The 144,179-nt window shown below is 36.9% G+C and overlaps 2 protein-coding genes and 1 pseudogene across 3 annotated transcripts in view; 2 read left to right on the top strand and 1 right to left on the bottom strand.

Moving 5' to 3' along the window:
* Positions 1-45,420: 45,420 nt before the first annotated feature.
* Positions 45,421-64,321, bottom strand: LOC141489239 (uncharacterized; annotated as a pseudogene).
* A 93-nt stretch (positions 64,322-64,414) lies between these two features.
* MCM3 (minichromosome maintenance complex component 3) lies at positions 64,415-107,583 on the top strand. Of its 2 annotated transcripts, XM_074237182.1 has the most exons (17): positions 64,415-64,576; positions 71,080-71,192; positions 72,953-73,161; positions 75,228-75,358; positions 77,659-77,897; positions 78,714-78,822; positions 83,524-83,677; positions 85,569-85,700; positions 86,916-87,124; positions 90,343-90,517; positions 91,273-91,399; positions 93,954-94,104; positions 95,285-95,425; positions 102,652-102,758; positions 103,175-103,260; positions 103,674-103,743; positions 105,685-107,580. In XM_074237182.1, the coding sequence occupies exons 1-17, from the start codon at positions 64,499-64,501 to the stop codon at positions 105,881-105,883; spliced, it is 2,430 nt and encodes an 809-aa protein (XP_074093283.1). In that variant the 5' UTR covers positions 64,415-64,498; the 3' UTR covers positions 105,884-107,580. The 2 variants fall into 2 exon arrangements, with proteins under 2 accessions (XP_074093283.1, XP_074093284.1); XM_074237183.1 differs by lacking the exon at positions 71,080-71,192 and having other exon boundaries at positions 64,416-64,576; positions 105,685-107,583.
* Positions 107,584-143,481: 35,898 nt separating this feature from the next.
* The window catches only part of LOC141489665 (interleukin-17F-like), a 9,040-nt gene continuing 8,342 nt past the window's right edge, over positions 143,482-144,179 (top strand). The window contains exon 1 of the mRNA XM_074190178.1: positions 143,482-143,508. Coding sequence (XP_074046279.1) covers positions 143,482-143,508 — 27 coding nt within the window. The remainder of the gene's footprint in view (positions 143,509-144,179) is intronic.

Below are 144,179 nucleotides of genomic sequence, written 5' to 3'. Positions count from 1 at the left end.
CAGTTGAACAAGGAACTAAGTCTCCCAGAAGCTTGCTAGCAACAACAACTAATTAACAATAAATAATTTTTATAATTAATAATTATAATGAATAATAGCATCTATATAAAACACTTTAAGGTTTGCCAAGGACTTTATAGATATTATCTCGTTCAACTTCAAAATAATCCTGTGAGGTAGGTATGCCATTATTCTCATTTTACAAATAAGGAAACTGAAATGTCAGAGTTGCAGAAAAGGGGTAGAGAGTTACCATAAAAAAAAAAGTAGGAGAGAATTTGGGTGGAGGTTAAAATAGCCACCCTGATCATAATCACAGTAGGGATGTGAGCTGGGAGGGTATTAATTAGTTTTACTTTGTAGTTGGGCTCCATTTTATCTACAAACTCACTGTGGTTAATTCTGTGTTCCTCAACTTATTTTTTTCATACTATTAGACAATATAATGGAAAGACCATTTGATCTAGAATCAGAATTAATCAATCAGCATTTATTATGCCCCTATTATGTCCCAGGTAGTGTGCTAAAAGGAGGAGGGTCAAAGACAAAATTGAAATAGTCTATTCTCTCAAAGAACTTCCATTCTGTTGGGGTAGATGAGTTGTACATGTAAAGTTATGCACAAAACTAATGCAAAGTGATTGGGAAGGGAACTTGGGGGAATTAAAAAAAAGGTTTCCTGTGGAACAGGTGGCTGTTGAACTAAATCCTGAAGGAAACCAAGAATTCTAAGGGATGAGGTCTAGAGATCCTGGCTTGTAACCTGGTTCTATTATTTGTTTTCTGTATGACTAAAAGAAGAGAACTTCATACCTTTAACCTACACCTTCCTCATGTGAAAAATAAGGAAACTGGTCTATAAGTCTAGTTCAATTAATGTCCCTGAAAACCTTAAATCTTATGAACCTAAGCCCTATGAATTTACCAGGACAGGATAAGTAGGTATTCCCTCTTTATTCATCTCTTTAGCTATCCATCTGAACTTACTAAACCCATCTGAATTTTTTTATTTATAAGAACTCAAAGACCAACTATCATTTTATCTCTCTTTACTGTGAATCATACCAGCACATCTAACTTCCTGAACAATGATTGGCTTAGAAGAGAAAGAAACACAAAAGTTAGGACACACCAAAGATACCAAGATACCTCAGCTCTTAGGTTTGCTAGGAGTGGTTTAATAACCAGAGGACAAATAGAAGAGGAGGTGGAGTAAGTGTTCAATGGCCTGCTCATGGTCAGATTACTCAACTAGACCCTACGGGTGTGTCAAAAGTTGAACAAACTGCTGAGGTGTGGTAAAAAAAACTGGACTTCAAGTCAGAAAACTTGCATTCTAGTCTTTAGTTATCACTTGATTATTACCTGGGAATGATCTTGGGGGGGGAAAAACTTCCTTTTTCCTCTGTAAAATCAGGGAGTTGGATTAAGTAGATTCTGAAGTCCTTTCCAATTTTTTATTCTTAGAATTTTATGTGGAATAGAACTAGGGTGAAAACAGAACAAAAGCTGTAGGCACTTTGCTGGAGATCTCCCTCCAAGATGCCCACTCCTTTAACACTTTTGTTAGTCTGGTTAGTCATCCAACTTCAAATCCAACTAACTGGATTTTCATCCAGTTCACATTTCTTCATCTTGTCCATAAGATCAAGATTAGATTGGACAAGAAGGATCAGGAGATAATTTTCAATGTCTCACTAAAATATACATTATACTTGGCATATCCTTGATTCACTTAGTTCTCTTAGGAACTCATTAACTTCACTTAGTAACTTTATTTTTTTTTAAAAGGAAAGAAAATGAAGTTAGTTTTGTATAATATTCTTAATGCATAATTAATTACCTCTTGGTAATTACTTTTCCTCTTTCTAAATGTTTGCAAATAAATCTTTTAATAATTAGTTCTAAAATTTTGCCAGATAAGCATAAAGGTTTGAAGTGTTTCTTCTCTTTAAGAGTCTCAGTGATCTCATCAACTCCCTTAAAGCTCAACCATCATGCCTTTGTGGATAATTCTCAGATGTATATCTCCAGCCTAACCCCTATTCCAAACTCCAGTCCAGCATTGCCAACTGCCTTTTAGACATTTCCAATCAGATAGCCAACAAAAATCTTCAAACTCAACATGTCCAGAACAGAACTCATTATCTTCCCACCACCCCACCCCAAACTCTTTCTTCTTTCCAAGGACTTTATTCCATCAAAGACATCACAATAAATGCAGTCATTCAATTTCTCAACTTCAAAGCCATCTTCTACTCACTTTTCTCCCTTATTCAATCAGTCACCAAGTCTTACCAATTTTTAGCTCTATATATTTCTTGTATCTCTGTATTGCCTCTAGGATAAGATATGAACTCCTCTATATGACTCCAGACTGAATGACAACTTCATAGGGTTACTGTGATAATATATAATGAGATAATATATATATTATATAATATATATATTTTTAAAACCCAGTACTACCTGGTACATATTCCTTTCTTTCCTTGCCTTTTCTAGTCTGTTTTTCCTCTTTTTTTGAAATTGGGACATTGTTTCTTTTCAGTTCCATGTTCCTTTCCCTGTGAGACATTAACCCTTGAAAGAAAATGGTTCAAGGGGTGGCTAGGTGGTGTAGTGGATAAAGCACCGGCCTTGGAGTCAGGAGTACCTGGGTTCAAATCTGGTCTCAGACACAATAATTACCTAGCTGTGTGGCCTTGGGCAAGCCACTTAACTCCATTTGCCTTGCAAAAAAACCCTAAAAAAAATGGTTTAGCACATCTGCCAGTTCTTCAGGAAATTGTGATATAATTTGTTAGGGCCTGAGGTGTGGCAAATTCTTTGAAGGCAGCTAGAAATTGTCTAACCATCTCATTATTTATTTGGAGTTTCTAATAGTTTGCATTTCAGGTCATTCCATGTTGACTACTTAGTCTGTTGCCAGAGACTGATACAATCAGACGGTATTCATCTGTCTGCATTATAATCATGTGTTTTGGATTCCAAAGAACCAATATTCCTGAAAGAGGGCAGTGACAGTGTCAAATTCAATTGTTCTAAAGTGAGGACTATGCATTCCAACTCCACTCGGGTCATAGATTATAGTGAATGGGTCACTGAGTCTTTCTGAGTCTCATATTTGTTATGTGTAAAGGAAGTATAAAATTGGCCTACTTTCAGGACCTTGGGAATATGGAATATCTTGAACACTATGTTCTTACTCTATGCCTACCCAGCTGTCTGTAGAATCTTGATGTCTTAGCACATTAGTGCTATCTGTTTTCTGTGAAAAACTCCAAGGAGGTAGGGAACTCAGGCAAATAATTTCCTTTTAAAAAATTAATATCTTCAAGGCAACTGCTTCATACAACAAGCACTTTTAAAATCTATGAGAAACATTGTGCTGGGGGCAAAACCAAAATGAAATGCTCTCAATCCTTTTCAATATTCTAACACAGCATTTATGACCTATGATATGACCCCTTCTAGTCACCATCATCCAAGAGTTACCAACCCCATCCTGGTTTCTGAATTCTAAGACCTACTGACCATAACCCAGGGGACCCCAGGCTCCCAAGGGCTCCCCTGGTGAAAATCCCAAAGAACAGGATAGTAATTTGCAATTGTTATGTCTTTGATGGACATAAAAAAGTTAAAAAGGACTCCGTGATTTTCCTCCCAGTCCTTTCTTGCTCTCCCCCTCCATGCTGCCTCTCCTCTCCCCATTACCTAGAACTAAACTCCTTTTGGTGATATTTGAAGCTTTTGACAATAAAGATCTAAGTACCATTTAAGGTAATCCATTATATCATCCTTTTCCCCATCCTGGACTAAACAACTGAGAATCCCTCCAGATATATCTAAGATTCACACCCAACTTCCTAGTATCTACTGACCATGATGTGGGTCCCATCTTCCTATATCAACATCACAAGATTCTGGTATTTGATAATATTCAGTTTTTTGCCTTATTGTATTCACTTTCTTCTGGTTGTTTTTTTCTTTGATGGGTTTGTATAGTAGCTATCTATCTATCTATCTATCTATCTATCTATCTATGCTTTGGGGACCTGATAAAAATTTTTTTGTGACACTGAAACATTCAATTTCAGAATAACCCAAAATCTCACCTGTCCACTGAAAATGACCATGGTTCATATTTTCTGATAGATATCCTTTTCACTTTCTTATTAATTCTTTTTAATAGCTAAATTAGTTTTTTATATAAATAAAAATTATTGAGTGATTAAAAAATAACCATGATATTTTTGTTTTGTTTTCCCTTGCAAGTAGAAATAGTATCATTTGCTTCTTTTGTTATAACTCAGAGTAATAGATGAGTAAGTAGATTTTGAATAAATCCAGGATTTTGATGAGTTGAACTAAATTTTTAAAAGATATTGAACCTACCCTTGAAAGTGGCTGCCACAACATACTCATCATCTGGTGGATTAGAGGGCAGTCAGTCACTTGCACATTTAAGGGTTTACCAAAGTATATACAGGCAGCATATCTGTTTGTTCTACTCTACAAGATGTGGTCTCCAGCAAAGCACTTGTCACCATCCCTTTTCATCCTTCTCAACCCCTTTATTAACATATGCTCTACCTTCTTTCTTTGCCAGACTCCTGGGGCTTGCAAAGTGATTGCTCAGGGCTGTATGTGAGTGGGTAATGACAGGTCTGTCTGGGAAGATTACAGGTTACCTCAAATCTCTGAGGCAAGCAATCAAGAGGGATTTCCAATTCTAAGTTACTCCCCAGGATACAGAACCAAACCAAACCCTCTCTGGGGACTGACTCAATTTGGCCTGATATCTACTAGAGGCAAAAGATCTAGTTCAAGACTTTACCTTCACAGTGGACCTGGTGTAGTGGAAAGAATACTGGCTTTGTTGTCAGAGAACCTGATATTGAATCCTGACCACCACATTTATGTTTGATGTTAGCCAAGGTGAAATCTCTCTGAGTCTCAGCTTCCTTCATTTGCAAAACAAGAGAGTTAAATCAGATGTTCCCTTCTAGCTCTAAATATATGATCTTATGATCTCATTCTACACACCATTATTAATTGTATCCAGAGCTGGGATTTCGTCAGATCAGTGTGAACCTTAGCCTGTCTGCTAACTAGAAAGGAGTATGGGTAGACCTATATTTCCAATAGTAAAAGGCCTCTTCTCTTTAATTCTTAATAAATAATAGCATAGTAACCTTCCACTTGGTAGAATTAGGTGGTAAAGATGAATGGTTTTTCATTAGTAACAATATAGATTAAAAGCAACAATAGCAACCTCACATAAACTAATTACTTACAGGTCTGCTTCTGTTTCCATCTCCAGGAGGATTAAGATGGCAAAGTTGGATTGAGTAGGGGAAGGGAGAAGTAGACCAGGTTGGGAAGCAAAAGAAATCCTTTTTTAAAAAATGTTATTTATTTAAGACAATGGCGTTGAGTGACTTGCCCAAGGTCACACAGCTAGACAAATATTAAATGTCTGAAGCTGCATTTGAATTCAGGTCCTCCTGACTCCAGGATCAGTGTTCAATCTACTGTACCACCTAGCTGCCCCCTAAAAGAAATCCTTTGTTGAAAATTGGAAGTTCAAAGTTTCCTAGAGTATGTAGAGGAAGGTGACTCTATCTCAGATAGAATCCTAAATTTTTAGAAATGGAAGAGATCTTAGACAGTTGTCTAGTTCATTGTTTCACAAACATTGGTCCATATTGACCCATCAATTTTTTTTAGTCAAAATCTTAAATCTTAAAATCTATAATCTTAAAAGATTCACTCTTCTTCTTTGTTTCCTACTTCTTCTGTCTGAGAATCCCTCAGTCTGAGTTCCTGGTCCTGGCTCCTGAAATCTCTTTCATGAAGGGAAGATTCGTCAAAGGTAAAGCATTTTACTAATGCAGTTTGAACATAACAATCTATTAAAGTCTCTCATTTTGAAAGGAGGAAGCTGAAGTCCAAAGATAATAAATGACTTACCTAAATATTTACTTTTGTAAACAGTTCCATTGTAAGGTAGGCTTTGTGATCACTTGAAAGACAGTCTGGGCTAACTCATATTTGACTGAGAAATTTAACAGAAAAATGGAGGAACTGAGCAAGAAAAGGAAAATGTAGGCTTAGAATGGTGACTGGAGACCCCCCCCCCAATATGCCATGGAGCCAGTATCATATATATATATATATATATATATATGCATATATATATATATATGCAATTCCAATATTGCAGTATATTATTCCTGTATTCTAGCATATAATTCCAGCATTCCAACATGTCTCTTTGTTTACCAGCAACTCCATCCCCAGAGACTGCTAAGAATGGATTCTTCAAGTGAAATTGTTCTCTCCCTAGTAGGGCTACAATTTCATCTTGGTCTGGGTTGAATAACCCCATAACTTTTGTATATTTTATGACCTAAACTAAGCTGTATAGCTTTTGCATTACTATTTTATTTGCTTGCTTTGATTAATGTTTATTCTCTACCTGTGATTGTCTTTTGTGTAATAATATATGATAGAAGGAGGAGCTAAGTGGACAGAAATTAATTGTTATAATCTAGATCTGAGTCAGAAATTTCTTCCAGGAACCACCAGGGACAGTGGCTTTTACCTGAACCCAACAAGATTCACTCCCCTAGATTTCAAACTTATATTTAATGGATAGTTATAGATTCAAATCCAATACTCTTTTTGAAGTTAGAAGAGAGATTACTGGGGGGGGTAAGGGGGACCCAGCTAGATGGTACAGTGGATAGAGCACCAGCCCTGGAGTTAGGATGCCCTGAGTTCAAATACAGCCTCAGACACTAGCCACTTACTGCTATGCAACCTTGGCCCCTATCTGACTTCTGCTCTAATAAAAGTGGCATTCTATTGTTTCTAAGATTTGGAGGGGGATGCAGAGTTTCATCTCTATAAATCTCTATGGCATATCAATAGACCTCCTGGTCCTATTATGTATATGGTTCATTTGTTATAGGTACATAATATCTCTTCAATAGAATATTAGAGAGCTCTTTGAAGGCATTTCATTTTCACCTTCTTTTCCTCTGCACCAAGCATAATTTTAGACACAATGCAGGTGCTTAATAAATTCTTACTGACAGAATGGTTTAGTGGTATAGGGGATAGAGCTCCAGGCCTGAATTCAGAAAGACTCATCTCTCTGAGTTCAAATGTGATCTCAGACACGTACTAGCCATGTGACTCTGCGCTAGTCACTTAACTCTGTCTCAGTTCTTCATTTCTAAAATGAAATGTAGAAGGAAATGGCAAACCACTCCAGGTCAGTTGCCAAGAAAATCCCAAATGGGGTCATGAAGAGTCAGACCCAACTGAGCAACAGCAATAAATACATTTTAAAACATTAAAACCATTAATCTAAGAAGACATCCATAATTTAATCAGATTGCCAAAAGGGATTCAAGATCTCTTAACAAATAAGCTAAGAGTTGTTTTTAAAAAAAGCTTACTGATTAATGGGTAGTGGAAGAACTTAGACTAAAATTCATACTTGTTTTGCTATTTATTATGTGTGGAATTTGTATCCACTGCAAATATATAGAGACTGGTAGGGGGAAAGGGTAATATGGCAAGGAAACAAGCGTATTGAAGAAGGGATTGGCATTGAAATGAAATATTATTCCCACTTTATCAGACTCAAAAGGATTTATATTGAATGGTAGAATTTCAGGCATAATGATAAGCCTCTCTGAAATGGTACAGAGATTTTAATAGTACCAATATAGTCCTAAATGGGAAAACAGGCATTTTAGAACAAAAACATAATGGGAGAATCTTCTCTATTTTAAGATTAGCTTAAAGTGTTTAATTTGACCATGCATAACATTTAAAGGCTGTCATGAACATCTAGATATTTGAATTTAGCAAAAAACTAATAATAAATACATATATTCATAAATACACACATGTAGAGTAGATATACATTTCTATATGTGATCTATACAAGAAATATTTAATGTACATACATGAGAAATCTGTGCTTCATAACATGATGATGATGATGTTTATCTTTCTTTTCAAAGAAGATCGTGTCATTAGGCAGGTGATGCTGAGGGGGTGCTGTGCTAAGTCATTAGGGTCCAGTGGCTAGCTATGAGTACCACTGGAAATGTTCATGCATGTGAGACAATTAGAGTTAAGTGACCTGCCCAAGGTTACATAGTAGTTAGTGGCTAGTATCTGAGGCTGGATTTGAACTCAGGGCATCCTAACTCCAGGACTGGTGCTCTATCCACTGTACCATCTAGCTGGGTCCCCCTTACCCCCCAATAATATTTAACTCTGGAGACAGACAGTTGGACAAATGTTATAATCCTCATTTTACAGATGAGGAATCTGAAGTCCTATTTTTATATTAGGCTTTTAATTGTATTAGGTTCCCTCACTCCTTTCATAGAATGTAAAGTCTTTGAGGTCAAGGATTATGTCATTCTTGCTCTTATATACTCAGGCCCTAGCATAGTACCTAGCGTAATAGACATTTAATACACACTTATTGATTGATTAATAACATATATTAGCTGGAACTTTGTGGTTACAAAGAACTTTAATGTATATGACAACAATTTATAGACATATATAATATATATAATATTTTAAAAATATTATAACCCTGTGATTGATAGGATATCAAAGGTTAGAATTTGCAATGAAAAACTAAATTCAAATTTTTTGGCAAGTATTCAGAAAGAGCCCAGGAAGAAGGGGAATGGAAAAACAGAATCCCTTCTCATGAAATTCTCCTATCTTTGCTAGTAAATATAAAGGGAGCAATGGAATAGGATATCTTTTATGATGTTCTAGTAACACTGAAAACTGTGAAATTTGTAATTTGACCTCTTGCAGAAGAATATATATTTGTTGAGATTATTCAAGAAGCATTTTTAAAGTTCTTACTCTGCTCTGGACAGCATGCTAAGCCCAGAGGATACAAAAGCAAAATGAAATATCCCTGCCTGAAGGATCTAACATTTCATCAGAAGATTCAGCAGTTTTTGATTGATGCTAGAGAACGGGGGTTACATCAAAGATGATTGGTCATAAGGTGTCAAGGAGTTACTTATTCAGTGAGGTATTGGAGGAACTGAGGAAAAAAATACCCCCTCTTTTGGAGGCCTCTTCTAATGTCTTTTCCTTGAGCTTTTCCTAACCAGCCCTATTATACATAGAAGGCAAAATATACCAAAAGCTATCACCGGAAACTTGAATAGGTTGCTTCTCATCTCTGGGTCTCAAATGAAATGAAAACTGGACTAGAGTTTCAGGGAAAGTATAAAAGGCAAAAATGATATCACATTTCTTCCTAGATTTCTTGGAAAGTATATTTAAAATATGAAGTCAGATAACGCAATATTTAGTGACACTGATGGATCATGTAAATAGGTTAGAACAGAGACAGAAATCTAAAAAAAACATTCTTACTAGCTTACTCTTGTTTTTAAGTTCTCATTAGTTTGGATGTTTCAACCTCCAAACATGATTTATAGGCCTACATACAACATACTTTAAAACATAACAGATTTGCTCTGATAAGATTTCTTGGTTGCTCTTTTATGGGGCAGCTAAAATTTCATTCTAGATACATCCTTTTGGGGGAGGAGAGGTTTCCTTCCCTCTGAACCTGTCCTCACACTATCCCCCAAACCCTATTCTAAGATTGTTACTCTTATATGGAGTTTTGTCGTCCAGACTACTCCCTGGTTCTGTTTATATGGGGTAAGGGCTAAATTTGTTCTAGGTGAGGAAATCTTTCATAGGACAAACCACAAACCTTCTGGACACCATAATACAAAGGCACAATTAAGCTTAGTAGCTAAGGAACCCTTACTGTTTACTTCCTGGACAGCAAAATCCATGTAAGAGTTTGTTAGAGTTCAAAAGGGCCTCTTCTATTGAGCTGTTTCATTGACGCCAATGGAAAATCTTACACAGGGAACTCGAAATTAAGGAATTTTAAAGCATTATTAAATTTTTTGACAAATTTAAATTTAAGACATTAATTTTAATTTTTTCCAAATTTACTCTGTACAGAGTACAAAGAGGATTTTAGGATGTGGCAACTTGGGAGTTACTCAAATAGTGGAGAAAGGACCAAGATATTGCTTCATGTTTTACATAGCACTTCCAGGTGTTCATGAGGTCTTCCACTGATGTGGGGGATGGGCCAATCATTACTATTTTCATTTTACTAATGGAGCAACTGGAGGGTTTTCTTGAAGCTACACAGTACAGGGACAAGTAGCAATGGTAGGAGATAATACTCCAAGTCGTCATACTACCAACACCTCTATTGACATCTGACTGAATATTTTTACCTCTTCTTTTGTCATACCCCTAAGACTATCCTTTCCTTAAACAGATGTCATATAAAGAACAGTCAGTGATCCTTTATATTCTCAACAAATACTCAGAAAAGGGAAAAAACCAATTGATATCATCTCCTACCTTCTTCTAAGATTCTATTCTGAAGGGTATACCAAGACTGTCAAGTCTTACCAAAATGCAAAGTTTTAAAGTATGGGTTGAGTAACACTCTGCCTGTCTTTCCATTGGTATGTTTCTATTGGTTCTTCTTTTCCTCTCCATATTCTGTATCTACAAATTCCTCCTGTCATATTAGAATCAAACCCCTTTAGGGCAGGAATGATTTTCATTTTTGTCTTTGGATCTTAACACTCCAACTCCAATACATAAACTTCTACTCTTATGCCTCAGGATTTGGTTTGAGTTGCATCAAGCCCTGGGCCTCATTTTCCCTCAAATATAAACTGAAGGGGTTAGACTAAATAACCTCTAAGATCTCTACCAGCCCTAAATCTTTGGTCCTTTGTTCCTAGACAGCCTCTATAGAGGACACTATGCAATATTGTGGTAATGTAATTACTTGAGAAGAGTTATACCCCTCCCTTGGGATGCCTCTGGGGTATGCCAATGAAGAAAAATAATTTGAGGAAGTGGGCAGATTGAGTCAAGGAAATCCTGATCCTTCATGGAGCTCTGGATGTGTCACCTCTGTTCTGGAATGAACAGAAAGACACCCTGAGACAAGAAATAGGAACTTGGTGAATAGTCCCAAAGAGAGATGGGTAGGGATCTTTGAATCAGGAAGAGATAGCTCCTGGGAAAATTTAAAATTCAAATATCAAATGACCATTCCAGAGACTCAGTTGTGAAGCTAACTTAGAACAATAGAGAAAATTGAACTTCTCCATAGGGAAAAACCACCCTCTCTAATAACTAGTTCACAAATATAATTCATACAAATGGAATAAAAAAAAGAGAGAAGTGAAACGATATGGACAGGACCTCTAGGGTCCAGAGACATAATGGTCTCCAAGACAGCCTAAAGAGGTGACTATATCTTTAATGTGGGAAAGGCCTATCACAGATCAATAAAAGGGCAGCCACTTGGCTCATGGGAGAGAGAGTGCCAAGCATGGAGTCAGGAGGACCTTAGTTCAAATTTGGCCTCAGACACTTAATAATTACTTGGCTGTGTGACTTTGGACAAACCCCATTGCCTTGCAAAAAAAAAATCTGACCTTAGGCACTAACTTGCTGTGTTACCCTGGGTAAGTCACATCCTTTTTGCCTCAGTTTCCTCATCTGTAGAGTGGGAGAAGGAAATGACAAGTTACTCCAGTGTCTTTGCCAAGAAAACTCCAGATGGGATTATCACAACTGAAGCAACTCTACAATAAGATCAATAAAGGACTTAGATTAGGAAAATACCTCCCTCCTCTAGATGGTCTGGAAACAAGCACTCTTCCTCCCCTCTAAGATATGGCAACTGCAAAGAGGAAGTGCAACTTTATTTGAGGTTAGGGGAAACTCTCAGTGGGGCCCACAACTAGAGATAAAATGAGGAAATAGGTAGCTGAAAGGACTGAGGTTTCACCAAGTCTGGAAACTTCACCAACTCAAATCTGTCTCAGAGGTTAAGTATTTTCCTGTAGTCGCCACAACAGTTCATAAAACTACACTCAGAAAAAAGCCAATCTTGTACTTCTACCTGTCTCATGTAACCCTATTGATTGGCAGTATAATTTAATAGAGAAAACTGGAAGTGGAGTCAGGACACTGCCTTTGAATCTGCCTCCATGGCTTATCAACTATGTGATTTTGAGCAAATCATTTTACATCTAGGCCTCAGTTTCTTATCTGTAAAATGAATATAATACTTGTCTGCCCCACCTTACAGGGTTGCGATAGGAAAAGCACTTTGTAAACCTTAAAGTGCTGCATAAATAAGTTTTTTCCCCTAGTAAATTATCCTTTTCAACCTCCAAGCTATTTGTTGATCTATCAAAATGAAGAAATGGTATTTCCATACTTGGGTCTATGTAGTGGGAAAAGGAAACCATGTATGATAGAAGCAAAGTCAGAATAATTCTAATTCAAAGACTATGGGGAAACTGGAACAGAAAGTGAAAGGGAACCTAGAAGAATAGAAAAAAAGGTCCCCACCTATTATTTCTATGAGTGCTAGATTTAGATTTAAATGTAATTGGGACATGTTTAATAAAGTAAACAAAAATACATAGAGCATAGCTAATGTTAATGCAGTTTTCTAAGTCATTAATCAGGGGCAGGGATTCTTATTTACAGTTTAGTAGTCCTTTTGGGGGGGGCTAGGTGGCACAATGGATAGATGGGACTGGGGTTAGCATGGTGAAGGCCTAGTATGCTGAAGGTGAATCACAAGGTGATCCTACACTATGGGTATTGCCCTATTTCCTCATCTCCCAAAGCAGCTTTATAGTCTCCCAAACTCCTAGTTACACCTTTCAAAGAAGGTTTAAAGAAGGATTATGGTTAGGTAGACTTGGACCATTTGGGCCACCAGTTCATAGTCTCAGCATTACTAAATGGGAATACTGAGCTACTTATTAAATATCCTTAGAAAGTATATGTATAAACAATAATGATAACAATTAGCTGTAGATAATCAATTATACTTTCTTCATCTCAGTAGAGAGGTGAGGGAATCCTGATATATAATATTACCAGATTGATTCTTTTTTGAAGGCAAAGTAGGACATCTTTTGCCTTCATTCTTTTTTGTTTTTTGGCAAGGTAATGGGGTTAAGTGATTTTCCCAAGGTCACACAGCTAGGTAATTATTCAGTGTCTGAGGTTGGATTTGAACTCAGGTCCTCCTGACTCCACTGCCCCCTGCCTTCTTTCTTACCTAGCCTCTAATGACTGAATGGGTGTTGCCTCAGACAGACTGAGAAAAGACCTTGCTTTAAAAAGACCAAGGTTTCCAGTGGCATCCAGGGTCATCTCCAGTCATAATGAACAACAATTGCACACTTGTCAGATTTAATACTTCTGTCTGTGGGCTAATCTTAAATTTCCTTTATTTGAAATGTTTGGTTAGAAGGGTGAAGATCAAGGGTGTGTTCATCTTAAGGGGATATGACCTTTTTTAAAAAAAGGTTAGGTTGCTTGAGTTTAAGGCCCTGTTTTACATTTGTATCCTCTGTATCCAACAGGAAGTTTGTCAAAATACTAAAAAATTATTTAATTGAGCTAGAAAAAATAACAAAATTCATATGGAAGAAAAAAGATCAAGAATATCAAGGGAATCAAGGGGAAAAAATGTGAAGGCAGGTGGCCTACAAGTACCAGATCTTAAAATGTTTTACAAAGCAATAATCATGAAAGCAATCTGGTATTGGCTAAGAAGTAGAATGGTACATCAGTGGAGTAGATAGGGACACAATACACAGTACTAAAAGACCATGGTAGTTTAGTGTTTGATAAGCCCAAAGATCCAAGTTTTGGGGATAAGAACTCTGTATTTGTTAAAAACTGCTGGGAAAACTGGAAAACAGTTTGACAAAAACATTGTATACCAACCAAGAAGGTCAAAATAAATACACAATTTAGATATAAAGGGTAACATCAAAAGCAAATTGAGGGAGCTTGGAATATTTTACCTGCCAAATCTCTGGATAAGGGAAAAATTTTATGATAAAATGAGATAGAAAAGGACATGTTAGTTAAAATGGATTATTATAATTACATTAAATTTAAAAGGGCTGTGAAAATGACTGAATTCAGTCAAGATTAGAGGGAAAGCAGGAAGCTGAGAAATAATTTTTCAAGGACGTTTCTCTCATAAATGCCTCATTTCTCAAATATATTGAAAACTGAGGCAAATTTATAAAATTAGGAACCATTTCCCAATTGACGAATGGTCAAATAATATGAACAAACAGTTTTCAGAAGAAGAAATCAAAGCTAACTATAGTCATATAAAAATGCTATAAATCACTATTGATTAGAGAAATGAAAATGAAAACAATTCTGAAGTATCACCCTACACCTATCATATTAGCTAACATGTCAGAAAAGGAAAATGGCATGTGCTGGAGGGGATGTAGAAAAACAGGGACACTAATGTACTGTTGATGAGGTTGTGAATGTGTCTAAACATTCTGGAGAACAATTTAGAACTTTTCCAAAGGGCTATAAAATTGTGCATGCCTGTTGATTTAATAATACCTCTACTAAATCTGTATTCCCAGAGAGATAAAGGAAAAATGGAAAGAACTTATATTAAAAAATATTTATAATAGTTATTTTTTTGGCAAAAATTTGGGAAGTGAAGGATACCCATCAAATTAGGGAATAGCTTTAAAGGTTGTGGTATATGATTGTGATGGAATAATATTTTCTATAAGAAATGATATGAAGGGTGGTTTCAGAAAAAACATGGAAAATCTATATGAACTGGTACAAAATGAAGTGAGAGGAACCAAGAGAACCAAGAGCAATATTTTATGATGATCAACTGTGAATGTCAGCTATTCTTAGCAATAGAAGTTTTGAGACCATTTCAAAGGACTTGGTGTCTGAATACATATTGGAGCACATTTTTTCAAAACCTTTATTTTTTAATTTGTTTTCTTTCATAAAATGTCTAATATAGAAATATGTTTTGCATGATTGCACATGCATAATTTATATCAAATTACTTGCCTTCTCAAGGAGAGAGGAAGGAAGGGTAGGAGGGAGAGAATTTAGAACTCAAAATTTAAAAAAATATTAAAATTGTTATTATATGTAATTGGAAAAATAACATATTTTTAAAAAATCATACACACACAAAAACCCTTTAAAACTTATATGAACTAATGTAAAATGAACTAATGTAAAGTGAAGTAAGCAGAACCAGGAGAATATTGTGCATAGTAGCAGTAATATTGTAAGATGATTGACTGTGAATGATTTAACTTTCTGATCAATACAATGATCTAAGACAATTCAAAAGGACTTATGATGAAAAATGCTATACGCCTCCAAAGAAAGAACTGATAAAATATGAATGCAGATATTTTTCACTTTATTTTTTTTGCTTTTTTATTTTCCAGTATGGTTAATATGAAAGAATATATATAGCACCCACCATATAATTTCTTATTTATTTATCTACCCATTTATTTATTTATCTGCCTATTTATTCATTCACTCATCTATTTATTTATTTATTTGTTTGTTTGTTCATTTCTTTATTTGTTCATTCATTCATTCATTCATTTATTTGTTTATTTAATTAATTAATTTGGGTTTTTGCATTGGGTTTTTGCAAGGCAAATGGGGTTAAGTGGCCAGCACAAGGCCACACAGCTAGGTAATTATTAAGTGTCTGAGACCGAATTTGAACCCAGGTACTCCTGACTCCAGGGTCAACCTAGCTGCTCCAATATAATTTCTTATAGCAAATAGTATTCCAGCACAATCATATACTATAATTGATATCTCATTTCTTGCCTTCTAAATAGGTGGGGGAGGGGTAGAAGGGAGGGAGGGAGTGATTCTGAAATTCAAAAAATGTTTTAAAATAAGAATGTTAAAAATAAATAATAAAATTTAAAAATTAATAAATGTTTGTTCAGTGAAACAGAATTAACTGAAATCTATTCATCCGATACCCATCTCCCCCCACTCCTCCCACATAAAGAAGCATCAAAAGCATTAAAAATAACTTATTGTACACCAACAATGAGAAGTTCCATAGAGAACACAGAGTCCTTACCAATGAACATTATGTTTAATTATCATATCAATCAGGACATAGTCACAGGACTAACTAACTTAAAGGGAAAATATTTCTGTTAATATGTCGATGTTGTTCATGGCAGCACTAATCTCTGTTTGCTCCTAAAATGGCGACATTATGCAAGCTGGAGGACATCTGCTTGGTGGTTCCCCTTTCACAAGCACAATTAACTGACAAACCACATGCCACCATTCTGTTGACATTCCTCAAAAATGTCATGAAGACACCAAGTTAGGCATAAGGAGCCTCATCATAGCAGCAGAATGTCAAGTGGGCTTTGTTCAGATATTTTGTTCTTGTGACCCTGAAACCAGAAAAAATAAAAAAATGTCAGTGACTCCTGATTTACATCTGCTCAGTGGGAGCAAAGCCATTTTCTGCTTCAGCCAGGGCCAAAAAAGGATACATTCTAAGCTCATTTTGTTTGTAGAAGCTAATAGCAAACTTTTAACCTATTTTTAATATTCTTATGATACTCTTCCTTTCAGATGAAATGAGATATACTGCAGCTTTTAATCCAGAGAGACCTTTGGATCAGAAAGATGCCTCAAATCTTGTCCAACATTGCTTATGTTTAACTATATTTATAAACCTCCAGATATCTATGTTATTAAGAGTCAGTGAATATAGTACATAGAGATCTGGCTCCAGAATCAGGGGACACTTGAGTTAAATACCACTTCTGAAATATACTGTGTGACTTTGGTAAAAGTAATTTTATTTCAGTGCTGATAGACAACTCTTTAAGTCTATTAATTACAGAATAAATTCTCTCTCTCTCTCTTTTAAATATTTTATTTACTTATTTTCCTAACTACAATGGCAATTTTCAACAATTATTTTTGGCTAAGTTTTGAATTTTACATTTTTCTCCCTTCCTCCTTTCCCTCCCGCTCCCCTCCCAGACAGAAAACAATCTAATATAGACTCTATATGTATATCTGTGTTAAACGTAGATCCATATTAATCATCTTGTGAAAGAAGGATCAAATTCAAATGAAAGAAAAAAAAGCATTAAAGAGAAAAAAATGACATAATATATATAGGACAACTTTTAAAAATTGAAGATAGTAAGCTTTGGTCTGCATTTAAACTCCACATTCCTTCTCTGGATATGAATGGTATTTTCTATCACTGTCATTTAGAATTGCCTTTGATTATTATACTGCTGAAATGAACAATAGTTTATCATAACCCAATGTTGTTTTTAGTAAGTATAATGTTCTTCTGGTTCTGCTCATTTCATTCAATAACAGTTCATGCAAGTCTATTCCAGGCTTTTCTGAAATCCCATCTCTCAAGATTTCTTATTGAACAATATTCAACTTAAATGTTCCATCACTTTCATGTACCACAAGTTATTCACCCCAAATGATGGGGCATCCCCTCAATTTCTAATTATTTGCCATTACAAAAAAGAGCTGCAATGAATATTTTTGTATATGTGGGGTTTTTTTTAATCCTTTTTTTGTGATTTCTTTGGGATACAGACCCAGTAGTGGTATTGCTGAATCGAAGGGTATGCACAATTTTATTAACCTTTGGCATAGTCGGTTCTGGTGTGAGTTGGCAAAGAGAGTTTCCTAAATGAACACTGACACAGCCTAACTAGATTAAAATTTAATTGAGAAATGTTTAAAAAAATAAAAATAAAATACAACAGAGATAATGTTATTTTAGGGCAGCTAGATAGCACACTGGATAGAGTGTCAGGCCTAAAGTCAGAAAGTCCTGAGTTAAAATCCAGCCTCAGTTACTTACTATGTGACCCAGGTCAGTTACTTAACCCTGATGTGTCTCAGTTTCTTCATCTATAAAATGAATGGGAAAAGGAAATGGCAAACCAGTATCTTTGCCAATTAAACACCAACTGGGGTCACAAAGAATTGGATACAACTGAAAAGCTACTGAACAATGATAAATGTTAATTTTGGCTTTCCTAAGTCAACATTTACCTGCAGGTATCTATTCCTTTTTGAGTTGAATCCTGCTATCTTACACAGTGAAATCTCAAAAATCTTTGCAAAAAAAATTAAATAATAATTAGATAAAATATTATATAATAATATATTAATTATACAATAATATTAAAAATAATAAAAATCTTTGTTAATTAAAAAATTTGTTATTTTAAAAAAGTCTTGGGGGGGCTATCATCTTCTACGATTTCAGAGAAGAAACATTTATGTACTGAAACCATGCTATGAATATTAGACTTCAATGTATTCATTTGACTATGGAGAGATGACATGATATAATGAGAAGGATATAGTTTTTGAAATCAAGAACCAAATCAGAGTCAATTCTAATTCTAATACTTACTAGCTATGGAAATAATAATTGTGTTCAGTCTATTTTATGAAATTATTGTGAGGAAAACTTTCCATAAACTTATATGTATTATTTTTGGTTTACATTTTGACAAAATACTAAAAAAATTTTTTTATGTAAATATACTTAAACTGAACCAAGATAGTGGAATATAGACAGCAACCCAGCTGAAGTCTTTTAATATTCCCCTCCAAACAACATTAAAATAACTCCTCAAGTCAAATCTTGGAATGGCAAAGCCAACAAAAGACCTAAGTGAGATTTTTTTTTTTAAATAAAAGAACTTGGGAGGTCAGTAGGAGAGATCTGGGATACCAGGATAGAAACACCAGCAAGCATGCCTTGGAGATAACTGCATCAGATGCAGCACAATCAACAGCAGTTTAGAGTTCTCAACTTAGAGACAAAGGTAAGGAAGTTGGACAACTGGTCAGAAAGAGATTGTGGTGGACCATTTGCTGGCATTAGATGCAACAGATAATTCCATTGTCCATATGCAGTTTCAAGTCATAGTTTTAGGGTAGAGAGGAGCATGTGTGGTCAGTCACAAGGGAACAGGGACCCTGTCACAGCTTTAAGTTCAAGAGGAGCTCTAGTACCTGCAGCTTCAGAGGAACAGAGGCTCTTCTTGGGAAAAGAATAGAGTACAGACCAGGAGAACAGTGACTACATTTCTGACTAGATCACATCAGTTTGGAAGCATTGAAAATGCTAGTTCTGAAAACAGCAGCACAAAAAAACCCCCTGAAATTTGAGACAATGCTTCCCTGACTCTAGATGAGCAGATCCCAATTTTAACCTGAAGATCAAACTCAAGAAAAATGCTAGGAAAAAAAAAAAGAACAAGCAACAAAAAGAAAAGAGCTTGACTTAGAAAGGTTACTATGGTGGCTAGTAAGAATAAGTCATGAATTCAGAAGACAACAATATTAAAGCTACAAAACTTCAAAGAAATATGCTGACTGGACCCAAACCCAAGAGGAATTTCTGGAAGAGTTGAAGTAAGACATAGGAGTCATGGAGGAAAAATTAGGGAAAGAAATGAGACTCATGTAAGGATATTATGAAAAGAGAATTAGCAACCTGGTAAAAGAGTTACAAAAAAAATAATGAAGAAAAGAACTCCTTAAAAAGTAGAATTGGAGACGGCTAGGTGGCGCAGTGGATAGAGCACCAGCCCTGAAGTCAGGAGGACCTGAGTTCATATTTGGCCTCTTAATAATTACCTATGTGGCCTTGGGCAAGCCACTTAACCCCATTGCCTTGTAAAAAAAAAAGAAACAAAAAAAGCAGAATTGGCTAAATGGAAAAAGAATTACAAAAGTTCCCTAAAGAAAATAATGGTTTAAGAATGAAACTTGAGCAAGTGGAAGCCAATGACTTCATGAAACAACCAAAAAAACTATAAAACAAAGTTAAAAATATTTAAAAATTTTAAAAAATGTGAGCTAGGGGCAGCTAGGTGGCGCAGTGGATAAAGCACCGGCCCTGGAGTCAGGAGTACCTGGGTTCAAATCCGGTCTCAGACACTTAATAATTACCTAGCTGTGTGGCCTTGGGCAAGCCACTTAACCCCATTTGCCTTGCAAAAAACAAAACAAAACAAAAAAAAATGTGAGCTATCTCAGCTGAAAAACAATTGACCTGGATAATAAATCAAGAAGAGATAATTTAAGAAATATTGAAATACCTGAAAACAATGATTAAAAAAAAAAGACATGCATCATACTTCTAGAAATTATAAGGGAAAATTGCCCAGATATTTTATTTCCAGAGTATAAAATAAAAATTAAAAGACTATTGATCACATCCTAAAAGAGATTCCAAAGTGAGAATGTCTAGGAAAATTATAGCCAAATTACAGAGCCCTCAGGTCAAAGAGAAAATACTTCAAGCAGCTAGATAGAAACCATTCAAATACCACGGAACCATAGTCAGGATTACAAAAGATTTAGACTTTCACATAAAAGGAGTAGAGATCCTAGAATATAATATTCCAGAAGCTGAATATGATTCTTTTTTTTTTTTTTAGGTTTTTGCAAGGCAAATGGGGTTAAGCGGCTTGCCCAAGGCCACACAGCTAGGTAATTATTAAGTGTCTGAGACCGGATTTGAACCCAGGTACTCCTGACTCCAGGGCCGGTGCTTTATCCACTGCGCCACCTAGCCACCCCTCTGAGTATGATTCTTTAGGAGGAAAATGGATATTGAATGAAAGAGGACTTTTAAGCATTCCTAATGAAAAGACCAGAGCTGATTAGAAAATTTGACGTTCAAACAGAAGTCTCACAAAAAGTCTACAAAAGGCAAACCTGGAAGAGTAATCATAATGGACTAAATAAAGTCAACTATTCACATTCCTATATGGGAAGATAATACATGTTATTTCTAACAACATTATCATTATTAGTGTGGATAGAAGAAGTCTACATAGACAGAAGGCATGGATAGGAATAGATTATGTTGGAATGATCTCAAAAAAATGAAGGGAGGAGAAAGAGGGATACATTGGGAGAAGGGAAAAAGGAGAAGTAGCATGGGGGAAGTTTTCTTAAAAATAATAAATAAAAGAGGTATATAGGAAGAGCTTTTATAGTGGAGGGGAAAATAGGTGGGGATAGATAATGCTTGAACCTCATTCTTATCAGTTGGATATAAAAATCTATTTTACTCAATAAGGAATTAGGAGGGGGGAAAGGATCAAAGATTGAAGAAAGAATAAAAGGGAGGGCAGATTAAGGGAGATAGTATTCAGAAACAAAACAGACTTTTGGGGAAAGAGAATAAAATGAGAAGGGTAAACCAATGAAAATAGGATATGTGGAAGTACAATAATAACTATAAATAGGAATGGGATAAGCTTGCCCATAAAATGGAAACAGATGACTGAATTAGAAACCAGAATCTAGGGGTCGCTAGGTGGCACAGTGGATAAAGCACCAGCCCTGGAGTCAGGAGTACCTGGGTTCAAATCCGGTCTCAGACACTTAATAATTACCTAGCTGTGTGGCCTTGGGCAAGCCGCTTAACCCCATTTGCCTTGCAAAAAACTAAAAAAAAAAAAAACCAGAATCTAACAAGATGTTGTTACACATATTGTTCGAGTTATATACTTCAAATGGAAAGAAAAACACAGAACAAAATCTATTTATTATGTTTCAACTGACATAAAGAGGCAGAGCTAGCAATCGTGTTTTCAGACAAAGCAAAAGAGAAAATAGACCTAATTACAAGAATTAAGCAAAGAAACTACAAAATTTACCAATCAGTTCCAAAGGAAATGAAACAATATAAAAAATTTTAGAGTAAGTTCTTCAGATCATAGGACTCATTTTTCAAATATATAAAGAACTGAATGAGATTTATAAAAATAAGAGCCATTTCCCAATTGAAATATAGTCAAAGGACATGAACAGGCAGTTTTCAGAATAACTATTGATTAGAGAAATATAAATGAAAACAACTCTAAATTCTACCATCTCATATCTATTACAAATGGCAAGTACTGAAGGAGAAATTAAGTAAACTAATAAACTTTTGGTGAGTTATGAACTGGTCCAAATATTCTGGTGATTAGCTTAGAACTATACCCAAAGAATTATAAAATTTTGCATACCCTTTGACCCAGAAATAGCATGCTAGGTTCTACCCCAAAGAGATGAAAGAAAAAAAAGAAAATACCTTATATCTACAAAACTAGCTCTTTTTGTTCTGGCAAAGAATAGGAAATTAGAAGAATGCTTGTCAATTGGGTCCATTGGGTCAATTGTCAATTAAGTAAGCTGTGACATGTGATTGGAATGGAATACTATTGTACTATAAAGAATGTTGAAGGGGGTCATTACAGAAAAACAACAATAACATGGCAACACCTGTATGCATTGATGCAAAGGGAAGTAAGAAGAACCAAGAGATCATTGTATACAGTAGCACAACCTTATTTATGATGATTAACTGTGAATCATTTGGTTATTCTAATAAGGCAATGATAGAAGTCAATTCCAAAGGAGTCATGATGAAAATTGCTATCTACCTTCAGAGAGAAAACTGATGACTCTGAGTGCAAAATGAAGGATAACCTTCGCACAATATTTATTCTTTTGCTTTTATTTTGCAATATGACTAATATGGAAATATGCTTTGCCTGATTTTACCTGCTATCATTTGCTTATCTTTTCAGTTAGTAGAGTAGGAGTATAAAGAAGAGAAAGAATTTGGGACTCAAAATTTAAAAGGAAAAGAATATTTAAATGATTAATAAATTTATTTTAAAAAATATAGTTCAAACTAATAATAATAGCTAGCATTTATATAGTGTTGTAAAGTTTGCAAAGAGATTTGCAAATATTATCTCATTTTATCCTCAAAACTGAAAAAAATATAACAATATAAGACTTCTTTAATGCCCTGTAATTGGAATAAGTACACTTTAAATCCTTTCCAAGATCCATTGGAGGGCAAGTCTGCTACCCACAGCTCTGGTAATTCCAGCTCCAATAGCCCGTATTTAAAGTTAATGCAGTTAAAAATCTCATAGTTTGATCTTGGGATCAAGCTGGTCATCAGCTGCAAGGTTCCAGCCCTTGCCACCTGGTACCCTGAGTGGTAGCCTGCTATTATTATCCCCATTTTACAGGTGAAGAAACAGAGTTAGGAAACCATGGGTGGTCTGCCTTGGTAACAAGATCATTCCTCTAGCAAGAGTATATAAGAAGTTTTCCTCCAGTGATTTTCAGAATACAATGGGAACCTTGCCATGAATGGCATGGGCTTTATAAAGTAAGATTCTGAAGCCTATTTCACAAGAACAAACATGAATGAATGAGGGACAGCAGAAATCCAAGGTCAGATTAAAAAGTCAAAAAGTCTTAGGAACTGAAGGTTACTGCATGTGGTGCCAAAAGAACAGTTCCACCCTATTTGAAGGCATGTTTTTCTTCCACAGTCAAGCTCTAGGATCTTACTGGCTAAAATCACCTATTAGTTTTTCTCACTGCCAGTCTGGTTTTCTTCAATTCTACTGTAGGAAGGGAAGACTATAGGAAGGGAAAGACTTTTCATTTCTCCATAAAAATAATTCACAATCCATCTTTTCCTGTAAGACTTTACTGCTATAGACTCCAGGAAACAATAGTGAGTGATAGGTGTGGCACTAAACAAAGGGCAAATTTACAAGGCTACCCTATCCCACTAAGGGTGAACTTTAGTTCCACATAACAGTTCTAAGGACATGGACCTTGGTCTTGGCTTCCTTTATGTTCTTGACTGACTTAATTTTGCTATTTCTTGTCCTCAGATAATGCTTCACTTGGTGCTTATTCTATCTGGTGGGTTTACTTTGGTTCAGTTTTCTGGAATTTGCTGCCTGCATTTCTGATTTGGGTGTGGGAAAGCTAGGGCTTTTCCTAAATAAAGAGTTGGAAGAAAGCTCAATGACTAATGAGTCAATCTATACTAGAAAAAGGAACTTCAATACAATATAACTGAGAAGTGATCATCTAGCCTCAACTTGAACTTTCATTGAAGAGAAGTTTCCTTCAGAAACAGTCCATTCGATTTTTTTTGGACATTTTTTCTTAAATCCAGCCTAAACTTTCCCCTCTTTTAAATTGTACTCATTTTCTCATTTTTACCTTCTGGTGCCTCACATAAATCTAATGCCTCTTCCAGTTTTTTCAAGTATACCCTCTTCTCCTCCAGGTTAACCCTTAATGGGCATTCTTCATTCCACTAACATCTGATATGGGTTCAAGGCTCATCATCATTCTGATTTCCCTATTTGGGATACTCTCCCATCTTATCAATGTCCTTTCTATAACATGATGCTCTGTGGACAAAATATTCCAAATATGACTCTGACTAGGGACTTTAAACAGGTCTATTCTAACCTCCTAATTCTTGGAATCCATAAAATAAGATAAAATTTGAAAAACTGCTTAACACAGTATTTGATACATAGCATAACTTGTATAAAAACTTATTCTCAAAAAAAAAAATAAAAAAAGCTTATTCTCACTCCTCCCAAGTCCAATTATTAGCTTTTATTGTTCTCACATTATATTGCATTCTCACATTCAGCTTGTAGTCTACTAAACCCATGGATCTTTTCCAAGTAAATTGCCACCTAATTATATGTCTTTCATTCTATATCCATGAAATGATTCCTTGAAATTGAATGTGATTGTACATTATCCCAGTTTAAAATTCATCTTATTAGCTTCAGTTCAATTTTCTAGACTGTCCAGAATTTTTTTGTGCCTCCATATACAAATGTTTGGTCTAGTCTCCTTTTATTCTATGGTCAATAAAATAAAATCACAATAGCCACTACATGCTTAATCACTAATTCTGAGAACATGACAAATGGTGAATTGAGGAGAGGGGCGTCTGAACAAAGTACAGTCAACAGATTTCATATTCTGAGGAACATAGCTTTGTATCTCCATATTCTGAGGAACATAGCTAGATTAATTTCCAGCAAAATAGCTAGCACAAGGTAAAAGTTCTTTTCTAGTCACTGTATAGACTTGAGGGTAGGAGAGAATGAGAACTTCTAAACTTTTATAAAAGTAATGCAGTCTGGGGGCCAGAAAGATACCATATCCTTTCCCCAAACTGACCCAAAAGAAAGTGATAAATCTGAGCTCATAGCTCAAGTACCTAGTGGATAAAGTAGATATTGTGCATCCTTCCTGCACAATTAAATACAGTACCCTGCTATCTTTCTGTATGTTAAAGGTGGGAGCTCTGAAGTCCCAAACTAATGGATTTGATCTGTTTTCCTTTTCCAAAATTTCCCGAAGTTCTGCTACCTTTGACTTTGCTTTCTTTTCTTAAAAAATACTGATTTGTTATATTTTCCCCATCAATGGAAATGTTTTTGGTTATTTTGTTATTTTATTTTTTCCAATCACATGCAAAGATAGTTTTCAACAATCATCTTTTTGTAAGTTTTTGAGCTTGAAATTTTTAACTTCCCTCCTTTCCCTCCCTCCTCCCCATAGCAGTGAGTAATCTGATATAGGTTGTACATTTATAAAAGTGTGTTCAACATATTTCCATCCAGAGATATTTTTAAAAATATAATTGTAGTCAACATATATATATATGTATATATATATATATATATATATATACACACACATATATATACATATATGGTTCTGATGCTCCAGAGTTCTCCTGAAGGAGAAGACAGAAACACACCGAGAAAAACTGGGTTGTACAAGTTCCTAGAGAGTCATTAGCATATCCACGATACCTGTTTAGGTAAGCCTGAGCACCTGTATAGGAACCATGAAGGCAGATGGAGATGCAGAAAACTTTGATAAGAAAGGAAAGAAAGGAATTCAGAGCTTAATGAAGGAAGATGGTAAAAGAGATGAAGATATTCAGTCTTACTTAGACATATATTAAACTTAAAAAAAAGAAAAAAATGTTTTGTGTAGCAGGGAATTTTACATATATATGTATATATGTACTGAAGAACAAAATAGTTTTGTCCCTTTTCTTTTAAATTAAGTCATTTGAACTATATTAATCGAAAAGGAAAGTGAAAACCACCAGAAAAGAAGTTTCTTGATGATTTCAAGAAAAGGGATTAGAATATTCCTAACTGTACTGTGGGTGAGTTTTTTGATTAAGTTAATCTGTCCAATATCAGATGTCTTGTCAGTCTAAATACTTTTAGGGAAATGTAGAGAAATTTGGAAATTCTATAATCATATATTCATATATGAAGCAGAAAGATTACTATTGAAAAAGGATGGACTTGGTCTGCTTTTTTAAGGTCTATGACCCAAATGACACATGGATGATATAAATTTTCTACATGTTATTGGAGAGGTATATGTAGTTTCTCCTCAAACACAGTACTGCATTGTGTTATATTATATCATAAAAGATCTCACTAAAGTCAAATGTGTACAGAAGACCCTGGCACTCCCAAGTCTCATGCTTACTGGTTTCATTAAGATTGTAAAAGTCAGTCTTTCCCTACACTGTGAGCTCTCTTAACAAGGGGTGAATACATTTAAAGTCATGAAAACTCTATGTCTAAGCCCTTTCTTTCCTTTTCTTTTCCCTTCCGAACAGCACCATCTGTGGTTAGTACCCTCCCACACCTTGAAAATATCTATGAATCCTTGGGTGAGTCAATAAACTTCTTTGAAACTCCATCTAATAATTTAGGAATTAGAGTCAATAATCTCTAATGTCTTGTCCAGTTCCACTCTTGATTGTAGGTATATGTTAATGAATAAATATGAGTATGAAAGAGAAAAAAAATTGATGAGAAATTTCAATACATCAAATTCTAGTGAATCTACTCATTTATGGATACCATAAATATTTATTGAGTAATTATTTTATTATACCAATTCAGAGGTGTTCAAAGGCAGACTAGAAGAAAATTAAAGGTAAAGGCATTTAGATTTCATGACTGGGCTGAAAATTTAAAAAAAAGAAAAAGCTAGTTTTTACAATTTAGATAATACTCTCATTTACATAGTCACATATAACAACAGGCATGCTTATACCATAGCATTTCCTCTCAAATCAGGTAGATCTAATTTATATTAATTTTTTTTAATGTATGGTGGGTTGCTATTCTCTCTGAGTTATACATCCCTCTTAGAGTTCTATCTTTTAATTTCCCTTTTGTAGTCTCCAAAAGTACCTTAAAGTAATTTGCATAAACATGACCTAGAATGCATAACATTCTCCCAGGAGAAATCAAGGGAAGGCAAGACGAACTGAAAGGGGGTGAAAGTACTTTTTTGAACCCCCTCCAAAACTCAGTGGAAGGTGCCTATATGAGTAGAAGGCACCACAACCATGATCTAAAACTAAACCCAAAGTTAACCTAAAGCAGAAAACAGACACTCATTTATGGTAGTCAAAGAGACGCTTCTCTGAAGTGATTTTTATAATGATTTATATAAACTTGCACATTATGAAGATATGGAATTGGGAAGGAGAGATCAGACATGGAAATAAGGTTCCAATGAAGCTCCAAGGCACAGCTCTTAGAGAATTGCTAACTGTAGAAGTAACTAGTACCATCTGCTGGCAGAGAGTTGAATAGTCGGAGCAAAGAAAGTTAAGATGTACGATGGTGGAGAAAATAGCCAAGTAAAGAGGATAGCAACTTTGGAGAACAGAGTAACAGCTATTCTCCTACAAGGAAAACTTCAAATTCAACAATAGAGCACAGAAAACTATGACCTTCCCTATATCTTGAGTTTACCTTGGGTAATGCTTTAAAGGAAGTTGGGGGGCAGCTAGGTTGCACAGTGGATAGAGTACTGGCCCTGGAGTCAGGAGTACCTGAGTCCAAATCTGGTCTCAGACACTTAATAATTACCTAGCTATGTGGCCTTGGGCAAGCCACTTAACCCCATTGCCTTGCGAAAACTAAAAAAAAAAAGCCAAGGGAAGTTGGCACCAAAGAGGATAGAGTGCTGAGCCTGGAGTTGAGAAAACCTGAATTCAAATCTTTCCTTAGACACTTACTAGATTTGTGACCCTGGGAAAGTCACTTAACCTCTGCCTGTCTCAGGTTCTTCAACTGTAAAATATGTCTACCTTGCAGGGTTGTTGCAGTCAAATAAGATAATATTTAGTAAATTTTTAAAAATGTACATGGTTGGCACTTAGTAGGTATTATATAAACATGCATTCCTCCCTCTTCTCCTCCAGTGACTGCAAGGTTATTGAGGGTGTCCCATGAGTGAAGAAGGATGTGGCTGTAGATTATCTATGGGCTCAGATTCAAGTCCTTTCTGTATCATTTATTATGTAAATAAAACTCTTCTATTTTGAAGCCTTGTAAGCCTGAAAGCTTGTAAGGGAAGCTGGTGGCTCTTCTTGGAGATAGTACCAGATACTAATGTTCTTAGTTTTGCCTTTGGTTAATAACAATAAGCCAATAAATTGACAGATCTCAAAATAATTAAGAGGGGATGTCTGACAGAAGGGTTATATTTAAAATGATCACCACCATTCTTAAAATTCATGTGGAATAGGGCAAGGATGCTCTCTCCATTGTGCCACCTAGTTGCCCCAAAGAGTATAGAAGAAATAAAAACCTATATCCTTTACTGGAAGCAGGCATACAATTAAAGAGTAGAAGAAACTTTAGAAATCATCCAGTACTTATTTTACAGAAGAAACAAAAGTCTAAAGAGGCTCAATACTTGCCCTAGGTCACATAGCTAGTTAGGGATAGAACCAAAATTTGAAATCAAATATCCTAACTTCCAGTCCAGGATTTTCATAGAGATTATAAAGATTTCTTTAGCATTTCCTTCCTTTCTTCCCTACTTCCTTCCTTCCCCTCTTTCTTTTTTCCTTCCTTTCTTTCTTTCCTTCCTTCCTTCCTTTCTTTCTTTTCCTTTCCTTTCCTTTCCTTTCCTTTCCTTTCCTTTCCTTTCCTTTCCTTTCCTTTCCTTTTCCTTTCCTTTCCTTTCCTTTCCTTTCCTTTCCTTTCCTTTCCTTTCCTTTCCTTTCCTTTCCTTTCCTTTCCTTTCTTTCCTTCCTTCCTTCCTTCCTTCCTTCCTTCCTTCCTTCCTTCCTTTCTTCCTTCCTTCCTTCCTTCCTTCCTTTCTTCCCTCCCTGTTTTTCTTCCTTTCCTCCTTCCCTCCCTCCCTCCCTCCTTCCTTCCTTCCTTCCTTCCTTCCTTGACAGTTAGGTTAAGTGACTTATCCAGGATCACATAGCTAGTCTATCTGAGGTTGGATTTGAATATCTCATTTATTTCTAAAATCAAATAAATTATTTCAGCTGGTTTTTAGGTTCTAATTCTATTTCCAAAACATAATTACAGGAATAGTAATAGTATCCATTTCATTGTTGTGAATAGAGTCCTTACTAGCCTTAAAACATAGAAACAATGACATATTACATACACACATGCACAATGTCATATATATATATACATAAAATATGTGATATAATAGAGAGATATTGTTTATATGGTTTATAAAGTACTTTCCTGATAACCACCCTGTGAGATGGGCAGTATGAATTTTATTATCCTTGTTTTATAGATGGGAAAACTTATGATCAGAGTTCAGTGACTTGTCCAAGGTCACAAAGCTAGAATGTAGTAGAAAACACCTAGGCCTTGATGTAGAGGTTTAAAAAATTCCAAATCAAGACCTCTTTCTATTTTTATCCTTGAGAAATTTTATATAGTTTCCTATAGAACCATATAATTTAGGATTGAAGAGGCATTTTACAATTTAGAAACCAGAGGTTCAGAAGAGGAAAGTCACTTGCTCTTTTCATAGAATGACAGAGGATCCTGTGACTTAAAATCTAATGAATGTTCTATATTTTTTTCTGTTTGCAAATGTAGATAGTACCAAATATATGATAACCCCAAAAGACTGAGTTTAAATTAGAAGTTAAAAATATATTCTTTTTTAAAATAGTATTTTATTTTTTCTAATTATATGTAAAAACAAATTCATTTAAAAATTATAAATTCCAAATTTTTCCCTCCCTTCCTCATCTTCCACCTCCCTAAGATGGTAAGCAATTTGTTATAGATTATTATATGTAATCATATAAAATATATTGGAAAAATATTTTTGCAACTCCTCAAATTTGTTAGTCTGTCTATCTTATTAAAAAGTCAACAAACAACTTGGAAGCCATTCAAGTACTCCTCTCCAAGGATATTGTTGTGTTTTGTCATTTTTTTTTATTTGAGTACAATTCTTTGTGACCCCATTTAGGGTTTTCTTGGCAAAGATACTAGAATGGCTTGCCATTTTCTTCTCCAGTTCATTTTACAAATGAAGGAACTGGAGATTTACCATTTCCTTCTCTAATTTATTTTACAGATGAGGAAGCTGAAGGAAACAGGGTCACAAAGCTACAAAGTATCTAAGGCTGAATTTGATCTCTGGTCTTCTTGACTCTAGGGCAAGAATGCTCTCTCCATTGTGCCACACAGTTGCCCTCAAAGAGTATAGAAGAAATAAAAACCTATATCCTTTACTGGAAGCAAGTAATTGTTTTTCAAGGCTGCTTCAAAGCATTTTGTGGAGATATACGTACGGATTTGCTTATTGTCAGAATTCAAAATATGCTTCATAAAAGGAGGGATTGTTATTATTATTATATGCTTATTAAAAGCTTTGAGCTTCCTGGAAGAAAGACATTTTTCAATGACTAAATGTTCCTGTTTAAACAACTTAGATAAGCTAAGTAAATGATACAATCTTCAGCTATTAAAAATTATATCTATTATAAAAATATATCTATTCGAATTATATCCATTAGGCTGCAGTACTTGTATAAGGTACATGTCTGGTATATGATGTTGGGAGCTCTCCCATGTTCTTTTATAGTTTCAGGAATTGTTTTTTTTCCTGTTTTTGCTTCATGAATAACTTCTGAGCTACTGAATCTTTGGGTGAAACATCTTTTTCATACATGCATTTATTTTTTCAATTATATGTAAAGATAAATTTTCAACATTCACTTTTGTAAAGTTTTCTCCCTCTTACTTTTACTTCCCCCCACCCACTAAGAGATCAAGTAATCTGATAAAGGTTATATATACACAATTATGTTACACATATTTCCATATTAGTCATTCTGTGAAAGAAGAATCAGAACAAAAAGGAAAAACTACAAGAAGGAAAAAAAACAAAAAACAAATTGAAAAAAAAAGTGAAAATAGTATGCTTTGATCTGCATTCAGATTCTATAGTTCTTTTTCTGGATATGGGTGCTATTTTCCATTGCAGCTCTCTTACAATTGTCTTTGATCACTATATTGCTGAGATGAGATAAGTCTATCACAGCTAATCATAGCACACCATTGTTGAGGTGTACCATGTTCTGTTCACTTCACTTAGCATTAGTTCATGTAAGTCTTTCCAGATTTTTCTGAAATTTGCCTGCTCTTCATTTCTTTCTTTTTTTTTTAGGTTTTTTCAAGGCAAATGGGGTTAAGTGGCTTGCCCAAGGCCACACAGCTAGGTAATTATTAAGTGTCTGAGACCAGATTTGAACCCAGGTACTCCTGACTCCAAGGCTGGTGCTTTATCCACTACACCACCTAGCCACCCTCTTCATTTCTTATAGAGCAATAATATTCCCTTGCATTCATTTGCCACAACTTGTTCAGTCATACCTAAGTTGATAAGTATCCTCTCAATTTCCAATTCTTTACCACCACAAAAAGAACTACTATGAATATACTTGTGCATGTGGATCTTTTCCTTTTTTGTGTTTTCTTTGGGATTCAGATCCATTAGTGATCTGGATCAAGGATATGTACAGTTTTATTGCCCTTTGAGCATAGTTCCAGATTGTTCTCCATAATGGTTGTATTAGTTCACAACTCTACCAACAATATATTAGTGTCCCAGTTTTCCCACATGTCCTCCAACATTTATCATTTGTGAGAAACAATTTCAGATTGGCTCACATTTAACTTTTAATTCAAAGTCAATTTGGTTGTCAGAAATTGATCACCACCATTTTTAAAATTCACATGGAATGAACCTTTTTTCATGTCATTAGAGCTCAGTTTCTAAGAGAAACTCATGAGAGACTAAATGATTTGAGAGACAGGAGAATGTAATATAGAGTATAGGAGTCACACTTGTAGACAACTGACCCCAGCTGCCTGCCAAACTCTAAGAGCTGTTGCTGTTGTTCAGTCATGTCCCACTCTTTGTGAATCCATTTTGGAGTTTTCTTGATTAAGATCCTGGAATAGTTTGTCATTTCCTTCTACAGAAAACTGAGGCAGATAGGGTTAAGTGTTTTGCCCAGGGTCAAACACCTAGTGTGTGGCTGAGTCTGGATTTGAACTCTTGAAGATGAGTCTTCCTAATATCCACTGCTCCGCCTATCTGTACTTCCTAATAGGCCCAAACCAAATTAAAATTTAATGGAAAATGTCTATTGAAATTAATAAAAATGCATAACAACATAGATAATGTTAATTTAAGTCAACATGCAGCTTGTAGGGTTCTGTTTCTATTGAGTTTGACATCACATTACAAGTTAGGAATCAATGCAAATAAAGACTAAAGCCTCATGAATCAAAAATTAGAGTCCATAAGATTGATAATACTGATCAAACCAAAATAAGCAATTTATAGTCATACCAAGGCAGCAAGCTATAGTGGGAAGGACATTGATTCTAGAGTCAACGTCCTGGATGGTCCCCATACATTAAACCATGTTGCCTCTTTCCTATATGAAAGGAATAGAAAATATGAATTCTAAGCACCTGCTCTTATTTGTAAGAACAGGGAGAGGAATACTTCAATTATGTTTTATTTCAGAGAAATCTAATGTAAATGAATGCTTTGCTTCAGATTAAAACACCCTTGATAACAAACATAGAATAGTTCAAGGGTAACAAAGGAAATGTAAATGAAGGTTGTCATTTTTTTTGAGAGAGAGAAAGAGAAAGGAATTTAAGATTTAAATTTGTTGTCTGTTCAAGTCTTTTTCTCTATGTTCTTAATATATAGAATATATGGTCTAAAACTCAAGGCAAAGATGAACTCAGCACTTTGCTAATCATTGTGAGGGGTACAGAAGAAATAGAAGGAAGACACAATTCTTCCCTTTGAGAGTACACAAGAGTCCCCATGCCTGAATTACAGAAATGACTCCCTAATTAACCTCCCTGTTTCTGGTCTTTCCCCTCTCCAGTTAATCTTGGATTAAACAAATTAATCTTGCTGAAACACTGCTTTCATCTCTTGATTCTCATTTTTAATAGCTTTCCACTGCTTCAGGATAAAATTCTAAATCCTCTAAGTGGCTTTCAAGGTCTTCTATAATCTATCCTCACTCTATCCAAGTTTAACTGACTTCCTATAGGAACACTTCTTTGAGAACTCTCCATTCCAACCAGATAAGTCTCCTCTTCCTTTTTCTATTATCACACTCAAATAGTCCACAACATTGTACCTTTTGGCTCATACTCAAACCTTCAGTCTAGAATATCATCCCTCTTGCTTCCCATGCCAAGTTCTACCTATCCCTCAAAATTCAACTTCATCCCTTCTTTGAAGTTGTCCTCAACTATATTTCATGCTCCTTTTTTTTAAAAAAAAAAAGGTCTTTTTTTGCTTTCTCTATTTGAGCCAATTCAGATGTAATTAGCCTCCTTCAGCTTTTGTTTGAAAGACTCTTGTGAAGGGGAAGCCACCTCAGACTACTGACCTCTCTGGTTTTCTTTAAGTTCTAACTTAAATCACACCTTCAATAGGAAGCTTTCTCCAATTCCTCTTTCTTTACTGCTTTCTTTCTGTTAATTATTTCTTTTTTTTTTTTTTTGGTATGTAGCTAATTTCTCCATAATTTTTTTGTTTGTGGTCTCCCCTATTAGATTAGTAAGCTCCTTGAGTGCAGGGACCTGTCTTTGCCTCTTTTTTGATGCCCTCCCAAAAATCACCTAGGACAGAATATAGCACATAGCAGTTGGTTAATAAATGTGTATTGATTGATTGAGGTTGATGAGGACTGGAGTCAAGTCCTTCTTAGGCACTCACTAATTGGACAAATCACTTGCCTTCTTACAACCTCAGTTTCTGTATAAATGAATCAGTTGAACTGGGTGGCTTTTATGTTTGCTTTATATCTATGATCCCATGATACCAATCCATGTTCAAAGAACTCTTAATTGTTCAGAAGTTTTTTTCCACACAGCAATCTTAAATCTGACTTTTTGCAGTTTCTGCCCATTCTTCCTACTTATATCTTCTGATCACATGGCTGCCATTCATATACTTATGAACATTGATCATGGTCCTTACTCAACCCCAAGTCTTCTATTCTTCATTGATCATGTACCCTAGTTTCATCAACTAATATCACATAATTTAAAAATTCTTTATCAGCTTCATTACTCTCCTCTGGTTGGTCTTTCATTTAGGTGAGTAAACAATGGCAGAGAACTGTTATTATTGTTCTTCTGGTCCTGGTCTTTTAAGTCTCTCTTAACAAAACCCAAAATGGCATTGACCCTTTGGGCTGCCATATCGCACTGTTGATTTATGTTGTGCAGATTATACTGATAACTGTAAGGGCTAGCTAATACAGAGTAAGAGAAGGGAAGGGAAGGGAACAAGCATCAATCAGGTGCCTACTCTGTTCCAGATACTTAATAACTATCAACTCATTTTCTCTTTACAACAATTGTGAGGAAACTGAGGCAGACAGAAATTAAGTGATTTACCAGTAAGTGTCTGAGGCTAGATTTAAACTCAAATTTTTCTGTCATTTAGAATTGAAGCTAATAATAACATAATTTTATCAGACTAAACATAAAGCCTTACATTTGGGGGAAACAATCACCTTGCCATATTCAATATTGGGGAAATGAAGCTAGATTTGAAAAAAATCTGAGGATTTTAGTGGATTACAAGTTTAATATGTGTCAATAGGCATTCAATATTTATCAGTGATAGTAATAAAATAAAAGAATTGGCTGTCTGCTTATTTTATGCTCTATTAGTTTGTAAGGCTTTTCATACTTCTATGTATTCTTTCTCTTCATCCTTACCTAGGATACAGTGATTTTCCATTGTATTCATGTGCCCCAAATTGTTTAGGCATTCAGAGGGTGTGCTGGTAAATGTTTAACAGTCTCTGAGGGGGAAAAATGTACTGATACACATTTTTAAATTAATTTGCATTGCTAACATTTTTCCATCTTTTTTTAAGTCTAGACAATGAACAAAACAACAAATCAAGCTCTGATTTGTAGCATCTGTTAGTCTCCAAGATATAAATATTCATACTGAATATTTAACAATCAGCTCTTGAGAGCTAGTATGAACCAGCTCTAGAGCACCACTACCCATTCTCCAGTCTATAAAAATCTATTTTGTTTCTACTTCTTTGCTTCCTGTCATTATTTTTAAGTTTAAAAATACTTATTAGGCACATACTAAGGGGGAATACAACTAAGGATGACTCAATCTCTACCCTCAAAAGAGATTGTAGACTTTTAAGAACTCATACACAGAAACTATGTAATATTATAAAATACATATGATATGTATTATATGATAAATTAAATAGGGTTATTTGTCACATTATTTGACAGTAGTATTTATAAGAAGTACAAGTGGGCAGAAAGTTGTTTCTACCCTCTTCAATTCTAGAAACTGAAAACTTTGAGGGAACTATGAGATTAGATAACTATTTAGGCCCTTAGGAAAGGGGTCTAGAAGTCAAACTGAGGATGGCTGAGCAAGAATTTTGGACCTTGTCTCAGACCAAAGCAAACTTTACAGTAAGGAATAGGAGAGAAGTCTGGATAAATCTTTCAGGCTCTGGCTTTTCTTTTTGTGAGTGTTGGGATCATTTTTTGACAGGTAGGGAAGGTAGATGGTAGAGGAAAATAATATCATGTTGTAATGGAAAGAGTACAGGTCTTGAAATTGAAAGAACTGAGTTCTAATCCTGATCAATTTCCTGCCTTGATTTCCTCAACTATAAAAATAGGAATAACAGTTTTTGGTACAAGCTATCTTACAATATTGTGTGGAGAAAAAGATCTTTATAAATGATTGTCCTGATCCTAGCTCCTATCTCTAAGTGTCAAAAGAGTTAATATATAGGAAGTGATTTGCAGCTTGGAAGCTTTAATATAAATACCTATTATTATTATTACTAAATTGGGAAATGAGACTAAGGAGACTTCTTATTTCTCCCATTTTCCCCTCTCATCTTCTCAGGTGAGATCCCCCTCCTAAACTGTAGCCCCTATTGCAATTAATTGAGTCGCACATCTGCAATTTTACATTTAGTCAGGAAGGAGGATCTGGGGGAAATGTGGTGAGAGGGGCCAGAAGAGAGGGGCAGCTTGCTTGGAGCCTTTAGCCAAAACAATTGCAGTGTGCAATGAGGAGAGAGCTCTGAGTGGGGTCTCTCATAGAGGAGCATTGTGGGGGTGAAGGATTCGAAGGGGGTTTGGAGGGAGGTAGGGAGAGGGAAACAAGGAAGGAGAAAGGAGAGAAAAGGAAGGGAGGACCCACTAGACCCTACATCCAATATGACAGTGGCAGCCCGATTGCCCGCAAATGCCGGTGCTGGCTATGGCAGACAGACAGACCCTCAGCAGCAGGGGTCTTGGGGCAGTGACCCGTCCCCCGGCCCGCCCTTGCTAGGTAAGCAGCCAGTCGCCTGCCCTTCTGGTTAGATTGCAACATCTTTCCTTTCCCCCCAAACCCCCACTCCAAATCCTTCATCTTCCCCCCCACAAGGCTCCTCTATGAGAGACCCTACTTAGAGCTCTCTCCTCACTCCTCACTGTAATTGTTTTGGCTAAATGCTCCTTGCAGCTGCGCCCCTCCCCCCGACTTGATGCCAAGGATCCCCCCCCCCAATTTTTGATCCAGCCTCTGATCGATTTAGTTCACTCTTATTTGAACATCCAGGTGCAACAACTTCCTGCTTCCCCACAGTTCTCAAAATAACAGGCACAGCAGCAGCTTGCCACCTCTGAGGCAAGAAACCCTCCTGATCTGCGAATTTGTCCCTTGAATAAGCCCTCGAGTGTAGTGTGCGACAAGACTGTGTGTACGTCCACCAATAGTTATGTAGGGAAGGTGATGTGAAGATCGCTGCAAGTAATTTTGTTCAAGTTCCTATTTTAAAGATTATTATAAACAACAAGCAAATCAAACTCAAACAACAACAGCAAAAACCCAACAAACACTCAGAGCCCCCTGTGCCTTTGGTGAGGAATCAACTTTTTTGTCAAGTGTTGTGACCTGATGAGATCCTGGAAGTGTGTTCCTTCCTCCCAGTCCCTTGGAGAGCCCAGAATTCTTGAGAAAATGGGGTAGGATGACAGGAGCCAAAGTGAGAGCAAGTCCTGAAGTGTGCCAGTATGAATGGGCGTCTGCCTAATATAGATAATGTGAAATTCTGGGTTGGTGGAGGAAGTGAGTGGCAAGTTGTGGTCCTTACCAACCTTGCTTGTGAATCTTCAATTAATTTAAAAGGCCAGGCCACAAGGGGACAGTAAAGTGAATCATATTAGGAAACTTCCTGAACCAAACCCCTTTGGTTCTCTGTATTTCCTGGGCTTTGCTTAAGCAGTTCCAGGTATGCAACCTAAGTAAGAAGATGGGAAGAGTACAATGAGGGATTTTTTTTTTGATCCTTTTAAAAATCCACAATTTAAAAAATCATTATTTATATTTACTAATTATTAGCCATTTATTCATTATTTATTCCATTTATTTATGATTTTTTAAAAATCCACAAATTTCTAATGCCAGAAAGCATCTCCAGAGAGCCAGGTCCTCATGGGAAAGACTGAGACCAAAGAGACAGACTTTATGAGATCTGAAGTGTGAAAAGACTTCTTTTACCTGCCAACAATTTACTGGAAAATGATCAAAGAGGGAAGGATGATGACAACTAATCTCACCTATTTATAGGGTGTGAACTTTCAGGAAGAGGAAGGGTTTCCTAATCCAAGGTATAAAAATGTAGTATGGGATTAAAAGGATGAATATGGCAAGGGAAAATTTAGAAATGAGACCCAGTACAGAAAATATTTCCTTTTGGTCAGTGGGTGTAGAACAAGCAATCCTCAAAAGATAATAATCATAAAAATGAGGATGATTGTGATGATTGTGGTGGTGATAACTAAGGTTTATGTAGCACTTTAAGGTAGGAAAGAATTTTACATATATTTACTTCTCATAAAAGTCCTGTGAGGTAGTGACTGCTTTATCTCATTTAACCTCCCTAGGTCTGAGCTTTATAGGTCGTCATTTTATAGATGAAGAATCTGAGGTCTGGAGAAAAAAATAAATTTAGAACCAGTAAGTATCTGAGAAGAGATGCAACTCTGTGGATTTCTGACTCGAAGATGATTGTCTAGCTATATTGAAAACATATCAGTTGATGATGATGATGGCTTTTAAGGTTCACAAAAGACTATGAATGTTGTCTCATTTTTATCCTCTTATCAACCCTAGAAGGAAGGTGTATTATTATTTCTGTTTTAGAGATGAGAAAGCTGAGACCAAGGCAGTTAATTGTGTTGCCCAGCATCATACGGTAAGTGTCTGAGGCTGTATTTGAATTCAGATCTTCCTAAATCCAGGTCCAGCACTCTATACACCATGCTACTGAGCTACCAGAGCCCTAAGACTATGAAAATGAAGTTATGTTAAGTCCTTTGTGTAGAAATGTGACCTATTCATTAAATCCTGAGAGTAAGGAGCAGCTAGGTGTCACAGTGGCTAGAGCCCTGGCCATGGAGTCAGGAGGACCTGAGGTCAAATTTGGCCTCACACACTTAATAATTGCCTAGCTGTGTGACCTTGGGCAGGTCACTTAAATTGCCTTTAAGGCAAAATAATTGCCTTAAAAATATCTTGAGTGTAAGAACGGGACAGGTATTTCTAACATCTGATGATGGGTGGTAGAGTAGAGAAAGTTCCTTTTTTTGGGAGGAGGGGGGTTTACTCTATCCACTTCGACACCTGGCTGCCCCTAGAGAAAGGTTCCTAATTGAGAGTCAGGTTACAGTGTCAGTGGGATACAGAGGTTAGAGTACTGGACTCTAGAGTCAGGAAAATTCACCTTCCTGAGTTCAAATCTGGCCTCAGACCTAGGCATGATCCTGAGCAGTGTTATAACCCAATTTACCTCAGTTTCCTCATCCATAAAATGAGCTTGAGAAGGAAATGACAAACCACTTCGTTGTCTTTGCCAAGAAAACCCCAAAAGAGATCACAAAAAAGTCAGATGCAACTGAAATGATTGAACAACAACAGTTAACAGTCACCAAGAAGGTATCAGATCCACTTCATGTCTCCATTTCTTTTACTGGTATAAAACATGTTACTTAATATACCATGAAACATTCTAGTTTATAAAGAGCTAATATTTCCTCAGATAATCTTGACCCTATCCAGGAGCCAAATAGGATTATGTCCATTTTAGAAACAAACACTGAGATCAATAGAGGGAGTGCTTCAATTCACACACTGTTAATAAATCACAGATTTAGAGCTAAGCAAATCCAGCTTCCTTATTTTTCAGATGAAGGAAACAAGCAAAGAAAGGTCAAATAATTTATCTAGAATCATACACCTGATCAGTGTCTGAGGTGGGATCTGAACTCAGGTCTAAATTTGGAGCAAGAAATAGTAACAGGAAAAGAAATTGATAGGAAAGGATGCAAATGTGGTATAGTGGGGAAAGCCCTGGTTCTAGAGTCAGACATGTAAAGCAGGATATGGTCCTTTGAGGTACTTGAAGCCAATCCATTTTTTTTTTTAAATAATTTGCTGGGGCACTTAGGTGGCCCAGTGGATAGAATACCAACCCTGGAGTCAGAAGGACCTGAGTTTAAATCTGGCCTCAGACACTTGACTCTAATAGCTGTACGACTCTGGGCAAGTTATTTAACCCCAGTTACCTTACTGACAACATCATCATCAACAACAACAACAACAACTTTTTATTGATGTTTTGTTTCTTATGTCACCATTATAGCCCAAGTATCCCTCCCTTTTTACCAACCCCCAAACCATCCTATATGAACAAATGGTGGATTTTTTTGAAGAGGACAAAAGAATCTTCATATTTAATTGTTACATTGGAAAAGTCTGAAAAAATGTGCAATATATAACACCTTTTTGATAGGAAGGAGTAGGTTGGGGTTGTATTCTTGTATCTATTTAAGTCCTGTTTGATCTTTATAATTTTATTACACTTTTTTTTGGGGGGGTTAAGTAGTTTTTTTTAACTATTTACATTGTTGTAGTTACTGTATATATATTTTTTGTTTCTGTTTACTTCATTCTATATCAGTTCATACAGACCTTGCCATATTTCTCTGTATTTATCGTACACATCATTTCTAATGGCACAGTAATATTCTATTATATTGATGTGCCAAAACTTACTTAGCCATTCCCTAATCAATGGGTATCTACTTTATTTTCAATTCTAAGCTATCACAAAAAGTGCTGCTATAAATATTATATCATGTATATATAATAGAGTATATTGGAATCTTTTTTCTTTACTATTCTTTATTATAAGCTCTAGAATAAAGTCTCTGGTTCAAGTGGCATGGATATTGTAATCAACTTATTTGCCTAATTCCAAATTGATTTCCAAAATGGTTGTACCATTTCACAGTTCTGCCAACAACATATTGGTGTGCCAGCAACCCCTCTAACATCGACTGTTGCCATTTTTTTACTTTTGCCAATTTGCAGGGTATGAGGTGACCAACCTATTTATTTTTATAGATGAGAAAACCAGTTCTCATAGAAGTTAATCACTATATTAATAATAATAATGATGATGATGATGATGATAATAATGTTTGTCCTTCATTCTCAAAGCAGACCATGACATCAAGGAGGTGATACCATGACAAGCATGTGAATTGGATTTGAATGAGGCACCTCCTGTACACCCTCGAGTTCTCCTCCAGAGCCATCTGGGTCCAGTGGCCAGATATGAATCAGGATGACTGAAGATGGCCCTGGATAAAAGACAGGCAGGGTTAAGTGACTTGCTCAGTCACACAGCTAGGAAGAATCAAAGTATCTGATGCCAGATTCAAACTCCAGTCCTTCTGACTCCAAGGCCAGTTCTTTAGCCTCTGTGCCATCTAATTGCCCCAGAAAGCTAATATATAAATGGGATTTAAACTTATGTCTCTCTGATTCTAAATCTAGTTCTTTAACTATTACACTATTATCTAGAATCAAAGAATCAGCATTCAAATTCTACCTCTGCCTATGTAACCTTGAGAAAGTCATTTAACCTCCAAGGACCTCCATTTCTTCATCTGAAAAATAAAGGATTTGGAGCCAATGACTTGTGAGGTCCTATCCAGTTCTAAATCTATAAGCTTATCGAGGATCTATGTTCAAATTGCATTCCTGATACATATTATTATGAAATCCTGGATAGATTATTTAACTTTTCTAGATCTGAATTTCTACATCTTTATAACTAAGCCGTTGGATTAGATGACTTGTGAGGATACTTTCAGCTTTATCTAGATCAGTGATCTTTTTAAGAATATGTCCTTTGACAATTCTTGGGTCTACCCATATGTATATCATACAATAGCTTTAAAAGGATTTAGTGATCACAGACAATACTTTGACAACCTGAGATTTATAGGCCTAAACTTCATGGTCTGTGATTTCCTGGGATAGCTTTTGTTCTGAAAAACTCCAAATGGTCCTTAATTTTTTGTTCAATCCTTGTGAAGCAGGAGAGTTAAAAATTCAGCCAAGAGCCTGAAAACAGATGTAAGGAAGTAACCCTTGATAGAAAGGAATTGTGAACATAAATGAGAAAAGCAAGTAAAACTGGTTGATCAAGTAACTTGCTTTTTTTTTTCTTTTTCCATTGACACTCCCTGATTTGGAGAATGGGAGGAAACTTCCTATATTTCTTCACCAGTATGTCTGCTTTTTAAAAAGGATTCCTAGAAGCACAGGAAAAATGGGAAGTACCTCCTTATTAAAGTGAGGAAATATCATTGTGGGAAAGGAGAGTGAACCTGTCTATCTGTTAGCCTAATAATTGTGTTATTTACTCCAAAGTGTCACTGTGGCTCTGTATTTTTCAAGACCAGTAAAATAGATGGAAAGAAATGTGTTCGTGTGTGTGTGTGTGTGTGTGTGTGTGTGTGTGTGTGTGTGTGTGTGTGTAAGGGTAGAATTATCCTAATACTCTAACTAGTTCAGTGGAAGACCTGCTGGACCAAGGCCAAGGCTTCTGCTTGACTCCCTTTTTATTGGGAGGACAAGAATTATGTTGCTCATCATATGAAAGTGACCTCCAAATTCTATTTCATGGATCATGTTCATCAAGGCCTATAGCCTTGCACATGTAGCTCTGCAAATGGGGGCCATCACAGCAACTTTTGTAGCAGAGAGCAAGAAAACAAAATGATTGCAGTTCTGACCAGGACCAGGCCAACTGAATCAATCCATCCTCCACATTCAATGAACCCTAGAGCTCATTCAACTCACCAGTTGTGGAACTCCAGCTGCCTGCAGTGTTCTAGTCCCTTGGAAGAGGAACCCATAGGGGCCTGGCCTTCTTCACCCCCTCTGGCTCTGGTGGGGCTTCAGGGCTGGCAGACCAGGGGGTCTTCCCACTCCCCCCCAAGCTGGTAGCAGACCTTCAGAATGTCTCAGGAGACCTTCTATTACATCAGTGACCAACTGACCCCCAGAACGTGAAGTCATGTATCATTTGGTCTACCCTGTGCCTCTATGGTGTGTTGCTGAGAACTTTGGGGTGGGAGAGTTTCTGCTAGTTATACCTTCCATGAGACTGTAGATGCTATTTGTATGGGTTTTTTACACCTCCTGAAAAACCAGCCTGACCTGGAGAAGGTCATGAAGATGTTTGGAACCAGGCATAGTGTACTGGGGCCATTGGTTGCACCCATATTGACATGCACTGGCCTCAGGGACAGAGCAAAGACTGCTGGGATCAGCACCATCATTTTTCAGTTATTCAGTTATTCTTCAAGCTGTGGGCTAATTCAGACTCCATTTGTTGGTTGTCCAGCTTCTAGTCACAGCTCCCACATACTAGAAGCAACCTGACTCTGTCGAAAGGGAGACCTGGGCATCCCTTTCCAATCCATCTATAAAGAAATTGGAGGCCAAACCATTGGACTAGTTCTGGTTGGTGATGAGGCCTACCTCTTTGAAAGTGGCTCATGGTTCCATTCTACCACCCTGCCACCCCTCCATCCACTGCCCAAGGAATAATTAACTAAACCTTCAAAAAAAAGCTGAGAGCTCCATTGACTGAAGAGAGGTCTTCCACCATGAGGTAGAAAGTAACCTCCATCATCAGTACCTTGTTGAGTGGTCCCAGACTGCAGAGTGGCCTGTCAATGGTGAGGTACAAAGGAAAATGGGGCAGCAGTTGTATCAACTGCTCTGTCCTTTTGTTCTTCTCTCTCCAGCATCTCATTAATAAATCTGTGCTAGCAATATTTACAGCACTGTTGTTGAAATACTCTCCTCTTTTTTTTATGAGCATCTAGGAGAATAGTCCACAGAGAGCATTAAAAGAAGGATGTATATATTATTCAATGTAGTATTGACAAGGACTGTAAAAAATGGAACTTGTCCAAATGGTAGAAGAGGAAACAGGGTATTTAAATGATGTCCAGAAATTATACCAAGTGAAATCTACCTGGAAAAAGTAAAGAGGTAGCATATTCATAGATCATACATAGATCATAGATGTAGAGCTAGATGGGAAGTTAGGGGTCATTTAATCTAACTACATGGCTTTACAAATGATGAAACTGAGGCAAACAACATTAAGTAATTTATCCAGAATTATCATCAGAGGTGGGATATAACTCAAGTCCTTCAGTTCTAGAGTCAATGCTCTTTCCACTATTTATTGTTATTGTCTGACTTTTTGTGACCCCTATTAGAATTTCCTTTGTCATTTCTTTCTTCAGCTCATTTTACAGATGGGGAAAATGAGGCAAACAAGATGAAGTGACTAGCCCAGAGAGATACACAGCTAGTAAGAAGATGAGTTTTTCTGACTTCAGGCCCAATACTCTATCTACTATGTCACCCACCTGCCCCTTTCCACTGTATCATGTTCTTAATTTCTTAAGGCTTAAGGAGCCAGAGGTAGAGTCAGAGTAATTTCATGGTATCTTGGAAAGGAGAAAAACCTTTGCCCAAGATTGGTAGAAGTCAGGAACTTCTTTTTTTTTAAATTTATTTTTTATTAAAGATATTATTTGAGTTTTACAATTTCCCCCCCAATCTTGCTTCCCTCCCCCACCCCACAGAAAGCACTCTGTCAGTCTTTACTTTGTTTCCATGTTGTACCTTGATCCAGTTTGGGTGCGATGAGAGAGAAATCATATCCTTAAAGAAGAGAATAGAAGTCTCAGAGGTAACAAGATCAGACAATAAGATATCTGGTTTTTTTCCTAAATTAAAGGGAATAGTCCTTGCACTTTGTTCAAATTCCACAGCTCCTTATCTGGATACAGATGGCACTCTCCTTTGCAGACAGCCCAATATTGTTCCTGATTGTTGCACTGATGGAATGAGCAAGTCCTTCAAGGTTGAACATCACTCCCATGTTGCTGTTTGGATGTACAGTGTTTTTCTGGTTCTGCTCATCTCACTCAGCATCAGTTCATGCAGATACCTCCAGGCTTCCCTGAAATCCCATCCCTAGTCAGGAACTTCTTGATGAAAGATAAGTGGTCTTCATAGCCAGTGAAATAAAATTGGTCTTAACCCACTGATAAGGTTTGATATAAGAGGAAAACAGTATATAGAGGATTCAATGTCCAACTTTATGAGAAATCTCTTTGTATTTTCCAGTTGAGCAATTTCCTTTCTGTCTTCATCTCCCACTGATACCTACAGTTCCAAGATAGCTTCCCTTTCTATAATGGACATAGGGATTGTTGGGGTAAGGGATGATGATAATGATGATGATGATGATGATGATGATGTGTTCATGAAAGATGAAGAGACAGAGAGACAGAGAAAAAGGAGAGGGAGAGAAAGAGAACAGAGAGAAGTGTGAGTAAAGAGAGAACAGAGAAAGGGTAGGGAGGAAGGAGGATGGGGAAAAAGGAAACAGAGACAGATAAACAGAGAGAGACAGATTTATGACTTTAGATCTCAAAAGGAATTGAAAAAAGAGGTGGATGAAATTTTTAAGTGGATAAAATTAATATTGGCCACAATGTAAAAACTAGTACTTTTAACTTTCTCCTTTGATTTCTAGGTAGCTACTTCTCTTCTCTCAGTTTCCATTTCTTGGGAATCAAGGATGGAAGCAAAGCTGGGGAATGAGAATGAGCTGGTGAATTTTAGTTGTGAAACTAGTGGCATCTTTAGGGATACTCATACTACAGTGAAGGACCCCAATAGGCTCATGTAGAGTTAAACTACTGAACCACCACAAAAAAGAACAAGGTATCACTTTTAGGACCCTTAGGTAAAAGTTTAGTAGTCAAGATTTACCATAATCTAGAGCCTCACATCTGATAGACCTTAGAGATTCTCTGGTATAACTCTCATTTTACAGATTGGGCATGTGACTCCCAGAGAGGGATAGGGCAAGTAAATTCTATAACTATTGCTTGTTGTTAAGTGTAGGTTGTTTTAAGAATGTTATCCAGCTTTGTGGGATGGAGTGGGGTGGGGGTGGGGAGATCAGAAAGACATACCCAATGTGGTACCTTTTTGTGATAGTACCACCTGACTCAAGGGGAAGCTGGATGGCATAGTGGATAGTGCACTGGCCTTGGAGTCAGATGGATGGAAGTTCAAATCCAGACTCAGACTCTTGGTACTCACTAGCTATGTGACCTTGGGCAAGTCACTTAACTCTGACTACTTCTCATCCATCTCCAGTCATCCTGATTTATAGCTGACCACTGAAACCAGATGGCTCTGAAGGAGAAAATGAGACTGGTGACTTAGCACAGCAGAGAGAGAGAGGGGGGGGAGAGAGAGAGAGAGAGAGAGAGAGAGAGAGAGAGAGAGAGAGAGAGAGAGAGAGAGAGAGAGAGAGAGAAAGAGGAAGGAAGAAAGAAAAAAAGAAAAGGAAGGAAGAAAAAAGAAAAGAAAGAAAGAAAAAAGTTCCAACCTCTCTGCTTCCTATTCATTCCCCTCTCATCTCTGATGCCATCTTTTTAGAAAATATTCAATTATGATTGGAGGCAATTAGATGACACAATGTCTAAAGAAGACATTAAGTCAGGAAGACCTGAATTCAAATTCAGCCTTGGATGGAGAAGTCACTAAACCTCTTTCTCAGTTCTCGACTGTAAAAATGGAGATAATAACAGTAGCTACCTCCCAGAGTTGTTGTGTGCATCAAATGAGATAATATTTGTAAGGTGCTTAGGACAGGGACTAATAAATACTTGCTGACTTTCTTCCTTTTTTTCCCCTTATAGCTAGCTATCATGATCACAGTAAAGAGACATCATGACACGAAGGAAAGAGGATGAGTACATGAGTATTTATAAAGAGCCTACTATGTGTCAGCTGCTATACTAAATACAGTTATGATCTCATTTTTATTATCTCCATTTTACAGTTGATGAAATTGAGGCAAACACAGATTAAGCAACTTGCTCAGGGTTATATAGCTAGTAAGTGTCTGAGGCTAGATTTGAATTCAGGTTTTTCTAACTCTAAGATCTTCTGTTCTATCCACTGCACCATCAAGCTGCTTAAAACGAGAGGATTCTGTGATTCTAATCCTTTTGTCATATTTACTTAAAAAAATCAACACCAAAACTCTAAAGCTATATCTCAGCATTATAGAATGGTGGTGATTTTGCCTAACTTCTTCATTTCACAGATGAAGACTTTGAGGTCTTAAGAGGCAAAGGGACTTGTCTACTTGTCTATATAGGGAGTAAAAGGTAGAACTTTTTAATAATTCAACCCATCTAAGTGCCACCTTCTATGGGAGACTTCCAACCTCTTTTATCCGCCCCCCCCCCATCACCCTCAGTGGCTACCATTCACCTGAACACTTACCTGTCCAAGGCTGGTGACTGGTCTCACTAGGGTCCTTTTCTCCCTCAGTTCTATCTTGGCTATCCGGGTTTAAGTCACTGGTAGCTCTTCTACCTCCACCTTAAACAGATATGTTGCCTCTGGCAGCTGTTGTTGCTTGTAGGACTGGGATGAACACCCCTCCATGGCTTCCTCCTGGTCACCTCTATTCTCCTCAATACCATCTTGCCATTGGGAATAATTTAGGTCACACCTGCTCTAAGGGGTGCTTAGAACCAGAAATGGTGACCTGGGTTTGTAGCACCTGATCCACATCTTCATAAAAGGGGCCTCCTTGAGGGGTCATGCCAGAGTGCAACAGTGCCACATAAGCCTTCTTGTAAGTCACCTTGAGAGCCTTGAATTTGGTGCAGCATAGGTGGGCATGTCAAGCACAGCTTTGTTCCTGGAGGCACCAGGCCACATCCTCACACACAACAGTGTTACAATGGACTGTCTTCAGGTGCCACTGAATGACTGGCTCCTCCAGGGTGGCAGGAGGTGCTGGATCTCTGCTGGGGCCCAAAAGACCCCAACTGGATCCTGCTGTAAAGTCTTAGAGGGCCCATCTGACTCTTTTCTGGTGACATGGGGGCTGAGGCCATTGGTGGCAAGGTTGAAGCAGAGCAGTCCCCTCTTGACACATAATCCGAGTGGGCTTGAGGAAGATGGCAAAATGATGATTTGAGGTACTATTCCCCCTCTTATGGCCACTTTGTGCTTACCTAAGGGGAGTTGTGTGGATGCTGTTGGACTGGGGAGGGAGCAGGAGGCCTTTTCCCAACAAAAGGGTGGAATGGAAGACTTGGGTGTCTGCTGCAGAACTAGAGGATGAAGGATGTTCTGGGAAAAACTGTTACTACTGTTTCTCCTTCTGTAGCCTCTGGTGGCTCTAAAAGGATGGTCCTCAAAGAACAGAGCAAGGGATGGTGTGGCGATTGCCAGATAGAAGAAGAGTCTGATGATGTCCTAGTTTTCTGCTTCTTTCCTCTGAGTCTCTAAGTGAATCCAAGGCCAGGCTGGATTCTGGTAGAGCCCTATAGTGGCTGGCTTCAGCCAACCACCCTCTAGGGTTGAGAGAGATGACTTCTGATTTGCTAGACTACAAGCATCTTATCTGCAATGTCCTGCCTCCATCAGAGGCTCAGCCAGAGGAGAAGGCTCAACCCTCCCAATGTGACTTCCCTCTCTAGATTGAGCGGGAAAATGGCTCCAGGACCTTGCAAATATAGAAGGTGCAGATTGTCTGCTAATTTACTTCCAGTTAAATACGACTCCTTCACAGCTTAACAGCTGCAGGTTAGTAGATCCAGCACAACTGGCTAGTCTATATGGAAGGCTACTGAAAGCAGGAGGGAAATGGGGGAGAGGTGGGAGGGGAGGAAACTACTCCAGAAAACCATTTGTACTATTTACATTCCAAGTCAAACAAACGTCTTTGTTGGAAAAACCTCTTCTGCTGCAACTGAACAGACCAGTTCCCACAGTACAGTTTGCAGTCATAGCTTATGGGGCCAGACTGGTTTCTGAGCTAAGCAAGTACCACCCACAGCTTTAAGCTCCAGTTTGTTTCTCTTTGCTAAACAGATGCTTCTTATGATGGAAAGAGCAGGGCCGGCCTGTAGGAATATAAGGTTGGGATGTGAGAGACTGTTTCTGGGATCAAGGACTTATGCATGTGAAGAAGGGTCAGAAGAATATGACAATTAGGTGGGGAGAATTACCACATACATTTCTGACTCCTCTCACCCTCTTCTAACTCTGTTTCTCTGCTAGGGCTGTCACAGAACAAATAGAAGGCTATTCTAGGATCATTGTGGTACTCTAAGAGGGTCTTTTTCAAAATACCATCAGGCCACAAGAATCTCTAAATGGACCAGTGTTGCATCTGTCAAACAAATATCACAAGGCTGGTCCCAGTATCATATCATGAGACCCATACCAGTATCCCACAAGTGAAGTTGAGAGCCCTGTATATAAACCAAGAGAGAATAAGAGTTAAAAAATATGAGGCCTGTGATGAGATTTCAGAGCCCCAGAGTCAGGAAGGGGCAAAAGAAACAGTTTGGTAAAACTTGGAGTGAGATATAAGGTCATCCTGGAAGATTGTTCCAGTGGAGGATTACAATAAGCATATTAAAAGATGTAAAAAATTTATAAATGTTATCATAGCAAAGTGAGTGGAGACACTATATTTAGGTTCTAACATAGTAATTAATATTAATAGTCTTGAGGAAGAAGAAATAGCTTTGAAAAATGCCAAGATGGAAAAAGTAAATGGATTTGATAAAGTATATGTAAATTATATATATGCATATACACACACACATGCTGTAGATGACCCCCAATTTTGATGATGTTGAGTGATTGATTCTCAAGGTATGTGAAAGGGAAAACCACTAAAGATATGGAGAAAAAAACTCAAACAATGTATTTAGAAAAAAATAACTGAAAGACTATTAATTACTGACCTATGGCTGATTTTGCTATCTTTATAAAATTTTTATGAAAATCTACTGAAGCATACTAAACATTCTTAATGGAGGTAGTAGAAAGGAACCTTATAAAAGTTTATGCAAGTGATATTCCATAGTAGACCACTTCTTTTATGATTGATTGAAAGATGTTGAGAATCCAAGGTATTGCTTTTTTGTCTGATTTTAAAAAAAAATTGGTTTAGTAGAGCAAACTACTCCAATAAGGCTTCTCCCTTCATGTGTCAAAATTATATGATTATTCCTTTCAAGATAAAATAGCAGATGACCCTTTAATTTAAAACAAGTGAGATACAGAACAGGGGAAACGAATGTTCAACAAAACTATTCCCAACTGTCATGAAGAAGGTAAAACTTTGGGTCTGAGTTAAACAAGAAATCACTAAAGATGATGAGGGTGATGCTATTTGTGCTAATAACATCAAGACCTAAAATATTGCAGAATTTCCTAAATCAGAGCCACAATCATGTGTGATACAGTGAAAAGGGTGATGAATTAGGAATAGAAGAACCTGAGTTTTATGTGTTGGACTAAATGACCTCTAGGGTCCATTGCATTTTTAAGTCTATGAAAAGTATTTGGTCTAACTCTCCATGTAGAAAAACTAATGGATGAGAAATGCCTATTGTCCAATTGATGATATATTACTGGAGGAACATGTTATAGAATTTGTTCATTATTTTACATGACAATGAGCTGGTCCCAGAAAAGGAGGAAGAAATTGTATTGGATTGCTTTTGGGGAATGATGTAGTTTTTTTTTAATATCCCTAATATTTTCCCTGAAGCAAGGAATTATCTTTTTAACACTAATTTTCTTCAGGTGATATTTTATGAATGTGAGTCTCTGAAGAATTGCGTTTAAGGAGTACCCAAAAGGCAAGAGAGAGGCACATGGTAAAACAGACTAGTCTACAACATATTTTAAAAAATGAACTTAACATTTATAAATCAATTTAATGTTTTCAAAGCATTTTATATTTGTTATCACATATGATCCTCTCAACAACTCTATCCCTGGAAGGTGGGTAGTATTGTTTTTCCCCATTGTACAGCTGAGAAAACTGAGGCAAATGGAAGCTAAGTGACTTATTGAAGGTCACAAAGCTAGTAAGTGTCTGAAGCAGGCTTCCAACTCAGGTCCTCTTGACGCCTCATCTCGCAATCTATCCATTACACCATCTAGCTTCCTCAAATTAGGAATTAGTCAAAAAAATGTTTTAAAGGATATCATTAAAGCATATCTGATTGATAAAGATGGATCAGTCACATAGAAAGAGTGAGGAATAGTTCATGGACTTCTTACTTGTCTCATTGGTATCCTCTTCATGTTAAAAGAATATGAGAAGGCTCTTCGAACTTTGGGTGGACCACTGTCATACAGGATGAGTGGGCAGGGGTCATAGTTTGTTTTAGTAGATTCATGGGATTATGTGCATAGCAGTGGGCTAGGTACTGGAGATATGAAATCCAAGTGGAAAAGAATTGTTTCCCTTTAGGAAACATGTGAGAGAGTGAGACAGACAGAGCAGAGGTCAACTAACAGAGCTCAGTTATCACAATACTTTGGATCTGTGAGAGAGAGAACATAGCCATTACAAGCCATGTGTAATGGGGCTAGACAATGGGAAGCCCATCCTCAAAGCATAGACAGTGGTGCTCTGCTTCTTGTTAAACCCTGGGGAGAGGTTTGGGGCTGTGTTTCTGGAAGTGCCTGTTGTGAAATGACTCAGATGAAGGGACCTAGTTCTTTACTTCAGAGCACATGCACATTGACTGCTAATTATGATAATTACCAGTTGAGGAAAGAGGTTTTTTTTTCTCCCTTTGTTACCCTCTTCCTTTCCTGTTTTCTCCTCTTCCTCTTTTCCTTCCTTTCCCTCTTTCCCTTTCCCTCTTGTCTTCCCCCCTTTCTTCTCTCTCTCTCTCCCCTTCCTCTCCCTCTTATCTTCCTCTCTTTTCTTTCTCTCCTCCCTCTCTTGTTCTCTTTCATTCCCTTTTTCCTTCTGCCTCCCTTTCCTTCCTTTCCTTTTCTTTTTCTCCTCCCCTCTCTTCTCTCTCTCTCTCTCTCTCTCTCTCTCTCCTTTTTGCTTTTTTCTAAGGCAATGGGGTTAAGTGACTTGCCTAAGGTCACACAGCTAGGTAATTAAGTGTCTGAGACCACATTTGAACTCAGGTACTCCTGACTCCAGGGCTGGTGCTCTATCCACTGTGCCACTTAGCTGCCCCACCTTCCCTCTCTTCCTATCTTTCCCTACCTCCCTTTCCTTATTTCCTCTCCCTCTTTCTCTCTCCTGCTCTTTCCCTTTTCTTCTCCTTTCCCCCAACCTTCTCCCTGTCGCCTTTTCTCTCCCTTTCCCCTTTACTTCTTTACTTCTCCTTCTCCTTCTCCTTCTCCTTTTCCTTCTTCTTCTTCTCCTTCTTCTCCTTCTTCTTCTTATCTTCCTTCCCTCTGTCTCTTTCTTTCTTCCCTTCCTTTTCTTTTCTTTTCCACCCTTTTCCCCTCTCCTCCATTTCCCTACCCCCCACCTTCCTCTTGCCTTGTTACACATTAAAATAAGAAAACAAGTTGGGGGGCGGGTAGGTTGCACAGTGGATAGAGCATTGGCCCTGGAGTCAGGAGTACCTGAGTTCAAATCTGACCTCAGACACTTAATAATTACCTAGCTGTGTGGCCTTGGGCAAGCCACTTAACCCCATTGCCTTGCAAAAAAAAAAAAAAAAAAAACTTAAAAAAAAAGAAAGAAAACAAGACTTTTTTAAGCCTCTGGATATGGAGAGAGCTAACTAGCAGTATTTTGCCCACTCAATTTAACCTGAAGGTATGAGGACATGAACCTACTGTTGTATTGTCTCTAATTCTTTCTTCCCTTAAGTAAAGGAGTATGGAATGGACCAGGCTGTGACCTTGTGAGCTTCAAAAATTTAGAAGAGTTGAGTTGTCAAAGGTCCAGGGATGGAAATCTGTGTCAGATTTTGCCGAGTGTATTTATTGCCCAATGAGAAGCAAGGTCCAGGGTAGTTTGACCCAGCAGAGCAGTGGGTTGAAGGCACCAAGAAGTAGTGACATCAGCTCATCCATTGTCTATGTTTATGGGCATGACATCAGCTCATCCCCTGGCTATGCTATTACACTTGCAAATGAGTTTGGTGGGTTAATGCTTTGTAGCAACCACTTTAATTTTGGACTCACTTTCTCCAGGGACTGAAGAGCTATAAAAAAAAAAGTGTCTTTTTCTCCTCCCTGCTAAAAAGGCGAATTCAAAAGATTGGTTTGTACTTCTGTCCTTTATAAGTTTTCTCAGTAAATATACCTTCGTGAAAGCTAATTGATCTTAATTGAGTAAATGATATTGGAGTGGTAATCACTGGAGGGTATCAATGATATAACTGGATGTATTTGGATGTCGATATTGGGGAGAACAAACCAGAATGCAGGCTGAAGTTAATAGTATTAGAGAGACACTCTCAATTCCTCAGGTTTACCATTGAGTCTTTGAGAGGGAGATGCAGCTGACCTAGTTCTGGGGACTTGAGTTCTGGGAACCTGCTAGTTTGCATGTGTGTTGGAACAGTAAATCCAAAATCATGCTGCACACCTACCACAGATTATAAAACCAAAGTATAAGGAGGTTAAATGTTTTATCCAAAACCACATTATATTTACTTTCACAGCCACCACCACTCCTAACAATACCACAGTATTGCATGGTAGAAATCATGTGGTGAAAAGAGTTGGGTTCAAATTCTGAATGTGACACTAGCCATATGACTATGAACAAATCACCGAATCTAGTTTCCTAATCTTTAAAGTGGGGACATATTGAAATTATATTGTAAGATAATTTATTTATGATTGCTTTATAATTCTAAAAGAATACAAATGAAAGTTGCTATTAACATAAAGTATATAATAGTTTTTTGGAAGAATAAAGTGCTATATTTATGTATGTATATTTATATATATTTACATATATATTCTGCTAAAAATTCCTTAAGAATTTATCACTTTATAATATTACAGTGCAGCATTTGAAATGAGGGCTATTTCACTCATCACCTAGAGACCCAGTTGTTCTTTGATCTTCTGGAAGTCTCTTTCATTTTAAGTAAACAAGGTGACTTTGGAGATTGGCAGAAAATAACAATAAGTGACTATTTGTAAATGCCCCTTCTCTATTTGATTGTTTCTAGTATCAGCCAGAAAGACACTGGATAGACAAAAGCCAAGAAAATGTTCCACTGGAAGTCAGTGTCAGATCAAAGACATTTTGTTTATTGTTTTAGTGTCACATAAAAAAGCAATTAAATTCTTTGGAAAAGAGATAATCTTTCAATGTTTAGCCCTCCAGACTGAGTCCTATGGTCTTTTATGGTGTAAATAGAGGCTATTTATTGTTGTTTACTCATTTTTCATTGTGTCTTATTCTTTCTGACTATCTTGGATTTTTTTTTTTTTTGTGACAATACTTGGAGCAGTTTGCCATTCCTTCTCTAGTTCATTTTATAGATGAGGAAACTGAGGCAAACAAGGTAAAGTGACTTGCCAAGGATCATATAGCTATTAAGTATCTGAGGCCAAATTTGAATTCAGGTCTTCCTGACTCCAGGTCTGGCACTCTGTTCATGCCCACCTAACTGCCCCTTACTAGATGTTGTGTTGGAGCTATAAATACAAAAGCAAAGGCCATCTTTGTGCTCAAGGAGTTTATTTTCTAATAGGAGGAGACCATATAAACATATACATATATGTACATATATATATATATATATAAACATATCCATACACATATCCATTTCTCTCTCTCTCTCTCTCTCTCTCTAGCTATCTATATTTCTACACATATACATATTTGAGACATAGCTAGCAATGGGCATTGTGATCTTGAAATTTAAAAGAATGTTGAAAAGGACCTTAGCAGAATAGGTTGAAAATCCTTCCCCAGAGCAATAGTAGAGTTAATTTGGTTCCAAAAACTGGAGGAAGCTTTGGAAAAGAGGGCATAAGGGAATGGTTGCTCATGGTGGTCAGTAGTGGGGAATAGTAAGTGAGATAAGGCATGTTTGGGGTCTGCCTAAAGTAATGGATCAGGTGGGGTGGTTACCAAGGGCTGGGGGTGGAAAAATTCTGGGGATTAAAAGGTCAAAATGAACAATATATTCAAATATTACTAGCCTATTGTTCCCCAAAGTATAAAACTTTGTGTTCTTGTCTATCTATGAATCCCTGGATTCAAATCAACAAGCAATACAATACAAGGTTAAATAACAATAGTATGAAATGTGAAAAGTTAGGTTGGAAGACATTGTAGATCATAAACAGGAAAAATTAAGAGTTCTGAGACTCTTGTCAAATGATTAGTGGACAGTGAAGACAATAGTGAAGTGCCCCACCCCCCAATCTGCTTTTCCCAGGTTGCCTCTTGGCATAACCAATTTTAACTGTCAGTACTATAGACTTAGATTCAGACCTCTGAGACAGAAAGCACAGAGCTACATTTGGGATTAGGGCTCAATTAACATTAATATTCTATCTTGATCATCCAAAAAACTCTCAAATGCTGCACTAAATGAAACAATACAAATTCATGCTTTTTTTTCCCCTTCTGGTTTGCATTTGTTTTTTTTTAAGCTAATTAATAAAATGAACTTTCTTTAACTATGCTATATAGCCCTGGACACAAATTTGAGCAAGATATCAAGAGTTTATCCTTCAATTAACTATGTTAACAAGGATGGGAACTTTCATATATACTGGAGTAGAGAAACTCATGAACACAAGTAGGTTTGCTTGGTCTGCTTGACTCTTCGGGTAAGAACACATTTGCTTTTGCTAAAGGACACGAATGACCAGTGGCTCCTAGTTGGTCAGAGGCAACTAGATGGTACTGTGGATAGAACCCTGGGCTTGGAATCTAGAATATTTAAGTTCAGAACCAGCCTTACTAATGGCATGACCTTGGGCAAGTCAATCTCTGCCTCAGTTTCCTCAACTATAAGAGCTAACGTTTATATAGTTTTTACCATATTCCAGACTCTATGCTAAGTACTTTACTATTATTATATCATTTGATGCTTGCAATGACCCTGGGAGGTAGGTGCTATTATCTCCATTTTACAGAATGAGGAAACTGAGACAAATAGAGGTTAAGTAACTTGCTCAGGTTCTCACAGCTACTAAATATCTGAGATCAGATTTGAACTCAAGTCTTTCCAAGTCCAGGTTCTATCCATTTACCACCTAAAAAAAGGAATTATAAAAATACCTACTGGGAAAGATGATTATAAGGATAAAATGAGACAATATTTGTAAAAATGCTTAGTTCAGTGTTGGACATATTTGTTGTTATTAAGCTGTTTCAGTTGTGTCTTTGTGACCCCTTGTAGGGTTTTCTTGGCAAAGAGACTGGGAGTAATTTGCCAATTCCTTCTTCAACTCATTTTACAGATGAGAAAACTGAGGCAAGCATGGTTAAGTGACTTGTCCAGGGTTACATAACTAGTAGGTATCTGAGACCAGACTTGAACTCAGTAAGATGAGTCTTTCTGATTCCAGGTCTAGCACTCTATATATTATCTAACCACTTAGCATACAATAGACATCTTAATGTGTTTATTTATTACCTTCATTCTTGTAGACAGAGCCTGCACAATTAGAAATCCATCACTTATGATCTAAGAATACAGGTCCCTCCCATATAGGTTGTTTTTCCCTGAAAAAAACCCTTATACCAATCTTGTGACTTAAATGATCCAGAGGATTTAGACACAGGTAGTTGACATTTGCTTCATGGTCTCTAAGACATAAAAGACCAAGTTAGGAAAAGTCAAGGCTCCTTAGCATTGAGAAACTTATTACAAACTTGAACTCTTCTTTTTTTGGGTGGGGGGAGAGGTTGTAGATCAGTGGGGTTAAATGACTTGCCCAAGGTCACATGGCTAGGTAATTATTATGTGTCTAAGGTTGGATTTGAACTCAGGGTCCTCCTGACTCCAGGGCCAGTGCTCTCTCTATCCATTGTACCCCCTAGCTGCCCCCCACCTTAAAGTCTTCTTGACCAGGTCTGTCATCAATGACAAATATGAAAGCAAGGAAAGCTATGTCCAAATGAACCAACACCATATCAACCATAAATCAACACTGCTGCCTATCCTTTCCATTCTCCAGTTGAATAAAGTTCCTTTGTAGAACTTTTTATGATGGACTTTTGTCTCATTTTGCTTTAATCTTGAGCCTGAATCACTCAAAGATTTGTCATTAGCAGAAGATGGGTTCAGGAAGATCTTATGATTGAAGTGGAAGAGAGCAGCAGCCTGGAGCTATTATGTGACCTGATAGACAACCTATCTCCATGGTACTTTTGGTGATATAGGGCAAGTCCTCCTAATGGGATAGGAAAGGGACCTTCACAACCCTATAGGGACTGTTATGGAGTTGACCAGGTAGTCAACAAGGGAGAAAGTTTTGCTAGGGCTCATATTCTCTGGATATTGAGTCTTACACCCTTAGATTTTTAATAAATCAACTTTAAAACTACAGAGGAGGCATAGCTTCATGGAAGTTTTTTGAGAAAAGATCCATCATTCAATAAATATTTATTAAACACCTACTGTAGGATTTGAGTACTAGGCCTGGAGTCTGGAAGACTAATTTTTCCTGAGTTCAAATCTGGCCTCAGATACTATCTGGGTGACAGTCACTCAACCCTATTTGCCTCAATTTCCTCATCTGTAAAATGAGCTGGAGAAGGAAAAGGCAAACCATTCTGTATCTTTGCGAAGAAAACCTCAAATGGGGTCATGAAGAATTGATCATGACTGAAAAAATGACTAGACAATATGGACTAGGCCCTGTGGATACAATTATGAACTATCTGTAATTGTACATTTTTTAAATTCCAATCTCTCCATGAAATATTAAAGCAGTTAGTTTTTAAAATAGTCTAGAAATGAAGTATCTTTAAGGTTTCAAAAACTTGATTTATCATGTTTCAGAACTGAGCCTTGATAAGATATTTGTACATCCTAGTCAAAGTTTGAAAATTGGGCCCCCATGTGACCATTTCTTAGAAGTTATAGAGTGATCCATGAGAAGTTAAGTAATAAAAAGCTCATAAATGCAGACACCGAACACAAGGGACTGAGCCTGTCCATTAGGAGTTTTTGTAGTGGGATAAGGTGGTGGGGGATGAGATCAGCTGAAGTATCAGCTAGGGAATCAGGAGAGGCTTATAGCCAAGGGATTGTGGGGGAGGGTGGGTACAGGTGGAGAGTAGTACATTCTAGACATATGAACTCAATATGAATCACCAATGGGATATGGTCACCAAAAAAGTTGATGGGGTCTTCCACCACATTAAAAAAGACAGTGTCCAAAATTAGGAAGGTGATTATATCAAGATCATTTTGGATTGTCTTCTGTTCTGTATGCATTATTTTTGGAAGGAAATTGTTAATCCAGGAATTGTCCAGAAGAAGGTGAAGGAACTTAAGATCTTGCCATCTGTGGACTGACTGAAGAAATTGGGGACATTTAACCTGGAGAAGAGACTTCGAATACCCATGATTGCTGTGTTCAAGTACTGAAGGGTTGTCATTTGAAATAATATTAATTGCTATTATAATTATAATTTATTTGATTCTCACAATACTCTGAGAGGTGAATATTATTATTTTTATCACCATTTTTCAGGTGAGGAAACTGAGGCAAACATGTTAAGTGACTTGCCCACAGTTAAGCATCTGAAGCCGTATTTGAACTCAGGTTTTCCTGACTCCAGGCTAGGATCTCTATCCACTGTGCCACTTAGTGGTCTCTTTGAGAGGGGGATTAATTAGACTTGTTCTGCTTGTCCCTAGAAGATAGAACCAGGAGCAATGAATGGGTGGAAATTGCAAAGCAACAAATTTAGGCTTGATATCAGGAAAATCTTCATAACAATTTAAGCAGCTAACAATAGGCAACCATGGAGTACAGTAAATGAAGATACAGCATTACAGAATCTCAGGGTTGGAAGAGAGCCCCAAAACCATCTAGATCAACTCACACCCAAATTAGAACTCTTGCTGTAAAATTCCCAACAAGTGATCAACCAGTTTTTGCTTGAAGACTTCCAAAAGGGGAACCCATGACCTGCTTCAGCAGCCTCCTTTCCTTTGGGACAGCTAATAATAATTTTATAGTTGAGGAAACTGAGGCAATCAGAGGTTAAGTGACTTGCCCAAGGTCACCCAACTGGTAATAGTAATAATAATAACAAAAAACATTAATATAATTCTTACTATATATATGTATTATAATTATTGTGCTAAACACCTTACATTTGTTATCTCTTTTGATCCTCACAATAAACATGGGAGCTAGATGCTGTTATTCCCATTTTATAAGTGAGGAAACCAAGGCAAATGTGTTAAGTGACTTGCCCAAGATCATATAGCAATGTTTGAGGCTGAATTTAACTCCAGGTTCAATTCCATTTGAAATATGATTTTTTTCTTAAGTCTGCCTTTTTTCATAACTATATTTCAAGAAATCTTAAATTAAAACTGCATAGGACAAAATGCTAAGAACACTAAGAAAATAAAAATAGGATGCTAGGCAAAACAGATAAGTCTAGTCCTTATCTCTATACTATATTCCTTATACTAGGCAACTCTCTCTTAAATTTTAGAGAAAGTAACCAAGAGATATTTTCCTCATGTGGGAAATTAGACAGGTCTAGTCTCAAATCCCATATTTTCTCCTTCCCTGGAAATCCTGAAAAACAAAGTATTACCTTAGCACCAATTTTCATGGTATCCAAGATCTTCTTCCAGCTCAATATTGTGAACCTGAAATTGGGTTGGTCTTAAAAGAAAGCCTAGTGATAAGAAATCATAAATATGAATAAAAAGGAAAGTGGGACACAACAATACATTTTACTGCTTTCTTTCTCCCTTTTTGTCCCCCTGCATACATCAAATCAATAGTAAATAAAATCCATTTCTGCCAGCATCAGTTTCCTTATATGTAAAATGGGATTAATAATAGAATCTAGGGTTGTTGTGAAGAAAAGGTAATATTTCTAAAACATGTGGCAAATCTTAAAGTGATCTATAAATGCTAATAATGGTAGAAATAGTAGCAGTAGTATTGCTTCTACAAAGAATGGACCAGTTAATTGCTCTATAGATCAACTCACTATCCCTAAGTCCACTTTCCTGACCAAAATGTTCCTTGGTCACTGTTCTTCTATGTGTGCTACTTCCCCCTACCACAGGAGTTCTTGACCTTTTTTTGGGCAGACTGCTGAAGTTATTGACCTCTTCTCAGAATGTTTTTAATATTTTAAAATACATGAGCATACATAGGGAACCAATTATAGTGAAGAAAAGGTATAATTTTTCTCAACAAAATTCTCAAATCCCTAAGAATACCTGCTCTGTGGGTGGACTTCAGAAAAGCCTGGAAAGATTTACATGAACTGATTATGAGTGAAGTGAGCAGAACCAGAACACTGTACACATTAACAGCAACATTGTGTAATGATTGGCTATGATGGACTTAGCTCCTCTCAGCAATGATCAAGGACAATTCTAGAAGACTGGTGATGGAAAATACCATCCATATCCAGAGGAAAAAATGATGAAATCTGAATGCAAACCAAAGCATACTATTTTTTCAAGTTTGTTTCAAAACTTTTCTTTCTTAGTTATATTTTCCCCTTAGTTCTGATTCTTCTTTCAAACATGACTAAAGTGGAAATGTTTAACATTTAAATATACATATATATATATATATATATATTCTATATAAGAGTACTCTCATAGGGAAGGGGGAGAAAAATGTGGAACCTCAAAAGCTTACAAAAAGATGAATGTTTGTATATAATTGGAAAAAATAAAGTAATATTAAAAAAGAATATCTAGTCTATTAGAATATAAAGTGCTTGAGATCAGAAGCTAATTCTCTTTTATATATATTTGTATTCCTAGTGCTTAGTCTTGATCTTGGCTCAGTATAGTAATGACTTGATAATATTCATTAATTCATTCATTCATTGAGAGTCTTTCCTTGTATAAAATTATAAATAGGATTTCTCTTCCTGAATTTGTCTGCAAATGTAGAAATCTGATTCTGGTCAAATTTTAAGTTTTTAAACTGTAGTATTATAGTTAATCAATAAAACCTTAAATATGCATTCATACAGCCAGGTTTTTACCTATTTCTTAGAAATTAGCTCATAGGATCGATCCTTATAGCAGTCCTATAAGTTAAATAGGTATAACTTGCTGCACAGAGATCATTTAGTAGAGTTTTATGCAAATAGCCTTTGATCCACAGGTTACAAAACTATTAACACCATCAAGATGAAGAAACTCTACTTAGAATAAATTAGTGAGGAAGGAACAAGGTGGTCAGGAGCATAGCAAGGATTTAACTCTGGTATACTTCATGTTTGAACTTTGAAGGACAAAGATATTTATTACTGTATAACTTTATTGAGTTAAATTTTAATGAAAGGGTAAATGAAAGGGCAAGATACATTTATTAGCAAGGGATATGTTACCTGTCAATAAATGGGTCAATGGATTACCTCTATTAATGCCAAAGACTCCAAGCAAGAGGTCAATTGTTATATAGAGTACAGAACAGATCAGGGAAGATGACATCATGGGATTTAGGGTGACATAACTGGTTACAGAGTTGAGATTCAGGGAACATGATTGGTTGAAAGGTTGGTGGGGGGGGGCTAGCAAAGACTTCTTTCTTGAGACAAATAAGTGCTGATTGTTTGAGTGCAGGTGAAACTTTTGGACACAAACTGAACATCCTTTAAGTATAGTTTGGTGGAGTAACATGTCCAAATGTTCTTGTGTTTACACACAGTGTCTGACTTTTCATGACCCTGTTTGTAATTTACTTGGCAGAGATATTGAAATGGTTTGCCATTTCCTTCTCCAATTCACTTTACAGCTAAGAAATTGAAGCAAATGGTTATATGATTTGCCCAAGGCCACACAGTTAGTAAGTGTCTGAGGCTAGATTTGAACTCTGGAAGATGAATCTTCCTGCCTTCTGTCTTACAATTCTTTCTTTTGTATAACTTAACTGTCCATAATCTCATTAACAAACTGTGTGATGGAGAATCTTTTTTAACTATATGATTTCCAGAATTTATTTTCATGTTAAATATTTTGAAATCATAGATATAATAATAATAGGAAGAAGAAGCAGATTGAAATTTGAATTCAACAATATGTTACTTTCAGGACATGCTATAAAAATGCTGAAAAAACAATAAAATGAAGGTCAGGATATAATTTATTATGTAAAAAATCATGATAGTATTTATGATCTCAGACAAAATTAAAGCTAAAATATTTTTAATTCAAGAGACAAAATAGGGAAATTATACTATATGTCAGTCATATTAATCCATATTGTTTTAGACTTTTTAAAAAAACTAGATAGTAGAAGGCTGTGTAGGAAATGATGAGTTGGTGAGCTTAGAAATTATGGAACAACCTAAACCTATGAAAGAAGATGCTATTTACCTTCAGATTAACAGAGGACAAGTGGAAATAAGCATAGTATAGTCTTACATACCTATGAATGTATTGTGTATATATGTGTATGATTATAGATATCTATGCATGTGTACTTATGTATTATATTTGTATGTGTATATCTGTGCTCAATTGTATCTGTACTTCTTGGGGAGGGAGGAAGGGGAAAATAAAGTAAAATTGCACAGCAGAGAACAAAAGAAAATCTACAAGGAAGCAAAGAAAAAAGATGGACAACTTTGGACATAAAATGTATTTATCATATAGGTTTCTTGATATGGAAATTTGTTGCTTTATAATGAATTCTCTCATATTCTGCTGTGTACATGACAATGTTTTTCTTTTCTTATTTTGTATTTGTTTAAAATTTTTAAAAATAAAAGATAAGAATATGCATTTATGAAGAACTTTAAGGTTGTTGTTTTTTTTTTTTTTTTTTTTTTGCAAGGCAATGGGGTTAAGTGGCTTGCCCAAGGCCACACAGCTAGGTAATTAAGTGTCTGAGGTCACATTTGAACTCAGGTCCTCCTGACTCCAGGGCCAGTGCTCTATCCACTGCGCCACCTAGCTGCCCTCTATGTAAAGCTTTAAAGGTTTACAAAGAGCTTAAAAATATTATTTAATTCGATCCTGATGGCATTGTCCAAAACAGGTCTCCCTGGGTTGTCCTGGATCTCTAGATCTAGATAGTTTATTGGTAATCTGATGGGAATGACACTGAATAAGCAATTTAATTTGGGAAGAATTGTCATTTTTATTATATTAGTTCGGCCTAATCGTGAACAATTGATATTTTTTCACTTGTTTAGATCTGACTATATTTGTCTTAAAAGTATTTTGCAATTGAGTTTATACAGTTTCTGGGTTTGTCTTGGGAGGTAGATTCCCAAGTATTTTATATTGTTTACAATTACTTTAAATGGAATTTCTCTTTCTGTCTCTTGTCCTTGGGCTTTATTATTCCTATACAGAAATACTGATGATTTATATGGATTTACTTTATATTTGCATCTGCTATTCTTAACTTCATTTTTCAGATGCTGAAACTGAGGCAGAAAGAAGTTAAATGATTTCAGGGTTACACAGATAGTTAAGCATCTAGGAGTGGATTTGAAATCGGGTTTACCTGACCCTATCGAAATGCGCCACCTGGTGATCACTATTTAGAACTGGAAGGGGGACCACATAGTTCAATCCTTTAATTTACAAACGAGGAAATGTAGGCTCAGAGAATTTGGGATTTGTCTCAGACTACATAGCTCCTGAAAGTCAGAGGCAGAATTTGAACTCGACCTTCTTTATTCCAAGTACAGTACCCTATCTAGAACATCACAGAGAGAAGCTGCTTGATACATGTGAACAGATATTGGCTTTGCATCGATTATTTTATTTTACCAAAGTCTAGTGATATGTAAAGAGGAATTTCCACCTTTCATTCATCCTGGCTAAGAAATAAGGGCAGGTCACCTTGGGGCCAAGGCACCTCTCCTAAGAGTATCAATTACAGGAATGTTGCTGAATGATCTTTGGAGGGAGTTGCCCAAATCCATAAAATCTCAAGTGCAACAGGAGCTTTTGGTAAATGTTTAATAGAATCCGTGCAATGTAAGCATTTATACACTTACCTCAAACCGACGTTACTAACATTTCCTCCAATCACTTTCTTAAATCGAGACAATCAAAACAGTAAATCAAGTTCTGGTTTGGAGCATTTGTCGATTTCCAAGTTATAAATACTCTCAGTGAAAATTTAAAATTTAATAATAGACAATCAATAATAATAATAATTAATTTAACAAGATTAATCGCCTTTTTATGTCATCTGATCCCTTCGATAATAGAACACTAATCCCAAACTAGTATTAAAAACGGGCACAGAACAAGGGAGTCGTTTTCCCCATTGCAAAGTGAGTATAAGGCTCAGCTGAGACTGGACGGGAGGACAATGTTACTATTTTCTCCAGAAGGGAAACAATTTGTTAGAAATGAGTCCAAACCATCAGTAAACACTGAATGTTCCGGACTGTTAGATTTCTATCACATGGACTACAATTCCCAGAAGGCACAGCGACACGTTTTTCTTTGCAGTCCCCCCGCCCCCGGAGCTGAAAGTCACCCGGCGCCCCGCTCATCGCGCCCTCTGATTGGCCAGTTGCGATCTTTTGACTTAAGGCTCCTCTGGAAGGGCGGGGAAAGTAGCCAGGCACTGTAAGTTTCCCGCCACCGGAGACGTATCGGAACGCCAAGGAGAGGAAGAAGCTTCCCATTGGGTATCTACTCTTCCGGTCTTGTAAGGCGCAGCCAATCAAAATGCAAAGGTGCTTCCGCTACCCCTTGGGAGGTAACTTTTGGTGGCGGGAAAAGTGAAGTCATTTTCGCGCCAGGGGAGGAGTCGCCGCCCCGGCGGAGCAAAGAACCGGCCTCCATTCTGCCCGCTCGGAAGCATGGCCGCCACCACCGTGATAGACGATGTGGAGCTGCGGGAGGCGCAGAGAGATTACCTGGACTTCTTGGACGATGAGGTGAGGGGACAAGCCGCCCGCGGCCCCCGATTGGGGTTCGGAGGAAAGCCTGGGGCCGGCCTATGGGCCCCGGCCGGGGCGTGCGCTGCGAAGGAAAGCGTGGCCTTGACCGTGCGCGCGCCGCTGGAGGAACTGGGGGGTCCTTTAGTCGTGACTCTGGGCCGGCTTGGTTTGTGGGAGGGGACCCGGCTGTTCTGCTGGAGTTCCCGGGTGGGGGAGGTTTCGCTAGGACCCCGCCTTAGATGTGGCAAAGAAATGGAAGTCAAGCGAATGTCCTTCCCAACTGTGGTCTGTGTATGTCATGGAACACTATTGCTCTATTAGAAACCAGGAGGGACGGGAATTCAGGGAAACCTGGAGGAATTTGCATGAACTGATGCTGAGTGAGATGAGCAGAACCAGAAAAACACTGTACACCCCAACAGCAACATGGGGGCGATGATCAACCTTGATGGACTCGCTCATTCCATCAGTGCAGCAATCAGGGACAATGTGGGGCTGTCTGCAATGAAGAATACCATCTGTATCCAGAGAAACAACTGTGGAGTTTGAACAAAGACCAAGGACTGTTGCCTTAAATTTAGAAAAAAACCTGCTATCTCATTGTCTGATCTTTCTATCTCTTATACTTTGTTTCTTCCTTAAGGATACGATTTCTCTGTCATCACACTCAATTTGGATCAATGTATGCCATGGAAACAATGTGAAGACTGGAAAAATTGCCTTCTGTGGGGGTGGGGTAGGGGAGGGAAGTAAGATTAGGGGAAAAATTGTAAAACTCAAAATAAGTAAAATCTTTATATAAAAAAAGAAAGAAAAGTTAACTATCACATTCTCTTTGGTTGCAACTAAAGTCTTGAATTTATATTGGATTAGTGGAGTCAAGACAACTTGAGGCTTCTTGGTTCTCTAGGTTGGGGTCAAAAGGGGACAAGTAACAAAAACAAAAGCACTCTCTTTAACCTTTATTTTAGCATCTAACACCGAGCACTTAAGAGGTAACAGTTGTGATGGATTGAATGGTTGAGTTAAACGGTATTTTGGCTTAGACAGCTGTGAGTATCATCATCTGGTTGGGAGAAAGGGAGTAAGGACCTCCTATTTAAGGTGCTGGTGTTTTGCAAGGGTGTTGGTTTCTTTGGGGGGAGGCAGAGTGGAGAATAAGTCTCTTGTCATTGGCTGACCCCCTTTCTCCACTTAATGCAGATTAATAAGAGTAGAGAGTGTTTATCTGCCCAACATTTTCTTAGCACAGTGCTTTCCTAGAAGGTTTAAGATGAACTTCCCTGAAGAGCACTAAGGGGATAACTTGGTCCTAATACCTAAACCAGGGAGGATAGCATGAAGAGAACTCTTAGCCAACATCACTAATGAATATTGATAATCATTTATTTTTTTAAAGAAAGATTTTATTTATTTTGAGTTTTACAATTTTCCCCCAGTCTTGTTTCCGTCCCCCCACCCCTCACAGAAGGCATTCTGTTAGTGTTTACATTGGTTACATGTTATGCATTGATTTCAGTTGAATGCAGTGACAGAGAAATCATATCCTTAAGGAAGAAAAATAAAAGTGTGAGATAGTAAAATTACATAATAATATAACTTTTTCTAATTTGACGGTAATAGTCTTTGGTCTTTGTTCAAAGTCCATAATTCTTTCTCTGGATACAGATGGTATTCACCATTGCAGACAGCCCAAAATTGTCCCTGATTGTTGCACTGATGGAATGAGCGAGTCCATCGGGGTTGATCATCACCCCCCATGTTGCTGTTAGGGTACACAATGTTTTTTCTGGTTCTGCTCATCTCGCTCAGCATCAGTTCATACAAATCTTTTCCAGGCTTCCCTGAATTCCCATCCCTCCTGGTTTCTAATAGAACAATAGTGTTCCATGACATACATATGCCACAGTTTGTTAAGCCATTCCCCAATTGAAGGACATTTACTTGGTTTCTAGTTCTTTGCCACCAGGAACAGGGCTGCTATGAATATTTTGTACAAGTGATGTTTTTACCCTTTTTTTATCATCTCTTCAGGGTATAGATCCAGTAGTGGTATGGCTGGGTCAAAGGGCATGCACATTTTTGTTGCCCTTTGGGTGTAATCCCAAATTGCTCTTCAGAAAGGTTGGATGAGTTCACAGCTCCACCAATAATGTATTAGTATCCCAGATTTCCCACATCCCTTCCACATTGTTGATAATCATTTAAAATAAAATTTTTGCAAAAACCATGACTATTTTTTTGTGATTCTTTTTTTTAGTTAAAGATTTTATTTATTTTGAATTTTATAATTTTTTCCCCCATCTTACTTCCCCCCCCCACAGAATGCAATTTGCCAGTCTTTACATTGTTTCCATGGTATACATTGATCCAAATTGAGTGTGATGAGAGAGAAATCATATCCTTAAGGAAGAAACAAAGTATAAGAGACAACAAGATCAGACAATAAGATAACAGTTTTTTTTCCTAAATTAAAGGGAATAGTCCTTGAACTTTGTTCAAACTGCGTGGTTCTTTATCTGGATAACAGATGGAATTCTCCATTGCAGACAGCCCAAAATTGCATGACCAATATATTTAAAAAAATTATTCACTATGATCAAGTTAGATTTATTCTATAGATGCAAGAATGGTACGAAGTTAGAAAAGCAATTAGCAGGCATTCATATATAAAACCAAACCACTGTGAAATTCAGAATGATAGATACTGGAAAAATCTTTGTTAAAATGTAGCATGTAAATGTATACTATAAGTAGCTATATAGAGTTTAAGTAATTATACTAAAATTTCTATAAGTCATAGACTTACTCTTTTTAATAATGAAAGTTTGTCTAAAATCATTTACAATGGGAAAACACCAGAGATTTAATCAGTAGATAAAGGAGGATAATTAATTTTTTTCTTTATTCCATGTTAGGTCAGAAGAGTATAATAAAAATTGTATTACCTAAATTAATTTGCAGACTTAATTCTCTGCCAAACCAAGGGAATACTTGACAGGTAGACCAAATAATAATAAAAATCATTTGGAGGAACAAAAGATAAGAGAAATAATGAAAAAAAGTATGAATGGGGGAATATTACTTTCAGACCTCTAGTTTTACTATAAAGCAGTAATTATTGAAACTGCTGGTACTAGTTAAAAAAATTGAACAGTAGCTTAATTGAACAAATTAGATAAAAAAGGATCAGAAACATTTGAACTTAACTCAGTTATCTATATATCTGAAGAGATAAGATTTTTTGGCAAAAAAATTCTCTATTTGACAAGAATTGTTGGGAAAGCTGAAAAGCCAAAATTAAATTTAAATCTACATCTTACACAATAATTAGGTAAAAATGAATGTGTAATTTGAATGAATAGTGATACTAGGAGAAATTTAGATGATAGATTAGGTACCTTTCACATCTATGACTAAGATGAGTGGTTTGTTTTTTTTTTCCTCTCATCTAACATGGAAGGCAGATATTAAGGATTATATAACATAAAATAGACAAACCCTATAGCACAGAGAGCATCAGTATAACTCAAATTAAAAGGGAAGCAATGGGTGGGGGGTAAAAAGCCTTTGAATCACCTATCTTTTTTTTTGTTTGTTTTTGCAAGGCAATGGGGTTAAGTGACTTGTCCAAGGCCACACAGCTAGGTAATTATTAAGTATCCTAGGCCAGATTTGAACTCAGGTACTCCTGACTCCAGGGCTGGTGCTCTATCTACTGTGCCAGAACCAGGCCCAGACCCATGCAGGAATGAGCAAGAGGCCACCTGGACAAGGATCAAGTGACTGCTCACTGGAGATAAAATCTGAGGAAAAGAGAAGTCAGAGACGAGAGGGTCTTGAATCTCAGAGTTTGGACCTGACCAGATGGCCAAAGGGGAATCAGTCGCTCCTCATCTATCATTTTAATTAATATTTTATTTGTTTTCCAATTATATATAATAGTATTTTTTCTAAGGTTTTGAATTTTATAATTTTGTCCCCACCCTCCCTTCTCTCCCCCATGCCCCCAGACAGAAGTCAGTCTGATAATCTACATTGTTTCCATGCTATACATTGATCGAATTTGAATGTGTTGAGAGAGAAATCATATCCTTGAAAAGAAGATAAAATACTAGTGATAGCAAAATTATATAGTACATAAGACACTTTAAAAAAAATTGAAGGTAATAGACTTTAGTCTTTGTTTAAACTCCACAATTCTTTCTCTAGACATAGATGGTATTCTCCATTCCAGGTACTCTAAAATTGTCCCTAATTATTGCATTGATGGAATGAGCAAGTCCATTAAAGTTGATCATCACCTCCATGTTGCTGTTAGGGTGTACAATATTCTTCTGGTTCTGCTCATCCCTCTCAACATCAACTCATGCAAATCCCTCCAGGCTTCCCTGACTTCCCATCCCTCCTGGTTTCTAATAGAACAATAGTGTTCCATACAATAGACCACAGTTGGCTAAGCCACTCCCCAATTGAAGGACATTCACTCAATTTCCAGTTCTTTGCCACCACAAATAGGGCTGCTATGAATATTTTTATACAAGTGATGTTATTACCCTTGAGCATGATCTCTTTAGGGTATAGACCCAGTAGTGGTATTGCTGGATCAAAGGGTATGCACATTTTTGTTGCCTTTTGGGTATAATTCCAAATTGCTCTCCAGAAAGGTTAGATGAGTTCACAGCTCCACCAACATTGTAATAGTGTCCCAGATTTCCCAGATCCCTTCAACATTGATCATTGTCCTTTGGTCATATTGGCCAGTCTGAGAGGTGTGAAGTGGTACCTCATGAATCACCTATCTCTGAAGGAGTTCTGAATATACAAAGACCCAACATAAGCACATAAAACCAAGAATCATTTACCAGTGGATAGGATAAAAGGATGTGAACAAGCAAGCAGTTCTTAAAAGAATTACAAGCTGTTTATGACTGTGAAAGATTATTTCAAATCATTAATAACAAGAGAGATGAAGGTCAAAGCAATTCAAACCACCTCATCCAGGAATTTGACAAAGATGACAGAAATGCAAATTAGACCATGTTTAGGTTTGTGGAAAACTGGGCACATTAATATATTTTTTTAATGGAACTGTGTATTGGTCAAACTGTTCGATAAAGTTATTTGGAATTAATCCAGAGACAATGAAGTGTTCTAACCCTTTGAGATCCTCCTGCTGTGTACATATCTCAAGGAGGTCAATAATAGAAAAGCATGCATACCAAAAATAAAGAATTGAAAATAAAGTAGAGAACCATGGAATGGGGATTGGCTAAACAAACTGTGGTATGATGAATGTAATAAAATATTGTGGCTATATAAGAAAGGAAATATAAAGAATGGGAAGGGTAGGACTCCAGAGTGATATAAAACACAATTAGGAAAATAACATCTATATCTATATTTGTGTATATCTATATCTATCTACATGCACTATATATATATATATAGACTAAAACTGTAAATGGGAAGAATGATTTAAAAAAATAAACTGAATACTTTATATGTAACAATGATTAAAGTTGAGTAGTGGAGATTAAAAAAATATTGACTCACTTCTACATAGAGATGGGGAACTATGAGTATGTGACATCATTAACGTTGTCAGACTTAGTTGATGTGTGGGTTAGTTTTGCTAAATTCTTTTGCATTTCTCTTTTTTAAATAGATTTTATTTATTTTATTAAATATATCCCAATTACATCTGAAAACATTTTTAACATTCATTTTTAAAAATGTTTGAGTTGCAAATTTTCTTTCTTCCTTTTCCCACTCCTTGGGAAGGAAAGTAATATATTGATTATACATGGGAAATCATGCAAAATATATTTTCCATATTAACCATGTTGCAAAAGAAAACAAAAAAAATCTCAAGAAAAATAAGAAAGTTGAAAAAAAGATGTTTCATTCTGTATTCAGATTTCATCAGTTCTCTCTCTAGAGTTGAATAGCATTTTTCATCTTGGATCCTTTGTTATACTGGATCATTCATTGGAGAAGCTAAGTCTTTCACAGTTGAGCATCATTAATATATTGCTATCTTTTTTATGTTCTTTGTCATAAGGGAATGGTTTCATACTGGAAAGGAGGAAGATTAATTTTTTTTAGGTTTTTTTTTTTTTTTTTTTTAGCAAGGCAATGGGGTTAAGTGGCTTGCCCAAGGCTGCACAACTAGGTAATTATTCAGTGTTTGAGGTCAGATTTGAATTCAGGTACTCCTGACTCCAGTGTCGGTGCTCTATCCACTGTGCCACCTAGCTGCCCCTGAGGAAGATTAATTTTTAAAACATATCATAGAACATTTTTTTGCTTGAAAACTTGTTAAACATTACTCTGGTTATTAAAACCAAACAATGCATCAAACTGAATCTGATAGTGTGTGTAATTTTTTTACATTTAATCATCTACTCCAGTAAAGGGAGAGAGAAGTCATTTTTTGTTATGGTCATTTAGAATCACTTTTGGCTAGGCTTAGTTAATGGATTCTGGTTATTTTGTAGGAGGACCAGGGAATTTACCAGAGCAAAGTTCGAGAACTGATTAGTGATAACCAGCATCGGCTGGTTGTCAATGTGAATGATCTACGTCGGAAGAATGAGAAAAGAGCTATTCGGTAAGTACAGGGGTGGGGGAGGGGTGACAAGTACAAATGGAAACCTTCCTATTCATTAGAGCAGTCATAATTTCTCACGTGGGGAGGTGGATTGAGATTTAAGTAGACAGCATATATAGTGCTGACTCTGGAGTCAAAGACCTGAGTTCAAATCCATCCCTGAACTTTATTACCTCTGAGATTTGGGGCAAGTCATCACTTCCCTTGACCTCAGTATTCTCATCTTTAAAATGGACTTTAAAATTGATGACCTCTGAGTTGTCTTCTAGCTTTTAGATCTACAATCCCATGAACCTAGGACTTTATAGTATGCTTGGACTTTCTATTTTTCCTTTTCCTAATCCCTTATTTTTTTCCCCCCTCCTTGATTCCAAGAGTAGAATTTTGGATTTTTAGAGGCAGTAAGTCATTTACTAGTCATATTTTTTCCTGTCTTTCTTTTAGAAATTAAATCCAAGATTTTCTTTCATCAGGTCTCCCCACTAGCAGTGAAATAGAAGCTGCTTGGGTAAAGGAACTTTTTGCTTTTCCCTTCCTTTCTTTCCATTCATTTTCTTCTCATCTTTTTTCTTTCCTTCCTGCTCATCCATTCTCTTCTTTTTCTTTTATCTATTATTTTTTTCTCTTGTCATCTTTCCCCCCTTCTCCTCTTCCTCTTTCTATGCCCCTAGCACCTTTTTAAGTGCTTAATAAACAAGTAAATAAAATCTCTTAGATTGAAAGGGTTGTTCTATACCCTTAAGAGAAAAAGGGTGAAAAAAATTGCTTGTACAAAAACATTCATAGCAGCCTTGTTTGTGCTGGCAAAGAATTGGAAATTAAGTGAATGTCCTTCAATTGGGGAATGGTTTAGCAAACTGGTATATGTATGTCATGGAACACTATTGTTCTATTAGAAACCAGGAGGGATGGGAATTCAGGGAAGCCTGGAGGGATTTGCATGAACTGATGCTGAGTGAGATGAGCAGAACCAGAAGAACATTTTACACCCCAAGAGCAACATGAGGGGGATGATCAACCTTGATGCACTTGCTCATTCCATCAGTGCAACACTCAGGGACAATGACTAACAGACTACCTTCTGTGGGGGTGGGGGTGGGAAGCAAGAATGAGGGAAAAATTGTAAAGCCTAATAAGTAAAATCTTTCTAGGAAAAAAAACAAAGAAAGGGTTGACCTTCTTCTAATCTTTTTTCTTTTCTCCTCTCCTCTTCCTCTTTGTGTCCCCAGCAACTTACTGTGCTGAATAAGTAAATAAATTTTTAGATTGAAAGTGGTTGATGTTCTTCTGACTTTGAGTAGACATGTTTAAAAGCTTTTGGCAATAAGTCTGGTGGGTGGAAGAAACTTTGAGCACTGAAGTTCAAAGGAGGCTTCATTTTTCTTGACCTGACCTTCACTATTCTAATTGGGGAGATGAGTGGGATTGGAGGAAATCCTTGAGAGGCAGCAGAGTGTGTGGATGGATATAGATTATTGCCTTTGGAGTCAGGAAGACCTGGGTTCAAATCCTATTTCAGATACTTTGTCACCCTGAATGAATGACTTGACCTCTCTGGACCTCGGTTTGCTCACTCATAAAAAAAAAAGGTTTAGATTGGGTGATCTTCTAAAGTTCCTTTTAGCTATAAATCTGTGATTTTGTTTTGATCCTTTTGAGTTACATTTGGGAAAGTATTTTATCAGGGATTTAGGTTCATATTTTATTAGTTTGTTTCTCCATTGTTCAGTTGATTTTTTTTTTTCTTGTCCCCTCTGCAGGCTCCTCAACAATGCCTTTGAGGAACTCCTCGCCTTCCAGCGGGCCCTGAAGGACTTTGTAGCCTCCATTGATGCCACCTATGCTAAGCAGTATGAAGAATTCTACATTGGGTTGGAGGGCAGCTTTGGTTCCAAGCATGTTTCTCCTCGGACCCTCACCTCCTGCTTCCTCAGTTGCATCGTCTGTGTAGAGGGCATCGTCACCAAATGTGAGGGGTTTGGACAGAATTGTCAGAATAGAGGGGCCTTCCTCTGGGAACTCTTGAAATAGATTGAGGGCTATGCACAGGTTTGGGGTGGGGAAGCCTAGCTGGGTAGCTTGAGGAGGTGGAATTTTAAGGACTTGGACCAGGGAAGTGAAAATGATTGGGAGGAACCCTAGGCCAAATAGTTGGGTCAGAGCCCTCATTTTAAAATTATTCCTTTTCCTATGTAGAGACAGTGTAGCAGAGTGGATAGGTCATCCCTGGAGTCAGGGAAGATGTGAGTTCAAAGCCTGCCTGACTAGTCCTTGAATCTATCAGCGATGCAGATTTCCACTTGCATAGGAATAGATCGAACTGTGTAAGTGGAAGGAATTTACCCTGGGAATTTCCTGCACTGGTGAAATCATGGGTCCCAGACCAAGACAAAATTTTTTTCTTTGAAAATGATATTAGTGATCTGATCATCTGTGTGACCCTGGCCAAAGCATTTAACTCCCTGTTTACTTCAGTTTCCTCAGTAAAATGAGAATAATAGAAGTACTTATCTTCCAGGATTGTTGTGAGGATCAAATGAGATAATTATAATAATTAAGTGCTTAGTGCAGTACATATAGTAAACTCTGTATAAATGATAACTATCATCATTCTACTAGCATTTTTATTTTTTTCTAGTAGCACTGATTTTGCATTGAGCTCCCCCCTCTTATGAAGTAGCTAGGTGCTTCAGTGGACCTGCATTCAAATCCTGCTTCTGATATTTTCTACCTGTATGATTTTGGCAAATCAAGGAATTTAACTGGGATTAGGAGTCAGGAAGACCAGAATTCAAACGTGATGTCAGACACTTAATAGCTCTGTGACCTTGGGCAAGTCACTCAGTCTCTTGCATCTTCATTTTCTTCATCTGGAAAACAAGAATTGATAAAGGCACTGACCTTGCAAGGTTATTGTAAGGATCAGATGTTATATGTAAACTACTTGGCAGACCTTAGAAGTATTTTGTAGATGTTTGCTGCTGTCATTACTATTTCAGTCAGTTTCTTTTTCTGCTTGAGGTGGAAGTGGAGAGTTTGAGGATCTCTATCAGTCAATCAGTAAACATTTATTAAGCCCCTAGGGGCAGCTAAGTGGCATCATGGTTAGAACACCAGTCCTGGAGTCAGTACGACCTAAGTTCAAATCCAGCTGCGACTCAAATCCAGTTCAAATCCAGCCATTTTTCTAGCTTTGTAACCTTGGGCATGTCACTTAACCTGTTTCTGGTCACTGGATCCAGATAGCTCTAGAGGAGAAAGTGAAACTGGAGACTTAGCACAGCATTCCCCCTCACTCAAATCCAATTTATGTGTTTGTCATGGTCTTTTTTGAGAAGGAAGGACAAACATCATTTTAATCTACAGACTGGGCACATAGTAAGGAATTTACAGTCCGATGGAGGAAACAACATGCAAACAAATATATATACAAAGAAAAACTACATAACAGAATAAATAGGAAATAATTAACAGAGAACACTGGAAGTAAGAACAGTTGGGGCCACATAATCCTTTCTTGTGACCATATTCTTTTTTTTCCTGTTTTTTTTTTTTGTGGGACCATGTGGTTAAAGTTACTTGCCCAAGGTCACATAGCTAGGAAGTATCAAGTGTGTGAGGCTGGATTTGAACTCAGGTCCTCCTGACTACAGGGCTAGTGCTGTATCTGCTGTGCCATCTAGCTAACTCTTTGTGACTGTATTTCTTGAGTCAGTCAGTAGTTTATCAGACATTCAGAAAACTGTCAAGCAATTTTACATGTATGAAAGTCCTAATCCTTTGATCGGACTTGAGGGAGTGTGAAGTTGAAATGAGTTGACTAACTTGAATTTAGACTACTATTTAGAGAGATCCACCTGCTTTGGTCTGTTTTCCCCCATCTCTTCAGGAGCTGGTTCATGGGTAGGGCTAAAGAGGAAGAAATGATGAGGTTGGGTTGGGAAGAGTAAGTCCAATTACATTACACACTATAAAAAGTTACACTACAAATCACAAAACTCCCCTCTTAACTTTTCATGGCTTGTCTCCTTTTAGGCTCCCTGATTCGTCCCAAGGTTGTCCGTAGTGTTCACTATTGTCCTGCCACCAAGAAGACCCTAGAGAGAAACTATACTGATCTTACCACCTTGGTGCCTTTTCCTTCCAGCTCTGTCTATCCTACCAAGGTAAGAGGATTGAGTTGACTATCTTCTGGAGAGTGGAGGTCAAAGATATCTCTTCTCATCAAGATGTGTTAGGTGGTATCAGAGAAGCCCATAGAGAAAGTTGCCTATGAATCATGAAGACCTAATCTAAACTCATCTTAGTCCCTCATCTAAACACATACTGATCAAATGACCCTTGTCAAGTTAGCCTCTTTGTGTCTTTAGGCAATTCTTGAAGATTATAAATTGTAGAATAGGTAATGATATTCATTAGGCAAGAGATTTCTCAGAGGTTTTTTTTTTTCTCATGGAATTATAGGGCTGAAAAAAAGGGGAGAAGAGAAGAGGAGAGAGAATAAAAAAGAGAGATTTGAAATTTTATATCTAGAAATTGACTGGGTGGCAAAAAAAGAAATCAACCCAGAGGAAACTGAACTACTGGACATACCTTGAGGCTTTAAACTGAATGGTTTTTACATGATACTTTTAATCAAATAGTAGGAAATTTTTCCTGTTTTCTGATTTATTGAAGTTTTTTGAGTTCTATTATTTCTGATTCACCCTTACCCTATTTATCTTTTTCTGTTTTTTGATCAGTGCAAATGATTTTGGTGACTGCTGCCTTATAATATAGTTTGAGTCTTGGAAGTGCTTGCTATTTCCTCATCATTTCCATTCCCCTCCCCCCCATTATTTCTCTTAGTATTCTGCATCTTTTATACCTCCAGATAAATTTTATTGTTGTTTTGTTAAATTCTACAAAGTAGTTCCTTCTTTGATAGTTTGGTATAACACTACAGGGAGGGAGGAGATAAGTTTTTTTTTAAGGTTTTTGCAAAGCAAATGGGGTTAAGTGGCTTGCCCACAGCTAAGTAATTATTAGGTAATTATTAAGTGTCTGAGGCTGGATTTGAATTCAGGTATTCTTGACTCCAGGGCCTGTGCTCTATCCATTGTGCCACCTAGCCACCATGATAAGGATTTAAAAAAATTTTTTTAAATCCTTTTTTTCAATTACATGTAAAAACAATTTTTAACATTCATTTTTAAATGGTATTTTATTTTTTCAATTACATGCAAAAATAGTTTTCAACATTCTTTTCTTTTTTTGTAAGTTTTGGAGTTCCACATTTTTTGCCCTCCCTTCCCTCCTATCCCATGATAGCAAGTAATGTGATATAGATTATACATGTACAATCATGTTTAACATGTTTCCATATTAGTCATTTTGTGAAAGAAGAATCAAAACTAAAGAAAAACAGGAGAAAAACAAAAAACAGAACAAGTTTTTATATATATGAAAATAGTATACTTTGCTCTGTAGTCAGATTCTATTTTTTTTCCTTCTGGATGTGGATTTTACATTACAGCTCTTTTAGAATTGTCCTTGGTCACTGAACTGAGAGGAGCTAAGTCCACCATAGTTGATCATCACACAGTGTTGCTGTTTCTGTGTAAAATGTTCTCCTCGTTCTGCTCACTTTAATTTGCATCAGTTCATGTAAATGTTTCCAGGTTTTTCTGAAAGTATTCTGTTCATCATTTCTTGTATCACATTAGTGGACTGAGTATTATTAAGAGCTTTTTTTGTATCAGGCACTTACATGCTGAACACTTTACAGATGTTATCTCTTTTGAGCCTCATAATAGCCTTTGGAAGTAGGGGCTGTTATTAACTCCATTATACAGGGGAGGAAACTGAGGCAACCAGAAGTTAAGTGATTTGTGATCTGGCTCATAGATAGTAAGTGTCTGAGCCTGGATATCAATTCAGGTTTTTCTATTTGCTGCACCACTTGGCTGCCTTTATTGTTATAAACTTATTTGGTGGTATTGTTATTTTTATTAAAATGATATGACCCAACCATGAGCACTAAATGTTCCTTTCTCTACTTAATTTGTTCTTTATTTCTTGGAGAAGCACTTTGCAATTGAATCTAAACAAGGATTTAATGTTCTTTGGTAGATTGACATCAAAATATTTTATTCATTTTTCTCATTATTTTAATTGGAATTTCTCTTTCTATTAATCCCTCTTGGGGTTGCTATTTGGGGATTTATTTTGTAGCCAGTACCTGAACTGAAGCTATTGTCTCAATTAGTAGCATTGATATTCTACTCTTATCAGACTGCTGGTGCTTCCTTATATTAATTGTACAATCATAAGCACCTGGGTAAGAGTGAAATAGACTAAAAAAATTTTTTTTGGAAGGAGGAACAGTTAATATATATTTACAACTTTATTCTCTAAGGGCAGATATATCTAGAATATTGGGGGGGGGGGCATGGCTAAATAATTGTGTCTTTTGCCTGTTTTCCAGGATGAAGAGAATAATCCTCTGGAGACAGAGTATGGTCTTTCAGTGTATAAAGACCACCAGACCATCACTATCCAGGAAATGCCTGAGAAGGCCCCTGCTGGCCAGCTTCCACGCTCTGTGGATGTCATCTTGGATGATGACCTAGTAGATAAAGTGAAGCCAGGTGACAGGATTCAGGTGGTGGGGACTTACCGCTGCCTCCCAGGAAAGAAAGGAGGATACACTTCAGGCACATTCAGGTAAAGCAGCTGTAGAGACTCAAAGGATTTGGAAATATTGGCTTTCTGCTTTTTATCCTCCTTTCTCCAAATCCCGTGATAGTATCTCACAGGTAGACCCCTGGATAAAGCTGATTGCTAGGAGAATTAGCTTTTTCTTAGTTCTTGATTTCATCTTTGGCTTATAGAGAAGGTGGCTTGAACCCAAAAAATAGGTTCTCCCTACCAGTCAGAGAAAATCAAGCCTATAGTCATTGAGATGCATATTCTTCCTAAGGGTAGACCAATTCAGTTCACTGAGCAAAGTCCTTCCTATCAGTCATTCACTCAATCAAACATTTATTAAATCTCCTATATGCCAGAGGATACTCAAAGAGCCAAAAGACAGTCCTTGCCCAAGGAGTTTGCAACCCAATGGATGAGGCAACATGCAAGCTATATACTGGATAAATAGGACATAGATTCTATGACATGCATTGGGGGTAGTAAGCCTTTGGAAGACAGAAATTGACAGAAAATAATTTCCAAATCCTCAAATCAGAAGATCAGTGACTTGAGTAGGAAGAGGCCTTTGAGGACAATCTCCTCATTTAACAGAACTCAGAAAAATTAAGTGATTTGTCTATGTCTTGAGTAGGTATTTGAACACAGGTCTTACTGGACCCAAGTCTTGTGCAGAATCCAAAACTTCATGCTCCCTGAAATCAGGATGGTCCCAGACAGTTTGCTAAAGTATTCCCAAGGAATACTGCTGATTGAACAGACTGACTAGAAGATGCTGCTGTGTTGATAATAATTGATAATTATTTCCCTTCTTTCAACTTCTCTTATCCCTAGGACTATTCTGATTGCTTGCCATGTGAAACTTATGAGCAAAGAGGTTCAGCCTATGTTTTCTGCTGAAGATGTAGCCAAGATTAAGAAGTTCAGCAAATCTCGCTCCAAGGTAGGAAAGAGCTTTGGGATAGATTCTCACCTTGGGTGTTTTTTAAGGGAAAGAAGTAGGACAGTATTTTGGGTAGCAAAAAGGTGTAGGAAAGACTTTTGGGGTTAAAACTTTCCTTGCGAGATAGGGGGAACCAGCTCCTTTTGTCTCTTTGGTTCTATTTTTTTTTTTTTTTTTTTGTTTTTGGGGTAGGCCAGAGGAATGTAGGGCTGGGTAGGTGATGGTTAAAGAAATTGTGAGGAATTCTAGAAAAGATAGAAAAAAGGTTGTTTGTGTGTGTGTGTGTGTGTGTGTGTGTGTGTGTGTGTAATTTTTTTTTAAAATGATGGGTGAAAAGTTCTTATCCAGTTCCAGCATTACTATTTTTTTGGGGGGGGGGGGGTGTTGCAAGGCAATGGGGTTGAGTGACTTGCCCAAGGCCACACAGCTAGGTAATTATTAAGTGTCTGAGACTGGATTTGAACCCAGGTACTCCTGACTCCAGGGCTGGTGCTTTATCCACTGTGCCACCTAGCCGCCCCTTATTTTTTTTAAGAAAGATTTTATTTATTTTGAATTTTACAATTTTTCCCCCATTCTTGTTTCCCTCCCCCAACCCCCCACTGAAGGCATTCTGTTAGTCTTTACATTGTTTCCATAGTATACATTGAGTTAAGTTGAATGGGATGAGAGAAATCATATCCTTAAGGAAGAAAAATGAAGTATGAGATAGCAAAATTGCATAATAAGATGATGGATTTTTTTTTTCTAATTTGAAAGTAATAGTCTTTGGTCTTTGTTCAAAGTCCACAATTCTTTCTCTGGATACAGATGGTAGTCACTATCGCAGATAGCCCAAAATTGTCCCTGGTTGTTGCACTAATGGAATGAGCAAGTTCATCAAGGTTGATCATCACTCCCATGTTGCTGTTAGGGTGCACAATATTTTTCTGGTTCTGCTCATCTCACTCAACATCAGTTCATGCAAATCCTTCCAGGCTTCCCTGAATTCCCATCCTCCTGGTTTCTAATAGAACGATAGTGTTCCATGACATACATATACCACAGTTTGTTAAGTCATTTCTCAATTGAAGGATATTCACTTAATTTCCAATTCTTTGCCAGCACAAACAAGGCTGCTGTAAATATTTTTGTGCAAGTGATGTTTTTACCCTTTTTCCTAATCTCTTCGGGATATAGACTCAGTAGTGGTATTGCTGGATCAAAGGGTATGCACATTTTTGTCAGCATTACTATTTTTTAAAAGTCATTTTTAAAATTAAAAAAAAGTGTTGAATACAAATAAACAAGGAGGATAGAATGGAGAACAGGAAATATTTATATTTTGATAAAAAAATATTAAGTTTTTTGGTTTTTGCAAGTCAGTAGGGTTAAGTGACTTGCCCAAGGTCACACAGTTAGGTAATCATTAAGTGTCTAAGCCTGGGTTTGAACTCAGGTCCTCTCAATTCTTAGACCAGTGCCCCATCCACTGTCACCTAGCTGTCCTCAAAATGTTAAGTTTTGTAAAATTTCTTTTTTTTGGACTAGATTTGTAATTTCATTGGTGAGGTCCTCTACTGTATCTAAAACAACTTGCTGTGTGGAGTTGGATCTTCCTTATTTATATAACTCTGGGCAGAATCACTTAACTTTTATAAATCTCAATTTTTTTTGTCTGTCAAATAGGAATGAAATAGAACTTTCATTATTGAGTCGTTTTTGAGGATCATATGAGATAACATTTAGCTTTCTTTGCACACTTGAAGATATAAATTTTATGTTATTTACTAGATAAGTCTCTACCTTCTTTGCAATTGTCTTAGAGAGTTGACCTGGGGCTCTGATTTACTGAACCACAGATTTGTGTCACATAGGACTTGAATTCGGGTTTTCCTGGCTTTTGAGATCAGGTCTATTTAACTTTATCAATTGTTCTTTTACCTACAAAATAGCACTAACAATTTATTTGATCTTTGCCTCTTTTTTATTTTTTTTTTGATCTTTGCTTCTTATGCATGCAATTTCTTTTTGCATATATTTTGCATATATTTAGTTTCCCTCCCCCCATGTAATTACAGTGCCCATGTTTAGGTTATTCCTTGCTTTATATCACTTCCTATGAGTCTATCTATATTTCTTTATATTTTACTACTTTTGTGATTCAAGTAGCATTTCATTGCATCATTGATAGACTATAATTCAGTTATTCTTTGGTCATTGGACTAGTAGCTGGACTTTTTTGGGGGGGTTATTACAAATGAAATGGGTTTGAATATTTTTGTAGCGATAAATCCTTTTTTAATTTGATTAAAATCCTTGGGATTTATTTCCAACACTGACATATTGGGGTCCAAATGTATGATCAGTTTAGTAATTCTCATTGTGTGATGCTAGATGGCTTTCCAAAAAACTTGTATCAATTTATAGTCCTGCTAACAATGTGAAAGTGCCTGTTTCCCTGAATTCCTGCCAATATTAACATTTTATAATTTTTAGCTGCTTTTGCCAGTTTGTGCTTGATATAATGTGGCATCTAAGTTACTTTAATTACATTTCTTATCCTTGGAGAACTTGAACAACTTTTCTCATGATTAGCAATTTTGCCCTCTTTGGATTATTGAATTATTACATAATTATATTATTATATAATTGAATTATTTATGCCTTTTGACCATTTTATTAGATCTTAGCATTTGCTCTGGATGAGATCTTAAAAGTCATTGAGTCCAAGTCTCTCATTTTGCAAATGAGGAAATTGAAACCATAGAGAAGTGAAGTCACAGCTAGTATTTGAGACATTCTTTTTTTTTAAATTTTTAAAAAAAATTTAAGGTAATAGGGTTAAGTGACTTGCCCAAGGTCACATAGCTAGGCAATTATTAAGTGTCTGAGGCTGGATTTGAACTCAGGTACTCCTGACTCCAGGGCCAGTGCTCCACCTATAATGGGAAATGGATGTTATCCTTATAGATAAGACTGTCACAAATGTTTTTCCCTTCCCCCTGGCTCTTTTTCTTTATTTTGGAAATATTGCTTATTTATGTATAGAATTTATTTATTTTAGTGTCCTCAACTGTATCAATTTCATTTCAGTTAGTTAATCAACAAAAATTTAATAATCATCTAATATGTACCAGGCACTAACTATTCTGGGCACTAGGGATAAAAGTTTGAAAAAATGAAATATATTCCTTCCTAACTAGGAGCTTGTCCCTCAACAAATTTGGAAGATACCTTTCTCTTCCATATTTGCAGATTATCAATCAGCCTGGTTTTATCATAATAGATGATGTGTTGTGTGCTTTTAATCTTTTTTTTTTTGCTTTCCAGTATTATCATAAATTTTAATGGAATGATTTCTTTCCCTAATGTTTTTGGTCTTAGATTTATTTACACTGGTTTTTATTTCTGGATTCTCTATTCTATTACAATGATCTGGTTTTTTATTTTTTAGCCTAGTAAGACAGTTTTTATAGTGTATTTTGGACTCTGCTAAGATGAGGTCCTCTTCAATTACAAAAAAAAAGATACTTAAAAAATAATTTAAAGCTTAGATATTTAATGAAATAGTACATTTAAAAAATAGCCATATAATATTTGCCCTTTAAATCTGGACCACACTGTTACAAGTGCATGAACATAGAGGGCCAAACTTCACTACGTTGAAAGGCAACTTGTTCACATCTGGTACTGCGGGACTGCAGTTTTTCTGACACTGCTTTTATATTATTGTCACTGGTTTCTTTAGGACACAACATTTCTTTTGTTCACACAGCTTCTGCTTGCATAGTCACTACTAATTATTTCTTCTTCCTCATGAGTAGAGTGGACACTTGCCATGTTCCCTCTATTGAAAGCCAGAGACTTTTTGATAGTAACCCTCCTTTCCCTTGACCAACTTCTTTTAAGAATCTTTGTCTGTTAGGCTTCTCATATAGAAGAGGAAATAAAAGTTGCTCTTTGTCCTTTTTTATATTAATTTTATTATGACTTTATTGAATATTAAAAAATAGCCCATGATATATTGATGTGTTGATACATTGCCATTTACAATTTCTTATTTAATAATTTAACTTTGTTTTTTGCCAACATTTTTGTTTGTCCTTTCATTTTAAGGCAGAAAGGATGATTTTACCTTCTATTTATGCTGCTTCCATCTCTATGAGTAGGCAGTTTCAATGATCATTAATGTTATTGTATTAGAGAATAAACATGATTTCTGTAGTGATTCTTTTCATGAACTGGAATGAATAACTAAGGGAGATTATGGAAGATCTTTAGGTGGGATTTTACCTGAAAAGAGGGATGTAGAGGAAATTAGTTAGCCTCTCAAAATTGTAATTTCTCGACTTCTTTTAAGATTGCCTTTAAAGTTACTTTTATAAATAACATGTTTTTCTTGAATTTTATTTGAATATTTTTGGAGATGGATTAAAACATTGAGAGAAGAGTTCATTTCTTCTTTTGATATAATATTCTGGTCTGTACACTTAATTTTAGAGCAGAACTTCCTCCCTGTTTTTCTTTAAACGTAACTCAACACTAAGGAAACAAAGGGTATTTGATAAAATCTATCCTCAATTAGTTAACCATTTTTTAAAGTGCCTACCTTGTGGTAGGAACTGGTAAAAGTAAAGGTAAAAAACTCCCTCAAGGAGTTTGTTGGTATTAATCAGTATTAATCCTTCTCCCACCCCATTCCATATGTCTCTCCCCTAGGATATCTTTGATCAGTTGTCCAGGTCACTGGCTCCCAGCATCCATGGACATGAATATATCAAAAAAGCAATACTGTGCATGCTCCTTGGAGGAGTTGAGAAGGTCCTAGAGAATGGGAGTCGAATCCGAGGAGATATCAATGTTCTTCTGATAGGTAAGAAATCATCCAGTTGTAGAAATTCTCCAAATACAATGTTTGGTTCCCAGAATATGGAGCATGTACAATTTTATAGATTCAAGACAGTGTTGTAGATCAGCCTAACCTTTTTTCCCCAATTAATTGGTGCTTTATTGCTTTTTTCTTATCAATGGGTACTCTTATTATGAGGAACAAAGAATATAGCTCAGGAATAAACCTTCGAAATTTAGTTCAACCCTGTCATTTTATAGGTAAGGAAACTGAGGAATGGAGAGAGGCAAGTTCAAAGTCATATAATTGTAGTTAGTAATAAAATCATTTGCATAACACTTTAAGGTTTGCATAGCCCTTTACAAATATTTTGTCATCTGATCTACATGTCAACCTTGGGAGGGAGGTGCTCTTGTTATCCTTATTTTACAGAGGAGGAAACTGAGGCAGGCAGACACAAAGGGACTTGGCCAGAATCATGCAACTAGTTAAATGTCTGAGTTCAGATTTGAACTCAGGGCTCCCTGACCCCAGTTTCATTTCTTTATCCATTATGGCACCTAGTTGCCTCTTACTTGGGTCCTAGCACAGGTCATAATCAATGACCTGAATCCCAATCCAGTGCTCTATCAGGGCAACCACTGTAGTATTTTAGAACTGCCCTTAAAAGAAAAGTGAACGATGGAGGAAAAATGTGAAAAGGTAAAACAGTTAAGTTTTGGCTGTGGGTATGGTTCAGTGTAGGTGGACTTGCTTTTTGGTGGAGATCTGTTGACTGTATCATCTCAATGGTAAGGGTCTCAAGAGGCATCATAGTGTAGGGATTACAGGGCTGGCAAATTCTACTTCTGATAGTAAGCTCTAGGTAAGTTTTGTAGCATCTCTTAGCCAGTCATTGCACAGAGTTGTTGTGAAGCACAAATGAAATCATATTAGCACTATTTATAATGTAATAAAATTCAATTCAATGTAAAATGTAAAATGTAAAATAATATAATATACAATAGGTTAAATAAATAGTGTGGGGAGGGGGAAAAGGGATAGAGTTGGAATTGCCTCTAGGGCTATGAGACCAGAAGGAACATTTGAAACAATGAGGCTGCCACGTGGTGGTCTTTGCCAGAGTGGGTCCTTTTCAGAGCCAAGATTCTGTGATTTTAATGAATGTCATAACTGAGCAGTAGAATATAGAGTGCAGGTTACACAACGTTAGTGCCACGGAGAGCTAAACTCAAGCCCACTGAGTCTACCCGACTCATTTTACAGATGAGAAAACAGAAGTAGGGAGAGGTTAATGATGACTTGCCCAGGGTCATAACAATCCTAGGGCTATAAGGACAGATGGAATTAAAAGGGAAGTCATTGGGATGTAGGGTTATAGTTTTAAAAAATAGGTTTTGATTGATTATCTTTTGTTATTATATCATTTTATTTTCCTCTTTCCCCCAAAGCTATTCTTTATAACAAAGATTTTTTAATTAGAAAAAAATATATAAGGCCAAAAACTAAAAAAAAAACCCCCAACTTTGTATGCAACGTTTAACAATGTTGATCTTGATCTTTGCAAAAGGGTAAAGAAGGTGTATTCTCTTATATCTTCTTTGGGATCTGTCTTATTTACAATTTTTCAAGATTCAGTTTTGATTGTTTTGTGTCTTTTCTATTTCCATTGTTATAGTCATTATGTAAATGCTTTCCTAACTATTATATTTTGCTTTAAGTCATATGAAACTATGCTTCTTTCCATCCATCTATGAATGTCTTTTCTTGTAGCACAGTAACATTCCATTCATGTATCATAGTTCATTTAGTCATTCCTTAATTGATGGGCATCTTCTTTGTTTACTTTTCTTTAATATCTGGGAATATTTTAATAGTCCCCTAGGATTCACCCCTTGCCCCATTCTTATTTCAGGAGACCCATCAGTGGCCAAATCTCAGCTTCTGCGTTATGTACTCTGCACGGCTCCCCGGGCAATCCCTACCACTGGCCGGGGCTCTTCTGGAGTTGGTCTGACAGCTGCTGTCACCACAGATCAAGAAACAGGTAAGACTTGGGCCGAGTGCTTAGCAGCAATGTAAAAAACGGGGCAGTGTAGGGGGGAGAGGTGTAGAGTGTGGAGTGATACTTCTTATGTAGGAAGTTTTATGTGAGAAGAGCACTCACTGGTAGAGAAGGTTGAACAGGCGAGTTTGGATCTAGTCATAGGTAGACTGGTGTTGTGATTGATCAGATGAAATAAATAAATAAATTAGTTTTACTTTCAAAATGGAATATTTGCTGGCCTGGAACAACTCTTAGAAAAAAGATTTTGGTAGTGTTTAGAAGAAGCTTATCAGACAAAGGATATAGTAAGAAAATTGAAGGAGAAGACAGTATTAGAGGAACAGATTTATAGACTAGTAAAACAAGAACAGAGAGAAAAGAGGATAGGTTTAGGATTGGGAACTGATTGTTGATTTCATTAATTATTCTACCAGTGTAGATGTTCATCTACTTTGTAACCTATAATCTTAGAAAATTGCTTGGGGCAATGAGTAGTTAAATGGTATATCAGATTTTTATCAATTTACCAAAAGATTTTGCTCTCAAATGATTTCCCCTTTTCAGTTTTAAATATTTAATTTTTGTCCTGAAAAATCCTTTTATTTTGTCCCAGTAATTTTCCATTTATTGGACAATTCCTCTTCTATAATTAAGATATTTAACTGATTAAAAAGTTTTTTCCAATTTCCCCCTCCCCCTCAATTTTTTCTAAAAAAAAAAGCTTTAGATCATTGATAAAGATGATGGAGACTTGAAAATTTCAGGAAGTCAACAGTGTGGAACCAGAGTCTTTAAAAAAGGTTATTTAGTATTTTTTCCCAATTACATATAAAAATAATTTTTAATATTTGTTTTTTAAAAATTGGATTTCAAATTCACTCCTTCCCTCCTTCTCCACCCCTCTCATTGAGAAAACAAGCAACAGTTTGATATGGGCTATTCATGTGTAATCATGCAAAGCATAACTAGAGATACTTTTCCAAGTAGAACAGAGAGTATTGTTTTAAGATAGCAGAGAGGGTTTAGAGTTTTGGTAGGAAACTCATCAATTATTGGAGGATTCTCTGGACTCTACTCAGTTGCTCCCCAGACAATTTTGTGGTAAAATGTCTAGTGATTCTAATCTAAAAAGGGCCAGATTTATTTCTCCCTTGTTTCCTGCCTTGAAGCTTAGTGCTTGCTTTTTTCTCTCTCTCCCCTTTTTCCATTGTCTAGGGGAACGCCGCCTGGAAGCGGGAGCCATGGTGCTGGCTGACCGAGGGGTGGTCTGCATCGATGAGTTTGACAAGATGTCTGACATTGACCGTACGGCCATCCATGAGGTGATGGAGCAGGGTAGGGTCACAATCTCCAAAGCTGGCATCCACGCTCGTTTGAACGCCCGCTGTAGTGTATTAGCAGCTGCCAACCCCGTCTATGGCAGGGTGAGTAGGAAGGTCTTGCATCATCCTAGGTGAGAAGGAAGGAAATGAGCCTTGACTTGGCCTACCCTGGGCCAGTCATTATATTGTTTTACAAATACTTTCTAATTTGGCCCTCACTCTGAGAGGTAGGACACTAGACTAATACAGTTTAAGTTTAAGTGATGTACTTGTATCACCCAGCTAGTAAGTGCTTGAGGCTGGATTTGAATTGAGGTCTTGGTTCTAGGTCCACTGTGCCACCCAACTGCCCAGTAAAATAGGGTAAGTTGTTTCTCAGTCATCAATCAACAAGTGTTTATTAAGCACCTATTTTGTGCTTGGCCAAAGGGACATGAACAATGAATTAATAATCCCTGCTTGCAAAAAACTTGCATTCTATAACTAGTTTTGGATAATTTTATGGAATAGCTCATTGCTGGGAGGAAGAAGCAGTTGGAATAACATGAGCTCGTAGCTCATAAGTTCTTGAAATCTCTTTATCTCCTTTCTGTTAATTTTAGTTCACATCTTAAATGTGAGTTTATGAGCACATTTGGAAAAAAGAGACTGACAAGTTTCTCATATATCTATATCTATATCTATATCTATATCTATATAAATATAAATATATATATATATGTATATAAGGTGCAGACACTGAGACTTTCTGTGATTCAATAATAGTTTTATTTTGATCAGGCCTATGATTTCAATGGTGTGGGAAATTTTAGGAATGGAAACTCAGCCACTGTTCTGTAACTTAATGTTGGGGCATTGCCTCAAGTGCTGAGATGTTAAGTGGGAGAGTCAGAACTGATACCCAAGTCTTAGTGACTCCAAACCAAGCTCTATGTAGTATGCCACACTGTCTCTCAATTTGCCATATAGTAATCATAATGAATAGTAATTATTTGCAAGATAGCCTTAACATAGTCTTCTTTTTGAAATTTGTGATAACTAAGAAGTGTAGTGGATAGAGCTACTTCTATCCTACCTCATTCACATAGTATATGTTTGATGGTAGGTAAATCACTTAACCTTTGCTGCTTCAGTTTCCTGATCTGTAAAATAGGGATTATAGTGGTAGAGTTGTGATGTTCAAATGAGATTATTTATAAAGGCTTTTCAAAACGTAGAGTGTTATACAAATGCTAGCTATTCTTATTCTTGTTATTAATCAAGTCAAAAATATGGTAGGAATGAATTGGGGGGCCAAAGAAATGACTGATTTCTAAAATCTCTCATTTTGATGCATAGCAATAAATAATGAGAGCTCACATTTATAAAGCTTTGAAAAATATACTGCTATCCTTCACAACAATCCTATGATATAGGTCAGAGCTGTCCAACCTTTTAAAAGTTTTCATTGAAGCAATAGTCGATATATTTTGATTTGCCTCGTTAGTGAGAGCTCTATGGTAGCTCGGTTTCTACTAAAGCATTTAATAAACCCACAGGCGGGCCGCATACAATTGCACTGGTGTGGACCATTTTTGACAGCCCTGATAGGGGTAGGAGAAATATCATCATCTCCATTCTATACAGAAGTAAACTGAGGCTTAGAGGTCAAGGGACTTGCCCCAGAGTCAGGACTAGGACTTGGGTGAAATTTGAAGACTAGTGTCATTTCTACTTCTGATGGCTGCCATTTTGATGGGTCCTTCTTCAACCAGTCAATCAATAAATATTTATTAAATGACTGTTATGTGCCAGGTACTTTTTCTGAGTGCTGTGGATACAAAAAGGGAAAAAAAAAAAGCAAGGACAGTTCCTGCCCTCAAAAGAGTTTTTACCAGCTAATGGATTCTTCTCATCATTCATATTAGTGCTTGTTGAACCAACCTCACAGAGTTGTGATGATCACAGTGAAATCATGTCTACAAGACCCCTTTGTACACCTTAACTGGCTATGCTGTCTCCTCATCATCTTCATTAACCTTGTCATTATTACCATTGCTGCCACACCACTATCTAGTAACATTAGTTTGACCATTTTAATGCTTGGTTGAGATTTTACTTATTGACTTGTAATTCTAGAATCAATAAAGGACTCCAAAATTCCCAAGGGCTTCTGACTTCCAGGTTGCTTAATTTGGCCCAGCCCCAAACTTTCTCCTAAGTTGATGACAAATGCATAGAAATTGAGACACAGATGCATCAATTGTGCCTTGGCAAAAAAAAAAAAGCAGATGTAAATAAAGCTTGGGAAAGGATCCAGAGTCCAGCCCTGCTTGGTCAGGTGGTGCCAATGGCTCAGACATGTTAGATGACTGGTTGAGAGGTGTGGGGGGGGCATTTATTTCAGGGAAGTGAACATAGTTGTTGGCATGTGGTGTCTCCTATTAGATTGTAAACTTCTTGAGGGCAGGTGCTGTTTTTTTTTTTTAATTATTCATTTTTTTGTTCACTTTGCTCAGTCAGGTCTGACTATTCGTCACCCCTTGGACTCATAATATGTCAGTATTGTTTATGGAGTTTTCTTGGCAAAAGATAATAGCATGGTTTGCCATTTCCTTCTCCAGTGGATTAAGACAAAAAGGTTAAGTGACTTCTCCAGGGTCACACAGCTGGTCCAAGGCTGAATTTGAATCTAGGTCTAACGTGACTCCAACCCCAGCTCTATTCACTGAAGCACCTGAATCCCTGAACCAGCCTAGAACATAGTAAGCATTTAATAAATGCTTGTGAAACTTTACTCCCTTTTTTATCCCAAATCATCCTCCTCCCACCTCCATGCCCCTCACATTCCCCTTATAAAATGGGAATCACTAAGATAACCCATTGTAGAATGAATGAATGGATGGATGAAAAAATTAAATGAAAAATAGCCCTTCATGTGCCAGGGGATGTAAATACAAAAAATAAGATAGTTCTTGCCCTCAGGAAGTTATATATAATATCATATGTAAATATATATTATCACATTATATATTATTACAGTTGGAGAAAACACAGAGAGAAGTGACAAAGATATCTGAGCCAAAGGCCCTGAGAGATAATAATGGAGTGGAAAATATGCTGAATTTGAAGTTAGAGAATCTGGGTTGAAAGCCTTGCTTGCCACTTAGTACTTGTGTGAACATGGACAAGTTCTTAAAATTCTGGGTTTCCATCTCTTCAACTGTAAAATAAGGGGATTGGACTAGATATAATTCTTTGGTCCCTTCTAGCCCCAAAGTCTGATCCTATGATTCTCCTAAGACCTTGAAATTCCTCTCCTGGTTTTCTTTTTCTCCCAGTATGATCAATACAAGACACCCATGGAGAACATCGGACTTCAGGATTCTTTGCTGTCCCGTTTTGACTTACTTTTCATCATGCTGGATCAGATGGATCCTGAGCAGGACCGTGAGATCTCAGACCATGTTCTCCGTATGCATCGATACCGGGCAGCAGGGGAGCAGGATGGTGATGGTGAGTGAGATCTTTTGTCTCCTAACTTTATGGAGTGAGGGAGAGGAGGGAAAGGAAGATTACCATCTTCCCACTCCAAATCCATCTGAATAGACCTTCCTAAAGACTGGCTAAGATGTCATGGAGATAACATCTTGGGGGGGGGGGGCGTCTACCAATCACTTTACCCCTATTTGTTTTTGCTGCCTTTCTTATCCATGGATCTCACATCTCTCGGATTTGGTTATCTAATCTAGTGAACACATCCCTCTTTGACTAGGTCCTCTTTCTCCTTTTGTGGCACTAAAAGTATCTTTTTCTCCCTTATCTTCATGTAATGTTTCTGCAGCCAAGGTCATATATGATGAGAGTTCCTAAATATTACCAAGTTAATTATTTTTTTCCAATGCTTTATTATTGTCCTAAATCATTCTCCTGGTTCTGTTCACTACATTAATTCATATACATCTTCCATGGTTTCTCTGAAGATATCCTTTTATCCTAATAATGTTTTATTACATTCAAGTTTCATAATTTATTAACCATTCCCCAATACATAGGTACCCTCTTTGTTTCTAGTTCTTTGCTGTAGCAGCCTCAACAAAAAGTGCTCCTATAAATGATTGTCTATAAGATTCCTTTTCCTTCTTTCATTATTGATCTTTCTTTTTTTAACTTGGATTGGGTTCCCTGGGTCAAAGGGCACATAATGTTTAGGGACTTTATGAACATGGTTTACTAATTATTCATTACTAATCATTTTTCTGGGTTTTCAGCCATGCCCTTGGGTAGTGCCGTGGATATCCTTGCAACAGATGATCCCAATTTTGTCCTGGAGGACCAGCAGGAGACACCAATTTATGAGAAGCATGATAACCTCCTGCATGGATCCAAGAAGAAAAAGTGAGCACAATAATTACTCTTTGCTCCCTAGATTGATAATAGTAACAACAATAACAGTAACAGCTAACGTTTCTAAAGTGCCACCAAAACAACCCTGGAAAGTAGGCATTAATACTATCTCCATTTTACAGAAGAGGAAACTGGGGCAGACAGATTGAGTGATTTGTCCAGTCACATAGTTGGCAGGTGTCTGAGACTGGATTTACATTCAGGTGTAAATGACCCAGGGTTCAGCTCTTTATTCACTGTGCCACCCTGCCACCTCATTTTAGTCACATCCCCTGAGACAGATGTTTGTACTGTTAGCAGGTAGCCAGCATAGTGATAACAACGTCGGGCTAGGTGATCATTTTCATGAGCTTGTGGTTATAGGTCAATTTGATTTGCTTTTTTTTTCCTTAAGGTTACATATTACATTCTTCTTCCTGGTCAGCTTCTTAGACATAATGTGCCTTTGGTCAAAAAGAGGAATTTAGAAGACGTATGGATGGTTCAAGATGAAACTATCCCTACTACTGAAAATATAACTAAAAGCATATGATCTCTGAAGATTAGAAAATCACAGAATCTCAGAACTGGGACTTCAAAAAATGATTTGAACTAGAATTTATTATTTCAAATCTAGCCTAAAATACTTAACTGCCATCCTGGGCAAGACAATTCTCTTCTGCCTCAGTTTCTTTAACTATAAAATGCAAATACTATTAAAACCTATCTCAGAGATGTTTTGAGGATCTAATGAAATAATAGTTGTAAAGGGCATGTGAATCCTAGCTTTCATTATTGTTATTATCTTTAATCTGGGGAACAGCCCCTTTGTTTCCCTGAGCTCCTACCTTTACCCTCTGCTCCCTCTGGGAGTTAGAACTCTGGACAGAATTCTTAAAGTACCATATCATTCTTTTGTATTTCTCCTCTGCTGTTTGTCCTTGCTTCTTACACTCCATAGTTCTCAATCTGAATTTGTTAATGAGTACATTAATCTTTTTTCCTTGTCTTTATCATTTCAACTTAGGTTTCTTGTCTTCAGAATTTCATTCTTGAAGGCTCCCCCTGAATTTTCCCTCAGAATATCAGGCCATTGTATTCATCTTACCAACCTTTGACATTTGCTCTTTGGAAAACTAGTGTGCATATCAGACTGAGGATGACTTTCCTTTCCTTTGGTGTTTTGTTCTTAATGATAGAGAAGTCAACTCATCACCAAGTGTTTATTATTTATTTATTTGTTTGTTTATTTGTTTATGTTTTTGCAAGGCAATGGGGTTAAGTGGCTTGCCCAAGGCCACACAGCTAGGTCATTATTAAGTGTCTGAGGCCGAATTTGAACCCAGGTACTCCTGACTCCACAGCCAGTGCTCTATCCACTGTGCCACCTAGCCTCCCCAGCAAGTGTTTATTAATTATTATTAAATTAATTTTTGTGTGTGTATCAGAGGATGGGAGTACAAATAAATTGAGCAAAACAATCCCTACTATCAGGAAGCTTATCCTTGCCTTACAAAGTTATTGTCATTTCTGCTTCATGAACTAGGTTCCTCTCTTTTTTTTTTTTTGTTCATAATCCAAATTGAGGATAACAATCATAGCAGTCTCCCCAGTCCCTGCCTTTTCCTTTTGAGGGTTATCATCATGATTAAAAGAAGTCACATTTATCAGCCAATTGCTTTTGGTGAGAGACAACTGCCATTAGGTGTCTGTGATAGAAGCCCTCATCACTATAATTAGAGGCAGTGTGTCAGAGTGAAAAACAACAATAGCAGCAACAGTGATGATGATAATGAAAACAATAATGGTGGTGAAAACAATAACAATAATAGCAATAAAAATCTGACATTTATACAGGAATTGCTATTTGCTAGGCACTGTCCAAAGCATTTTTTATTAATCTCCTCATTTGATATTCACAACCACTCTAGGAGGTATAATGTGTGCTTTCATATTGCAGATGAGGAAACTGAGGCAAGCAGCTTGAGTGACTACTTGCTTAGGGAATAGAGACTTGATCTTAAAATCAAGACCTGGTTTTAAGAGCCCTGACATGTATTGTCTTGGTGACTCTGGGCAAGCCATAGGTTTTTGGGGGTTTTTTTGGCAAGGCAAATGGGGTTAAATGGCTTGCCCAAGGCCACACAGTTAGGTAATTATTAAGTGTCTGAGACCAGATTTGAACTCAGGTACTCCTGACTCCAGGGCCAGTGCTCCATCTACTGTGCTACTCCCTAGCCACAGTTTCTTAAGACATCTCTTTTAAACCAAATTTCAGAGAGGGTGCCCCAATGCATTGAAGTGGTTTCCTCACCTGAGAGATCTCCCTGTCTGTCTGGTGAAGCCTGTGGACCCCTTTCCCCGAATAACCTCTTCCAATGTATAAAATAAAATAAAAAAATGGCAAAGGAAACCATTGGTTAATAAAAATAAAGGTATACATATTTTTTCCCATCCAAGTTTACCAACCCCTCTGAAATCTATTCATGGACTTTTAGATTAAGAATCTCTGAGTTCCAAGAGGAAGGGTGAGGATTGTCTCATTGGGGTTTTTATTGGGGCTCAGGGAGAAGACAGTAAGTGCAGCCTTCATGAAGAAGTATATTCACGTGGCCAAAATCATCAAGCCTGTACTGACACAGGAGGCAGCCAACCACATTGCTGATGAGTATTCTCGCCTGCGCAGCCAAGACAGCATGAGTTCAGATGTCGCCAGGGTGAGTGAGTCCACTTGGAGGGGTATGTGGAGAGGGTAGAAGTGGTTTAGGGATGGTAACCATAACTGAAATATTTTTAATTCCCCTGGCCTTTTCTTCCTAAAGGTTTGAAGGGCTTCTTGTTGTAGGATAATAGTCTCTCATTTTTTTTTTTTTTTAGGGTAAGGGTATGCTGAGTCAAATCCTTGGTCTTTTTAACCTAGTACAGAATCCCATTGATTTATAGATCTTGCTTCTTAGCCCCTCAAAAATGATATCTCACTTAGAAATGGTAGGTCAGCAAGGGAGGTCTGTGGTAGGATGAGGCATGGGGCATCTCACTAAGTGGTCTTAAAATGGTCATGAGTTGGTCACTTGCTCATCTTGGACAAGAGAGAGTGATCTGTAGGTACAAAATTTAAGTTGGAGGTCTTACCATGTCATTGAGTCACCTCCACTTGGTCACCATAACAAGGAAAAACAAGAGTAGAGGGCCTCTATAGTTATCTTCCTATCATTAAGCAAGTAAACTTGCATTCTGCAGCTTATCATCTGAAAGCTGCTATACAGAACTTATAATTATGACCTCATGGATATCAGACTGATGAATACTGACTGGAACATCATGCATAGGTGTGAATTGGAAGAGGTCCAAATGAATTACTTTTTGCAACTGAATGAGTATATACAGGACAATCTTTAAAATATTTGATGATAACAGCTTGTATGTTCTACATATTCTTTTCCCCCCATGGGTCAAACATTCCTAGTTCTTTCATTCTAGGTATTATCTGTTTTCTAGACCTTTCACCATCTTGATTGCCTTCCTTTCTGCTTGCTTCAGCTTGTTAATATGGTTTTTTCTTTTTGTTTTTGCAAGGCAATGGGGTTAAGTGGCTTGCCCAAGGTCACACAGTTAGGTAATTAATAAGTGTCTGAGGTCGAATTTGAACTCAGGTCCTCCACTCTAGCCACTGCACCACCTAGTTGCCCCGATATCTTTCTTTTAAAAAATGCCTAGGGCCCTTTGAAGCATCCAGAATTCTGAATTATCTGCTAGAATCTGTTTCTGGTTTTCCATGGGATTTTAGACAAATCTTCATTACCTCAATTCAGTTCTTATATCTGTACACTGGAAATGATAATTGACTGTCCAAAGATCAGGAGTGTACTGACTAGAATTTTCCACTTTTTCTCCCAGACATCCCCAGTTACGGCCCGGACCCTGGAGACTCTCATCCGCTTGGCCACTGCCCATGCCAAGGCTCGGATGAGCAAGACTATTGAGCTGCAGGATGCAGAAGATGCAGTAGACCTGGTCCAGTATGCTTACTTCAAGAAGGTGAGGACCGGGGTGGGTGGAGTAAAGATGATTGGGCTTAAATCCAAACCTGAAACCTGAATATAGAGGCATGGACACTTTTTTTTTTTTTTTTTACATTTTATTTTTGTTTCCAATGAGCAAGAAGTTTGTTTTATCTACTCCCCAAACCCCACTGGAAAAAGAAAAAATCAAATCTCATAACAAATGGACATAGTCAAGTAAAACAAATTTCCACATTGACTATGGCCAAGGTTTAGATCTCATTCTGAATATTGAGTTCATTAACCTCTCTTATGAGGAAGTAGGTAACCTTTATGATTGGTACCCCTTTATTGTGATTTCTTATAGAACAATAGTGTTCTATCACATACATATACCATAATTTGTTCAAATATTCCCCAATTGATGGGTAAGCCCTCAATTTTCAATTCTTTGCCACTACAAAAAGAACTGCTTATAAATAGTTTTGCACATGTGGGATTTTTACCCATTTTCATAATCTCTTCAGGATCAAAGGGTACATTTTTATTATCCTTTGAGCATAATTCTAAATTGTTCTCCAGAAAGGTTGGATCAGTTCAGAACTCCACCAACAATGCATTAGTGTCCCAGTTTCCTCACATGCTCGTTAACATTGATCATTTTCCTTTCCAGTCACATTGCCTGATTTAAGAGGTGTGAGGTGGTTCCTTAGAGATGTTTTAATTTGCATTTCTCATTAATGATTTAAAGTAATTTTTTATATAGATAGTTTTGATTACTTCATCTGAGAATTGCCTTTCCATAGCTTTTGACCATTTGCCAATTGGGGAATGACTTGGTTTTTTTATAAATTTGACTCAGTTCTCTATGTGTTTTAGAAATGAAGCCGTTGTCAGAAACACTAGCTGTACAAATTGTTTCCCAACTTAGTATAGTCCTTTTAAACTTTTAAATTTAATGTAATAAAAATTATTCAGTTTGTTTTTTTTATAATGTTCTCCTATCTCTTCCTTGGTCATAAACTGCTCCCCTTTCCATAGATCTGACAGGTACACTATTCCTTGTTCTCCTAATTGACTTATTATAATAGTACCTTTTATGTCTAAATCCTGCACCCATTTTGACTGTATCTTGGTATAGGATATGAGATGCTGATCCAGTTTTCCCAACAGTTTTTTACGAAAGAGTTGGTTTTTATCCCAGAACCTGGAATCTTTGGGTTTATCAAACAATAAATTACTACAGTCATTTACTTTGGAAGAGACTTCTTTTAAACTGTCACCAGATGTTCAGACAGCTAAGGCAGAGCTTCTGGAACAATCTTTAGTTAGAGCAGTTAATGGTTTAACAATCTCACCAAAGGATGGACTATACTGTCCACAGTAACTTGCAGCTCCAAATACAGTGTGGAGTTGTTTCTTTGTCTTCATTCTGGTTGTGTTGACTTCCTTCCTGATCAATGTGAACATGTACTGGACAGATTCACTGATTGGAAAACTGAAAAAGACTGAGTTTATTTACTAGCAATAAAGCAATTTAACTGTATCAGGAATGATGGAAACAATGGTATCCAGATTAGGTTCTTAGGAATAGTGGAGGAATTAGTTGCACAGAAATCTTACATAGAGAACAAAACAGAGTGCTATAAGAGGCTGACTTAGATGTTTTATAGTTCCTTTATCAATCATAGATGGTTCAAATGAACAATTTTTACTATTTTAGCTTTGGGGAGCTTTTATATGGAAAACTAATTATAACTAAAGGATGATAATTTTATATAAGGAACCCTAAAATATAAAACAACAGCACTTTTGAGAATATCCACATTATAATTTCAAAAGTGTTAGATGGTAATTATTTTACACAAAGATCATTAATTTTTCTTATTAATGAACAATTTTTTTAAATGTCCAAATTATAATTTTAAAGATACTTATTTAGATGGCAGAGGGTCATCTTTTATCTCAAAGAAACAGGTATGGTTTGATCCTACAATCTTCACATTATTAGAGAAATCAGTCCAAACTAATTCAGATGGAATCTACTTAATGGTGGTATAAGTAATAGTGAGCAAACAGTATCTCTAAAAACACACCACAAATCTTTCAGTGATGTTAACTATTTGGAATGAACAGCAACAAGTGATATTATTATTATTAAAGGATCAAAAGTTAGTTAAAATCAGGAAATACAAATTTTTCATTTTAGTTTTGTAAACCATTCTTCCCTTCACCAAAATGTACATACTTCATTTTGAGGGGCTATTAAAGTTTCTCCATGGACCAGATTTGGTTGAAGAAAACATCTTGGGCTGGTTCTGAGATTTCTCTGGCTTCTGATTGCTTATTTGTTTCTTTTCTTTCCCTTTTTTGTTTGTTTTTGCAAAGCAGTGGGGTTAAGTGACTTGTCCACGGTCACACAACTAGGTAATTATTAAGTGACTGAGGGCAGATTTGAATTTAGGTCCTCCTGACTCCAGGGCTGGTGCTCTATCCACTGTGCCACCTAGCTGCCCCTGTCTATTTGTTTTTATAGTTTCTAGCACAGTGATGATCCTTTTTTCCCAGAGAAAGGGTTTTTGCTTTAGACTGCTTTGTTTTCAAGGGCAGGGGTGATTGCAAGAGTTTTAGGGGCAATTATTCATGAAAAAAAATCTCTGATTTCTGAGGATATCTGAGTTACAAAAGTTGTATTAATGATTTTGGCTTCCTTAGGGTTAATAGGGTCAAGTTCTACTTTAACTTTTAGCTTTTTTTTGCAGAGCTGGTCATAGAACGGCTTGGGATCTCTTTCTTGCCTAATTTCCTGAAATTTACTAAAATTCTCTATCAGACCTCTTTTGCTTAAACCAGTCTATCCTCATCCCTAGGCTGATTAGGGTCTAAGTGTCCCTCAAGTTTAGTGAGCTGGATCAGATTATATGCAGGGAGAGGTGGTGGGCACCCCACCCCCCAGCTATTTTATTCTATTCTTTTCACTCACTGTTTCCTGTTTTCAGTTATTTTGAGGTGTGGGGGAGAGCTAAAAGTAGCTTGCTCATTTTCAGTAACTTGAGAAGAAAGTCCACTTACTATTACCTCTTGAGAAGAAAAATTACTGATTAATTCTAATAATTCTGTGACTTGAGTAGCCAATTCTCTAACATGCAAACAGAGAAAAGAGATGACAGGTTCAGTTTCCTCGGACACTCTGTGACCACAACAGAACAATGGGTTGACTATTCTGATCATAAAGCATCTGAGGGGGTAAGAAAAGAAAATTATTTTAACTATTATTTTTAGAAGATTTATAGCTTTAATTATTAACAAAAAATGTTTCTGAGTAGAAAAAATAATTAATTCTATCTAAAAAAGTCTATTAATGTGCAAAATTTAATCATAAAGAATTTAGTAGAAAGAAAAAATTAGCCCATTAATTGTTTAAATAGCTGGCTAAAGAATAAGGCAGAGTAGAAACAAGAACTTTAATTAGGACAGAACATCCAGACATACTACAGACAATCAACAAGTCCTGATCAGAAATCTTTCTTGCCATTTACTGACCATATAGCAAAAGTGCTTTGAGCTCATGACTGACTGAACCTGACATAAAGATCAGTTAACAAGGGTAAATCCCAGTTTATCTAAATAAACTTATCTAAAATAATCTAAATTTAAAAATATCTAAATAGTTGTCTACCTAAACTTGAGTGAGTCCCAGTTTACATCAAACTTCAACACTGCTAAGCGATTCTACATTCTTTGTTCCTTTGGATTCCTCCCTTTATGTTCCCTTCTCTATTTAGATTAGCAACTGCTTTTGAAGATACCGCTGTAGATTTTCCATTAGGTGCTAAATCTAATCTTACTACAACTCTTAACCTTCATCAAAGCATCCTAACTAAATCCTTACTCTAAATCCTATTTGCTGCTGTGACAAGACCACTAACTGGCTTGACCAGAGGTGAGATGAGGTTTTGTGGTCCCTAATAAATATGGACCCTAGCGACTTGTTTCTTGGGTCATTCGGAGGTTTAATCTGCCCTCAACAGTCTGTTTTTGTGTGGTGTTCCCCACACAGACTCAAGCTAACTTCCTTATGTCTCTTTCACATAGCCCAGTCATAGGTTTTACTTAGGAATCCTAATCTAGATTCTCATCTAAAAACCTTAAAAAATTGCAAAAATCTGGCACCAGTCAAGTTAAAAACATCCCAACAAATACAATTATTAACATTCAGTTGTTTTTCTTTTTTTTTGTAAATTAGTTTCTCTCAGGGACTATTTTATCTTCTTGTTCTAATATATTAGGGCAGTTTTCCATGATAATTTCCTGCATGATATTGTTCAGACTTTTTTCTGATCAGGACTTTTAGGTAGACCAGTAATTCGTAAATTATCTTTCTTGGATTTATATCCCAGGTTAATCATTTTCCCAAAGATACTTGACATTGTCTTCTATTTTTTCAGCCTTTTGGCTTTCTTTGATGGAATTTTGGTATCTCATGGAGTTATTTGCTAACATTTGTCCAATTCTAGTTTCTAAGATTTTATTTAAGATTTATTTTCTTTAGTTAGATATTTGGTTTCCTTTTCCAGTCGGTCATTTGTACTTTTAAAATTGTTTTCTTCAGTTAATTTTTCATAATTCTCTTTCATAGCTCATTTCTTTTCTTCATCTTTCTTCTTCCTCTCTTTTTTTTAATCCTTTTTGAGATCTTCCAAGAGATCTTTTTGAATTTGAGACCTATTCATCATCTCCTTTGAGGCTTCATCTGGAGGCATTTTATCATTGCTTTCCTCTTTGAGATGGCATTTCTATCATCCCTTTCAGAAAAGTAACTGTCATTGGTTAGCTCTTTTTTGTTTTTTTGCTCATGTTCAGTTGAGCTCTCTTCCTGTGGTATAGGGGATATAGTCTCAAGCTTTTTTTTTTTTGCTTGTCTCTTGCTTTCTACTCTAGCTTTTCCAATGTTTCTGATTTGCTCCCTGCACGGGGATAACCCAAAACTGCATCAGTGTTACGGGACTCCAGACTTCACTCTCTGAGTTGAGGTTGGGACCCAATGGCTGGTGGAGCTGCACTGAAACCTGAACTGTGCTGTGGCTAAAAGCTCTCCTGCCTACAGTGGACTATACTTCCCTTTTACCTGTGGGACAGAACTTTTCCTGAAATTTGTCCAAGACATCTCATTGAAAGTTGTTTCATTATTTTTTTGGTGGGTTCAGTTGCTTAAGGATCTGTTTAGGGGCTTCAGTCCAAGTTGTTGCGGGAGCCTGCCACCATCTTGGCTCTTCCTATAAGTCTCCACAAATTTAGTTTCTAATCATTTGTACATCTTAGTTTCCTATCTTTAAGATTTTCTTTTTCCTTTGGAAAACCAGAAGAAAAGGTCCAAGTACATACAGAATTTTTAAATCATAAGTTTTAGAATCTCCAGATATACATTTTTAAGTCTCAAATTATTTATAATCTTTCTTTTTAATGTCTGCAACCTCCAGTGTAGAAAAAGAGATGTCTTCTATGCAAATGGTTTTTTTTTGCAGCCTGTTTATTTTTGGTTGAACAAGCCAAAAGAAATGACTCAAGTGAACCACCTGCAGGTTAGCACAAAACACACTTACATAAGTGAACCCTTTAAGGAACGACAAACCTCTTGTATTCTTAATTTCTGAAAAAAAAGGAGAAGTTGCAGAAGTTAAATCGTCTGCTGCAAAATCTTTCTCCATACACTTAACTTTTTCTTAAAGTGGCAACCAGAGAGATTAAGATGAAAAATTTAGCAAGAGAAATGCAAATGAAAAACAGGATCCTGCTAAGGTTGGAGGCTTACCGGAACTCTGGAGAAAGGAATCAGTGAGGGAGAGGAGTCCAGGTTCAGGATCTCTTGGGAGAAGGAACCAGGTCTACAGTTCCTGGAATGTTCACCAAAGGGTCCTCAGAGTTGGAGACCAAGTTGTGGTTCTTTTGTCATTGTGTGAAAAAGAACTGGGAAGTCTTTCTGGTCAAAGAAACCAATTTTTATTAAGAGAAACAAAGATGGGTGCTATAGTTTATTCTGAGACTCTGATATATAAAATTCAGTTATTTCTAGGTCTCTCGATTCATATATGGTTCAACAGTGTCCTCTTAAAAGCCCATTCATGCAAGATTGAATTTTGCAGATCTTTATGTCCCAACTTGATGACATCCTAGCTTTGTTCTCTCCATGATGTCTGTTATGAGGTTTTATTTATCATTTTAATATAAAGATTAATATATAGATTATTATGGTTACATCCTAAGGATACATACTTTGTATTGATTTAGTTATACTTCTAATGTTAACTAACAGAAATCTCTCTGGGACTGCATCATAGTTTGGTTACATACAGATTATTTTTATTTTTAAACCAGAGACTGTTCTTACTATAAATCAGTTATTTATCTTAATGATTACAGCTAATAAAAGATTAGCAAGGCAGTCCTGAGCAAAGCACTCACAGCATTGATTATTGATCTTTTTTTCTTTTGATGACCCTCCTGGCCCTGATGTTTTGAGATTCTGTGATCACCTGAATTAACCTTCCCTCATTTTATAGCTAAGGAAGTGAGCCCAGAGAATAAAGTACTTTGCCCAAGGTCAAACATATCCTTGTCCAACATGGTGGGAAACTCCAACAATAACAGTGTGACCATGGCCAAGTCATTTAAATTCTCTGAGCCAACTGGCTTCTCCTTTGTAAGGTGGCAATCATTATCATTGGGGAAAGTTGTACCGTTGACCTCCCAGGTTGTGGCAAAGAAAGTGCTTTGTAAACTTTGAAGAAATAAATGTAAAGAAGTCTGGTTGTAATTAGCTGGGAGACTAATCTACCATTTTCTTTTGAAGTCTTGAGCCTTCTGTGAGCTTGGGCATAGCTCATTTTCTTCTATATGGCAATTACATGTAGGAGAGTAGTCTGTAACCACGGCATGAGGGGGCAGTGTTGAGTTCAGAACCTAGGGCTTGATCTCTATCCACAGGGCCACCCTGACTTTCAGGCATTTTATATGCATTATTTTATTTGCTTACAATGCTGTGAATTATGTGTAGCTTAAATATACTTTACCTTGTTATAGATGATGGAGGACTCTTTGACACAGTGAGATTAAGTGACTGGCTATTTAAGGATCAGAAAAGCATAGGATATGACTGCTTTATTTTCTCCCCCTGGATTCATGCATCTGGTGTGTGTGTGTGTGTGTGTGTGTGTGTGTGTATTAATATATAAATATTAATAAAATTCCTGGGGTTGGTCCTAGGTCCTTGAGAAAGAGAAGAAGCGAAAGAAACGAAATGAGGATGAGTCAGAGACAGAGGAAGAGGAGGACCAAATGCAAGATGGCCATGAGCAGAGGAAAAAAAAGAAGTAAGTGGAGCAGAGGAGATGGGAAGAGGAAAATTGTGGTGGGGTGGAGGAGTGGGGGTGTTTCCATGTCTGTTTGCTAAGAATTGCTTGGTTGCTTCGCTTTCCTTGGAGAAAAAATGATCTGGGCCATTCACAGCAGGATCTCAGGCCGAGGTTACTAGAGAAGGTAAAAAAATAAGAACTACCTTTGATATTCTTTGCCCATAACAGTCATCCCTCTTAACTGTATTTTTACAGTTTTGTTGGGAGGTGACTTTTTGGAATCTTTAGTTACTCTGTGAAAAGATCAAAGCTCCAAGGGGGTGTGTTTGTGTGTGTCTGTGTCTGTGTCTGTGTGGGTTTGTTCAAAGTATAAATTTCAGTGGGGAGCTTTAGAAAGTGGGACCTGATGTTTTTAACCTGTGTCACTTCTACAGGAGGAAGATGGATGCTTCAGAAGGGAAAGAAGGAGAATCTTATGACCCTTATGACTTTAGTGACACTGAAGAGGAAATGCCCCAGGGTGAGTGTCCTTTCCCAGTTTGGAGGCCAGATGGTCAGGGTTTGACCCTGTTTCTGAGGTGCTTGCACCTGGAGGGCAAGCTCTTTGCTGTCCTCATCCCAGGGTATACTCTGGTGTTTAGTTCATGCTTGTTTTCAGTATCCCCAGATAGTGATTGGTCTTCCTTGATTTCTTCTTGAAGAAATTTTCCCCCTTAACCACCTTGGACATTGCTTCATCCTTTAAGCCTAATTTCCTTTGGCCCTTTCTTTCTCATAATCTGATGTGTTCATGGAAACACCTGATACACTGGGCCTCTTGCCTATTCAGCTGGAACAGGGGTTTGTAGAAAGTGGGATGAACTTTTTATTTTTTTTGCTTACTGCTAATGAATTTGGCTTCCATTTGTTATCTTTCCTTTCCTCCCCATGCAGTGCACACCCCAAAGATGCCTGAACCACAAGAATCTAAAGAGGGCCAAAAGGCAGAGTTGACTGAATCCAGGTAAGAGAGGTTGTAGGGGGAATCATTTCATCTGTTTTTTCCTGAGTTGTCTATGACAGTCAGTAAATAAATCAACCAGTATTTATTCCCTATTTTTATTTCTCTGTGATAATGTTTCCTTGAATTATAGATTATCAGAAGGTCACATCTGAAAGGAAAGTGAGAGATCATACAGTCAGGATCCTAGACTTAGAATTGGAAGGGGGACCTTAAGAGCCATCTGATCCAACCATCTCATTGTTTAGGATACTGAAGATGAGGAAGGTTAAGTGCTTTTCCAGGCTTGCCTAAGCTTGAAAATGTCAGAGATGAAATTTGAACCCAGATCTACCATTATGATATTATTCCTAACTTCTTTAGCTTCAGTTTTCTGTAAAATAAAGAGCTATGACTAGATGATCTCTGAGGTGCCTATTCTATCTTTAAATCTATAATCCTATGTTATTACAGCACTCTTCCTGTACCCTGATTCCCTTTTTTTGTAATTAGGAAAATTAAGGGGAAAACATTAGTCCAAGGTCACAGAGAGTTGCCTCTGAAATTTACTGTATGACCTTGGGCAAATCACTTAACTTTTGAGCCTCATTTTTCCTCATGTGTAAAATGGAGTTGGATCAGATGTTCTTGTAAATTCTTGGCCTCAGTTTCCTCATCGGTAAAAATAAGGTTGAACTAGATGGTCTCTTAAGGCCTCTTCCAGCTTCAAATTCTTGGATACTTTGTAAGCTATTAAAGGATTCCATCTCAAGCTGAGAAAGATGCTGAGGTGGGGAATATGTAATCATTCAAAGCAGGGATCTCCTAGCTTATAAATTCATTCACCTTGGTTGGGGGGTGGGGGGATTGAAAGTGCCTACCATGAGGTAATGGGACAAACTGTAGAGAGGAGAACTTGCTTGGGTTTAGAACTCCCTCTCTACTGGGAATCACCAGTGATTCACTAGGACTGGCTCACCAGGGTGGAAAGGAACCTAGAGCAAATGATCAGCTCCCATAAAAGAGGAAATCATCTAGGGGAGTAGCTGTGTGTGTGTGTGTGTGTGTGTGTGTGTGAGAGAGAGAGAGAGAGAGAGAGAGAGAGAGAGAGAGAGAGAGAGAGAGAGAGCAAAGCTCAGGGGAGAGACAGCCTTAACAGCCTTAATGCTTTTGATGACTTTGAGGTTGAAAGCTGCATGAGAACATGTATTGTCATTTTTTATCCTTTACCTTATAATCAATTCTTTCCGTCATAGTCATTTATAGATATGATGAGCCCTTCCCTCACAGTCCTTAATGAGTTCTATCTTACAAACAAAAATAAAAAAGCAAAACCAGTTCATTGATGACTGCATTTAGCAATACACTTAACAATCTTTATCCATAGTTCACTAACTCTACTAAAAGTAAATGTGGGGTGGCTAGGTGGCATAGTGGATAAAGCACCGGCCCTGGAGTCCGGAGTACCTGGGTGCAAATCCGGTCTCAGACACTTAATAATTACCTAGCTGTGTGGCCTTGGGCAAGCCACTTAACTCCATTTGCCTTGCAAAAAAACCTAAAAAAAAAAAGTAAATGTATTATTGATTTCTTTTGTCTTTATATTGTCTTTATTTCCAAATATTTCCTTTTTCCCCTTCCTTTGAGAGCTTGTAAGGGTAGGGACAGGCACATGATTTCCCTGATAGCTCCAATTTACCATTCTAAGAGTCCTCCAGAGAACTGAGAGTGTTCACTCAGCAGCCAGTCTGTAGTTCCTCCAAGTCCAGCTCTACCCACCATGGTCACTCCGTCTCTTTCTTGTAATAGAGAGGAGAAAAAAAAACAGTTCATCAAAAATAACCAACATACCAATCAAGTCTTATAATAGCTATAGAAAGGAGAGTGGTTTGGCCATCCCCTTTAAACATTCCTCCTGCCTCCCCTCTCCTTTCTGAGGCCAATGATTTCTTCTGTTTTGGGCAGGTTGAAGGCATTCAAGGTTGCTCTCCTAGAGGTGTTCCGGGCAACCCACGCCCAGTCTGTGGGTATGAATCGTCTTGTAGAATCCATCAACCAAGATAATGAAGCTCCCTTTTCCCCAACTGAGGTCCAGGCTGCCTTGAACAAGATGCAAGACGATAACCAGGTCATGGTCTCTGATGACATCATTTTCCTCATCTAAGTCTGCTGTCTCTCTCATAAGAGGACTTATCTTTAAAAGTAAAGTTTTCTCTGTCCCTTCCCCATTCCTACTTTTTGTATAGTTTTCTGCATCCATCCCTTCTTGCAGCCTTCCCCCTGCTGACTCATTAGACTGCCTGATGCTGCTAAACCGAAGTGGAGAGCCTCGGTGGATCCCAGGGAAGTTAAAACTGGACTTGACTACTGGGAAGGCTGCCAGGAAGAGATGGAAAAGGACTCTGGGGCTCTGGCACTCTTGAAAAAATTCAAGGCAAAAATTCTACATGGTCTTTTTTTTTTTGTGGAAGTCAGCAATGATCCATGACTTTTTGATGGAACTCTTGCCTCAGTTATGGTCCATTTTGGCCAAGATTTGCCAGGTGGTTTTTCAGATCTCATCTGAATTAAGTTTGTTGACTGTTCCCCACTGTTCCTTACTTGGACTGCTATCACACTTTGAAGACCCAGCTTTCACTTATCTGAAATAGCACAGGAAGCAGTTTCCTGCATTAGTTGGTTCAAGTATGCTTCCAAAATAATCCAGTGATTTGAGAGCAAAATATAATTTTTTCTTTTCTGGAATGACCTAAGTAATATTAATAATTTACCATTTTGATAATGTAGACTTGGTCTGAATTACATGTACATCCCCTTCCTCATGGCATTCTCACCTCAATGTGGGTGCTCCCATGCCAAACCATGTTTGGTTTTGCTTTCCAAAAAATAATCTTTAATCTTGGATTCTCTGCTGCATGCAAATTGCTGCTCAGGGGCACTGACACCAAGTCACCACAGGGTGGCGACAGGTAGCCATGCATATGGCCAACCCAACTGGGTTCAGTCTATTGATCTGGGGAAGCTTCCCCCTGTCATCTGTAAGAGTATTTAATTAACATAATGACAAATCAGATCCATCAGAGCGGGGATACCCTGATACCCTTTCCTTAGAGTCTAGCACCCAGACAGAGGAATCTGAGTTGCTTAAAGAGTGAAGCCATTCTGGAGAAGAATTGGGCCATTATTGGTCTGGCCCGGCTGAGATGGCAGACCTTCTGATGGTAGATGGACTTGGGGCAAAAGCTGATGTCTCGTTTTTCAGGCCTTGGTAAAACTACATTCACTTGAGTTTCCCATAAATTTAAGATCTCTAGACTTCTCGGGCTGTGGCTAGACAGTGTTTATGGACTGCCCATCAGATGGCATGGGAGGTGGCTGGTGGAATCACCTGCTACTGTAAAATTTGTATGTGGTTGGTTTGCTAGCATTTGAAGAATTTTTCAAGAAACAATAAAATAAATGTTCTTTTGGGCATAATCTCTTCTGAATTGGAAATGGATTAGTTCTAAATCAATATTTATTAATTAAGCAACTGCAGTGGTAAGTTCTTGGGATACAAAAAAGAGGAAAAAAGACAATCCCTACCCTCAAGGAGCTTGCTATCTAATGGAGACAACAATAAACTACCTATAGGATAATACCAGGGAAGGGTACTGGAATGAAAAGAGTTTGGAAGTCTTTTTTTTTAAGAGGATGGGATCTTAGCTGAGACTTCATGTCAGCAAACATGCTGAGGCAAGGGAGGCAGAGAAAATGAGAAGAGTGGAGAGATGGAGTTTGTCTTACTCATCACTTGATTGAAGAGTGTATATTGAAGGGAATAAGGAGTTAGCAAACTGGAGAGGTAGGAGGTGGCAGGTTATGAAGGGCTTTGAATGTAAAGAGATTTTATATTTGATCCTGGAGGTAACAGGGAGCCCCTGGAGTTTATTGAGTGGGGGCAGGGGGATATAAGGGACCTCTGCCTTAGGAAAATCCCTTTGGTAACTGATTGGAGGCTAGATTGGGGAAAGACTTGAGACAGGCAATTACAACAGGAAGGTAGCCAGGATGAGATGATGAGGGCTTGCACTAGAGTGATGATAGAGTCAGAGGAAAGAAGGAGGCTTATTCAAGAAATGTGGCAAAGGAAAAAATAATTGTGGTGGCAAGAGACCATATATAAGGAATTATAAAGGCGTTGAGAATGACTCTTAGATTGTGAACCTGAATGATTGGAAAGATGATATTGCCCATTCCAGTAATAGCCAACATAGAATGGGGGTGGGGGAAAGGGAGGGTGTTTAAGGAGAAAATGAATTCAGTTTCAGACATGTTAGTTTGAGATATCAAATTCAGATTTTATCTCAAATTAAGTTCATTGACTCCTACTGCTCCTCACTTGAATTGTTTTAAGACCAGTTTTAAGATCCAGCTTTCACTTACTTGAAATAGCAAGGTGGGAAATAGGGAATCACCAGGGAGGTTGGAGCAGGAGAAGTAAACTTGAGAATCACAATTAAATCCATGGGAGTTGATAAGATTGCTAAGTGAAGTAGGTAGTATAGGGGAGAAGAGAAGAGCGCCCAGGACAGAACCCTAAAGGACACCTATGGTGTGATCTGGAGGAGGATCTAGTAAAGGAAACAGAAGCAGCTAGGAAGGATAGAGGATAGAGTAGAAAACCTAGAGAGAAAAAGAGTATCAAGGAATTAACGAGGAATCAACAGTGTCAGAGGCTGCAGAGAATTCAAGGAGAATGAAGATTAAGGAAAAGCCCAGAATCTGAGACATCATTGGTAACTTTGGAAAAAGTGGTTTTGGTGGAATGATAAAATTGGAAGTTCTATTATGAGGAGTTAAGAGAGGAAAGGAAGAGGCACCTATTATAGATGGCCTTTTCAAGGAGATGAACTACAAAGGGGGAGAAGAGACAGGACAACAATTAGCAAAGATGGAAAGATCAGGTGAGATTTTTTTTCCAGGATAGGGAAGACAAGGGCATATTGATAGATAGTAGAGAAGCAGTCAAAAGACAGGAAGAAGTGAAAATAATCAAATGGGAAGGACAGAAGGGGCTATCTCTTAGAGGAGATGGGAAGGAATAAGATCACTTGAACAAGCAGAGGTTAGCCTTTGCCAAGGAACAATGAGAGCCCAATTGAGGTTGTATAACATAAATCTGAAGTAAACCAAGTCAGAATGATTGTATGATTTTCATTATCTTTTGCTCAGTAGCACGTGTGGCATAGGAGGGGAATGGTGAGAATGATCCAAGGCTAAGGTTTGCAAGGCAGGATGTCATTGACAAAAATGATAGTGATTTAAAAGAAGACAATATTGAATTTAATTGGTTCTTCAATGAGTCAAATAGGGGAAAAAAATGAGAATTAATGCAGGGAGATGACCTGGGAGAGAATTGAGGGGATCAAGGGATTGGAGGTTATGGTACAGATTAAGAGTAGGAATTTGTGAGGGAAGGAAAGAGAAGAAAGTTAAAAACTAATAAATTATGACTAGATAGGGGAATAACAGAATTCTTAAACATGGAAGTTTCCAGACTACCTTTGTAAGTTGATGACAAGATCAAGGGCATATCCATCTTGCTGTGTGGTTGAGATGGGATGGTGGTATAGTAGGTCATGGGAAGTACTAGCTTGAGGAACTGAATGGTTGGGGAGTTTGATGGGGAGAATCAATGTCTTTGAAGCCTCTTAACATAAGGGCAGAAATTGAGGAAGAGAAAATTGTGAGTGACACAGTTAACTCACTGAGGAAGGAAGAAGAGTGACCCGGAAGTCTGTAAGACAACAGCTATCAGAGTTTTGCTTGAGAGGTAGACAAAAATATGGAGAGGTTACTGAGTGATGGAGATGGGGGAGAACCTAGAAGTAGTTCAGGAAGCAAAGAGTATTCCAACTCCCCTAACTTTTTTTTTTTTTAAGGACTTTTGCAAGGCAGTGGGGTTAAGTGACTTGCCCAAGTTCACCCAGCTGGGTAATTATTACGTGTCTGAGGTTGGATTTGAATTTGGGTCTTCTTGACTCCAGGGCCATGCTCTATCTACTGTACCACATAGCTGCCCCCCAACTCCCCTAATTCAAACAATGAGAATGAGTCAGTATGGAAAGGGAGATCAAGGAGGCCTTATCAGGGGAGCAAAATTTCAATAATAGTAGGTGAAAGATTGTCCTTCATTCTCCAGAGGATCAGTGATATCAGGAAGGTTATGTCTTGACTTGTAAGTAAATTGGATTTCTTTTCAGATTTTTCAAGGCAATGGGGTTAAGTGGCTTGCCTAAGGCCACATGGCTAGGTATTAATTAAGTGTCTGAGATTGGATTTGAACTCAGGTACTCCTGACTCCTAGGCCGGTGCTCTATTCACTGCGCCACCTAGCCCCTCCTAGTAAATTGGATTTAAGTGAGACAGGGTTGTGCAAAGTCACTAGCCTCACTCTCCTCCAGAGCCATCTGGGTCTTGTGACAAGAGAATCAGGATGACTGGAGATTGCTCTGAATGCAATGGAAGACCTTGACCTTTTTAAGCTAAGGTCTTTCCCAGGTCTCAGTTTGAGGCAACACCTATTAGGTGACTAAGCTTTAGTAGGAAATATGATGAAAAATGACCTCTTTTACCAACTGGGGAAAAAAAAAACCTGTCTGAGAAGACAAGGCCAGAACAGGGTTTCTGACCAGAACAGAAACAATTACTATTTAACTTACCCTAAGCCAACAAAACACAAAGGATGAAAGGAGTAGGAGAGGAAAAGATTAAGGATAAAGGGAAATTTGTTGCTTATGGAACTCAATTCACAGGACCTGGGGTTAGTGTTTGATTGAAACTTTGGAATGGTTGGGTTGATAGGGATGAGAATCAGGAATTTGTGGGTCGGAGAATGGGCTTTGGGTAAACTCCTACAGAATTACTGAAATATGACGGCTATAACAAGGTATAAGAACATTCATCGAACTGAGGATACCACTCTACTTCCCAGTGAAGACTGGGAGTCAAGCTGGAGGCACATTCATTATGGAGATGGGAGGCAGATGGTTAGATGGTCAGATGGGAGGCCTACTCTGGCTCTTCTGAAAGCAGAGATTAAGTAAGAAAGGGGCAGCAGAAGATGAAAGTCAAATCCATGGTAGAAGAAAGAAGTCCTCACCAACTTCGCTCTTCCCTCAAGGCACACCTGGAACTAGAGATCGTACGGCTGCAGTCACAGGGAAGGTTTTCCTTTTCATTTTTCTTCAACATACTTGGTGGGGGAATTGGGCTGGCTATAGAAGGTGGAAATTACCTTGGACCAATGCTGATGGAGATCATTGCTTTGGAAAACAGGTGCATAGGTAATGGAGTAGAGTTGAAAAAACACTGGCTATAAAATATAAAGGACCAGAGTTCAAATCCTGCCTTTTGTTTATTACCTGTGCATCACTGGATAAATCACTGTCTCTTTGGATTTGTTTGCTCATCTGGAAAATGAGATCATAGATTTACAGCTCAAAAGAACCTTGGAGTTCATCTTATCAAACTCATTTTACAATTGAGAAAATTGAAGCTCAGATAAGTCATGCATTTGTTTTGACTCTGATTTCGTTTGCTCTTTTCTTGGCAAGTATACTGAAATGGTTTGCCATTTCTTTCTCCAACTCACTTTTAGAGATGAAGAAACTGAGACAAACAATTAAGTGACTTGCCCAAGGTCACACAGCTAGTAAGTGTCTGACACCAGATTTGAACTCATGAAGATGAGTTTGACTCTAGACCTGTTAACTCTATTCATGGTACCACCCTAGTTGCCCAAAGAAGTTAGGCAAGTGGATTGATTATAAGCCTAGGAACCAGGAAGACCTGAGTTGGAATCCTGCCTCAAACCCTTTGGGCAAATCACTTAGTCTCCCTTTTCTTCTGTTTTCCCCATCTGTTAAATGAGGATGATAATATCACATAGTTGTTGTTGAGGCAGACCTTCAAGAAACAAAGAAGTTCCAACTAATTATTATTATTATTATGATGATGATGATGATGATGATGATGATGATGTAACTTGTTTGAGATCTTGCTCACAAATGTGCCAGGGCTAGTATTCAAACTCAAGTCATCCAATTCCAGTACTGCTTCCAATGTATCATGGCTGGTTCCTTTTGGTCTCTGCCCAGCATCACTGTTAACTTTCAGACAGCCTCATTTTCCTCTTTTCTTTGCCAACTTTTGCCAGGGATTTGAAGACACTTGTGAGCACTCTGTTGCCAGTCCCCCACCAACTGGAGATGTCTTTACCAAGGATGGTTTTTTGTATCAGTACATGTTTTTGAGGTGCCTGGCTGGGATTAGAAGGGCAGCCTGTGGCTTGGTGAGTGAAGCAAAGAGCTCTCTGGAGCCACACGCTCAAACAGCTGTTAACCTCCAAATTGAAATACTTTACAAATGTAATGGAAATTAGAGGGGATCCTGGGCCCAAGGGAGAGAGACAAAGAGTGGAGCCAATAAGAAATTAGGCAATGAACATTTTAATAGAAATTGAGTGTTTAATTTACTCTTGACTGGTTAATTCAGTCTTTCAGAGCACAGGGTTAATGAGGCAGTAGTCACACATCCCATCCCTCAGCGGGCCACTTAACTGCTTTAGGTTTCAGATCTATGTATAGATTGCCCTGTTGCCAAACAGACCCTAGTTGGCAAATGGCTATCATCAGTCTTCAGGGGATAGGTAAGAGATTATAGATGGATCAGGGCAAATCTATCCTCACCATGAGAAAAAGCAAACCACAGACCTAAGGTTGAAGAATTGGCAAGGTAGGAACAAAAATAATTTGCATTCATATAAACTTTTTCAAAGTCTTTTATTTTATCCTGTGTTGACTAACTCAGGATAGCCCCCTATGTAAGTGTTATTATTATTTCTATTTTACTGATTTACTCAGGACTAATACATATTTAGAGTGGCTAGGTGGTACAGTGGATAGAGGCTAGACTTGGAAATAGGAAGACTCCTGACTCCAAGGCCAGTGCTTTATCCACTACGCCACCTAGTGGCCCCACTTTGCAAACTTTAAAACACTATATAAATACTATAATAATTATTATTTAATGTCTGTGGATCTCATTTCTAGGGCTTTGTGGTATTCCAAATCTTGATGTAGAGTGCCATCCACAGAAAAAGAACATAATTCAAATTCACATTCAATATTTAAGTTCTTATTGTGTACAAGATATTGGGCAGTGCATTAGAAATCCTGTAAATTGAGTACTTGAGGGGATTAAGAGAGGCTTCTTTCTCTAGGGAATTCTTCTTTCCTTTGCCCTCCATAGTTGGATATGGGAGCAAGGACACATCCTTCTTTCACTCCATTGGTGACTGGGAAGTCTCGAGAGCATCCTTCGCTATCCAGAATCTGGGCATACATGGCATGAAATTGAACTTCTTTGGGCAATCAAATTTTGACAATTTTCTATAAGCCCTCATGACTGACAGTATCAAAGACCTTGGTCAGATCTACAAATGTTGTTCACAAACCTTTGTTTTATTCCTGGCATTTTTCCTGGGATTGTTGGACAGCAGATACCATATTGACTGTTCCTCTATCCTTTCTGAAGCCACACTGGCTCTCAGGGAGGTGACCATCTTCCAGGTGAAGAATTAGTCTATTGAGAAGGGCTCTGGCAAGAATCTTAGCAGCAATGACTAAAAGAGAAATATTCCTGTGGTTGTCATAGGACAATTTATTCCTTTCACCTTTATAGAGATGGATGATGGAAGCATTCTTGAATTATTGGGGGATAACCTTTTCATGCCATACAACCTAGAAAATTTTTTGATTTTCCAAATTGTTGCAGTCTGTCCATTCTAGACCTTTTCTTACATAGGGAAAAGGGAGGACAAGATGAGAGACCAAGAATGCAGCTTCTGACACCAAGAATATTCCACCATCTCCTGTGTTTATCCTTATCTCTAACCTCTTCTAACTACCTTCTACTAAGATCTGTCTTTTGGGCAGCAAGATGGTGCAGTGGATGGAGCAGTGAGTCTGGAGCCAAGAAAATAGTTCAAATTCAGTCATAGACTTTTACTACCTGTGTGACCTGGGCAAATTGCTTAACCTCTATCTGCCTCAGTTTCATCATCTGTAAAATAAGAATAAAACTAGTATCTACCTTCCAGGGTTGATGTAAGGATCAAATGAGATCATAATTGTAAAGCACTTAGCATAGTGCCTGATTATGTAAAAGGTTCTATATAAATGTTAATCATTATTGTTATTCCTGATTGATTTGATCAAAGGTACATGAGATCTTTTTGACCTAGATGTTGGCATTTTAAAAAAGTTCTAGTTCTCTTTTTCTATCTCAATACAAAATCATATAGATTCTAACCTTTTGGGGGTGCTCTGAATCAATCTGTAGTCCTTGACAAAGCCAATTTTTCTGGGTTATGGTTATGCTTATAGCTTCATTTCTGAGAACAAGAATAAGAATAAGAATGACATGACTTTTTTCTTTTTGGGGATATACTGGTGGTTTGAATGCTATTAATAAATTCTGTAGTTAGCCTAGAAAAATCGTGAGAACTTGTCAATGTCCTCAAAATTATGCCACCTCCCCCAGATTTCCTCTTTGTTTATTTGGTTTGATTCTGAATCTCTTCCCATCATTATCTTCTTTAATAGGGTTTCTACTTCTGTAGCAAAACTGACTGAGATGATGGATCTGTTCCATTTCATCTGATTGTTGCTCTTTCAGGTATAATATCCAGTAAACTTTTGATTTCCTGATCCAGAGACTATGTTGATTCAATTAAATTCAATTAAGAAATTTTTTTTTAAAACATATACTACTTCAAGGGCAAGTTAGAAACTGGAGAAAGAAAAGATAGTAGAAGAAGTTAAATGGTGATTGAATCTTACAGGCCCACTAACTACAAAAAGCTTTCCCTATGGAGAAGTGTCCACTGTCAGACATTGTTCTTATGATAGGTAAATATCTAAAACTGGGAATTTACCAGTGTTCAAAAAAGTCTTTAAAAATATTTTTGTTTTCTGTTTCATGTAATTTAAAAGTTATAAATATTAGAAGTAGAAAAAACTTTAGAAAATGTTTAACTCTAACATCTCTCCATTATCTATAAAAGGTTTTTCAAGAGGCATATGCTCTACCAAATACAGTAATTATCCAAATACCAGTCTCTACTGTTTTGGAGTTTATAATCTTGAAAAGAGATAGTACCATTAATTAAAGATCCTGGATGGGATTTGAGGTTTATTTATTTTTTTAAAAAATATTAAGGAGCAGTGGATAGAGTGGCACAGTGGATAGAGCACTGGCCCTGGAGTCAGGAATACCTGAGTTCAAATCCAGCCTCAGACACTTAATAATTACCTAGCTGTGTGGCCTTGGGCAAGCCACTTAACCCCATTGCCTTGTAAAAAAAAAAACCTAATAAAAATATTAAGCCAGATTCTTAACATTCATTTAAAAAAATATTGATTTCTAAACTCTCCCTCTCACCCTCTCCTGCCTACCCTAAACTATATTTTCAATGAATATTTTATTCATCTCCTATTCACAAAGCAGCTATTCTAAACCTTCTCCACTTTCCTCAAATTCTTATTTTCTTCCAAACTCTTTTTTTTTTAAGGCTTTTGCAAGGCAATTGGGGTTAAGTGGCTTGCCCAAGGCCACACAGCTAGGCAATTATTAAACGTCTGAGACCGGATTTGAACCCAGGTACTCCTGACTCCAAGGCTGGTGCTTTATCCACTACTTCACCTAGCCACCCCCAAACTCTTATTAAGAATAACTTTATCATTTGCTTATCAGAAAGGTAGGGGCAATGCATTGTGAATTCACTCAGTATCCCTCATAAACTCTCTTTGTTTTCATCTGCTGTTTTTTCTTTCCTTTTAAACCGAAACTTGATGTGTATTCCTTGTGTCTGTGCTATTGCCACTTTTTATCTTTCTTGCTTAGAATCCTGAGCTTTTTTTTTTAAGGCCCAATTCATGTGCCTCTTCCCTTGGAGAATCTTTCCTGAAATGCTTAATGATTAGTACTCCCATCCCCAGATCATATGAATGATCTAATCCAGAGATCACCATGATATAAAAATCTCATGCTTGAAATTTCAAGAGATGCTGTGGTTAATTTCCATAATTGAATAATTAATAATAATTTTTACATGTAGTCAGATGAAAAATCTTGAGTTATACAACAACATCAATCTAAATAACTAAGGATTACTAAGCTGCCAGGAGAAATGAAAGAGTGAATAGACTAGAAATCAAATGAACTCAAATTGCATGAAATATTTTGAAATATAAAGGAACTTAATTACAAATCCATACAACAAATTTGAAACAGCCCAATCATAAAAAATGTAAAAACAAAAACAAAAGGTAGAAGTGAAGAAGGACTTGTAAATAATCCAGACAAGAAAGGTTAAAAAAAATCATGCAATTATTAAGAAAAGACTAGTCCTTATATTTATAAGCTATTTTTTAAAAAAAGGAAAGAATGGAATTGGATTGGTTGGTAAAAGAAAAGGCAATGAGTTGGGTCAGACTTTGTGACTTAAGATAAAGACTTGTCTCCAGGAAACAAAACTGCTTTCTTCTTTAATTTATGTTTCTAAAAGCATATAAATATATAATATATATATTATATAACTATACAAAATTATATATGAGTTATAATAAAGTACCCACCAAAAACAAAACAAAAATTAAATTTAATTAAATATGTATACATAGACACAAAGGAAATATAGGACAGGCAACATTCTCAGGTACAATAATAAGAAATAAGTAGAGGAGGAGGCTTAGTTTTAAAATTCCAGAAGCTCCTCTTTCATGAAGATCATAGAGAAAAATGAGAAAGAACAGATAAAATTAGAACTCATTAATTAGAAAATAGAATTCAGAATAGACTAAAATTAGAAATGAGGATAAAATAAATACAAACTTATGGGAAAAGTGTCTTTTTTAGTGCTATACCTAGTGAACCTCCAGCAATTACCTATTCCTCATGATTATTGATTTATAACAGTTAATCAATCAGACTTAATAAACTTGTAAAAATGTGAATTAATTATGATGGTATAGCTTGTATAAAACAAAGCCTCCCATTATTTTTTGATATATTTTGCTATAAATACAGAGAGAGTTCAGGGGAAAGTATATTCAAACTTTTAGAGCCTTTGTGGTAAGGAGGGTAATTCACATCTAGAATTATTGGTATTGCAATCTAATATATTTCCCTTAAGTATAGTATCACCATTCTGCTGGACTCTTTATGGAAAGCTCTTGTATATGCCTTTCTCCATTATGTACATTCTGTCTTCATCACCTAATGCATTCCTTGTTGCTAGCTAAAGCTGTCCCAGGAACCTGCTAGGATGCTGATGAAAAATTCAAACTTTCTGATCCTTAAGATATGAGGCAAAGGTGGTGACTTTCTGCTTTCTGTCCCCAAAAGTTCCTTATCTTAAACTAATTTTCTATTTTATATATTCCCCTTTGGGCATGACCAAGCTTCCTTAACCAATCTGTACACATTTCCTGTGAAATTCAGTCCGTTTCATCCAAAGTCTTTCAAAGAAATTTAAAGTGACCAAGGACTTTTCCTACATTTAGGCTAAAATATGAGATTGATTCAGTGGAGATGAGTAGAAGCTGTTCACAGCTAATGAAAAAATTAAATGTGTTTTTATTGCGTTAAGGCAGTGAATTGAAGCAGCTTGTCATTTATTTTATTTTATTTATTAGTTTGCAAGGCAAAGGGGTTAAGTGACTTGCTCAAGGTCACACAACTAGGTATTTATTAAGTATTTGAGGCCAGATTTGGACTCAGGTTCACCTGACTCCAGGGCTGAGCTTTATCCACTGCACCAACTAGCTGCCTCCTTGTCACTTATCTTAAATAGGGATTGGGTAACATCTACAATTCATTGACTTCACCTTAATAATTATGGATATATGACTCTCCAGGGCAGGTACTATTTAACTTTTGTCTTATAAACTCAGCTTGGAGAATACTGCCTAACTAGTTATTGCATAAATACTTGTTGATTGAATGATTTATTGATAAATAAAATAAAAGAGAAATTAGCATTATAAATAAATTCAAGGAACTTAGAATAGGCAGATAAGCACAAAGTGGTTAGGGATGGCCTATGAGAACAACATCAAAATAGTGTAAACAAAAATAATGATAGGCACAGAGTGTTGGCCTAAAAGAGTAAGTGCATAAAAGTGCATGCAAAAGAAATGAATTGGGCAGCTTGGTGTTGCACACCAACCCCCCGCCCCCCCCCCCCCAAAAAAAAGAAAAACATAAACTTAACAATAGTAATCATTTATTTTATTTTTTATTTTTAAATTTCTCCCCCTAGTAACATGCAAAAGCAAGTTTCAACATTTACTTTCAAAGCCTTGAGTTCCAAATTCTCTCTCTTCTTTCCACCCCACTCCCCACATTGAGAAAAAAAGCTACTTGGGGTAGGTTAAATATGTGTAGCCATGAAAAACATTACTACTTAATCACATGTAAAAGTAAACATGACTCTCCCCACCCCCCCCACCTTTCTTTAAAGAGAAATCTCAAGAAAAATAAAGTAAGGGAAAAAACATGCTTCCTTCTGTATTCAGATACTATCAGCTCTACATTCTTTATCATTAGTTCATTAGAGAAATCGCTTCAATATTTTTTCCCACAGTTGCTATTGCTAGCTGTATTTCCCTCCATATTATTCTCCCCACCCCTATTTATTCTGTTTTCTATCTCCTTTAACTAGTCCCTCCTCAAAAATGTGTTTCATCTGACCACCTATATTCCCACAATTATCCCTCTCTTCTATCACCCACACCCTACCTCCTCTCCTCCTGTCCCCGCTCTCCTTTTCTATTTTCCTCTAGGATATAATAATTTCTATACTCAATTGAATAAGCTGCTTCTAATGAGAGTAAGACTCTCTCATTCCCCTTCACCTTCCCTGCTTCTACCCCTGTGCAAAAGCCTTTTCTTGCCTCTTTTATGTGAAATAACTTACCTCAATCTACCTCTCCTTTCCCTTTCTCCCAGTACATTCCTTTCTCACTCATAAACTCCATCTTTTTAATGTATTGTACCTACATATTCAACTCCTTCCTATGTCATATATATATGTATGTATATATATATGCTCCTTCTAACTGCCCTAATAACTGAGAAAGTTCATATGAGTTATTAGTATCATCTCATGCAAGAATACAAACAGTTCAACATCATGAAGTCCCTCATGATTTGCCCTTCCTGTCTACCCTCTCTATGTTTCATCTGAATCCTGAACTTGAGGATCAAACTTTCTGTTCAACTCTAGTTGTTTCATCTGGAAAGTTTAAAAATCCCCTATTTCATTGAATGCCCATCTTTTCCCCTATGTTCAGTTTTGCTGGATAATTGATTCTCAGTTGTAATCCAAGACTTATTACAAAAGGGAGGACATTATCTGAGAATTTTCAGAAGTCAGGAAAGCTAAGAGTCAGAGATGCCAAACTAAACTAAAAAGTATTCTTTGACTAGCTAAACTGGATTAATAAAAAGGAAGAAAAATAAAATTTTCCAAAAGAACAAGGAACAACACAGAATAAGGAAAAGGATTTTTAGAACTCACCATACACAATTACATGCTGAATAAACCAAAATTTAACTTTTTGGTGGCTTTAATTTTAATTAATATCTTTTGCTTTTACATCTCCTTCATTTTGAATATATTGCTTTCCTTTCCTAATGAACTATTCCTTGTAACAGTGAATAAAAAAGAATGTGTAAAAAATGGATTTCATAAAAACTAAGCCATATTAAAGGGGAAAGGGATGTTTATAGATACATTCTATGAAACTTTTAAAGAAGAATCAATATTGAGACTGATAGAATTATTTTCAACAATCAAGAAATAAGGAATTTTATCAAACTCCTTTTATGAGAAAAATATATTCCTAATAAATCAACAAGGGTAAAGCAGAGAAAGAGAACCATACACACATATCAATAAATAATATTGATTTAAAAATTTTAAATAAAATCCTCATAGAAAGACTATTGATACATATTAAAACAATAGTCACCTTGGCCAAGTTGGATTTAGATCAGGGATGGAGTGATGGTTCAGTATTAGAAAAATAAGATGATTAATCATGCTAAATACATGATCTATAAAACCCACATGATTATATAATAGACCTCCCCATCCCACCAAAAAAAAACCTTTGACAAAATGTAGCATTTATATGTACTAAAACTCTTAAAAGGCATATACACAAAAGGGTGGTTTCAAAATGAGGTAAAATATATATATATATATATATATATATATATATATATATATACACATATATATATATATCCAAAGATTTATATTATTTAAAGTAATGAAAAACTAGCAAATTTCTCAGTAAAAAATGGCAAAGATAGCAATAAGAAAAGACATGGGAATTAAATGTGTAAGGAAGGCAAAGAATAAGCAAAATTAATTCTTTTTTTGTTGGAATACTAATTTGTTTATATAGAAAATATTAGAGAATCAACCAAGAAACAATATTACCAAAGTAATAATTTGATACTACAAAGTACCAAAGAACAAAATAAATGCACAATAATCATCAATATTTTCATATAGCAAAGACAAAACCTAGGAAAAATAATATAAAGAGAAAAACTATTCAAAATAACCATAGAATGGATATAAATTAATCTACTAAGAGGCTCAATATATAAAAAAATTACAAAACATTATTTACAGGAATAGAATTGATGGAATAATGGTTACTCATGGATTATCTATAATAAAATTTGTAATATTACCTAAATTAACTTTTGGAATTAATGTTATATCAAACTGCAATTAAGGATTTACTTTATAGAGCTAGATGAAATAATAAAATTCATCAAGAGGACTAAAAGATACAGAAATAAAAAGAAATAATGAAAATAAGTTGGAATGAAAGGGAAATAGCTCATCTAGAGACCAAGATATATTATAGAGTGGTTGTTCATTTTTTTTTTTTTTTTCAGATATACCTGACTCCTTGTGACCCTTTTTGGGATTTGCTTGACAAAGAAACTGTCATGGGTTGTCATTTTCTTCTTAGCCTTATTTTACAAATGAATAAACTGAAGCAATAGACTTGCCCAGAGTCACACAGTTACAAATGTCTGAGACCAGATTAGAGGAGACTTCCTGATACTAGACTTGGCATTCTATTAACAGCACCATCTAGCTGACCCATATTATAAAGTCATACTCACTAAAAAATTTAATACCAGTTCCAAGAAATTTTAAAAATTCATAAAAATAAAATGTAAAAACATAAATTATAATAAAATTTTTCACAGAAACATTTGTGTGTGTGTGTCTGTGTGTGTCTGTGTGTGTATGTATGTGTGTGTGTGGAGGATAACAAAGAACTGAAAATAAAGTGTGTGCTCCTTGATTAGAGAATAGTTGTGATGATGGTAATAAATGTAATTAATAGAGGATAATTGTACTGTAAGAACCAATGAACATAATGGATTCAGAATAACACAAGAAGACATATGAATTGGTGCCAGGTGAAGTAAGTTGATCTTTTTCAGTGACTATACTATGCCAGTGTCATTCTGATTTGCTTTGTGTTTACTCCTCAGTGGTTGCTTGACTTCTCATTAAGGCAAGTAAAGTTGAATTTGTTCTCCAATGTCAATTTTTTTTTGTTTGTTTTTTAGGTTTTTGCAAGGCAAACAGGGTTAAGTGGCTTGCCCAAGGCCACACAGCTAGGTAAGTGTCTGAGGCCAGATTTGAACTCAGGTACTCCTGACTCCAGGGCCAGTACTCTATCCACTGAGCCACCTAGCTGCCCCCAATGTCAATTTTCTAATCATCATAAAAGACCAAACTTTTCAATGGGGCTATATCTGAAATTGTTTCAGAAGCCAACACTAATAGACTTTCTAGAATCTTTTGATATTCATGAAATTATTGTAAGAGGAAAAGAGACACAAAATCCTATATCCATTACTTATGCAATAATAATCATAATCATAAGTATACAGCATTGTGCTAAATGCTTTACAAGATATGGCCTCATTTGATCCCCACAATTACCCTGAGAGGTAGGTATTATAATTACCCCCATTTTACAGATAAGGAAACTGAGCCAGATAGGGGTCAATTGACTTGCCCCAGGATCACATAGCTAGATTTGAACTCAGATCTTCTAACTTTCAGGCCTAGTATGCTACTATATCATTTATCTTGTTTGATTGAAACATAATATTCAAAGGGTTGAGTAATTGGAGGTTATAGTATAATCAGTTTAGAACATGAAAGAGACTATACCTTATATAGTTCAATTCCCTCACTTTACAAATATGGAAACTGAGTCCCAGAGAATTTAAGTGACCTTCTCAAAAGTCAAATAGGTAGTAAGTGGCTGAACTGGGATTAAAATCCAAATCACCTGATTCTGAACCAGCCTCTGACTCCACTGTACCACAGATTCAAAGATTTGATTCAATTCAAATAACTCAAAATACAATGATACATTATTAATCATATATAACATATTGTATTCACTATTAGGTTCCTGAGAAACAAAGAGAGTGATGAAATTGTTCAAGGATACACATTGTAATTTCAAGAGGATTTTCTCTTCATAAGTGCAAACAATCAAAAGGACCTTAGAGATACAGTTCAATTCAACAAATATTAACTAACTATAATGTGAAAAAAAAACTCCAAAAACTAAGTGTTCTAGAGCTCTGTGCTAAAAACTCTGGCCATAGAAAGACAAAAACGAAATAGTTCCTGTCCTCAAAGAGGTTACATTCTATTTCAAAGCTGGAGTATGTAGGCAAGTAAATAAATATATGCTATCAGGAGGATACTGGGATGTAGCTTTTCAGATGTACTTTTTAGGAATACAGGGATTCTACAAGATAGAGATGAGTACATTTCTGACGCAGGTCCACTAATGCAAAGACACAGACCATATAGATTGTCATGAACAAGGAACAGCTTGCAGACAGGTTTGACTGGAATGTAGAATCCATGAAAGAAAGAAAAAAATATTAAGGCATTTATAAGCCAGATACTGTGATGGCTTAAGAATATAAAAGCAAGTGGCTAGAAAGACAGTCCCTGTTCCCAAAGAGCTTATAGTCTAATGAGAAACGGTCAAATGGAAAAGGTCAGAATAGGAGTGAGGTGCATAGGGATGACACATGGAGACATTTATTTATTTATTTTTATTTTATTTTTTCCCTCAGTTACATGCAAAAATAAGTTTCAATATTCACTTCCAAAATCTTGAGTTCCAAATTATCTCCCTTTCTTCCACTCCAGTCCCCCTTATTGAGAAAGGAAGTTACTTGATATAGGTTTAAAATGTATAGTCATGAAAAATATTACAACAGTCATGTTGTAAAAGTAAATATAACCCTCTCTACATCCCCCCCAAAAAGAGAAACATCAAGAAAAAATAAAATGAAAAAAAAGTATGCTTCAATCTGTATTCAAATACCATCAGATCTGTCTTTTGCATGGACAGTATCCTTTATCATAAGTCATTCAGAGTTCTCTTGGATAATAGTATTACTGAGAAAATGGAAGTCATTTACAGCTTATCATCCTATTATGTTATTATTATTCTGTATACAGTATATTTTCAATTGCATCTTTTCATCTTTTTTACTGAGAATATCCTGTTCATTGTGCATAACAGAATAGCATTTCATCTCAATGTCCTACCACAATTTATTCAGCAATTAAATATCCCTATACATATGAAGTACAATATCAATGTTTGTGAAATTCCTGTATAGAAAGGGGTCCCTGACATCCTTCTGGGCCTGAGGAATTCCTTAGAAATACAAATTTGGCCAGGTGCCTTTGGGTCTGAAAATAATAAGACTCAAGTACTTGACCTGGGGATCCAGGATATACCATAAAATTGTTTGAAGAATCACAAAGCACCCTCATCAGCCTAATTATCTTGCTGTACTTGTTAAATCCCAGGACTGCCACCCCCTTCCCCAGGTGTGGCTGGAACAATAAGATAGTAAATTCCTGGAACCTGTAAGAAGCTCACGAATATGTGACTGCCCCCATCTCAGGAAATATGTTCAAACAAAGACCCTTTCTGTCTATATGGAACCCTGGTTTTACATATGATAAGATGATCTTTGCTTCTGTATCCTGCCTGCTCTCAGTATTCCCCTCCCCAACACTATAAAAACCCTATAAAAACACTCAGGTACTGTTTGATTTGGGTATTCCATACTCAGGCAAGTCCCCGGGAATAAAGATCCCCACACTTATCAAACTCTGGTCTCTGTCTTGCTCTTTGGGTTGAACATATATAAGTTCTTTTCCAATATTTCATTTCTCCTGGAATATAGGCCTAGCAGTGGTACTGCTATGCAAAAGGGTAGGTAAGCATGGCTTTATAACCCTTTGGACAAAGTTCCAGATTTCTATAGGATTTTTGAATCATTTCATAACTCCTCCAATAGTGCATCAATGTCTCAGTTTCCCTACATCTCTTCCAACATTTGTCATTTTCTCCATCTGTCCTATTAGCTAATCCAGTATAAGATAGAACTGCAGAATTGTTCCAACTCACATTTCTCCTATCAACAGTAAATGAGGACATTCAAAAAAAAATGATTTAAATAGATTGCTTTGTAACCGGATCTGAAAACTCATCACATCTCTAGATCATTTATCAATTGAGGAACAACTTGTTAGGCACTGTTGTGTATGGGAATACTGTAAATTATTATCACCTTGTGCCTTTGAGCATCAGAACCTTGTTTTACTAAGTGCCACGGGATTGGAAGTAGATTAGGGTCTGGGAAGGATATTTAAGCATTTGTATTCTGGTGAATAAAGGAGCATTTGGAGGTCTTGATGGAGTTGTCTCTTTTTGTCATCCTTTTCTCCTTTGTCATCCTTGTCTCCTGCCCCTCTAATGCTTGTATGGGGAAGATTTTGGGAGTCCAGAAGTGGGACTCAACAATGACTTATTTTTTTTATAAATTTTACACATATTTGAGAAATGACATCCTTATCAGAGAAACTTGTTTCAGTATTTTTTCCCAGTTACTGTTACTAACTGTATTCCCTCCATCTTATTCCCCCATACCCATTTTTTCTATTTTCTCTCTCTCTCCATTCACCATCTCTCCTTAAAAGTACTTTGCATCTAACTACTCCTTCCCACAATCTTCTCTCCATGTTATCACCTACTTATCCCACCTCTCATCCTCCTTTCCTCCAACCCTTTTCTCTCCTACTTTATTCTAGAGTAAGATAGATTTTTATACCAAATTGAGTGTGTATTATTCTCTCTGAGCTAACTCCACTGAGAATAAGGCTAACTCACTCCTTCTCATCTTTACCCTCTTCTACTCCACTGCAAGTTTTTTTCCTGCCTTTCCTTTTTCCCCCAGCATATTCCTTTCTTTCCCATTAACTCTATGTTTTTAATATATAATCCCTTCAAATTCATCTTCTACCTGTGCATTATCTAACTGATTCAACTGCCCTTTTTTGTTTCTTTATTTTATATTATTGCAATAATCTTGTTGTGAGAGTAATCATAAACCCCATCCCTCTCAAAAAGATGAGAAATGTCAAGAATAGTGAGAGAGAAAAAAAATGTATTTCAGTCTGTGTTCAGATTACAATGGCTCTGTCTCTGGGATGAGTTGCCTTCCCCATCATATCCACCAGAGAAGTTGCTTCAATATTTTTCCCATAGTTGCTATCACTAGCTGTATTTCCCTCCATTCTATTCCTCCCCACTCTCATCTATTCCATTCTTTCTCTCCTTTCATCCTGTCCCTGTTCATAAGTATGTTGTAACTGAATACCCTTTCCCTAGATCTTCCCTTTCTTCTATCACCTACTCCCCCCTACCCTCCCTCCCCATTACCCCTTATCCCATCCCTTTCCTCTCATTTTCTCTAGGGTAAGATAGATTTCTATACCCTTTTAAGTGTGTATGTTATTTCCTCTCTCGGCCATTTCTTATGAGAATGAAGGCTCACTCATTTCCTCCTTGCCTTCCTCCATTCCACTCCACTGAAAAAGATTTTACTTGACTCTTATGTGAAATTTCTTAACTTCTTCATCTCCTTTCCCTTCCTTCCAGTAGGAAAGTTTGAAAGTCCCCTGTTTCATTGAAAGTCCATCTTTTAGCTTGAAAGAGGATATTGAATTTTGCTGGGTAGTTGATTCTCTTTGTAAACTAAGAGCTTTTGCCTTCTGGAATATCATATTCCAAGCCCTACCAGCCCTTAATGTAGATGCTGCCAAATCCTATGTATTCCTGATTATAGAGCCATGGTAGTTTAATTGTTTGTTTCTGGTAGCTTTTAGTATTTTTCTCTTTGACTTGGGAGTTTTGGAATTTGGCTTTAATATTCCTGGAAGTTTTTTGGGGGGGATCTCTTTCAGGAGGTTATTGGTAAATTCTCTCAATTTCTATTTTACCCTTTGCTTTTAGGATCTTGGGGCAATTTTGCTGTATTATTTCCTGAAAAAATGAAGTCTAGGCTCTTTTCCTGTCATGACTTTTTTTTTTAGGTTTTTTTTCTCCAAGGCAAATGGGGTTAAGTGGCTTGCCCAAGGCCACACAGCTAGGTCATTATTAAGTGTCTGAGACCGGATTTGAACCCAAGTACTCCTGACTCCAGGGCTGGTGCTTTATCCACTACACCACCTAGCCGCCCCTCTGTCATGACTTTTCAATAATTTTTCAATTTTCTCTCCTGTATCTGTTTTCAAGGTCAGTTGTTTTTCCAATTGATATTTCATATTTTCTTCTAATTATTTTTGGTATAGTTTTATTTCTTCCTGAGTTCTTGCAAAGTCACCAGCTTTTTTTAGTTCCATTCTGCATTTGAAAGAATTATTTTCTTCAGAGAGCTTTTTTATCTCGTTTTCCAGCTGACCAGTTCTTCTTTTTAAGGCATTATTCTCTTCATTTGCCTTTTGTGTGGCTTTTTTCATTAGGCCTAAACTGGTTTTTAATATGTTATTTTCTTCAGTATATTTTGCATTTCTTCCACCAAGTTGCTGACTTGGTTTTCATGATTTATTTGCATTGCTTTCATTTCTCCTCCCAATTTTTCCTCTACCTCCCTTAATTGCTTTTTCAAAGTCTTTTTTGAGCTCACCCATAGCCTGGGCCCATCATTCTATTTCTCTTGGAGGTTTGGATACAGAAGCTTCAATTTTGTCTGAGTATGTATTTTAATCCTCCATGGGTCCAAAGTAATTTTCTATGGTCAAATTCTTTTTTTTTCTGTTGTTTGCTCATTTCCTCAGTCTATGACTGATTTACCACACTTTCAAGGCTTTGGGGGGGGGGTCTGGGGACACCACAGGGACCTTAATTCCTCCAAGGTCCTATGAGAGGCTCCAACTGCTCTCTTGCCTGTGTTTAGGCCCTCCCCTCTGCCCTGGAGCTGTGAGGATGGTCCCTGCTTGGCTATGGTGGTGTTGTGGGGGCCCAGACTGTAACCTGGATCTGAGTGTGGGCAAACAGCTGAGTCCTGCCCCAGGGAGAGCAGAGAGACCTCTGCAATCTCCTCTGCTCCCCTCATCATCTATGGACTGAGAGCTCTGGACATGCTAGGTGGCTCTGCTAACTCCCGCTGGAGGTTCTCACCACAGGGCTGCTTTGAGGCTGGAACTCTGCTCCACACTCTGGTGTGTCAGAGTTCTCTCACCATCCCTTCTGGCTGTCCCCAATAATCCCTGAACCAAGAGGTCTGGAAACTGCCCTCTCTGCCATGGACCCAGGTGCCCAGCCTGACTGTGCTGTGCCTGCAGCTTTTTCCAACCCCCAGTCCTGGTGGAACAGACTTTTTCTGTGGAACTTATGTCTTAGACTGGTAAATTGTATCCCTCAATCTTTCTGTGGGTTCTGCCCCCTCTAAATTTTGTCTAGTCATAATTTGAGGACTTATGGAGTTTTGGGGGAAATGAGTTTCTGGGAATTCCTGCCTTCACACTGCCATCTTGGCTCTACCACCCTCAACTACTTTTACAAATGAGAAAACTCATAGGAGTTATCAATATCATCTTCCTTTGCAGGAATATAAGTAGCTCAACAACATTAAATCTCTGATTTGCCTTTCCTATTTACTTTTTTTTTTATTCTTCACTGGAATCTTATATTTAAAGATCAAACTTTCTGTTCAACTCTGGTTGTTTTATATGGAAAGTTTGAATTTTCCCCATTTCATTGAATGTCCATCTTTTGCCCTGAAAGAGTGTTATCTTTGCTGGATAACTGATTCTTGGTTGTAATCTAAGCTCTTTTGTCTTCTGGAATATCATATTCTAAGCCCTATGATCCCTTAATATAGAAGCTGCTGTGTTATCTTGACTGTGGCTCCATGATGTTTGAATTGTTTCTTTCTAGCTGCTTGAAATATTTTCTCCTTGACTTGGAAGTTCTGAAATTTGGCTATAATGTCCTGGGATTTTTTCATTTTGGATATCTTTCAGGAGGTGATTGGTATATTATTTCAACTTATATTTTGTCCTCTGCTTCTAGACTATCAGGGCAGTTTTCCTTAATAATTCCTTGGAAAATGATGTCTAGGCTCTTTTTTTTGATTATGACTTTCAATTCCAATAATTTTTAAATCATCTCTCCTGGATCTGTTTTCCAGGTCAGTTGTTTTTCCAATGTGATATTTCACATTTTCTTCTAGTTTTTCTATTCATTTGGTTTGGTTTTAATGTTTCCTGATTTCTCACAAAGTCATCAGCTTCCCTTTGCTCCATTCTATATTTTAAGATATTATTTTCTTCAATGAGCTTTTATATCTTCTTTTCAATTTGGCTGGTTCTGCTTTTTAAAGCATTCTTTTCCTCATTGGCCTTTTGAACATCTTGTTCCATTTGTCCCAGTCTGGTTTTTAAGATGCTATTTTCTTCAGTAATTTTTGTATCTTCTTCACCAAGCTGCTGACCCAGCTTTCCAGATTTTCCTACATCCCTCTCTTTTCACTTCACAATTTTTCCTTTGCCTCCCTTATTGATTTTCAAAATCTTTTTTGAACGTTTCATGGCCTGAAACTAATTCACATTTTTCTTGGAGGCTTTGGATGCAGAAACTTTGACTTTGTTATCTTCTGAGTGTGTATTTTGATCTTCCATCTGAACAAAGTTATTGTCTATAGTTGGATTTTTTTCTTCTGTTGTTTACTCATTTTTCCCCAGCCTAGATTTTATTTTAATTCTTGTTAAGGTGGAATTCTGCTTCCAGAGTGGAGGATGTACTGTCCCAAGCTTTTGAGGGTTTTTGCAGCTGTTTTCAGAGATATCCCCCAGGGACCTCAGTTCTTTCAATGACTTTATGAGACTCCTGGTCTGTGTTTTGCTCTGTGGGCGACCATAAGCATTCCTTTCTGCCCTGGAACTGCAAAGGGAGTTCCTTTTTTTTTCTAAGACAGTGAGTTCTGTGTTGCTTCTATTCCTTTTCCTGAGACTGGAGCCAAGACTGTGAACTGGATCTGAGAATGGGCAAAGAAACAGAGTCCTGCCTTAGTGAAAACAAAGAGATCTCTATAATATCTTTCCCACCCCCTTACCATCCATGGGCTGAGTGCTCTGGAAACAGCTGCTGGTGACTCCCAAGACCTGATCCTGTTCTATTGGGGTGGGGTCTGTGCAGCTGAGGTCTGTGCTGGACTGTGGTCCAATCTCATCCTGGTGTGACAGAGTTTTCCTGCTGACTTTCTAAGTTGTCCCTGGTAATCCCTGGGCTGAGAGATCTGGAAACTGCAATCACTGTCACTGATCCAGGCACCCCCATGGTCTGTCTGGTCCTGCATGTCTGGGACTGACTGGTTAACTCTGGCTGCACTGTGGATCCTTTCTTTTCTTTTTTTTAATATGAATATTTATTTGTTTTCCAATTATATACAATAGTAGTTTCTACATGTCATTTTTTGTATTGTTTTGAATTTTACAATTTTTCCACCAACCTCCATTCCCTTCCCCTCCCCCACAGAAGACAGTCTGATAATCTGTACATTGTTTCTATGCTATACATTGATCAAAATTGAATATGTTATGATCAAAATCACATGTGGATCCTTTCTAACCTGGGTACAACAGACTCTTCCCTTGGATCTTCCAAGTTGTCTTGGGCTGGAAAATTGTTTCACTCAGTCTTTTTGTGGATTCTGCCACTCTAGAATTTGGTTAGAGTCATTATTTAAAGATCATTGGAGTGGTTTGGGGGAGAGCTTAGGTGAGTCCCTGCCTTTATGCTGCCATCTTGGTTCTGCCCCCCACATGGTGGTATAGTAGAGAAAGTCAAAGAATCAGGAATGCAACCTGGAGAGGAATAAAAGACATGACTGACTTGGGTATCCTCCTTAAAATGAATGCTCTGGAAGAACTTGGCCAATCAGAGCAATTGGTCTTAGAGGCAGAGGGACTTCAGAATGAGAAGTCTAGGAGTAAAGTTAACTTTCAGGTTGAAAAAGTTTCTGTGGCATGGTAAAGAAAGTCTAGAGAGTCAAGAATGCAGTCTGGATGGGGAATAAACTTGAAATAGAACTCAAATGAAGACAAGATATAGATTTTGGAGAGCATTTAATGATAATTAAAGGATTTTATATGTTTTCCTAGAGTCAATAAAGTAGAAATAATGCTTTTTTTAATCAAGCAGTGTTGGAAATATTAATTTGCCACTAGAGTAGAAAATGGATTGGAGAGAAAAGAGTGAATCAGATGTTAGAGAAATAAATTAGGAACCTATTATTGTCCTACTCCAGGTGAGAGGAAATGAGGATTTGAACTAAAGTAGAAGCTATTTGAGTGAAGAAAGGATGAAGAATGTGGAATATATTGTGGAGGAAGAACCAGTAAGACTTAAGAACTGATTGGTTATGAAGCATGAGGGGGTGGGTAGGGTTAAGGATGACCCCAATGTTGCAAGCCTGATGATTAAAAAGTAAGTGGATGGTGTTACCATTCACAGAAATGGGTACATCTAAAGGAGGGATGGTTTTGAAAGGAAAGATAATGAGATTAATTTGTAAATGCTGATGTGAAGATGTCTGTTAGGTAGTCTGGAAATGTGGAACTGGAATTCAGAGGAATATGTAGAACACTTTCAAATGTCCGTGTTCCTTTTGAACTTCAATTGCTTCAAATGTGGGCATCCCTCAAGGCTCTATCTAGTTCTCTCTGTCCTATTTTCATTCTACAATCTCTTCTTCTTCATTTTATCATTGGATCCACAGGAGCAAAAGATGGAAGATGAGATACAGAAATTGTAGATTGAGATAAAAGGGTAGAAAGCCATGAATGATGCTCACCCTTGGAAACCAGATAACAAGGGATTGAGAGAAGTGAGAGGGAGGTGAGGAAATGGAGGCAATGAGTGATTGGAAATGTAGTTTGGGGTATAGATTGAAAAAGGCCTTGAATGACAGGCTGAGGAGTCAGTAGCAATGGTTTAATGGTTCATTTGGGTCCAGTGTACTACCCAAAACAAAACAGTCTTTGTAACTTTAAAGGGACACCTACTTGGTCAGTTACTTCTGAGAAGCAAAATAGCATAGTGTAGGACTCCAGGAAGGGAAAGCTCTGTATTCAAATCCTAATAATTAATCAAATCTCTGATAATTATCAGTTGTGTGATTATGAACAAGTTGTATATTGTCTCTGTACCTCCTCATATGTCTGTTTCCTCATTTATAAAGTGATGTTAATACCTGCTGTACTTGTCTCCTGGCACTAAGATGAGGTTACCTATATAAAGTGAACTGTACATTTTAAAGTGTTTTTATGAAAGTAATATATTATTGTTATGTTTCTCCAAGATAACTTGGCTAGTTGTTGTAATAGTCACATGGAGGGGAAGTACAGGACTGAAAGATGCTGATCCTAAGTTCTGATATTACTCTGGTGGAAACAAACTGAGGAGAAATTGTATCTTTTCTTTTTTGGGGGTGTGTAGCTCCTGGAAAATGACAGGGGTTGGCAGAAGTGAAGCTGGGCTTTCCCCATGGCCATTGATTCATAGAATCATTGACTTCACTTTGGCAGCTGACTGACTAATAGAATCCACCCCAAGAAGGAGAAATCAGTTCATGTTTCTGAGTCAGGTAGATACTGCATGAAAGAGACAGTGTGGTACAATTTCTCTCAGCTTGTGGTTTTGTAGGTTAAGTAACACATCCTTTGCATCTCCCAGATTTTATGTCCTAAAATTGGGGTTCTGCCAACAGTGGACTCTATTCAAAATATAATTCCCCATTCAATTTAATGCAATTCAATCCAATCTAACCCAATCCTATTAAGTCACTCCCTGTATGAGAGGCACTGGTTGGTGTTTCAAAGGCAAAAGTTTTTCAATATGACATTATAATTTTTCATTCTTGTACATACCAGAGACTAGCAAGTTTTGGGGTCAGAAATATTTGAAATGTGGTCTCCTAGATTTAGATCAGCAGTATGGATCTGGAATTCTAGATCCCCAATTTCTTGCTTCTTCTTGCTTTCAGTGATCTCTATTCCTCAATCATCTTGTTTCAGGTATAAATAAAAGCAGAGTATATTTAAATAGCATTATAGATCTTGAGATCCTTGTCCCAACTCCCATTCAAGCCAAGGAATTGATTTCCCTAAAGCAAGACTAGCTACATTTCCCTTTAAGGACACAACTCCAGTTATTCAATCAAGGTGTCTTTGGGTTTCCAGGCTTAACTCTATGGGCTTTATCTTTTACTCTACCTTAATTCCAATCATTACCCAACCCCTCCAATATTACCCCTTGACATAATTATCAAGATGTCTCAAGGGACAATAATGAAGCAGGAGAAGGTTGTCTTTGGCAAAAATGCCCATGCTTGTCCATTCATCTTTACTGTTGCCCCCTCCCCTCATGAGTCTGTTTAAATATTAAATCCCTAAGCTTTGATCTCTCAGTCTTGGTATTCTTATGTCATCTCTAGTGTTCAATACTCTCTATTGTCATTAGACCTTGTACCTTACCCCTTTTGTCACTCATCATCTACACATCAGGCTCATCATGCCTTCCAAGGAAGATTTAATATTGTGTGAATGAGTGGAAGGTTATCAGAAGTGTCTTCACAACCCAAATCAGGGAGTTCCCTTTCTCACTGGGTAACATTATTTTTCTTCGGGTTTGGATCTGTGATTTCATTGAAGCAGGGAATTCCCAAATGAGGAAGATACCTCTCTATGAATGCATTTTAGCAATTGCTTTGCAATTTATAATCTCATGGGAGCACTGTGTGATTAAGTGATTTATTAGGTCGAACAATCAAGATGTACTGGAAACAACTTGAATCAAGGTCTTCTTTATTCTGAGGTTGGTTCTCTAGACAGTATTAGAGAAATTATCTGGTCTTTTGGAAGGAGTGCCTCAAATGTTTGTTGTTACATCCAATGAATTTATGGAAATGATGGGAATCTCTAGGAGACCAGTGGCAGAATGGCACTCAAATATATATGGGGCTACTAATTGTGACTAGGACTTGCACTGATTACCTTATTCCTTAATCAGACTCAGTTGGGATCTTGGAGAGGAGTCCTATTAACAGCACTGATCCCTGGTCTGTTCACCTAGGATGGTATTTGGTTTAGCCATATTTGATATAGTTCTTACTTCTGATTCAATTATTGCCATAATCCAAGGCATGGATCCAACAGAATTGTTTGAGCCTATTGCTTGAAAGCTTCTTCTACATTATTTTTTGGCCACCTACATATACCATAATTTGTTTAACTATTTCCCAAACAACATCCAGGCTTTCAGTTTCCAGTTCTTCATCACTACAGAAAGAGTTGTTATATATGTATTTTGTTCATATGGGTCTTTTTAATTTTCTTTGAACTCTTTGGGGGCATTCGTAGATGTAGTAGTGGTACCACTGGGTTTTACATGGTTGAGTAACTTTTAGTCATAATTCCAAAAGGAGTCACTGAATGGCTAGACCAGTTCTTGTTTTCCTGCAGAAGGAATTCTTTTCCCTTCCTTTCCTTCCCTTCCCAAGAACCACCAGATGTCTAGTAACTATAGTCCCTGCCAGAATTTTTTGACTGTCAAACCTTGAGCCCTGGAGCTTTACTTTTGTGACCTAGTCCAGCACTGGAGTAACCTGGAAACTGAGATAAATATGTCCTGCAGGCAAAGAAGAGACTTACCCATTCAACTATACTATCCTTAGAAGTGAATTTATTGGTGAGAAAAATGTTTGTAAGAACTACTTTTCAATTTGTTTCCTTTTCTTCTTTGTTTCCTTGTCTTCTTCCTTCCCTTCCCTTCCCCTCCCCTTCTCCTCTCCTTACTTTCCTTTTTCTTCCCAGTCTTCCTTACTTTCCATCCTGGTGGGCTGGAACTGGGAAAGTCACTTAAGCAACTGAGCCTAAGTTTTCTCTTCAACAAAGAAGAAGAATAATAATACCTTTAATCTCTACATTAATAGGAGCTGCTATGATACCCACAAAAGATCATTTATATCAAGTACTTTGCATAGAGTACTATATCTGACTAGTGACAGATCTGTGAATCTAGCCCTTTGTTCTGATATTTTCATTTAATTCCAAGAATAGTATCTTTCCCTGAGTTGTTTTTTATTTTCTTCTTTTAACTTTCATCTCTGTCTCTATTCACAATTTAATTCTATTTCATTCCATTCAACAAATATTCATTTAGTGTCTACATATGCCAAATTCTATAGAAAGATTTTCTATTTTACTCCATATTGTGAAATTGTGTGATTTTTTTTCTTTTCTGGGGAGAGGCATTCCAATGGAGTTTTCTATTTTCTGTTTATTCAAGCTTCAAATTATTACTAATCTCAATATTAACATATCAAGACCAGTACATGGTACATTCCTTTGGCACTTATTATAATAGAACCTCTTTATTCTCTTTTTGATACCATGAAACTTTTAGTGCCTTTATCCCAACTCTCTCTTTCACTGATAAATCCAAATCCCAGAACTTGATTGGCGGCTGCCCCTAAAAGATTATTTTGTTTTCTGTTCTAAATTCTTTCCCTTTCCTTATTCCTAAGCCATTATAAATATGTATAGTTATGCAAAACAAATTGTTGCATTAGCTCTGTTCTGAAGAATTTTTTAAAAGAAAGGAAAAATGCTTTATTTGGGATTCTGAGCACATTAGTTTTCTATTTGGAGGTAGATAACATTTTTCATCATGAGTCCTTTAGAACTATAATATTTCATTTTATTGATCAGAGTTATTAAGTCTTTCAAAGTTGATCATCTTTACAATATTGCTGTTACTAAATAAATTATTCTTCTAGGTCTACTTACTTCACTGTGCATCAGTTCATACAAGTCTTACCAAGTTTTTCTGAAACCATATTCTTTTTTTGACATAATACATAAGACAACTTTTAAAAACATGAATATTGTAAGCTTTGGTCTTCATTTAAACCCCATAGTTCCTTCTCTGGATATGGATAGTATTTTCCATGACAAGTCCTTTAAAATTGTCTTTGGTTATTGCTACTGAGATGAACAAGTTTGTCATGGTTGATCATCACCCTATGTTGTTGTTAGTGTGTATAATGTTCTTCTAGTTCTGTTTATTTCACTTCATGTGAATTCATGCAAGACTTTGCACTTTTCTGAAATCCCATCCCTCATGATTTCTTATTGAACAATAGTGTTTCAGTCACTTACATATACCACAATTTGTTCAGTCATTCCCCAATTGATGGGCATCCCCTCAATTTCCAATTCTTTGGAAAAGAACTGCTATGAATACTTTTGCACACATGGGATTTTTGCCTGAAACAATTCTTCATCATTTTTAATATGCAATAATATTCTAGCACATTCAAATTCTAGGACTTGTTCAGTCATTTCCCAGTTGATGGGCATACCCTCAGTTTCCAGTTCCTTGCCACCACAAAAAAGTTTTACTATAAATATTTTTGTTCATATGGGCATTTTTACTCTTTCTTTGAACTCTTTGAAGTACAGACCTAATAACAGTATATCTGGGTCAAAAAGTATGTAAAATTTAGTAACTTTTTGTTTATAGATCCATCAACAAGTTCATAGTTTCACCAACAGTGCATTTTTGTACCTTTCTCCCCACCACTATTTTCTTCCCCAAATTATTGGTTTAAGTCTTTATTTCACTATTCTTTCTGCAGTGCCAGTTGATCTTTTCAAAATTACTGAAATAAGTAACATCAATTGACTTTTACAAAGATCTATTTTCTAAAAAAAAATACAGCAATAAAAAAATATAAGTGCCTATCTCTGAACGGGGACACACTCTTTCTTGGGGAGTATGGGCTCAAATTTAAAATGATTGTTATAAACATTTCTCCACCATTGAATTCATTTCTGGTTATAGCATTTCCTTGTATGTAAGGCATGGCATCTCAACTTACAGGATACGCCACTAATGGACTGGGTTACAAAGGAGGCTTCCTAGGACAAATTCTTCACTGGGTTTGTCAGAAAATCCTGTCCTGAACAATAGTTCTTGGACACCTAATGATCCTTTGCCCTTTTAAAACTCAGGGTCATAATCTATTTTGATCCAATTCAGTTTATCACTTAAGAACAGAAAAATAGGAAACAAAATAGAGACAGAAACTAACCGTTCAGTGTATTATTTTTGACATATAGTGGCTCACATTGAGAGAAAAGTACCCAAGACCTCTTTTCCCATATGGAGTGTACACTTTTCCCTCCATTACAGCCAGAAAAGAGAGAGGAATTTCTCTCTTGGAATCTTTTATATCCACATCTAGTTCTGGCTCTGACACCAATTAAGAGGATTTTTGTTATTACAGGTGTACGTAGGCAGGGAGGAGTCACAGAGTACCTGAAAATGCCCTGAAAGAGATATCAAGACCAGAAACAGGTTCCCTAAGCAACCAGGTGAGTTGACACTAAGTAGAAAGATTATTCATGTTGGCTGTATTGACCAGTTCCTGTTACAAGGACATACCACATTCTCACTACTTGCTGTTTTAGCCAATCATAATATGATAATTGGTTCATGGGGAAATATGCAACACAAATCCAAACAATATGGTCCCCTCTTTATATCTTGATAATGTCTCTTACAAAACAAAATATCTGTAAATATAAGTAGGTCCCAATTAGTGTAACTAATGAATTCATGCTAATTGGGACCTACTTATATTTATAGATATTTTGTTTTGTAAGAGACATTATCAAGATATACAGTTTTCAGGTTGCTAAGGACTTGCTAGTTATGTCTCAGTTGCTGAAGGGAGTGATTTTATGTAACTATGATATTAAATTTGCTGAGTCCCGAGGAGGGAAGCCAGGCCGACATCAATATGATGCATAAGCTGGTTCCTTTATTGATCACAGGATACATACTTTTATACTCTACATTTACGTAACCAATTACATAAGCATTTTAGCAAGCATTTTTTTCACATGCATACCTTGTGTATGTCTTAGGTGATTGTTTTGAGAACCAAAACAGTGTTTTGCTAAACAGAGAGAAGATTGTTTTGAGAACCAAACAGTGACTTGATAAACAAAGTGCAGAAGGTAATTATCTCAGAATGTGCTATCTATCTGGGCCTGGGAATGTACCTCCTAGCTCACACATGCAGCTACTCCCTTGTCTAAGCTCTGAAGCACATCTTGCTCGTTAAAGCACATAACTATTTCTGTGTTAACCCTTCATAGCTCCTAGCCTGGAATACATATGACACAACAAAATTAAAGGCACATAGTCAACCCGAAGACTGGAGTCAAGTTCCACTTCTGATATATAGTTTTTCACTGATACTCTTCTACGATTAGAAGCATACATGTGCACACACACATATTTAAAAGGCTTTAAAGGTAGAGATTAGGTTTGGCAACTGTGGGGTGGTTCCTGAAGCTGCTCTAGTTACTGTTCTTATACTATGAAAGTATATATAGTTTAGGGGATGAATCTGGCAGAACTTATACATCCTAACTCCCTTTCTTTTTTGGTGGTAGGGATTTAGGATGTATGGGACACAGACTTAGTAGCTAATTCAGGAAAAAGTAAAATGAAGTTGTCTGAAATACTTTGAACTACAGAAGTGGAATAGACTGATGACGGAGAGCAAACTAAAGATATTTGATGATCCAAGCTGGTCTATTGTTTCTGAACCAAGTTCAGAGTTCTCTAAAGGTGTTAGGTTAAAGAAGAAAATATATACATGACAACACACTTCTAAATTTAATTTGAATTTTTTTTTTAGGTTTTTGCAAGGCAAATGGAGTTAAGTGGCTTGCCCAAGGCCACACAGCTAGGTAATTATTAAGTATCTGAGACCAGATTTGAACCCAGGTACTCCTGACTCCAGGGCTGGTGCTTTATCCACTGCGCCACCTAACCACCCCTAATTTGAATTTTTAACATTTTTTTTCCATAACATTCTTACATTTAGAAATCAAAAAAAACAATAAATTCAGCCCTGAATTGTAGAATTTGTTGATTTCCATTGTGTAAATGCTTACACTGAAAATTTAACAATTAGCTCTCATGAGCCTATTCATACTTGTTCTGTTTTTTCAATTTCTAAATATAAGAATGTGATGTAAAAAATGTAAAAATTCAAATTGAACTTATAAGTGTATTGGCATATAGTATCCAATTCTAATATAAGAATTTAGGAATATAAAGATGTTCTTATGATTATGTTTTATAGACAGAATAATGAAGCAGATTTCCAATCCAGTCTAGAGCTGTTAAAGAGTAGTGACAAAAGTAAAAAAAAATTACAACTTTAAATTTTTTTTAAAAAACTTGCTTTTTTTCCTATTTAAAGATTTTATTTATTTATTTATTCCAATCCAATCTGGCATATAATATCAAATTCTAATATAAGAATTTAGGAATATAAAGAAGTTATTGTGATTATATTTTATAGACAGAATAATGAAGCAGATTTCCAACCCAGTCTAGAGCTGTTAGAGTAGTGACAAAAGTAAAAAAAAAATTATACCTTAACATTTTAAAAAAACTTGCTTTTTTCTAGTTAAAGATTTTATTTATTTTGAGTTTTACAATTTTTTTCCCCTAATCTTACTTCTCTCCCCTCACCCACAGAAGGCAATTTGCCAGTCTTTACATTGTTTTCATGGCATACATTGATCCAAATAGAATGTGATGAGAGAGAAATCATATCCTTAAGGAAGAAACATAAAGTAAAAGAGATAGCAAGATCAGAAAAACTTGCTTTTTAAAATACTTTTTAAATGCTTTTAAAAACTTGATTTTGATTCAATATTCTATGTTTTCTTGCCTGACCAAGGCATTTTTTTTTATTATTTGTACAAAGGACTGATTGGACCATGGGCATGGAAACATCTGTCATGGCCATGTTAATCATGTAAAGCTGAGTAAGGCTAAAAAATGTGTAGTCTTGCATATGGAGTGAGAAGACAAAAGACTAAAAGGGAAAGGCACAAAGCTGAAAAACAAATATAATGCTGGGAGAAGGAGGTACTAAGGTGATTGGTGAAGATATAGTTGATGGAGGTACAGACATCAAGTTGTGATCAGAACATTCTTAGAACAAGGACTGCAAAACTTACCTATTTTTGATAGAGGCAGCCAGATTTGAGAGAGGATAGAAAAATCATTCATCAGGGGAGCAATGTCAAGGATGCCTGTACCCTTAAAATAAGTAGGCCTAGGACCCTGATATCGCATAATCTATGTGTCTTGAGTGTGAAATACTTTTTTGTTAAAAGAAAGTGGTAGAAAATATTCTCTTTTCTTTCTGTATCTCTTTCTGTCTCTGTCTCTTTTCTCTTTCTTTGCTTTTCTTTAAACCAAACATATTGATTATTTGGTCTTGGTCTTTCAGATCACAATACCCAAGGAATTATCTGATGACAGTAAGTCAAGTCAACAAGATTAACATATATTTTTTCTAGGGATAGAAAAGATGGCAACATTCCAACATTCCACCCCCAGGACACCTCTCCCCTCATCCCATCCCTAAAAAACCCAAACCTTACTCTCAAGGAACTCACAATCTAATGGGTAAACAACAGGCAAACAATGTGCAAGCAAGATATTTACAGAATATTTGAGGATAATCACAGAGAGAAGTCATTAACATTAAGGGACATCATGAGATTTGAATAAAGTCAGGGGCATTAAGAAGAGATGAGGAAGAAGCACAGAGTTGGGAGATGAAGGGTTCCACTTGAGAAAAAACAGAGGCCAGTGTCACTGGATCTCAGACTAGGGATAGAGAAGAAAGACAGAGCTAGTAAGGAGATGGAAAGTAGGAAGGGGCAAGATTGTAACAGAATTTTAAAAACCTAGAAGCAATTTGACAAATGAAGAAAGAATGGACTGGAGTGAGGAGAGACTTGAAGAACAGTTGAGTTTCTTGCCATTAGTCTATGCTATGAGATGATGAAGGCCTGCACTAAGATTGTGACTGTGTCAGAGGAGAGCAGAGGGCCTATATGAGAGATGTTCCAAAAATGGACACTACAAAACTTGGCAGTTAATTGGATGTGGGTGTTGAGAGAGAAGGGTGAAGAATGACACCTGGGTGACTGGGAGAATGGTGGTACTTTCCACAGTAACAGGGATACTAGGAATGGAAAGATAGTAAGTTCAGTTTTGAACATGATGAGTTAAAGCCTGTCCTGATTGCAGTTTCATTGCTTTGGGATATGCAAAAAAAAACCCCCACTCAAAATCACATTTAATTTCAAATTTTACCGCAAATATGGAATCTGATGACAACAATATTGTGATATATTGCTTTTATAGCCTTACTTGTGTTATCTGTATTATCCTTCCACAGTTTTAAAAAGTGGCTGGAAAGGATGTCATGCTCTGTCATGTTCTAGAAGTGGAATTTATCTGTCGTTGGCTGTACTGCAAAGAAATGCAGCCCTTGAAAGGGATGATGATTTGGGTTGTGGGCCATGAGGAACCAGCTATCATGATTTGGTTTGGGCTTTTAAGCTTTATAATGTGGGGTTGGATACATCTTGAAATTCATGCTCATGTAGGTCAGGTTGATTTTCTTTTAAAATTTTTTTTATTTATTTAGGGTAACGAGGTTAAGTGACTTGCCCAAGAGAGCTAAGCAATTAAGTGTCTGAGGCTGGATTTGAATTCAGGTCCTCCTGACTCCAGGACTGGTACTCTATCCACTGTGCCATCTAGATGCCCCTGGTTGCTTTTCACTGAAAAAAAATGGCCAAAACTGCTCACTGATTCTTAATAGGTCATCTCACAAATACCTCTTTTGGTCCCAAGAGTCCAATACTGCTATTTTTGTGAAGCGCAGTACATTTCTTTCCTTTCATATAGGGTTAGTAGGGTCTGTGTGGGAGTTGGTATGAACTTGTTCTCCTTTTCGCAAAATAGCTTGTTCTGTTCAGCTTGTAGTATTTTCCTCCTTAATTAGACATAATTCTGGTTAGGGGGGCACATCAGCTGATGGATGATAGGTGGTCTTAAGAGATTCAATTCAATTCAATTCAATGAATATTATCATTGACACTATGCAATGCATATATGGATAAGAGAACTGAGACCTCAAAGTAAGTTGAAAAACATTGTTCCCGACCCAGCCATCCAGTTGGAAAATAACTGGGTATAAAGACAAGAGTGCTGACTCAGAGTCAAAAGATCTGAATTCAAATGCCCCGCCCCCCATACTTACATTTGGGACCTTAATCAATTCCCTTCCCATTCCTTGGTTTTCATTTTTTCTGGTGTCTTTTGTTTTTAAATCACCTTCATTTACTATATCCTTCTTCCCTTTCCTACCTAGAACCATTCCCCATAAGAAATAATAAAATTAAAGGGGGGAGGAAGTGATTCTGCAAAACTAATCAGCATATGAAAGAGATGTGGGAAATCTGGGACAGTAATACATTGTTGGTGGAGCTGTGAACTCATCCAACCTTTTTTGGAGAGCAATTTAGAATTATACCCAAAGGACAACAAAAATGTGCCTACTCTTTGATCCAGCAATACCACTACTGGTTCTATACCCTGAAGAGATTATAAAAAGGGTAAAAAATCACTTGTACAAACATATTCATAGCATCCCTGTTTGTGGTGGCAAAGAATTGGATATTGAGTGAATGTGATATATGTATGTGATGGAACACTATTGTTAGAGGAGGGATGGGAATTCAGGGAAGCTTGGAAGGATTCGTATGAACTGATTCTGAGCGAGATGAGCAGAACCAGAAAAACATTGTACACCCTAAGAGCAACGTGGGGGTGATGATAAACCTTAATGGATTTGCTCATTCCATCAATGCAGCAATCAGACATAATTTTGGGATATCTGTGATAAAAAATGCCATCTGTATCTAGAGAAAGAATTGAACAAAGACCAAAGACTATTACCTTTAATTTTAAAAAAAACCTGTTATCTTATGTAATTTTGTTATTATACTTTTTTCCCTTAAGGCTATGATTTCTCCGTCATCACATTCAACTTAGATCAATGTATACCATGGAAACAATGTAAAAATTAATAGACTTCCTTCTTTGGGGGGTGGAGGAGGGAAGCGAGATTAGGGGAAAAATTGTAAAATTCAAAATAAATAACTAACTAAATAAATAAATAAATTTAAAAAACCCTAATCATCATATTGACTCAGTCTCACACATATTAAATGTCCTGCACTCATAGTCCTCCCTGACTGTTGGAGATATTTTTAATAAATTATTTCTTCAATAGACTTGGAAATCTTGAAGCATTATTTCATTTTAGGAAAACATTTTATACTATAAAAATAACTGACTTTTATTTAGTGCTTTAAAGTTTGCAAAGATTTCTAAATTCATTATCTTACTCATGTTTCTTAACAGTCCTGTGTTATGGTGCTATGTGTATAATAATTCCCATTTTAGATGGGAGGAAATCAAAACTTAGAGAAATTGAATGATTTGCCCAGATTCACAGAGTTGTTAAGTTTCATAAGTTGAATTTAAATACAGTTCTTGATACCAACTCCAGGAAACTATCTATATGCTACTCTTCTTTTCAGGACCAGTTCCCTCATATGGCAACAGTTAAGTTATTGATGGAATAACTCAATTTTATTGAGTATATTTGTACTCTATACATTGAATCAAATTAAGAATTTATCAAGGTGAATCATGAAATAAACAAATCTTAGAAAAGTTAAAAAACTGAGTCCTATTTCTGGTTTAGTCACTGTCTTATTTCACCCTTCTAGAAAACTTAGCTTCCCTATCCTTAAAATGGGCCAATGATTTTTCTTTTCTAAATTCATGTTAAGAATTCTATGAAAGAGATAATGTACATTTGAGATTTGCATGTCTCTTGAAGATAAGAAAATAGAGCAGAGGGCATGTGGAAAGAGTCATCAATTTATGTAAATAAAGAAAAGAAAATTGCAGGTCATCTCTGCAATTAATCAGACATTTAGGGATTTTGTTATAGCGTGAGATGCTCAAGGTGGAAGTGGGGGTGGTGATTAAAGGTTTTTGCATTCTGCCGTCATCCTTTTCCTTTCAAGTTTCCCTTTTCCACTCCTCAGAAAATAGAATTGAAAAAAAAAGTTAGTCAGCAAATCCAAGTTAACCACAGATTTAAGATGAGACAGTGAAAATAGGGCAATGATTGCTTTATAGCTACTATAAAAGGAGTAGGTACTATCAAGGATACACTTACACACACACACACATTCATATACCACCCAGCTGCTTCAAACATCAGAGGAGAATGGCAATGGTTTTCAAGATGGATACAAGGATGGTGAGTATTAGAACCACTATAGCTTTCCAGATGGGTACAAGGGTGGTGAGTATTGTAATTTCCTCCTCACAGTCAGTAAAGCTGAGTTCTATGGGATGAAGTTTGATGAAGACTTTTCTCTTCATTAAAAGATGTAACAGATTTTTCCTAACCACTTGCTAGCCCATCTGCAAAGTAAGTAGCTTCATACCTGCACAACATATCCCAATGGCTATTATAAAGGAGGGAACTTAAAAAAATTCACAGCATTATAGAAAATGAGTTATTTCTATATTGTTCTGATTATTATGATTATGATTTTGATTGTTATTAGTAGTATTTGAACAAGTTATTTGTTAGAGGGAGAAAAGGAAAAGGAAGTGAGGTATTATGGGAAGAGCATTGCCTTGGAATGTAATTCCATCATTTTCCACCATGTGACATCTGATCGGATACAAGATCAGCATGAAACTTCAGAGAGAAGGGGGAAATAGCCTGGTCTGAAGACTTGGGACTCCTCATTGTTGTACTTTGGACAGCTCCTTGAGGAGGAAGATCTTTGCTCTTTGCGATAGATGGTGGGGATGCTTTAGCAGTTTCCTATTGTTCTTGACGGGATAGTAGGAAGCTAGTGAAATGGTCCTCAGTAATGGAAGGACTCTTCCATTGGCTAGAATCTTCAGGAATTCCTG

The sequence above is a fragment of the Macrotis lagotis genome, chromosome 5 (assembly GCF_037893015.1).
Source record: "Macrotis lagotis isolate mMagLag1 chromosome 5, bilby.v1.9.chrom.fasta, whole genome shotgun sequence".
Taxonomy (NCBI): domain Eukaryota; kingdom Metazoa; phylum Chordata; class Mammalia; order Peramelemorphia; family Peramelidae; genus Macrotis; species Macrotis lagotis.
This window is presented reverse-complemented; position numbering and strand designations above follow the sequence as displayed.

Bases quoted from the DNA above. Each gene is read 5' to 3' on its own strand.
- MCM3 (XM_074237182.1), top strand. From the start codon at position 64,499: ATGGCCGCCACCACCGTGATAGACGATGTGGAGCTGCGGGAGGCGCAG. The intron at 91,400-93,953 runs GTGAGCACAATA...ATTGGGGCTCAG, and splicing joins CATGGATCCAAGAAGAAAAA to GGAGAAGACAGTAAGTGCAG. The intron at 103,261-103,673 runs GTGAGTGTCCTT...CTCCCCATGCAG, and splicing joins TGAAGAGGAAATGCCCCAGG to TGCACACCCCAAAGATGCCT.